Here is a 144,179-nt window from a genome sequence, read left to right as displayed (position 1 = left end):
AAAGTGTACACACGACCAGTTTCCTCGGCAGAATTCAGCCAGAAACTCGGTCGGAAGCTGAATTCTGCCGAGGAAACTGGTCGTGTGTACGAGGCCTCAGTCGTGTGTACGAGGCTTCAGAATAAGATGCTGAATGACAGGTGAGCACTGAGCAGGGCTGAATTTATACTTTTTGCCCCCCCCCCCCCACGCCTCTTTTCCAAGGCCAGCTGTTTTGTACAGTCACCTTCTGCCCTATTGATAGCCGTAGTGGCACATAAAATAGATCTTAGCAACACAGAGTACATACAGTATAGAGTTTGGGAGGCTGAGAGACAATTTGCCCACTTTTCATCAGAACATCTACAACTGATGACTAGAAGAGCAAGGTAAACAGTTGTCCTATTTTGCTAGCAGTTAGTTTCTACATCTACATGTTCAAATGCAGAATTGATGTAAGTACACTATTCCAGCAATAAAAATGTCTAAACTGTACAGGGACAGCAACAATGAGGGCTATGCCTCAGTGCACCAACAGTGTGGCAGTCTGCAATGTGTCACTTTTAGCAACATACGTTGATTTATATGGCATTCATCATCCTTATTCATAGGGCCTGATTATAAGTGATAAAGTGATATAAGTGATCAACTGTCCCCACACTCTAAAACCTCTAATACGATTGATGGTATCTGGAAAATACTAATAAGGTAGTTATCATCTCTGTATCATCTATCCGGTTGCCATTAATCACGTGATGTTATTTTTTATGGTCTTTGTTATAGATCTTTTATTACTGAGGTGTCCTGCTGAGGTTCCCCCGGGGGACCGTATGGGCTGTATGTGTTGCTGAGGTATGTCCCACACAGTAAGTTGGATGATGATATTGTAATGTAATGTATATAAATACATTTTGGAATCTTAACCACTTAAGACTCGGACCATTATGCAGGTAAAGGACCTGGCCCCTTTTTGCGATTCGGCACTGTGTCGGTTTAACTGACAATTGCGCGGTCGTGCAATATTTTTTACTTTTTGTTATAATAAATATCACCAAAAAATATATATAAAATGTTTTTTCCTCAGTTTAGACTGATACGTATTCTTCTACATATTTTTGGTAAAAAAATAGCAATAAGCGTATATTGATTAGTTTGCGCAAAACTTATAGCGTTTACAAAATAGGGGATAGTTTTATGGCATTTTTATTAACAATTTTTTTTACTACTAATGGCGGCGATCAGCGATTTTTTTTCATGACTGCGACATTATGGCGGACACATCGGACACTTTTGACACATTTTTGGGACCATTGTCATTTTCACAGCGAAAAGTGCTATAAAATGCACTGATTACTGTGAAAATGACAATGGCAGTGAAGGGGTTAACCACTAGGGGGCGCTGAATGGGTTAAGTGTGTCCTATCTTACTGTAGGGTGGCACGGCTGGACGCGTGACATCACTGATCGTCGTTCCCTATGACAGGGAACAGACGATCAGTGACAAGCCACAGAGAAGAACATGGAAGGTTTACACTCACCTCTCCCTGTTCTTCAGCTCCTGTGACCCAATCGCAGGACACCGGTGGAGATCGGGTCCACGGGTCCCGTGGGTGCGGTCACGGAGCTTCGGACCGGAGTGGCCGGTGGCGTGCACGCGACCCCTGGCTGGCCACTTAAAGGGCAACATACCTGTATGTGCTTGTGCCCAGCCGTGCCATTCTGCCGACGTATATCGGTGTGCGTCCTGATCAAGCTTAACTTTGGCGAAAAGCATTGACACACATGGATTTCTCTCTCATTGGATTTAGCAAGCAAGAGCATTAAAATCATTCTATGGACAGTTAATCAGTTAAGCACCATAAACTAATGCTTTTATGAAGTTTTCTGTTTTTAAAGATTATGTATAATAAAAATTACAAATGTATTTAAAATTCCTTGTCTGGCCTACATAATCCATCTTTTTCTCTAGTTTTAGTTTTTGTATACCACGTGGATCATGGCCTCGAATGTCACATCAATACGTCAATATACATTTCGATTGACAGTACAGACCAAAAGCTTGGACACCCCTTCTCATTCAAAGAGTTTTCTTTATTTTCATGACTATGAAAATTGTAGACTCACACTGAAGGCATCAAAACTATGAATTAACACATGTGGAATTATACATAACAAAAAAGTGTGAAACAACTGAAAATATATTTCATATTCTAGGTTCTTCAAAGTAGCCACCTTTTGCAGCAGACACATCTCTAGAATTGTAAGGCCCCGTACAGACTGGTCCGCGGACCAGTTTCAGCAGACATGTTCGGTCGTCTGTATAGCCGAGCGGACAGGATTCCACCGTACATTTGCCCGCCGGGCCTTTTTCGAGCGGGCAAATATTTCTAAACATGTTTAGAAACATGCCCGCTGGAATCCTGTCCGTCGGACATGTTCGGTCGTCTGTACAGACCTACCGTACATGTCCGAGCGGCCGCCATCCCTCGCATGCGTCAAATGACTTTGACGCATGCGTGGAAGCATTGAACTGCCAGGGCCGAGCACGTCGCTGCGTCATCGTCGCGGCCTCGTCGCCGCGTATCGAGTACGCGCGGATTTCTGTATGATGGTGAGTACAGCCATCATACAGAAATCTCCGGGCAGACATGTACGCTGAAAACGGTCCGGCGGACCGTTTTCATCGTACATGTTTGCTCGTCTGTACGAGGCCTAAAGAGGAGACTGTGTGAATCAGGCCTTCATGGTAGAATATCTGCTAGGAAACCACTGCTAAAGAAAGGCAACAAGCAGAAGAGACTTGTTTGGGCTAAAGAACACAAGGAATGGACATTAGACCAGTGGAAATCTGTGCTTTGGTCTGATGATTCCAAACTTGAGATCTTTGGTTCCAACCCCCGTGTCTTTGTGCGATGCAGAAAAGGTGAACGGATGGACTCTACATGCCTGGTTCCCACCGTGAAGCATGGAGGAGGAGGTGTGATGGTGTGGGGGTGCTTTGCTGGTGACATAATTAAAATTGAAGGCATACTGAACCAGCATGGCTACCACAGCATCTTGCAGTGGCATGCTATTCCATCCGGTTTGCGTTTAGTTGGACCATCATTTATTTTTCAACAGGACAATGACCCCAAACACACCTCCAGGCTGTGTAAGGGCTATTTGACCAAGAAGGAGAGTGATGGGGTGCTGCGCCAGGTGACTACCTCCTGAAGCTCATCAAGAGAATGCCAAGAGTGTGCAAAGCAGTAATCAAAGCAAAAGGTGGCTACTTTGAAGAACCTAGAATATGAAATATATTTTCAGTTGTTTCACACTTTTTTGTTATGTATAATTCCACATGTGTTTTTTTTCATAGTTTTGATGCCTTCAGTGTGAATCTACAATTTTCATAGTCATGAAAATAAAGAAAACTCTTTGAATGAGAAGGTGTGTCCAAACTTTTGGTCTGTACTGTATATGGCAGCATGGCTTCTCTAGACCATGGCCAGAAATTTGGTCATATACAGTAGCTGAGCGTATCAAACTAGATTTTCTCTCATCTCTTGTTTAACTGTAAATGGCATGGGGGCCCACAGAGTGAAGGTAAGCTTTAGATAGGACTCTTCCAATATTTACTATAACCTTCATCACTAAAAGGATGAAGTACAATTTCTACCTAAGGTAATGGGTGGGAGGGGGAGGTATTATAGTGAATATGGAACCAACAGTATGATATTTCAAAAAGGGTCTCCTTGTAAAAGAATAGTTTTAATACGGCATGTCCGCCTCTCTTGCTGCTGATCTTCCCTGTACCCTGTTACCACTGCAAGGAATATTCACATCTGGCACTCTTTTGGTGGTGTTAGACCCCTTTCACACTGGGGCGTTTTTCAGGTGCTTTAGCATAAAAAAAAAGGACCTGTAAAGCGCATTAAAGAAGCTGCATCTGCAATCCCAATGTGAAAGCCCGAGTACTTTCACACTAAAGCGCCTGAAAAATGCCCCAGTGTGAAAGGGGACTTAGCGTTAAAAAAGCGCCTGTAAAGCGCCAGGAAGAAGCCTCATCTGCAATCCCAATGTGAAAGCCCGAGTGCTTTCACACTATGAAGCTGCACTGGCAGGGCGACAAAAAAAGTCCTGCAAGCATGTTCTTTGCAGCGTTTTGAATACACCACTCCTAAAGCACCCCTTCCCATTGAGGCATTTTTTTTAACGCCAAAGCGCCTGAAAAACGCCCCAGTGAGAAAGGGGTCTTAGCGGAGCTTTACCAGCTTTTTTTGGGCGCTGGCAGTGTGAAAGGGCTCTGAATGCACTCAGGCTTTCACATTGGGATTGCAGATCTTCTTTCAGGTGTTTTACAGACGCTCTTTTTAACGCCAAAGCACCTGAAAAACACCTCAGTGTGAAAGGGGTCTTAATGTCTAATGCCTCGCCATGCGCTTCACCTGCAAACTGGTAAGTCACTACTGTTCCTTATGGGGCTGTCAGATGGAACTACAGCATTTAGTCGCCACAACTCGCATTCGGCGCTCTATAAGTATTTATTCCAATCCAATCCAATCCACATGTGTCATGCATGAAGATTCTTTGGCACCAGTAGCTCTTTATGACAGCTAAGATCAGTGGTGCAGCCAATTGGACAAGCAGGTGTTTTTTTTTAGAGGGAGGCCTTCTTTATCCAATTTTTTACTGTTGGCAAAAGAGTTGCTTTAAAGGGATAAGTTAACCTTTGGAACATGTTACATGTTACCACTGTCAGAATTCAAACACAGCACGACCGTGCGGGGCTCCATGCACACACGCGCGTCATTCATTTACAGTTCTGTGAATGAATATACTCAGGGCTCTTTTTCAGCAGGAACGTGGGGGAACGCAGTTCCGGCACCTCCAGCTCTGAATGTATGTAATGGTGCTTGGAGGTGGGTAGGGGGTGGAACCAAGGAATGGTGCTCGGAGGTGGGTAGGGAGTGGAACCAAGGAATGGTGCTCAGAGGTGGGTAGGGAGTGGAACCAAGGAATGGTGCTCGGAGGTGGGTAGGGAGTGGAACCAAGGAATGTTGCTCGGAGGTGGGTAGGGAGTGGAACCAAGGAATGGTGCTCGGAGGTGGGTAGGGAGTGGAACCAAGGAATGGTGCTCAGAGGTGGGTAGGGAGTGGAACCAAGGAATGGTGCTCGAAGGTGGGTAGGGAGTGGAACCAAGGAATGGTGCTTGGAGGTGGGTAGGGGGTGGAGAAAGGGAATGGTGCTCCGAGGTGGGTAGGGGGTGGCACAAGGAATGGTGCTCGAAGGTGGGTAGGGGGTAGAGCCAAGAAATGGTGCTTAGCGGTGGGTAGGAGGTGGAACCAAGGAACGGTGCTCGGAGGTGGGTAGGGGGTGGAACTAAGGAATGGTGCTCGGAGGTGGGTAGGGGGTGGAGAAAAGGAATGGTGCTTGGAGGTGGGGAGGGGGTGGAACCAATGAATGGTGCTTGGAGGTGGGTAGGGGTTGGACACAAGAGGTGACTCCGAAGGAGGGAGTTCCTGCACCTATTCTCTGAGAAAAAAAGACCTGAATATACTACATCTACCATTGGGCTCAGCAACCGATGGCTTGTAGTTCTCAATGAATTAATTCTTCTTGCCATTCAGTAATCGCCTGCCCATATGAGGTATGGGAAGACAGCTGTACTGAGCGACTGCATGATCCCAGCATTGCTGATTGCAGGTGCAATGCCTTACAGGCTACAGAGTTAAAAAATAATAAATGCACTTTTTTTTTTTACTTGCAAAATTATGTATATTTATTATTTTTTTGTAAAAGATGAATTTAGCCTTTAAGAAGGGACAAAGTAGAGACACTGATTACTAAATGATGTACACTACAAATGAATAGAGTAGGCAGGATGCCAAGACAATATCACACACAGGGTGCCAAATAACAGGCTCACACAATTTTATGAATATATAATTTTCATGTTTACTTTCAAAATTCAATAAAAGTTCAAAATCTCTTTTCACTGCTCCAGGTAAGTGTATAATTTGGAACTGAACAACATTTTTATTGCTCAAATTAAATGCTATCATAGTGGATGTGCATTTAATTAAGCGGTAATGACTCTTGCTTCAGATGCCCAGTACAGAGACTCCTCAATAATATTAGACATAAAGAACAATGACGTTTTATGTGTTAATTACTAGTTAACTGGCCAGTTCAAAATCAATAACTTGTACGAACTAATTTGCTAATTAAATGTCCACTAATGGCAAATTTCAGTGGCTTAATTAAAAATGTAAATTTGCCGCATTGCACATAGCACTTTTTATCTATGTTAATATCCCAGATAATTGTATTCAATGTTTCTATTTCAGTTCTGTTCTTTTATCTATACTTGCTTTAGTTTCATCAGTTAGGTATATATATTTTTTTTTTTTCTAACAAATGCTGAACAAGCTTACTAACCTTGTTTATCGGACTATACAGTGTCTTGAAAATGTATTTATACCCCTTGACATTTTCCAATATTTTGTCATGTTACGACCAAAAACATACATGTATTTTATTGGGATTTTTTTGTGATAGACCAACACAAAGTGGCGCATAATTGTGAAGTGGAAGAAAAATGATAAATGGTTTTCCAAATTAAAAAAAAAAAATATCTGAAAAGTGTGACGTGCATTTGTATTCAGCCCCCTTTACTCTTATACCCCTAACTAAAATCTAGTGGAAACAATTGCCTTCAGAAGTCACCTAATTAGTACATAGAGTCCACCTGTGTGTAATGTTATCTCTAACTGTTCTGTGAAGCCCTCAGATCTTTGTTAGAGAACCTTAGTGAACAAACTGCATTGTGAAGGCCAAGGAACACATCAGACAGGTCAGGGATAAAGCTGTAGAGGAGTTTAAAGCAGGGTTAGGTTAAAAAAAAAATATCCCAAGGTTTGAACATCTCATGAAGCACTGTTCAATCCATCATCTGAAAATAAAAAGGGTTTGGCACAACTGCAAACCTACCAAGACAAGGCCGTCCAATTAAACTGACAAGCTGGGCAAGGAGATAATTAATCGGAGAAGCAGCCAAGAGACCCATGGTAACTCTGGAGGAGCGTCAGAGATTCACACCTCAGGTGGGAGAATCTGTCCTCATAACTATTAGTCATGCACTCCACAAATCTGGCCTTTATGGAAGAGTGGCAAGAAGGAAGCCATTGCTGAAAGAAAGCCATAAGAAGTCACGTTTTCAGTTTGCGAGAAGCCATGTGGGGGACACAGCAAACATTTGGAAGAAGGTGCTTTGGTCAGATGAGATCAAAATTGAACTTTTTGACCTAAAAGAAAAATGCTATGCGTGGGAGAAAACTAACACTGCACATCAGCGAATATTATGGTTCATTCGCAGCAAATTCAAGGGCTGCGTAACGCCACATAATGCACTGTGAGATAGCAGTGCATTGATGACTTGACCTGCATGCTTTGGCCAATCACAGTGCGCTTTGCTGCGAGAGCCATAATTGGGCTAAAGCAGGGAGCCTTTGGCCAATCATGGCTCTGGTGGAATAAGTCCATGCCCCACACTATATAAGGCTGCTTACATAGCGGCCGTGTATAGTGTGTGATTGTGGACGGAGATAGATTTAGCTAGATTAAGCAGGCAGGTTAGTTAGTTGCAGTGTATTTAATATATATATATATATATATATATATATATATATATAGGTAGATTCATTAAGAGTTAGGCTGGCTTAGTAGATAAGCCGACCTAACTCAGAATCTACGCCGACTTATGTTTAAGTGTATGCTCAAAAAAGATACGCTTAAACATATCTAAGATACAACGGCTTGCGCCGTCCTATCTTAGATTGCAATATTAGGGATGGCCGCTAGGTGGCGCTTCCATTGCGGTCGGCGTAGAATATGTAAATGAGTAGATACGCCGATTCACGAACGTACGCCCAGCCAACGCAGTACTTTTACGCCGTTTACGTTAGAGATAGGCCACCTAAAGTTAGAGCTTAGCCCTACATGGAATAGTAATGTTAAGTATGGCCGCCGTTCCCGCGTCGAAATTCAACATTTTTACGTCGTTTGCGCAAGTCGTCCGTAAATCGGGATTTACGTAGTTTATGCCCATGTCAAAATCAATAGGCCCATGCGGCGTACTTAGCCGCAATGCACACTGGGAAATGTAGGCACCCAGTGCATGCGCAGTAAAAAAAAACGTCAAAAACGTAAGGTCAAGCCTTATTAACATAAAACACGCCCCCCTTACACACATTTGAATTTGGCGCCCTTACGCCCGCCCGCTTTAGGCTACACCGCCGTAACATAGCAGGCAAGTACATTGTGAATCATGTACTTGCCTAGCTAACTTACGGCGGCGTAGCCTAAACACGCTAAGCTACGCCGCCGCAAGTTTAGGCCAATGTGTGTGAATCTAGCTAATACTCTTCATTTAGTGTAGACTGGATATTCAGTGTAGACTTTACAGTATAAGCAGTCAGTGCAGGTAGTGTAGTATATATAACACAGTGTATTGAAGTGGTTAAGGAAAATTCCACACCAAAAGAAATTGCATGGGGGTCCCCACCAAAATCCATACCAGACCCTTCAGGTCTGGTATGGATTTTAAGAGGAACCCTGCACCAAAATGTAAAACAAAAATTGTGAGGGGGTGCCCCCAAAGTCCATACCAGACCCTTATCTGAGCAAACAGCAATGGTAGGCCAGGAAAGGGGGGGGTTGAGCGAGCACCCCCCTCCTGGACCGTACCAGGCTGCTTGCCCTCAACATGGGGAGGGTGCTTAGGGGTCCCGCCCAAAGCACCTTATCCCCATGTTGATGGGGACAAGGGCCTTATCCCCACAACCCTTGCCTGGTGGTTGTGGGGGTCTGCGGGAGGCTGGTTTATCAGAATCTGGAAGCTCCCTTTAAAGTGGTTGTAAACCCTTTTTTACAACCTTATGCTACAGGTAAGCCTATATTAAGGCTTACCTGTAGCCAACGAGGATATCCCCTAAACCTGCACGGTTCAGGAGATATCCCCTCGCACTAGGGAAAACTGAAGCAATGGCACCTATGTGCCATTGCTACAGTCTCCCTGTCATTAACGGCGGCTCCCGCACCCAGTGACGTTATCACGGCTCCGGCCAATCACAGTGCCGGAGCCACGATACCCGGAAGTAGCTGCGGGATGACATGTTGACGGCTGGAGGGGAAGATGAGGACTGCTGCGGGGGCTTTGATCGGAGGTAAGTAATACATAATGAGCTGGTATGCTATGCATACTAGCTCATTATGCCTTTGTCTTGCAGAGGTTTGTTTTTTGGGGATTTTTTTTAAGAGGGTTTACTTCCTCTTTAACAAGGGGACCCCCAGATCCTGTCCCCCTCCCTATGTGAATATACATTGTAACCCTACCCATTTACCAAAAAAAGTGTCAAAAAAGTAAAAACATGGAATGGTGAGAGGAGGACATTGCACAGGAGGTAGCAAACCGTCTCTCTCTTTTGCCAGTTTGCTGCTTTGTACAGTAGAAAATAAATTCTGCATATAAAGCCAACAGTATGCAGCCCCCAACAGTGCGCTCCATTTGTTTAAAATAATGTGACCATCAGAGATCACATGGCTGAAATCCTGTCCAGTCGCTGAATGTGCTGAAGGAGCATACACCCTGCACAAGTAACAATACACATCTTTGGCATAATGGGCCAGATTCACAAAGCAGATATGACGACGTATCTCCTGATACGCCGTCGTATCTGTTGTTCTATCTATGCGACTGATTCATAGAATCAGTTACGCATAGATAGCCATAAGATCCGACAGGTGTAATTGTTTTACACTGTCGGACCTTAAGATGCAATACCGCGGCCGCCGCTGGGGGGAGTTTGCGTCGTAAACCAGTGTCGGGTATGCAAATTAGGACTTACGGCGATCCACAATGGTTTTTCGCGTTCGCTACGTCGCCGCTAGTCTAGTTTCCCGTCGCAAAGTTACACTTTTTTTTTGGTGCCTTAGCTTTAGTCAGCAAGTGTATTGCTGTCTAAAGTATGGCCGTCGTTCCCGCGTCAAAATTTAAAAATCAACGTCGTTTGCGTAAGCCGCCTGGGAATACGGAATTATGCTACGCGCGTCGCCGTTTGAAAAAATGATGTCACGGCGCGCAAAGCACGGTGGGAGTTCAGAAACGGAGCATGCGCGGTAGGTCCGGCGCGGGCACGCGCCTAATTTAAATGGCACACGCCCATTTAAATTGGGCCGCCTTACATCGGAGGCCGCCAGCGTAGGTTTTCATCGCAAGTGATTGGTGAATCAGGCACTTGCGATGAAAACTTTCGACGCTGTAACGTATCTACGATACGTTGCGGCGGTGTAACATATCTACGATACGTTACGCCGCCGCAATTATTCGTGAATCTGGCCCAATGTTTCTGCTGGGGCCATTGCAAGAGCAGCTGTTTTCCTTTTGAGTGGTGGGCAGTTAGAATTATGGTCATGTTTTTGTTGCTGTGTGTCCACATTGAGGAGATTCACTCCTCTTTCAGCAATGTCATCAAGAATTAAAGCGGAGGTCCACCCTAAAAAAAAAAAAAATAGCCAAAAAGGCTACAATTTTTTTTATTTTTTTTTAAACTTACCTATACTTATTTGCCATTTCCTTGTCCACTGTGGGTCTTTTTTCTTCTACTCATCACGCTGCCTCCTGGGAAATGGGAAGCGGTGTCTTCTGGGAATCGCATGCGCAGTAGGGAATCGGGCAGTGAAGCCGCAACACTTCACTTTCTGATTCTCTCACCGAGGGCAGCTGAGACCCGAGCGATTGCTTGGCTTTGGCTGCCGGCATCACAGGCACCCTGGATAGGTAAGTGTCCTTATTAAAAGTCAGCAGCTACAGTGTTTGTAGCTGCTGACTTTTATTTTTTGTTTTTTAAGCCGGACCTCCGCTTTAATGTGAGGGTAAATCCAACATTTTGAGCTGCCACCAGAACAGGAATAGAGGGGAAATCTTCCAGTGGGGACACCTGTATCCCTCTATCCTCTCACTTCCTGTTGAGTCTAGAGGACATGAAGTGAAGAGAAATCTCACTAACGTAACACAGATGACAAAACAAATTATGGTGATTTTAACCCTCTTCTACAGTGGGGATCGAAAGTTTGGGCACCCCAGGTAAAAAAAATGTATTAGTGTGCATAACGAAGCCAAGGAAAGATGGAAAAATCTCCAAAAGGCATCAAATTACAGATTAGACATTCTTACAATATGTCAAAAAAAATTAGATTTTATTTCCATCATTAACACTTTCAAAATTACAGAAAACAAAAAAATGGCGTCTGCAAAAGTTTGGGCACCCTGCAGAATTTATAGCATGCACTGCCCCCTTTGCAAAGCTGAGACCTGCCAGTGTCATGGATTGTTCTCAATCATCGTCTGGGAAGACCAGGTGATGTCAATCTCAAAGGTTTTAAATGCCCAGACTCATCTGACCTTGCCCCAACAATCAGCATCATGGGTTCTTCTATGCAGTTGTCTAGAAAACTGAAACTGAAAATAGTTGACGCTCACAAAGCTGGAGAAGGCTATAAGAAAATAGCAAAGCGTTTTCAGTCATCAAGAACAGTGGAAGTTAAAGCAAGATCTGGAAGACCAAGAAAAATATCAGACAGAACAGCTCGCAGGATTGTGAGAAAAGCAATTCAAAACCCACGTTTGACTGCACGATCCCTCCAGAAAGATCTGGCAGACACTGGAGTTGTGGTACACTATTCCACTATAAAGAGATACTTGTACAAATATGGTCTTTATGGAAGAGTCATCAGAAGAAAACCTCTTCTACGTCCTCACCACAAAAAATCAGCGTTTGACATTTGCAAATGAACATATAGACAAGTCTGATGCATTTTGGAAACAAGTTCTGTGGACCGATGAGGTTAAAATAGAACTTGTTGGCCGCAATGAGCAAAGGTACGTTTGGAGAAGAAAGGGCACAGACTTTAATGAAAAGAACCTCTGTCCAACTGTTAAGCATGGGGGTGGATCAATCATGCTTTGGGGTTGTATTGCAGCCAGTGGCACAGGGAACATGAATTCAATAAAATGTCACCAAATTTTGGATGGTAACTTGATGCCATCTGTGAAAAAGCTGAATTTAAAGAGAGGATGGCTTCTACAAATGGATAATGATCCTAAACACCTCAAAATCCACGGGAGATTACATCAAGAGGCGTAAACTGAAGGTTTTGCCATGGCCTTCACAATCTCCTGACCTCAACATAATTGAAAATCTATGGATAGACCTTAAAAGAGCAGTGTGTGACAGACAGCCCAGAAATCTCAAAGAACTGGAAGACTTTTGTAAGGAAGAATGGGCAAAGATACCTCAAACAAGAATTGAAAGACTCTTGGCTGACTACAAAAAGCGTTTACAAGCTGTGATACTTGCCAAAGGGGGCAGTACAAGATATTAACTCTGCAGGGTGCCCAAACTTTTGCAGATGCCATTTTTTTGTTTTCTGTAATTTTGAAAGTGTAAATGATGGAAATAAAATCTAACTTTTTTTTGACATATTATAAGAATGTCTAATCTGTAATTTGATGCCTTTTGGAGATTTTTCCATCTTTCCTTGGCTTTGTTATGCACATTAATACACATTTTTACCTGGGGTGCCCAAACTTTCGATCCCCACTGTGCTCTAACCAAAAAGTGGGGAAACAATTGGCTTCAGGTATACTTTAAATCAGAACATCAGTCCACCTCCCAGGTGGCTCTGCCCTACTCTTGGGCAGCACCATTATTGTGAGGCCTGGCAGAGCCTGTTGACATATCTGCACATGTGCGGATTTTCTTCATATGCACAAAGACAGGGAATGTTTTCAGACTTCCCTAGGAGCAGTCTTTGCACGTGCATGGGAAACTTATGTACACATGTCCAGGGAAGCTGGCACATGTGAGGATGTGCCACAGGGTTCTCTTGTGCATATGCAGGGGGTGGGGGAAAGAAATAACAACTAGGCGAGACACTTGGAAGTACTGCTTTGCAAAACAAATTAAGTACTTTGTTAAAAAGAAACGAAAAGGTAAATAAAGCCCATTTTTAAGAGCGGGGGGAGGCAGGGCATCTCAACATGACATTAAAGCTGGCTATAGATAGGTCGAATTTTGAATGAAATTTCATAGAAATAGATTCTTCGTAGAAAGCTTCTTCGTTTTTCTAATCATCAGTGGGTCACACAAGCGTTGATTTTCGACTGCCGTGACAGGAAGTGCAGAATGGAAAGTTTTTCTTGAAAAAACTGATTTCTAACAGTGTATGTGGTTTTCATACAATAAAGTCCATTCATTCCAAAATAAAATGTTAAAAAACAAACAAATTATTTCTAACTACATTCAAATGTTCTGAGAAGTTTTTGTATGAATTTTTGTAAGATTTTTCTTCTTTTGAAATGTTATCTTTCTATGTCCAGCTTTATGGTGAAGGTCTACTTTAAACAAAGTTGCTCTTTGGCAAACAATAAAGGTCAGAATTAGAGAAGTAACTCAATTTCTCAAAATGTATTTCCAGTCTTAATGATTGTTCTGCAGCTTGCGGTGTTTTAGAAAGAATGCTGAGTTTTTGTTAAATACAAAGAGGTGTTCAATAAATACAACTTACCATATTCTTTCTTCCTGTTCCCATAGGTGTTTATCAGATTGGATTGACAATTGCTGTAACCCAGACAGGCTCTGAACATAAATGTTTCAGATAAATGTTAATAAAGAGTCTTTTCAATCTCCCAATGTCAGTGGAGGAAGAGATTTTATCTTTAATCAATAGGTCGTAAATGAAATCACATTTTAACTGCAATCATATTGCTGACAATAAGCTCTACAAATGATAGCCTAATTTATCTTTAGAATTGTTTCAAACATTAACTCTATAAAACGAATCATAAAAGAGTCTTGTAAAATGAATGCAAACACATCATCTGGAAACCAGTAGGTGACAAGTATGTTTCTTGAGGTCATGGTGAGAAAAAGGGTCTAAGTGGATGTTTGCTTAAAACAAAAAAGGATTAAAAAAAACTCAAACCTGGCTTATGCGTGGAAAAAAAGGCAGACAAAGCCAAAGGACTAGTCACCAGTATGTGGTCTTCTTGCAGCCTATCTTTCCCCCTTCCTGACTTACCATTAGGGATGAGCTCGATGTACGGGTCAAACATAAGTTCAACTCCAACATTGGGTGTTCACCCGTTCGGAAAACAGCAAACATTGTGGGGCGTTCGCAGAAAATTGGAGCACCACAGAACACCCCATAATGCACTGCGAGGTTGTAGTGCATTGCTGTATGATGATTGGCCAAAGCATGCACCTGACCTGCATGCTTTGGTCAATCACAGTGCGCTCTGCTGAAAGAGCCACAATAACCTTTTATTGGTTTGGTAGTTCTTTCTTATTTAAAAACAAAGAATAAACAATTGACTGGTTTCTAGTCTTTAAAAAAAAATACTTTTATTAATCTCTTTTTTACAATGTTTATAATATGATTTGTATGATATAAATATACATTATCTGGGCATGTAATCTCCAGTAATCCACTTAGATTTTATTTTTGTGTACAATAATCATGTAGCAAAGATATCAACTACAGGGTGCAATCTTTCTTACTTGCCTAGGGCAGCCTAATTTCTGAATGTAGTCTTGTGTAGGAGCTTGTGTAAGGGCTGAGAGTGTAGACACCCTGACCCCTCTGCACTCTCTAGCAGCTGGACTGCTGCACACTGTAGATTAGCAATATTTTAAGAATTTAGATGGGAAATATCAGATACAATGTGGACCTTTTGAGTGCTTAATCTAGAATTCATCCATTGGCCTGTCTGAATCAGCTTTAAATCAAGATTTTCATTCATTTGATCAAAAGGGCAATAGATTCATAAGCTTAAAAGTGGAGTGTCTCCTCCTGAAAAACAAAGGTCTTAGGCTTCATATGACATCTGGGAATTTAGATATGAGCTTCTAAACCAATTTCACTTGTAAATCAGTTGGAGGGCCCAGGGCTAATGCTTTATTTGGTCCCATAATGTTACATCTATAGCAGCACATAGAAAAACTGAATCACGGAGGTCAGGCTAGTATGTGATTGATCTACCTGTATTCCTTTTAAGGTAAATGTTTCTTAGCTTTCAGGTCTGCATGTGATCTTCACAAAATAAATGCAACTTGCAAAGGGAAAAATATTGGAGCTGCCAGCTTTTAGATTTTAAAATTGCAAATTTGGCAGCTGTCTACCTGTTCCCACCACGACCCCTTAGGTAGTACAGGCTGCATTAATATGAAAGTTCCGAAGCCTGTATTTTCAACAAGTTTATTTACTCTATTTATTTTATTATTTTACTTTATTCTCTACTTTAGTAGGGTGGAGACAGGTGCCACAGAATAGGTTTTCCCAAAGAATGCAGATGGCAATAATCTCTATTTACATTAAACAATTTGGTTAAGAGGAAATGTAGGAGATTTTGCAAAGAATTTACCTTTGATTACATTTTGTTGAAATTAGTCTCTGATTGTGCAATGAAGCACTGCTGGGTTAAATTTACAACATAAAATCACAGAATCCTGGTCTGTTCCTGAAGACTGCACCGCTCTCTCAGCCTTTTTTTCACAGCCGCCCAGCTGGGCTATTCCTGGAGCCTGCGGCCACTCACTCAACCTCTTTGCAGCTGCCCATTCAGTTCACGGCATGGCTGGGGGGAAGAGACTAGAGGTCAGCTGACTGGTGAGGAATGTGAAGTGGGAGGGGCTGAAGGAGACCCTATCTCCTGATTTCGGCATAGGTGTCACTGCTGCGAGACACCACAGAGCTGGAGACACAGTGAAGCTGGAAACACAGTGAGTAACACTACCTGTAATTAGAGTTGCCATTAAAAGTCCCCACTGCAGATGACCTTGATCAAGAGCACCTCAGTTGGCTGATCAGCAGAACTCCCCCAGCATTGCCATTGATCCCACCCTCCACCAGCACTGCCACTCATCCCATTCCCCCCACCAAGGAGTAAGAGAAGGAATAAAAAATAGAGAATACATGGAAGGGAGAGGAAAAGAGGGGGAGGAACCAAGAAAAGGGGAGAAAAAGAATAAGAGAAAGAACAAGAAAGTTTGCTAGAGAGAGAGATGGGGGGAAAAAGACAATAAATTAGGATAGAGAGAGATAAAAGGGAAAGAAAGGAGAACAAAGAGAGTAAAATGTACCATAAGGGGTTTTAAAACTGTACGTATAGAAGGGACCCAGGGAGCGCTAAATGTCTGTGAGTTAGGGGCAAAAGTTTCTTGTCTTGCCTTGGGTGCTGACAACCCATGCTATGAAAATGTTACTGTTAGGGGTCCCCACAACTTGAGAAATTTTATCAAGGGGTCACGGCACTAGTGAGGTTGAGAACCACTGTATAGAAGATTCCCTGACAATCAGAGGCTATTGTACCATTTGAGAAGGTAATATTGTCTTCCTCATTGACTTCAATGCATTTCATCAACCTAGTATACATTTGGCAACCCCCCCTGAAATCTCCAAGTTTTTTTCATTGCTAGTCAAGAGCAAAGATAATATTTGATGTGGGCCCAAGTAACTGCACAATATCATGGAAACGTGATAATTTTTAAGTGGCTGCCCATGCGCTACCACTTAAAGGAGATATGGAGTGGCTAGCTGCTGCAGACACCTGTTAGCTTATCCATGGCTAATATGTTTATAGTAAATATGGAATGGTAGTGCTGCACTGCTATATTGGTTGTATTATACTATAATATTGTGGACTTGTAGGTGATGTGCACAAAATGTAAACAGTGTAGGTGTGGTTGATGTGCAAACAAAGTTGTAAATCAAAGTGTCATCATCCTCTGATGTAGTCACGTGGGCGTGACGTAGCGTGTAGGGCGGGTGTAAGTGAAGGCATACTCCGGAATACGAGTTTGGCACTAGTAGAGTACATGCATGTTTGTTTTTGTGCTAATGTGAGTAAAACCACCTTTAAATCTCAATAAACCTTACAAAACGGTATTACACCATGGAGAGTCTGTTACATATGATTATAACCACGAAGGATATAGAGGGAGGATACATAGGACCACCATAGAGAAGATACACTGACCATAGTGATCTAGTTAGCTGGGGAGGAGCTCTAGAGGTGAGCAGAGACACACAGATTGGAATTACTGTTCTATGCTGTTACCTTACAGCAGGAAGGCGAGAGGCCAGCAAGCACAAAGGTGTCACAACACTGAAAAGAGATATTCATTGTTAGATCTACATAGATATATGGTAAAAGGAAAACACAGCACACCAACACCTTTGCAGCCATTGTGCTACATGCTGGGTGTTTGGTGTGCTCCTGCACCTTTAAGGAGGGGTGGCTCCCCTTCAGTCCACCTGCCCTCATCTATCCATTAGAATGCATGTGCCTCCATTGTGGGGACGCTCATTGTTTAGTGTTAGGACCACAGATTACAGGGTGCCTTGGCGAGGCTCTGTGGCTCACGCATGCTTTTGCAAATGCGAACAAAACCCCTGTTTTTAGCGCATACTGTTAGACAAGTTAATTGGCTGTTCTGCGAGCTGGTCGGTAAGTAGGCTTGGTTTTTCCCTGGGCATTCCCCAGGTTTTGTTGTTAAAAGGAAAACACCACTATTGGAACAATTGCACTATTGATTACTTACTATTGGACTGCCTGGGCCAGATTCACAGAGCAAGTATCTACTGATACACCGGCGTACTTTCAAATTTCCTGCGTCATATCTTTAGTTAGAATCCTCAAACCAAGATACGACGGCGTACGGCTTCGTATGCCTTCGGATCGCAGATGCAATACTTCGGCGCCCGCTGGGTGGAGTTTGCGTTGTTTTCCTCGTCGGGTATGCAAATGAGCTTTTTCCGACGATCCACGAACGTACGCGCGGTCGTCGCATTCTCTTACGTCGTCTGTAGTCTGCTTTTTCCGGCGTATAGTTAAAGCTGCTATTTTGTGGCGTATAGATAGACTTGCTATGTTAAAGTATGGCCGTCGCCGCGTCGAAATTAGATTTTTTTTTTTTTCGTAAGTCGTCCGTGAATAGGGATGGACGTAAGTCACGTCTAAGTTAAAAAAATTACGTCATTGCGATGTCATTTAGCGCAATTCACGGCGGGAAATTTAGGAGCGACGCATGCGCATTTCATTCGGCGCGGTGACACGCTTCATTTAAATTAAACCCGCCCCCAACATGCCCAATTTCAAATACGCCGCCAGAAAAACACTACGTCGCCGTAACTTACGGCGCAAATTCTTCCTGGATTCAAATTTACGGCAGGTAAGATACGGCGGTGTAGTGTATCTCTGATATGCTGCGCCTGTCCAATTGTCTGTGAATCTGCCCCCCTATGTTTACATTTCCTATTACCACTGCCTTTTGAGAGATGAATGCCTGTTTTCTTATATATTTATTTATGGCACTTTTTTTTTCACTTATAGGATTGGATTTTGTTTCATATATTTTTTATGTTTTAATGTTATAGATTTCGTTATATGAATTTCTATATTTTTATGTATTTATACACTTTATTTGCACAGCAACCACACCTACACTGTTTACATTTTTTGCACACCACATACTGTACAAGTCCATATCATTATAGTATAATACAACCAATACTGTATAGCAGCGCAGCGCCACCATTCCATATTTACTAAGCACAATATTATGACAAAGCGCTCATGCACATTGTCATAATATTGTGCTTAGTAAATAAGGAATGGTGGTGCTGCGCTGCTATACAGTATTGGTTGTATTATACTTCATTCATATCAGACAGAACGATTTATATGGCAACCTAAAATGACTGAATTAATTTGTAAATGTTTGCTTGTGCATCTGCATCTGAGGTTCTTTATGTAGGTAAAGTTCTCTGGTCCAAAAATACCATTAGATCTGTCGACCATGATTCTTGATAACAGTCTTGGCAACTGGCTTGGTTAAAAATCACTTTATTAAAAATAAATGTAAAAACTAACTTTCGGCTTCTTCTTAGCTCAGCCTAAACACAGAGAAAACAGGTACAGTATATTAGAAATATTGCAAGTAGAGCCCCAATCGTTCTCATGACTTTCCCATCTCCCCCACTCTTATTTGTTCATCACACTCATTTCCATAGGGCTCCCTTCCTTATCCCATTAGCATTCACTAAATCCCTGCACCTGGAAGGGCACCCCCTTTTCTTTTCATTTACATATCCAGCACTGCTTACTCCTCTACTATCTGAAAAAGTCAAAAATTTCACTATATAAGTTCATGTTCCTCCTTTCGCTGGTTGAGCAAAGTTCTCTTTTTTTCCTCATTAATGGTGGTTCCGCGTTTTTTTACCAACTACAACAGATGCTGCAAAAGGGCAAGGCTTACCAGCAGGGGTAGGAGTCGGACTGGTATAATCGGACTTAGGTATGTTTCTGAAATCCATATATTAGTGTAAAAATTATGCTACCACTAGGAAGGTTTGCTTCCTTCACCCTGGAATTGATGCAAGGTTTTAAGATTTGCCTTTATTATTACAAATCTTCCAAATTGATAGCAATTGGACCTGGATCTCCAGATAGAAGAGCTTATAAATTAGGTTAAAATCGAAGGGATAGTAAAACATAATTTTTTTTTATGTTTTTCAGTGATGCAGCTTCATCATAAGGCCTTAATAATTTTATAATTCCTATAATTTTAGAAGACACATTTTTGAAATGTTAGATGACATATTATATGTTCTCTCACCTTTAGTTTACAATATTGTTTTCCCTTTACAATTAATAGTTACATCAATATACAGTGGGGAAAATAATTATTTAATCCCCTGCAGATTTTTAAAGTTTGCCCACTTACAAAGAAATGAAGGGCCAGATCCACAGAGCAAGTACGGTGGCGTATCTACTGATACGCCGGCGTACTTTCAAATTTCCTGCGTCGTATCTTTAGTTTGAATCCTCAAACCAAGATACGACGACATTTGGGTAAGATCCGACAGGCGTACGGCTTCGTACGCCTTCGGATCTTAGATGCAATACTTCGGTGCCCGCTGGGTGGAGTTTGCGTCGTTTTCCACGTCGGGTATGCAAATTAGCGGTTTACGACGATACACGAACGTACGCGCGGCCGTCACATTTTCTAACGTCGTCTGTAGTCGGCTTTTTCCGGCGTATAGTTAAAGCTGGTATTTTGCGGCATATAGATAGACTTGCCATGTTAAGTATGGCCGTCGTTCCCACGTCGAAATTTGAATTATTTTTTTTTCGCGTAAGTCGTCCGTGAATAGGGATGGACGTAACTCACGTCTAAGTTAAAAAAATGACGTCCTAGCGACATCATTTAGCGCAATGCACGGCGGGAAATTTCAGGACGACACATGCGCAGTTAATTCGGCGCGGGGACGCGCTTCATTTAAATGAATCACGCCCCCTAATCGCCGATTTGAATTCCGCCGCCAGAAATACACTACGCCGCCGAAATTGTTGAGGATTCGAAATTCCGCCAGGTAAGGTACTGCGGCGTAGCGTATCTCGGATACGCGGCGCAAGTGCAATTGTATGTGGATCTGGCCCGAAGGGTCTATAATTTTTAGGTGTATTTTAAATGCTGGAGACAGAATATCAACAAAAAAAAAACACATAAAAGTCGAGTTAATGCCAAAGAGCTCAATTTTGGTCTCATCAGACCACAACACTTTCTCCCAATCCTTCTCTGAATCATTTACATGATCATTGGCATGACTGTACATTTGCCTTCTTGAGGAGGGGGTCGTGTTTGGAGAAAGAAAAATGATGACTATGACCCTAAGAACATCATTCCTACAGTCAAGCATGGAGGTGGAAACATTATGCTTTGGGGCTAAAGATACAGGCCAACTTTGCCGCATTGAGAAGCCAATGGATGGGACCATGTATTGTAAAAAAAAATGGATGAGAACCTTCTTCCCTCGGCCAGAACGCTGAAGATGGGTTTGTGGATGGGTCTTTCAGCAAGACAATGACCCAAAAACCTACCGCCAAGGCAACAAAAGGAGTGGCTCGAGAAGAAGCACATTAATCACTTCAGCCTCGGAAGGATTTGCCCCTTAACGACCAGGCCATTTTTTGCGATACGGCACTGCGTCGCTTTAACTGAGCGACGATGTACCAGACCAAAAATGTATGTCCTTTTTTACCCACAAATAGAGCTTTATTTTGGTGGTATTTGATCACCTCTGCGTTTTTTATTTTTTGCACCATAAACAAAAAAAGAGTGAAAAACATTTTTTTTTTTTACTTTCTTCTATAATGCATATCCCAAAAAATATAAAAAAACAAATGTATTCATCAGTTTAGGCCAATATGTATTCTCCTACATCATTTTGATAAAAAATCGCAATAGACGTATATTGATTGGTTTGCACAAAAGTTATCGCATCTAGCAACTACGGGATAGATTTAGGGATATTTTTTGTTCTATTGTTTTTACTGGTAATGGCGGTGATCTTCAATTTTTAGCAGGTCGGCGCCATTGCGGCAGACAAACCTGACCCCAAATTGCACTTTTTGGGGACCAGTGACATTATTACATTGATCAGTGCTACAAAAATAAAACGATCAATGTAACAATGACACCGGCAGGGAAGGGATTAACACTAGGGGGCAATCAAGGGGCTAGGTGTGTTTCCTGAGTGTGTTCTAACTGTAGGGGGCGGATGGGCTTACTGGAACATGACAAAAATCACTATTCCCGATCACTGGGAATAGTAGATCTCTGTCATGGCACTAGGCAGAACGGGGTAATGCAGTTCCCCGTTCTGATCACAAGCTATCCTCCTTGTACGGACTTACGTGCAGGAACATTAGTTTTCACACAAGAGCCGACTTGCCGCAGTATATCTGCATGATCAGGTCGGCAAGTGGTTAAAGTCATGGAATGGCCTAGCCAGCCTTCAGACTTTAATCCTATAGGAAATTTATGGAGGAAGATGAAACTTCAAGTTGCCAAGCGACAGCCAAGAAACCTTAAGGATTTAGAGAAGATCTATAAGAAAGAGTGGGACCAAAATCCCTCCTGAGATGTGTGCAAACCTGGTCACCAACTACAAGAAATGTCTTACCTCAAGGGTTTCTGCCACCAAGTACTAAGTCATGTTTTGCTTGGGGATCAAATACTTGTTTTACTCACTGAACTGCAACTTAATTTATAGCATTTGTTTTCTGTGTTTTTCTGGATTTTTGGTTGATATTCCATCTCTATAATTTAACATGTACCGGTACCAATGATAAAAATGATAGACTCTTCTTTTTATTGTAAGTGAGCAAATCTGGAGGGGATCAAATAATTATTTTCCCCACAGTACATTGTATTTTATTAACTATATTGACTATTAAAAAATAACAATTTGAAATGTTCTTATTTAAATATTGAAAGACAAATATAAAATATTGCAGGTGATTTTTTTTTTATCTTTATCATTTGCAGTTGATGAACTGCAAGCAATAGCAGGAGCTTTCTAGAGCCGATATGACTGCTGTTCTGCGAAATGGATCCAAATATCAGGGAGATCAGATTACACAGACTACAGAATAACTTACAAAGGAGGAAAACATTGCTTCTCTTTCTTTTAGCAGTGAAGAGACCATCTGACTCGTTGACTTATACACAAGGTGCTTCTAAATATGTAGAAAGTGTTTGGCATTCTAGTAAGAGTGTCATGGATTTTATCCTGTATTAAATGTTTATTTGTAATAAATACGATTTATTACAAATAATTTAAAACACGAGGGATCACTTTGTTGTTTAATATGTTGGTTGGATCAGGGGGGGTACTCTTCACGTAATAAAATTAAATAAACCTTTCATTGTTCACAACTTCATATACGTATCCCTATGGGCTCGCTTATAAAATGCAATTCCTGCAATATGGGCAAACTCCGCAGTCCAGAAATAATATTGCTTTTTGTAAGCTGAGCATACAACACAAACTCCTGCTACAGAACAGGTGTGACCAGGGCCGGACTTACCATTGGCCTTGACTGGGCTCAAGCCCAGGGGCCCCACCCAATAGGGGGCCCCCTTTAAAAAAAAAAAAATTTTTTTTTTTTTTTTTTAGGGGTCCGGAGGTCCCCAGGGGCCCGGAGGCCCCCTTGGGCCCCGGACGGCAACCCCCCTTTTTTTTATTTATTTTTTGTAAAAAAATGTTTTTTTTTATATATTTTTTATTTTTATATATATATAATATATATATATATATATATATATATATATATATATATATATATATATATATATATATATATATATATTGTATTATTATTATTAAAGGGCCCAGGGGTCTCCAGGGCCCCGGACGGCAACCCCCCTTTTTTTTATTTATTTTTTGTAAAAAAATGTTTTTTTTATATATTTTTTATTTTTATATATATAATATATATATATATGTATATGTATATATATATATATATATATATATATATATATATATTATTATTATTATTATTAAAGGGCCCAGGGGTCTCCAGGGCCCCCGGATGGCAACCCACCTTTTTTATTTTTTTATAAAAAAAATTACATTTTTTTTTATATATATATATATTTTTTTTTATTAAAGGGCTCAGAGGTCCCCAGGGCCCCATGTGGCAACCCCCCCTTTTTTATTTTTTTTATAAATGTTTATTTTTTTATTTTTGTTTATTTTTTTATTTTTTATTAAAAGGCCCAGAGGTTCCCAGGGGCCCAGAGGTCCCCAGGGCCCCCGGGTTTGGCAACCTCCCCTTTTTTATGTAATTTTTATAAATGTTTTTTTTTTTATTATTAAAGGGCCCAGAGGTTTATTTTTTCTTTTTATTAAAAGGCCCAGAGGTCCCCAGGGCCCCGGATGGCTACATATATTTGTTTTCTTCTTTATTTCTTCTTTTTTTTGTAAAGGCCCCCCCCGCTTCTCAATTTGCGGCAGCCCCCACGCTTCTCAATTTCAGGCGGCAGCACCCCCACCCCCCCTAGGTTCTCTGCTTCAGGGGGCCCATGCCTTAAGCTGTGCAAGGGGCCCCAAAATTCCTGATGGCGGCCCTGCGCATACCTCCCAACACGCACGGATTCTGTGGGACTTTCCCGCACAGACAGCTTCTTCCCGCAGTTCCGCAAAAGGGTTAATTTTCCCGCACTGCAAGAGGAGGCAGCACGGAAGCAGGAGGAACCGGAGTGGTGTGTGGAGGACTGTGGCTGCTGAAGGGAAGAAAGCCGACAGCCGGGCTAATGACAGTCTGTGGCCCCGGCTGTTGGCACATGTGAGAGGCACTCCCCCCCTCAACAACTGCAAAATCCCCCCCCGCTCAACAACTTTAATGCGCTCCCCCCGCTCAACAACTTCAATTCGCCCCCCCCCCGCTCAACAACTTCGATCCCCCCCAATTCTCGGCTCCAGGGGGCCCCTTCAACACTCAAGCCCAGGGGCCCCCACCACCCTAAGTCCTGCCCTGGGTGTGACTATACTGTAACTATAGTGCGGAAGCTCAGGAGCTATAAAATACGGTGAGGGGTCAAGTGGGGTCAGACCTACTAGAGGGGACTTTACTCCTCAATGTAGATGACACGCCTGGCAGACAGACAAGGAATGACTTCACAGTATGGGAGGTAATAGCATGGCAGAAAAAAAAAATAATCCATAAAACCAGTGTTGACATTGTAGTAAAAAAAAGTTGTTCAGCTGCACTTATTGCTGCATCATAAAACCTACTACAATGAAACACTATCAATTAGAATGAGTCAAGTGAGCAAAACAAAGTGATGAAAAACAGCTGACTCTGACACTTTTTAACTTTGAGCTGTTAAGAGATACCCAAAGCAGTACGACTTTAAGACCTAAGTGAATCAAGGGCAAAGATCTCCCTAGTGAGCGAGCCGCTGATGCCTTTGTACAAGAAGATTTAATCTTTATGTTTCAAATAGATTGCACCTTCTGAGGATTATCAAACACTTTATGTTTGCTGGAGGAAATATCACAGATCTGTGTGGGCTTAAAATTTCTAGCACTTATTTAGGTTTATGAGATTAGGGTTAAATATATGTATATATCATTTTTTTTGTTATAGGGCCATGATCTAAAAAGGAAAATTGTATTCTGATAAATGTAATTACAATAAACTCCCCTTATGTTTTGATTGCTGTATAGCTTATGTGTAGGTCAATGTGGAGAAAAGATTACCGTACTTATCGGGGTATACCGCGCGCCGGCGTATAACGCGCACCCCAAGCTTAGAAGGGAAGTTTAAGGAAAAAACATACATTTTGGATGTCTTGCCCGGCGTCCATCGGCGGCCTTGTCCGGCGTCCGTTTGCGACCTTGTGCGGGGTCCGTCCAGCCGTGTCGGTGTCCGTTTGCTGTCTTGCCCGGTGTCCGTCTGCGGCCTTGCGCGGGGTCCGTCCAGCCTTGTCGGTGTCTGTCTGCTATCTTGCCCGGCGTCCATCTGCGGCCTTGTCCGGCGTCCGTCTGCCGAGGGTTGCAGAATTGTGTGTTTGAGTTTGGCGCCTCGGTCGAGCTGTGCAGAGCCGGATTTCCGGTGTGTTCGGCTTCTCTCGGCTCCTCTCGCGTGGCTGCGGGCAGAGCCGAGCCTAGCCGAGTGCCCAGTACACTCGGCTCGGTCTTTGTCAGTCTTTGTCGGCGGCGCTCTGAGACAGCCGACAAAGACAGGATTGGCGTATAATGCGCACCCACGATTTTCCCCTGATTTTAAGGGAAAAAAAGTGCGTGTTATACGCCGATAAATACGGTAATTAAATTGATATTAAACCTCAAGTTTTTTAGTCACTTTCAGCATCTGATTTATTCACTTATTGAGCATGCAGTTTCTTCATCTTTTAATCCTTGCCTATGTTCCATTTTAGGCTGACGCTATGACAGTGCCCCAGGTTTCCTGTTTCAGGGTAGCTCTTTTCCTATGGAACAAAGGTTCCCAAAGTTATTTGGCCTAGCACCCCCCTTTTCATACATTTTTTTTTACTCAGAGTACCTTTGGAAATTGACCTTCTTTAAGTGAACAAACAGAAAGATGCAATGACAAGTTTGCGTTCTTTTATGTAACTATATTTCTACCTACGTCCTACAGGAATGATGAAAGGGGTTTGTTTCCACACAAGATCGGTCCCTGCAGCTCCTGGACCTCTGCACTCTAGCAGTCTTGAGTCCTGATGTCATCAAGCCCAGAGCATCATCCATAACCCTGCTATGGATGTGAGGAAGCAAGGAGCAGTCCACTGCTGGATTGTGGGGGTGGACCATTTGCCGCGTAGTGGAGGTTTGGGTAAATATAATAGTTTTGGGTAAGAATACAGGGTTTCTCCTCCCCCCTGGACAAAATGAACAATGCGCCAGCGCTTCAAGGAATATTTTTTTTCTTGCCTAGGCGATCCAAGGGGAAGTTCTGCCCCGCCCGCCACATTCTGAGGCACGTAACAAGTCCCAGAAGGCTGCTGCTGAACCATTCACAAAGCACAGTTAAGATGCCTGCGCCCGGTACTTGAAGATTGCTAAAGAATCAGTCCGCGTGAGGATAGCGCTGGATCCTTGGACAGTTAAGTGTCTGTATAGTAAAAATCAGCAGCTACAGTTTTTGCAGCTGCTGACTTTTCATTTTTGCACAATCGACTGAAGCTCCTCCTTAACATAAAAAGGTTTGCTATATTTCCTAAATCGGTCCCCAAAATGTACTCTTTCTCTTGGGTTATACCAAAAAGAAAAAATAGCAGTGCACTTCTTGGTATGTGAGGGTACCTAGGCACTCGTTTGTCTACAATCTCACAGTATAACTGACTAAACCCGTGCACCCCCTAATTTACATATGACCCACCCCTTCCTGTCAAGGCCACACACCTTTTTTGATTAAGACCTGCCCTGAAATTTTTGAGTGGTGGTGGGGGTGGGGGGGGGTTCCATTAATTTGCTGAGATTTCCTCTCACTTCCTGTTTGGCTATGGGGCAGGAAGTGAAGGGAAATCTCTGCAATGAGACAGGGATGGTAAAAAAAAAAAAACTGACAGGGGCTATAACCCTCTCTTACTCTATCCAAAATGGGGAAAAAAGTGTTGTCTATAGTTCTACTTTAAGCACAAATTTCTGATAATTTTATGGAGAGGACTAAGAAGATATAACCATGCCAATGGTGCAGCAGAAAACATATAGCACAGTGAGGAATGTTTGTGGTCCAGGATGATAAGACAGTCAAAATTAAAAGCAGCGCGCCCCCCCCCTTACAGTTGCAGAATGCCAGCCACTCACATACTGGAAGCAGTGTGGCTGCTTTATGGGCGCTAGACTAATTTGCCTCTCAGCCCAGTCCGCCCCATAAGACTGGCGCTACACTAACAGTGTAGCGGAAGCCGGCGGGGACTCTTTCCGTGCTGCCCCCCTGCAAAATGCTGCCCTAGGCTTGGACCTTGTTGGCCTAGGCCAGGCTACAGCATTGATAACTATAGTATGGGATCTATGACACTACTACCTCTAACTGTAACGCCCTGTACACACGATAGGTTAGTCTGATGAAACCGGTCTGATGGATTTTTCCATCAGTTATTCGATGAAGCTGACTGATGATCAGTCATGCCTACACACCATCAGTTAAAAAAACGATTGTGTCAGAACGCGGTGACATAAAACACAACGACGTGCTGAAAAAAATGAAGTTCAATGCTTCCAAGCATGCGTCGACTTAATTTTGAGCATGCGTGGATTTTTAACCGATGGACGTACCTACAGACGATCGTTTTTTTTCTATAGGTTTTTTATCCATCAGATAATTTTAAAACAAGTTCCTATTTTTTTAACCTATGGATAAATAACGATGGGGCCCACACACGATCGGTTTGGTCTGATGAAAATGCTCCATCAGACCGTTTTCATCAGACTAACCTATCGTGTGTACGCAGAATTATTTTCAGGAGATTTTGAGTTAGGTATGGTGATGCCACTTCACTGCTATTCACTATTCCTCACAGTCTCTGCACAAAGACACAATACAGAACAAGGCATGGTAAATCAGAAATGGGGAAAAGATCAGCTGCAGAGAACACAGGCAGTACTAGTGACTAGTCCTTTGCCCTTTGCCTCCCTTTTTTAATACAACTTTCAGAGTCCAATTACACTTTAAAGGAGGGATAGGGAAGATCTGAAGGTGTGGGGGTGCAATTAAAATTTTATGGCCAGCATTGCATATAAATTTAGCTGCCCATATCTATGAACATACCGAGAAGAAGTTTTTATTGAAGATACCCTTTAATTATGCAATTTTTCATCATGTCAAATCTTATTTGCGACATGTTTACATTAAAATAATATGTTCCCTAACTGAACAGTAAAACAGAGACTTAACAGAAATTTTGTTTGTGAAACTTTATCAAAACTGGCATTTTACAATCAAGCCTAATAAGCCCCCTAAATTCAATCAAAACTCTTGGATTATCAGAGCTAAACCCCAGTCTTCCTTATGGTATAGGATGAGACAGTGCATGAAAAAGGTGGCAGGGGTCAAGAGGGTAATGCTCAGGATAAAATACTTTCATCTATTGTGCTGCAGTCCACAGGCTCTCCACAGGGTACCAGGGGCCCAAGATTAATTGTGTGTTGAATTTGGTGCATTATTGTTTTCTCAAGAAAAAAATGAAGATGGCTTGCGGTAAAGAGAAGGATCTTAGTTCACACAGTCTAGGATGGTAGTAGGAGACAGATACGAGCATTTGATTCACCAAAGACAAACGTTCTTAGGGAAGATTTATCTTAGAAATTAATGATCGTGCAGAAAGCACAAGTCATCTTGCAGAAAGCACAAGTCAACTTGATTAAGTTGCTTTGGTTTTAAGGTTGGGATCTTGGTAAAATATTAATAAGATTACATTGGAGTCTTGGAATTTTGCCTGCAATCCTGTAGATGTCATGAATGATCACATACCAAGTTAAAGGATAATTCTAGCTTTTTCCAGTCCTTTTTAACATATTGAATATTTTAGGTTGATTGATATTCAACTCAATGTAGTATCTGGCTTTTCTTTAACTATTTTTTTAATATTTATAGTGGTAACATGTTCTGCAAAGAACATATACTTTTGATATCAATTTTATTTTATTGTGTTAAAGTGTTTTGCAGAGAACATTTATCTTTATCAGTTCTTATCAGTTCTTTATCAGTTCTTGCCCTCAAAGATCTTACATCCTACTCAGTCATACTATAAAAAAAACACACACATACACACCACATGAACACACATGCACATACACACTAGACACATAAAAAAAAAATTAAAACATAAAGTTTGCTCAAATTTGATTTTGTGGTGGCTTTGGCAGTTGGGTGTAACTAGTTGATTTACCTCACCAGTATTATCTCTTAGCCCAGGTTCACACTGGGTACGATTTGAGATGCGATTTCACATGTCAAATCGCATCTCAAATCGGCTTCATTTTCCGGCAATTGTCGGCAATGACACCGTCCTAATCGGTGCGCCGCTGAATCTGTGGCGCTGCACCAATTTCAAAAAGTAGTTCCTGTACTACTTTTTGCGATTTCGGGACGAAACCCGCACAGATGTCTCTTAAATCGCATCCGAAATCGTGACTGCCAGCGGGAGTGAAATCGTGCGAGTTCAGCTGAACCCGCACGACTTCTCTCCCGCAGCCCAGTGTGAACCATGCATGAGGCCAGCCCCTAGACAGCAACCATGCAGATTGAATACAGTCATTATCTAGATTGTAAGCTCTAACTCTTAGATTGTAAGCTCTAAGTAGCAGGGCCCTCTGATTCCTACGGTATTAAAGGGTATTGTATTTGTACTGTCTAACCTCAAGTTGTAAAGCGCTGCATAAACTGTTGGCGCTATATAAATCCTGTATTATAATAATAATAATAATTATTATTATCAGCACCACCATAAATTAAAACCTTTCTTCCTCTATATGTACAGGTAGCAAACATGGTCTCTGGGCTATAGCTCAAAAACGCAACTCTGCATTCAACACTTAAAGGGGTTGTAAAGACAAAAATATTTTCCTCTTAAATTAAAGTTCTGACAGTAGCTGATAAAGTAAAAAGTAATGTTTTGCATTATAACTAGTTTGATACCTGTTGAAATCGAGCTGTTTTATTCACCTCCGTCACTCCTGAATCATTATTCTCACTGACTTCCTGGTTTGCGGTGCGCATTCATTCTTGCTACATCACGGCCTAATGGGAACTACAGTTCCCATTAGGCTTAGCCTCCATGCCTGTGAGGGATAAGAGAGCATCTTCACACAGGCCTGTAGTCATAAGGAGGGGGTGAGCACATTCTGCTTTCCACCATGCGAAACGGCTCAGGTGCTGGTGGAAAGCAAGAAGAGGAGTGACAGGAAATGGCATTTTCAAACCTGGATTACTGTATTTTGGAGGTCAAAAGGAAAAACGAGGTAAGTGATATTTGAATGCTCTAGCTTACAGCAATCAATTGATCTAATAAAAAACAAACCTTTAGTGTTCCTTTAAAGACTCAACACTACTGTGCATTAGTGGGGTTCAGCCCCAGTACTTGTTGCTAACCTTCTTTATTGTGGTCTGGTCTTGGAAGATAAAGCACCTGCTCCTGTTGGATGGTTACAGTCATAGAAGACTAGACAATATTCCTGTGGGATCTCACGTGAGCAGCAGCTGAAGGGGTCAAACATGGAGGTTATTTGCAAGTCATATGACAAGAAGCTCCGAAAAACAAATTGTGCTTTTCTGATTGTTTTTGTATTTCCTGGAAATTAGTCATTTGTTGTACTACTATACATAGTAAATAATTTTCCTGTCTGTTCCTGAAAAGTCTAACTGTTCCTTAAGGCCCATACACACAATCTGACTTTTTGACAACAAACTTCAAAATGAGCAGGTTTTCAAAAAAATCCGCTCAATCGGACAAACTTTTTCAGTTTTCATCGGACAAAAGTTCGGTCTGCAAACGGACAAACTTTTCGGCAACAAAAGTCCTATCGTGTGTACGGAAGTCCATCGGATTTTAGTCCAAAGTACAAGCACGCATGCTCAGATGTTAAAATCAACCAACAATAGCAGAAGTTGACCAAAGGGTGGCGGTAAAGAGCAGAAAAGAGCTGAAAAAAATTTAATTTTGGGAAAGTTTGATGAAAAAGTCCTGCCGTTTGATGAAAAATCCATAGAAAAGTTTGTTTGAAGTCTGATCGTGTGTATGAGGCTTTAGTCTACCAGTCATCCTGGTCTGCAAAATGGAGGTTGTTAAAGTAACTTGTGGAGTGTTTCATCCTATTAAAGTACAAGATAGCGAGAGGGCTCAGGGAACCCCAAAACCCAAGAGAAGAGGAACGGGCAGGGAGGACTATTCCGGTACAAAATAGGTAGATAAATTCAGACGAGAATAAATATATCAAAAATTGGATACATTTATTAATATAGTATCAAAAAAGTAATAAAAACCTCAAACAACAAAAACAGCTAAAACAATACACATATCGTATTGTTTTAGCTGTTTTTGTTGTTTGAGGTTTTTATTACTTGGGTTTTGTGGTTCCCTGAGCCCTCTCGCTATCTAATTAGATTTTGAATGATGGTACTACTATTAATTCAATGTTATGTATTATATTGAAGAGGCTAACATGTAATCTATTAAAGTACAACAAATTTCTACCTGAAGATTTAATTCTTTACAGATAAATTCCAGCTATGGCCCACCCATTCGATCTCACTATTGCTGGCCATACACACAGTCATATTCTGTCAGTTTCAGCCACTTTCAACCATTTATTGACCACAAAAGTCATCAGCTAGGACAACGGATAACCAATAATTTACTGTATACATCTATATCTAACTATCTGTCATTGTGGTAAGTTACGTAAATCCATTTAACAGTTTTTAGAAATGGACATCAGGTTTATTTTTCCAAAACATTGCCATGCCTATTCTCAGCCTATTTCCAGACAATTGCAAACACTTTTAATCTGTTTTTGACTGAAAAAATAACCAGACCAAGGCAATGCCAACAATTTATTTTTGGTTTCAGTGGCAGCTTAAAAATGCCATTAAACACTTAAAAAGGGGGCTGCACTGTCTGATAAAAGTGAAATGCAGAAATATGTAAACAGCTTTATTTTCAATAAAAACTTTTATTGTAAAAAAAAAAAAAAAAGTGCAATGCAAATATGTAAAGATACCTCATAAATATTAATGTTTTAATATGATCATTATTCACATATTAACCAAATCCACATGATAAAGTGTTGAATAATAAACGTGAGCATGCAAACAAATGCAATAACCCCCTAAACATACTTCCATTGTTCTCAAAAATGTAACTCAAACGTGAAATAGCCAAAAACATTCAATTAATCAAAAGTGCATAAAGTCTATGACTGCAGTGTTTGCCAAAAAACCTAAAAAAGCAATGTCCAATCTATTGTAACTGTTGGATGCTGACTTTTCACCACCTTCGATGTCCAAATCAAAAGTGTGCTCCAGAGTGCCCCTAGTTAACCCTTATAATCAATAAGAAGGTCTATCAGCGCTCTTAATGTAACATTTTCCTCCTTCAGAAAAATCACTCCTAGGAGGCACAGAACCAACATCCACAGGAGTGTTCAACCACATATGTTAAAAATCATGGGAAACACAGACCAATTAGAGTATCATTGTGCACCATCTTTATTAAACACTGCCCAATAAAAAAAAAAAGAAATACACTCACAATAGCACCTGCAATGACTATCTCACCAAGAGTCAGGAAGCCACTGCTTAGCCATGGAGCCAGTGCATGCCAGTGGAAATTGTGTCACCAGATGTCCCAGCTCAATGCATTTATGCATTTCGTCACTTACGGATGTCTTCAGGAAGCCTGAAATCTGAAAGTAGGGACTGGCCATTAAGGGATCACTTTGGCAAAATTGGCCAGCTTGAACATTTGTTGCAATATATGAGAACTATGTACCCTGTTTCTTTTAAACAAAAGTTTGCTATGATTATGTAAGGGTAATGTGGTTACACCTCTTTAGTATCTCATCTATTGGTATATGGAAACCATATAAAACCTGAACGTAGACATATCTCTATTTCTACTGCATAGTGCATGAGAATACTGCAGAGAACATCATTATGTGGAACTGTTTACTGCAGCATTCAAGATTCACCTACAGCCAAGGACAGAGGGTAAGAAAGAGGACCCCATGCATCACGTGACTGGTCAAAAGATACCTGCCAATTTTGAGTATATATACATAAAATCTTTTTAATGCTGGGGGAACTATGGCTTTTAATGTACATTCAGTTGCAGGCTTTTATGAAGTCACTGTCTTTCCTAATATTACTAAACTTTGCACATCACATTTTCTGTTTGTACTGCCTTACCAAATAAGCCCACATGAGTCATGGCACACACATATAACTTGGCTTCCAGCAGTATAGCTTTTAATATAAATGTTGTTCTTTCCTCAGTAGTGATTACAGATGCCCCCTCTAACATCTCAGAAAATATCACATGTCACAGAGACCACACTGTGAGTGTCCTTCTACCACCTATTCCCCACGGTGCATCACTCTGGCTGACAGCCTACACCAGTATCCTGGCTCCTCCTGACCTTCACATGGCAAACAAGTATATGAGTGAATTCATGTCTGGCCTACTGACAACAGATATGTTTGCCAAGACAGAGCAAGATAATTTCATTTAATTTCTGTAGCTATTTTCTTGCCAGCCCACAAGAGGGAATTAACAAAATTCTCCATGGCGGCCTTCTCTCTTGAGGCTGCCGTCTTTTTGTGTCAACTTCCAGGGCTTGTCATTTTCTGGATTAATGCCAGATCATATCATTTTTATGTAGTTTATAAAGAGGAATTTCTCCAGGAACATGCTGAACAAAATGAAAATTGATAGTTGCTATAAACAGGACTGTACATTTCCTCATCCAAGCCAGGATATAAGATGTCAGTGATGTCATGCCAGCAGTTCCATGCTCTAGAGAGGACATTAAGCCTCGTTTATCAATGCATAGTTTCCAAGTGTCTGTGTTTTTCCGGATAGTCCCTCTATATATTCGAATCCTACTGTTAGCAAGAAAGCAGCACTGATAATTCAACAATAATTTAAAATATTTAAGTAATCCTAGTAACATCTAAAATACCTCTAACACCAAAACACAACCTAAACTCTACCTGGATCATTGACATATAATATAAGCCTCTGAATACTCACTTTTGCACCCACTGATTCCTCTTGCCGACCACTCCATCAACACTGTGGCTTGTAGTGAGGTAGGACCAGCAGGTGCAACCACAATGCAGGCATTGGACACTCTTATATTGGTCCAGCAGTGCACCAGCACCTTTGCAGCCATTGTGCTATATGCTGGGTGTTTGGTGTGCTCTTGTACCTTTAAGAAGGGGTGGCTCCCCTTCAGTCCACCTGCCCCTATCTATCCATTAAAATGCATGTGCCTCCACTGTGGGGACGCTCATTGTTTAGTGTTAGGACCACAGATTACAGGGTGCCTTGGCGTGGCTCTGTGGCTCACGCATGCGTTTGCAAATGCGTGCGGACAAAACCCCTGTTTTTAACGCATACTGTTAGACAGGTTAATTGGTTGTTCTGCTAGCTGGTCGGTAAGTAGGCTTGGTTTTCCCTGGGCATTCCCCAGGTTTTTTTGTTATTGGACACTCTTGGAATTTTTAAATGCTGAGGGCTTTACTGAAAGCTGTAGTGAATAAAAGACATCAGAGTTCAGACCCCCTTATCAAATCCTGGCAGCCCGCTTTTTTTAGATTAACTGAAAGTTTACATTCACATTAGTTCCCCACGCAGTGGTTTCTTCCACACAACTTCCAAACTATGCATGGGTCCCTTCTAAACAAAATTCAAAACAAGAAAAATGCAGAACCACCTGGCTCACTTGTTAGCAGTACCACTGCTCCAAATACCTGTCCCTCTGACTGTGTTTTCCAGCTCTCCTGGATCACTTAGGCTCACCTAGACTTTAGTCACAGTGTCCTGCTGCAGGGCCCACTTCTGGCCTATGGATTGGGTTCTCCTGATACCCCAATAGGAGACGACCTGACTCCTGTAAATGAAACCTCCTGTCTCCAGGATAGGACACATCTGACCCTCTGGTGAGACCCCTTGTCTCTTGGCTTCTGGCTGGGGCATCCCTGACCACTCTGTGAGACCCTCTGTCTTTTGGCTTCTGTCTGGGACCTTCTGGCCAATTGGTGAGACCCTCTGTCTCTTGGCTTCTGGCTGGCTCTGACCCCTGAGCAAGACCTTCCATCTCCCATACTGGTAGTGGTCTCCAACGGGGAGCTCTGAGCTAGCCTCAGACCTGAATATATAACTACTCTGCACACCTCCATTTTCACAGTTGAGGAAAAGGGAATAGCCGCTCCAGGTGGGAACCCAGATGAAGATCCTCCGTTGCAGACAACTCAGGTGCAGGCAATGCACTTAGCAAAGCAGGAACAAAGATTGTCTCTGGACAGCCGCACTCTGAACAAATTGTAGCTTTTTATTAAAAGAAGGACAGCACTACAAGTCACAGCAAAATAAAATAAAATTAAATTAATTAAATTAATCAGTCAGGTTTTATTTTATTTTGCTGTGACTTGTAGTACTGTCCTTCTTTTAATAAAAGGCTACAATTTGTTCAGAGTGCGGCTGTCCAGAGACAATCTTTGTTCCTGCTTTTCATTTTCACAGTGACAGGATCTCACTCTGTCACAGACCCTAAATAAGTAACCCTTGTCTCAACCCTAACATCTAACCCAAGCTTTAAGCTCAACTCCAAGTATGAGCTGCATTGCATGATTACATTGGTCCAGCTTGGGCTGCTCCAGGTATAAAATTCAGAAATATGAAATTCATCAGGCCTAACCCAGTAGGTAAATCCAGAAAAGGCATTGATGTTTTGAGCACTGTGTCATACTCGACTTCTTGGGGTTCTGTATCCATAAGGGGGGATTTACTAAAACTGGAGAGTGTAACATCTGGTGCAGCTGTGCATGGTAGCCACAATTTCAGCTCGTTCAATAAAGCTTTGACAAAAAAAACACCAGAAACTGGTTGGTTTCAATGCAGAGCTGCAACAGATTTTGCACTGTCCAGTTTTAGTAAATAGACCCCATAATGTTTTTCTGGATCTCCACCCCAGGGGGCACAATCAACGTGGGTATTCTGACTTCCCAAGGAAGACCAGCCTTATCAGAGGACACTCAACCCCATGGACTTTTACCTAAAACAACCAAATACTAATCAGCCTACCTCCTGATCAGTTGGACACAGCTTTTCACTCTAGCAAGAAGCATTCATTGGAATCCATATCATTTTAGGCAAGATAGACCCCAACAAAAAACCTTGTACATTCAATGTACATGGTGGTTCTTTTCTCCTACACTGCTTAAAATTTATTCTACATTTAGGGGTCTATATATTTTTAAAAAGTGCTGTTCAAAAGTCTCAGCATTCACACAGCTAACATGAATAACCTCTGTAATATGTCTAATGCCGCATACACACGGTCGGAATTTCCGTCAACAAATGTTCGATGTGAGCTTGTTGTCGGAAAATCCGACCGTGCATATGCTCCATCGGACATTTGCCAAAAAGTAAGTGGATAACACTGCGCTGCCTGTGTGTGGCTAGCAGCTGACACGACTAATTGGATAATAGCTGTATGAAATAGTAAATAAAAGTGCAGCGCTTAAATGACTTATAACGAAAATGCAATAGTACACACAAAAATGAACGGTTCACTGTGAATGGTGAACAGTGTGAAAATTACAGTGCAATAACTATGAAGTTCATATAAGTTAAATGAGAACAAAACAAAAAAATAGTCCACCATGTAATAACATGGAAAGAAGAGAAGAAATCCAAACACCAACAGATGTGAAATGCTTGTGCGATCTTATTATGCAGTGATCAGGGATTAATGGCGTGTTTGTGATGACCCACCACCAATAAAAGTGCAGGCTTACCGGAAATATTAGACTCAGGAAAACATGCATTTCCTTGAGTCAAATAAGGCTTGTGTGGTTAAAACAACCGGACAGAAAATTGGAACTCCTCAGCAAATGAACTGTGTCCAGGTATCCTTAGGAACACACTCCATAGGGACGCATTCAACCCAATCAACTAAAGTAATTGGTACAGCGATGGATGATGTTGAAACTCATACCAATGTGATGGTTAACGGGAAATAAGAGAAGAGAAAAGGCCACATCGCGTAATTCCGTAAAACAGATACATGTATTTATTAAAAAAACTCTGATAAACTCACGTTTAGCAGGATACATTGTAGCGCTTCTATATAAAATATGGCGGGCGGCAGTGGAATCTTTCTGACCGGTTTCGTCTCACTAGACATCATAAACAAATGTTTGAGAGCTGGTAATCAAATTTTACGACAACAAAACTTGTCGGAAATTCCAAGCATGTGTACACAATTCCGCCGCACAAAATTCCACGCATGCTCGGAATCAAGCAGAAGAGCCGCAATGGCTATTGAACTTAATTTTTCTCGGCTTGTCGTACGTGTTGACGTTCGCAATTTCCAACAAAATTTTTGTGACCATGTGTATGCAAGACAAGTTTGAGCCAACATCCGTCGGAAAAAAATCCACGGATTTGTTGTCGGCATGTCCGATCGTCTGTACGCGGCATTATAGGTTTATTGCAGGGGGCCCATGGAGATGCTAAAAGAGTTCTGTACGTCCATGATTTTCATAGTAAATCTATTTGAGCTTTGCATGTCTTTTGAGTCCTTAGATGTGGAGATGCATCGTTTTTATTTATTTATTTATTTGCAAGTACAGATACTTGATCCTGTAAGAAATCCAATCTCAGCTTTTTTTCTGAGAACTACAAAACAACTCCCCTCCAGGTAATAGATATAAGAAGAGACTCCTCCATAAGGCCTGTGAAGTGCGTGAGCATTATCAGGACAGAAATGTTGTTATTGGCAGCATAAAAAATGCCTAAAAAAGGAAACCAATGCAGCTACCACATTTAGGGACTGGTAAGCTCCAATCTATTTTGTTGTTTCTTGTTTTTGGGTTTAGATATGCTTTAGTATACTTTTGGATAGAGTGAAAATTTAAAAGCAGTGCAGATATGGAATTTTATTTTCAATATCCGGCCTCCAGTGTCCCTTCTATTCCTATAGAACTGTAAAAAATATTGAGTAACTTTTTTGTAAAGTAAGGTTTTTGTACAATATGTCTTCACCGTGTTACTTTAGAAAGCGTAGTTCTTTTCTTTGCTTTTTAAGTACATTATACACTGGCAGAAATCCACAACTGGAGAGCTATAGGTGATCAGAATGTAGATAATCACATTGTATCAATTTATAATAAACCACCAGAGTTTCTTCAGCAGCAGAACCGCTAGTCCAAATTTGATTATGTCAATGAAAAGAGCCGTACAACACAAGTAAAGTATTTGTTTCTTTTTTTGGTTAGATTTTATAAAATTAAATAAATCTAAAAACTGACAAAAATATATTAAGACAGACAGCGGAAAGATATTTTTAACCCTTTGGTGACCAAAGGGCATTTCTGCGACAGTTAACCTGACAAATATCAATTTGCCTTTTTAATTACATACAGTTTACGTATTTGGTACATTGTTTTATTACAAACAATTTTCTGTTTTTTTAATTTTAGGCTTTAAAAATGTTCACAAATGTAAAAAAAAAGTATTTTTGTTTAAAAATGTTATGTTTTTTGTAAATGCTGTAATTTAATCTAACAATTGAGATTTTAACAGATTAATACTGCCACCTTCAGGATACAGCATCATCTAAAGTTCCATCTGCAGGCTGAAGGCTTATTTTGTAGATGAAGCCTTCAGCCTGCACATGATCACTATTAGTATATCAATAACATGACCACTTCAAATGGCTCCTGTGTGTTGGTTTGGTTAAAAATTGACAGTGAAAGCTGGGATTGTGAGCCACCAGTCGCACAAAAGGTTGCCTGGTTGCCTGGTTTCTCTTAGGCCCCGTACACAGGACCGAACATGTCTGCTGAAACTGGTCCGCAGACCAGTTTCAGCGGACATGTTCGGTCGTCTGTACGTCCGTCCGGACAATTTTCCGGCGGATCGGACAGGTTTTCAGCGGACAAATGTTTCTTAGCATGCTAAGAAACATGTCCGCTGGAAGCCTGTCCGTTGGACATGTTCGGTCGTCTGTACAGACTCACCGGACATGTCCGCTCGGCCGAAAGCCCTCGCATGCGTCGAAGTGATTAGACGCATGCGTGGAAGCATTGACCTTCCAGGGCCGCGCACGTCGCCGCGTCATCGTCGCCGCGACGGCACGGCCACGTCGCCGCGTATCCTGTACGCAGGGATTTTGGTTTGATGGTGTGTACAACCATCAGACCAAAATCCGGCATCGGACAGTCCGTTCGTGTGTACGAGGCCTAACAGGGAAAAGGTTTGTTCTGACCCACCTAAAATGTATTTTTCTGTTATTCTTTGAAACTGTGCCTGGTTGTTATGGTTCTTATGTAGTGGTATCTCACAAAAGTTTTTGTGAATATTTTATTATATATTTTTACGTGACAACACTGAAGAAATTATACTTTGCTACAATGCAAAGTAGTGAGTGCACAGCGTGTATAACAGTGTAAATTTACTGTCCCCTCAAAACAACTCAACTTACAGCCATTAATGTCTAAACCGCTGGTAAAAAAAGTGAGTACACCCCTAAGTGAAAATATCCAAATTGGGCCCAAAGTGTCAATATTTGGTGTGGCTACCATTATTTTCCAGCACTGCCTTAACCCACTTTGGCATGGAGTTCACCAGAGCTTCACAGGTTCCCACTGGAGTCCTCTTTCACACCTCCATGATGACATCACAGAGCTGGTGGTTGTTAGAGACCTTGCGCTCCTCCACCTTCCATTTGAGGATGCCCAACAGATGCTCAATAGGGTTTAGGTCTGGAGACATGCTTGGCTAGTCCATCACCTTTACCCTCAGCTTCTTTAGCATGGCAGTGGTTGTCTTGGAGGTGTGTTTGGGGTCGTTATCATGTTGGAATACTGCCCTGCAGCCCAGTATTCAATGGGAGGGGATCATGCTCTGCTTCAGTATGTCACAGTACATGTTGACATTCATGGTTTCCTCAATGAACTGTAGCTCCCCAGTGCCGGCAGCACTTATGCAGCCCCAGACCATGACACTCCCACCACCATGCTTGACTCTAAACAAGACACACTTGTCTTTGTACTCCTCACCTGGTTTCCGCCACACACGCTTGACACCATCTAAACCAAATAAGTTTATCTTGGTCTCATCAGACCACAGGATATGGTTCCAGTAATCCATGTCCTTAGTCTGCTTGTCTTCAGCAAACTGTTTGCAGGCTTTCTTGTTCATTATCTTTAGAAGAGGCTTCCTTCTGGGATGACAGTCATGCAGACCAATTTGATGCAGTGTGCGAAATATGGTCTGAGCACTGGCAGGCTGATCCCCCACCCCTTCAATCTCTGCAACAATGCTGGCAGCACTCAGACATCCATTTCCCAAAGACAACCTCTTAATATGACGGTGAGCATGTCCACTCAACTTTGGTCGACCAGGGCGAGGCCTGTTCTGAGTGGAACCTGTCCTGTTAAACCACTGTATGGTATTGGACACTGTGCTGCAGCTCAGTTTCAGGGTCTTGGCAATCTTCTTATAGCCTAGTCCATCTTTATGTAGAGCTCCTCAGAGAGTTCTTTGCCTTGAGGTGTCATGTTGAACTTCCAGTGACCAGTATGAGAGAGTGAGAGTGATAACACCAAATTTAACACACCTGCTCCCCATTCACACCTGGGACCTTGTAACACTAATGAGTCACATGACACCGGGGAGAGAAAATGGCTAAATGGCCCCGATTTGTAGATTTTCACTTAGGGGTGTCCTCACTTTTGTTGCCAGCGGTTTAGACATTAATGACTGTGTTGAGTTATTTTGATGGGACAGCAAATTTACACCGTTATACAAGCTGTATACTCACTGTAGCAACGTGACATTTCTTCAGTGTTGTCACTTGAAAAGTCATAATGAAATATTTACAAAATTGTGAGATACTGTATGTATATAGCACTATATAAGTATCTGTAATATAAAAAAAACTAACTATAAAGATACAGGCACCCATTTATGTCTATTAGGGAAAAAGTTAGGCGCAAACAGACCATAATAGCACACATCTTATGCCCTATACACATGATCGGTTTTTGCGTTGGAATAAACTCTGACGTGTTTTTCTGACGGAATTCCGTTCAAGCTGTCTTGCATACATACGGTCACACCAAATTCCGACCGTAAAAAACGCGGTGACGTACAACACGTACGACGAGCCGAGAAAAATGAAGTTCAATGCTTCCGAGAATGCGTCGACTTGATTCTGAGCATGCGTGTTTTTTCCTCAGTCAGAGTTCCATACAGACGAACGGAATTTCCGTTGGAAAAATGTTCTCTTTCTAAGCCCGTCGGAATTTCCGATGCAAAAAATCAGATGGGGGCATACACACAGTCGGAATATCCGATGAAAAAATTCCGTCTGACTTTTTTAATCGAAAATTCCGACCATGTGTACGAGGCATTAGTGCTTAGTGTGGTCAGTTTAGAAAATGAATTGGGAGGTACTGGCAGGATCAAGTATTTATGTTCTAATGTAAAAACTGAGAAACAACAGGCTGCTGTTTTCTGGCCCCAACACACCTGGCTAGACATATTTAGTGTATAATAATTATAGGGGTTACATACACTTTAAAACAGCGTCCAATTTCAAGCTAAAGGAGATCGATGGGCTTGAGGTCAAGGCTCTGTGCAGGCCACCAAAGTTCCTCAACACTAAACTTACCAAACCACGTCTTTATAGATCTGACTTTGTGCACAGTAGCAGAGTCATGTTGGAACAGAAAAGGACCTTTTCCAAACTAGTGCCACAATTTGGAAGTTCACAACTTTATAAATTGTCTTTGTACTGTAAAATGTACCCTATGCTTGGGATCTTCATGACCCTTGTTATATATTAAGCCTGCTATGAGCAGTACTATGTTCAAGGATCACATAAAAGTACTGTATATTCTCGAGTATAAGCCGAGTTTTCAGCACATTTTTTGGTGCTGAAAATGTCCCCCTCGGCTCACCTTTTTGTGCCTGATCTCCTGGACTTTGGGGACCCAGTAACGGCTGGCTGTAGGTCCCCTGGTATACATATAGCCCCAGTTCTCCGCTACAAGTGTGCAAAGTTTGCTGTCTGGGGGACCTATGGCCGGGGAGTACCGATTTTTCAAAGCTGGGTACCCCTTCTATATACTCTAATGTTAAAACGTAAGTCTAGTCATGGGCACAGTGAGGCATGGGCACAGTGAGGCATGGGCACAGTGAGGCATGAGCACAGTGAGGCATGGACACAGTGAGGCATGGGCACAGTGAGGCATGAGCACAGTGAGGCATGCACATAGATACAGTGAGGCACAGTGAGGCATGGACACAGTGAGGCATGGGCACAGTGAGGCATTGGCACAGTGAGGCACATTGAGGCATGGATACAGTGAGGCATGCACATGGACAGTGAGGCAAAGTGAGGCACAGTGAGGCATGCAGATGGACACCCAAGGCTTATACTCGAGTCAATACTTTTTCCCATTTTTTTGTGGTAAAATTAGCTGCCTCGGCTTATATTCGCGTCGGCTTATACTCAAGTATATACGGTATATTTAATCGCAATATTTTAAAAATATAATCTGTGGGATCTTTTTATAAAGGATTTACTGGGAAATGCGCCCAGTGAATCCTTTAGGACTATTTGCCCTTGTGACATTCACCCTATTTATAATAGGATAAACATTTACCGCGCAAACGTGGCAGCTGGTAAACAGCTGTTGAACGTCGCAAGTACAGTAAGTTGTCAAAACAGCTTTTAAAACAGCCAGTAAATCTGCCAATCTGAGCTCTCCATAGTGCTGAAACAGTGTCTTTTTTTAATCCTAGTTTGCTATCATGTGCTTACTTCACCCACCCCTCCAGACATTCTGCATGTAACCCCTAAAATGAACCGCTCTTATTTGCTCCCTTTTGGTCTGTTAAATATACCATCGAAAGCGTTTTGTATATGTTTGACATGTGCAAAAAATACCTGTTACTTTTGCTAGAAGTTGTGTCTTGCTAGAAAATGTTGTGCTCTCTACCTGTGCTACATTCAAGGCAGCTACCAAGGGGTCCCCGACTTACGAACGGGCTAGGGACTGTAGGTTTGTTCTTAAGTCGAAAATGTTCGTAAGTTGGAATCGAATGCGCAGAACGGCAATTGCGTAATTTTCCATCGAATGGCCGCACATGCGCAGAACGGGAGATACGTTGTTTTCCGATGTTTTGTCGAATGTGCCCGCTGCCGAAAATGGCCGCGAATGCGCAGAACAGCATATACGTCACGCAGCGTCCCGTTCGTAAGTAGGAGTTGTTTGGAAGTCAGCCGTTCGTAAGTCGGGGACTCCCTGTATATTGTTCTGAAGACTACAGATCCCCACTCCTCTGCATTCTATGGAGAGGAGGAGAAGATGAGATTTTTATAGTGTTAATTTCATTAAAAAAAAACATTTTAGTCGACTAAAATACGACTAAAACAACTGAGATGACTAAAATACGGCTAAAACTAAAATGGCATTTTAGTCAAAAGACTAAAATGGGACTAAAATGCAATTTTTAGTCCCATAAATTGAAATTTGACTTCAAAATTAACACTGGTGTTTAGTGCATGTTCATACCTCAATACCATAAATAATAACATATTCGATTTTTAACTCCAGCAGTAAACAATGAGTTTGGAAATTGTAGAGAAATGTTAACTAATACATTACAATTTAATTACACCCATTCGATTTTAGACTACTAAAATGTACTGGAGATTTAGTTGACTAAATACGACTAAAACTAAAACAATCGCAGAGGACTAAGGCCGCGTCCACACGATCAGTCCATCCGATGAGAACGGTCCGAAGGACTGTTCTCATTGGTTAACCGATGAAGCTAACTGATGGTCTGATGTGCCTACACACCATAGGTTAAATAACCGATCGTGTCAGAACGCAGTGACGTAAAACACAACGACGTGCTGAAAAAAAAAAAGTTCAATGCTTCCAAGCATGCGTCGACTTGATTCTGAGCATGCGCGGGTTTTTAACCAATGCTTTTGCATACTAACCATCGGTTTTGACCTATCGGTTAGGCCGCGTACACATGACCGGTCCATCCGATAAGAACGGTCCGACGGACCGTTTTCATCAGTTCACCGCTGAAGCAGACTGATGGTCTGATGTGCGTACACACCATCAGTTCAAAAACCGATCGGGTCAGAACGTGGTGACGTAAAACACACGACGTGCTGAAAAAAAAGTTCAATGCTTCCAAGCATGCGTCGACTTGATTCTGAGCATGCGCGGGTTTTGAACCGATGCTTTTGTGTACTAACCATCGGTTTGGACCTATCGGTCAGCGGTCCATCAGTTCGATTTTAAAGCAAGTTTTCACATTTTTGTCCAAAGGACAAAAGACCGATGGGCCGTACACGCGGACGGTTTGGACCGATGAAACTGAACTTCGGTCCGTTTTCATCGGTTTGGACCGATGGTGTGTAAGCGGCCTTAGGCGTCCATCGGTTCAATTTTAAAGCAAGTTCTCATTTTTTTGACCGAAGGTTAACTGACCGATGGGGCCCACACACGATCAGTTTGGACCGATGAAAACGGTCCTTCAGTCCGTTTTCATCGGTTTTGACCGATCATGTGTATACGGCCTAAAACTAAAATGCCATTTTAGTCCTAAGACTTATGCCCTGTACACACGATCATTTTTCGGGTTGTAAAAAACAACACGCGATCGTGAAAAAAAAAATGCTCTAGCAAAGCGCGGTAACATACAACACGTACGACGGCACTATAAAGGGGAAGTTCCATTCGGATGACGCAACCCTTGGGGCTGCTTTAGCTGATTTCGTGTTAGTAAAAGACGATTCGCACGTTTCTGTCTGTTACAGCGTGATGAATGTGCTTACTCCATTACGAACGCTAGTTTTACCAGAACGAGCGCTCCCGTCTTATAACTTGCTTTTCACGTCGTTAAAGCCCACACACCAACATTTTTTACAACCCGAAAAACAACAACGTTAAAAACGTCATGAAAAAATAGAGCATGTTTGAATTTTTTTTTGCCCGTTTTTCAGAACCCGAAAAATGCTCTGAAGCCCACACACGATCGTTTTTAATGACATAAAAAAAACGTAATTTTTTACAAACATGAAAAATGATCGTGTGTAGGCGGCATAAGACTAAAAGTAAATCGAAATTGGCTGCCAAAATTAACACTGTTTTTTTGTTGTCCTGATATACTAGGATAAGTGTAATAAATAGTAGTCGGGTGGACAAGTTGTACAGAATAATGAGCTGATGGGAAAATAAAATGTAATTGTAAAGGCATTTTTATAACAAACATGACCTGCTCTGTGCAATTGTTTTTTAGCCCCAATCCTTCTCTTCTGGGATCCTCCTCCAGTGCTCCTGGATTCTCCCCCCTGCTAAGTGCCCCCATAGCAAGCCGCTTGCTATAGGGGCACTCATGTGGGCTCAATCTCAAGCTGTGCTCTGTGTGTCTATTGACAGACAGAGCGCGGCTTGGCCCCCTCATGTCCCTTCACAGGCTGTGGTTGACAGCAGCAGGAACCAATGGTCTCCGCTGTTGCCTCCATGGCCAGTGATGAGATGGAGAGCAGAGGTAGTAGTGCACGGTGAATCTGCTCTCAGCACAGCAACATCAGCTGGCTATGGATGCATATGTGCGACACGTGGACATTAAAGTCCACCCTCTTTGCCGCTGCCCACACACCTGAGGCCTTGTACACACGATCCTGTGTTTCTGCCAAGCTGGAGCATATTTGCCTTCCCCCAGTCAAAGCATCTCCCCCACAGTGAGTAAGCACTCCCTAGGCATCAGGGGCCAAGTCCTGGGGAAAAAAGTGTGGGAACTCCCACCCAAGATCCACTCCCCCACCAAAAAAAATAAAAAATGATACGCTCATATGCATAATTACTAAACCGCATGTTTTTTTCCGATCCACTGTACCTTAGTAATCCTTATGTTACTGGCCGCTTCCTGTATATGGATTCATCAGGTAGTGTGCGGGTATTCCGTCACTTCCTGGATGCCGCAATGTCTCCTGGGAGCTTTTGTCATTGTTCCCAGGAGACATTGCGGAGGTCTGCCGTGAGTTATGGTGGTATTTAGAAAGAACTTTTCTTTCTAAATCCCGCGATAACTCGCGGCAGACCTCCGCAATGTCTCCTGGGAACAATGACAAAAGCTCCCAGGAGACATTGCGGCATCGAGGAAGTGAGGGAATACCCGCATACCTGATGAATCCACATACAGGAAGCGGCCAGTAATATAAAGGATTACTAAAGTTCGCCTGCCCCTGACAGTGACTCGAGCTGGGCATCGCCGCTTAGTAAAGGATTGGCTTGGGCGGCTCGGGCGGCTCGGCTGCTCTAGTCCTGCATAGGGAACTGCGTTACTGCTGTGAAAAAAGTGCAGGGACTCCGTTCCCACGCGTTCCCGCAGGACTTGAGCCCTGCTAGGCATACATTTAACCCTTTGATCGCCCCTGATGTTAACCCCTTCCCTACCAGTGTCATTAGTACAGTGACATTTTTTAGCACTGGTAATTGTATTAGTGTCACCAGTCCCCAAAAAGTGTCAAAAGTGTCAGTTACACGATCAGAATTTCCGTCAGGATAAACTCTGACACATTTTTCTGACGGAATTCTGTTCAAGCTGTCTTGCATACACACTGTCACACCAAATTCCGACCATCCAAAGCGCGGTGACGTACAACACTACGACGAGCCGAGAAAAATTAAGTTCAATGCTTCCGAGCATGCGTCGACTCGATTCTGAGCATACGTGTTTTTTTCTCCGTCAGAGTTCCATACAGACGAACGGAATTTCCGATAGAAATTTCTTTCATCGGAAAAAAAGAGAACATGTTCTCTTTCTAAGTCCGTTGGAATTTACGATGGAAAAACACCAATGGGGCATACACACGGTCGGAATATCCGATGAAAAAATTCCGTCTGACTTTTTCCATCGGAAATCGTGTGTACAAGGCATTAGACGTCCAATTTGTCTGCCGCAATATCGCAGTCCCGCTATAAGTTGCTGATTGCAATAAAAATATGTCATAGTTTGTAGACGCTATAACTTTTGCGCAAACCAATCAATATACGCTTATTGGGTTTTTGTTTACAAAAAAGTATGTAGCAGAATACATATTGGCCTAAATTGATAAAGAAATTTGATTTTTTACATTTTTTTTATTAAATGTCTTATAGCAGAAAGTAAAAAATGTTGTTTTGTTTCAAAATTGTCGGCCTTTTTTTGTTTATGGCGCAAACAATAAAAACCACAGAGGTGATCAAATACCACCAAAAATAGCTCTATTTGTGGGGAAAAAATGACATACATTTTATGTGGGTACTTTTATTTTAGGTATTTTATTTGCACGACTGCGTAATTGTCAGTTAAAGTATCGCAGATAGATAGATAGATAGATAGATAGATAGATAGATAGATAGATAGATAGATAGATAGGAATTACCGTATTTATCGGGGTATTGCGCGCTCCGGCGTATAGCGCGCACCCCTAATGTGGAACCGCATTCCTGTAAAAAAAAACATTTTGGTACTTACAGTTTTGTTGTCTTGCGCGGTGGCCATCGGTGGCCTCTTTGGGTCCGGCGTCCGTCTGCGGCTTCGGTGGTGTCCTCCTTGTCGGGTCTGGCGTCCTTCTGCGGCCATCGTGGTGTCCTCCCCGCTCGTTTCCCGCTTCCCGCGCTGAGTTTGAACCACTGCGCCGGCATATACCGAGCGCAGTACACTCGGGTATAGTAGGGCAAGCTCTGCTCCCCTCGCGTAAAGGACGTACAGGACGCACAGGACGTGACCACGAGAGGAGCCGAGCCTGCCCGACTATACCCGACTGTACTGCGCTCGGTATATGCCGGCGCAGTGGTTCAAACTCGGCGCGGGAAGCGGGTATCGGCGTATATCGCGCACCCACGATTTTGCCCTGATTTTCAGGGCAAAAAAGTGCGCGGTATACGCCGATAAATACGGTATATCATTTGTGATTGTTCTTTTAGTACAAAGAAAATGAAAACAAAAAAGGGCAAATCCGCTGAAAATAAAAGACCTCATTCTTTTTTCACAGCGCAGAAGTCAGCTGGTTTCAATAAGTTCACAAGGAATTACAAGGCAGCCCTGGGCTGATTGAGCAGAGATAAGTAGGGTAAAAGAAGCATAACAAATGATACAGTTACCTCTACTACTGGCGATAGCAGGAAGCCTTCCAGCGAAGATTAACATTGTAATAAATTTGCACCTTCAACATCTTGGGCTCATTTCATGTAAATGGGAGATAAGCCTTTGCTGCGAGACATGCTGTTGGAATTGCAGGAGCATAACATTTTCTAAAGTCACTTTAATGGTGACAGGGAGCAGCATATGTTGCGGAGAACACAAAGGTGTGAGGGGACATAAAACAGCTTTTTATGGAGCTCATGGAACATAGGGGTTTGTCAGGAAGGAGCAATCGAAGGAATCTGTATACTATTTAGGAACGCTGCTGAGAAGGCCACCCCTGCTTTTGAAGAACTAGAAGTTCCAGCAGGCCTTGTTACTATTCAGGACTTTTAGTTCTGCAATACTGCAACCTTATGCCCTGTACACACGATCGGAATTTCCGATGGGATAAAATCCGATGGAATTTTCCGTCGGAATTCCCTTCAAGCTGTCTTGCATACGCACTGTGAGACCAAATTCCGACCGTCCAAAATGCGGTGACGTGAAACACTACGACGAGCCGAGAAAAATGAAGTTCAATGCTTCCGAGCATGCGTCGACTTGATTCTGAGAATGCATGTTTTTTTCTCCGTCGGAGTTCCACACAGACGATCGGAATTGTTCTATTTCTGAATTCTGAAGGAAAAAAGTCAGATGGGGCCCACACACGGTTGGAATATCCGACGAAAAAATTCCGTCTGACTTTTTTCATCGGAAATTCCGATCGTGTGTACAAGGCATAAGGCTGTTTATCAAAGATGGAGAAAAAAACTAAAACCCTGTTTGCCAACCAATCAGCTCTTGTGATTTTTAAACCGCTTTAGATGTTACAAATAATACAGGGCCAGATTCAGAAAGATCAGCGGATCTTTCTGCTGGCGTAACGTATGTCATTTACGTTACGCCGCCGCAAGTTTTTCAGGCAAGTGCTTTATTCACAAAGCACTTGCCTGTAAAGTTGAGGCGGCGTAGCGTAAATCACCCGGCGGATTTCAAATTCGGGGGGTAGGGGGCGTGTATCATTTAAATTAAGCGCGTCCCCGCACCAAACGAACTGCGCATGCGCCGGCCGCGACTGAATCCCAGTGCGCATGCTCCAAGTGACGTCGGCAATTCGTCATGCTTTCGACGTGAACGTAAATTACGTCTAGCCCTATTCGCGAATGACTTACGCAAACAACGTAAAAAATTCAAATTTTGTCGCGGGAACGACGGCCATACGTAACATTGGCTGCGCCTCATAGACCCAGGGGTAACTATACGCCGGAAAAAGCCTAATGTAAACGATGTAAAAAAATGCGCCGGGCGGACATACGTTTGTGAATCGATGTATCTACCTAATTTGCATATTCTATGCTGAAATCGACGGAAGCGCCACCTATCGACCAGCGTAAATATGCAGCCTAAGATACGACGGTGTAAGAGACTTACACCTGTCGGATCTTAGGGATATCTATGCGTAACTGATTCTATGAATCAGGCGCATAGATACGACCGAGCGCACTCAGAGATACGACGGCGTATAAGGAGATACGCCGCCGTATCTCTTTCTGAATCTGGCCCACAGATTACATCCATCACACTGGTGTCACAGATGAGTTTTAAAATGGAGAGCCCAATGGCAGCTGTTTACTTTCGGACTCTCCTCTTCTGATAATATAAATAATATAAAAAAATGACATATGGTCTGTCTGAACAGAGCAGGTACACCTCTGTCTTATTCAACTGTGTGTATATATATTTCAGCTTTTGCTATTGAGCCCTGTAAGCAACAGGCTTTTGAAAGCTGAGCAGCTAAGGATAATCTGGATAATATGAAAAGGAGCCTAGACCACTGCTGGCAAGAAAAGAAAGTGCAAAGAGTTTATATACAATATTTCAAATGTACAGTATCTGGCTATAAACACATACTTTTCTAAAAATTTAGATCAGAACTTAGCAAATAAAAAAAAGTGGAGTTACCCTTTAAAACAAGACAATTTCTGTATCTTCTATTCTACATTCCAAAGTACTTTTTTACACTGATTAGTCATAGCATTAAGACCACTGTCATGACTATCTCTTCCCAATGGCATCTGAAAGTGGAAGGGATATCTTAGACAGAAACTGAGCATGTTGTTCCTAAAGTTTATGTGTTGAAAATAGGAAAAATGGGCAAGCGTAAGGATTTGTGTGACTTTCATAAGGGTCAAATTGTAATGGCTAGACAACTAAGTCAGAGCAGCTCCAAAACTGCAGCTCTTGTGGGAAGTTTCTGGTCTGCAGTGGTCAGGACCTAACAAAAGTGGTCTGTGACAGACTCACCAGGGACATCACCGGACCCTCTTATGTCTAAAATCATCCTATGTCCACTAGGGGCATAGGATGACTGAGAAATATATACTATAAAAATTTTGGGTGTAGAACCCGTCAGACTGAGAAATGATATCTTGGACTACCTGAGATGGGGCAGTAATAATTATCCACAATATAATCCATGATATCTTTAAAGAACTAATTACTGTTTGATGATTCTGAACTCAACAGGTTAATTGAAAGATGTTAATGTCATCACCTCCAGCTACCTGGCTGCCTGTGTAATCTAAATTGAATCCAGACTAACTTCTAAGGATCTTTCATTGTGGCTTGTGCTAATTGACCGTGCTATTGTGTGAAGATGTCCGGTGTTTACACTTATAATAATGTGTATTGTATAGCAGGCGAGCAGAGACGGGACGTCTACTCTGACAGGTCATATCTCAGAGTGACCTCGTCTGGGTAAATGATTAGTTAATTAGCTCATGTTAATTTATGTTCTGGTCACCTCCTCTTTAAACTGTATATAAGGTTGCATTCTTTGTTCTATTAAACACTCCATGTTTAGCACACAAACAAGTCTCGTTGTGTGTTGAGAGCAGCTGGAATATCTGATATCTACAGTATATCCAGACTGATAGGAAGCGGAGAGTGGGATGTTCCGTTTCATGGTCCAAGGAGGAAACACGGGTTTATGGATGGCCAAGTCCAATCCAATAGAAGAGATACTGTAGCTCAAGTTGCTAAAAAAGTTAATACTGGTTCCCATAGAATGGTGTCAACACACAGTATACACCGCTCCTAAAGTGCCCCTGACCATTGAAATCAATGGGCAGCACTGTCGAACCCTTTTTTAACCCTTTTTCGCCCACTAGCGGGGGTTAAAAGCGCCCTGCTAGCGGCCGAAAAGCGCTGCAAAAACTACAGTAAAGTGCTGCTAAAAATAGCGTTGCTTTACCGCCGACATCAAACCCCGCCCCCCCCCCCGCCTCGGTGTGAAAGCAGCCTAACACACCTCCTGTATTAGAGTGACCCCATGTTGAATGAATGAGCACAGGGGGCACAGCATTGTCAGTCTGAGGGGAGGGTGGGGGGTTAAATGTACTAGCAAATTTAAATACACTAACAAAGCAAAGCCAGACTCCAACTCATACTTTATAAGTTACAGTAGTTACAGCAAACAGTTTATTTTTTTCTTTTGGGAAAAAGGTTTTATGTGAATGAATAAAGAGCTGATTATTGTAAGCACCGCTGTATGTGTTAAATGGTTTGTCTCAAACCTCTAACGTCTACATCTGCAGTACAGCTTGTTCTTTTGAAAAACAACAGACTTATTTTCAGGATTACCAGATGAAACTAAAGGAAAGAAAACCTAAAAAAGAAAACTAGTGCCACCATCACATCTAAGGATTGGTAAGCTGCAATGTAATAAATGCTTGCTTTTAGGTTTAACCCCTGCTTAAAAAATAAAAAAAAATAAAAACAACACTACATATTGACTGCAATGAAATTTCCTGATAATTCCTGGAAAAAAAAAATGGAAATTAAAAAACATATTTTTCCTCATCCATAGTGACCGGGTTAATTTCTAGTTCCAATCTTCATGTGATACACTACCCCTATATAAGACACTGCTATGAGCTACCCATGCATGCCATGACAGTACCAGTGTAAGTGATCTGAAGATGGAATCCGATGTTCTCCAGACCCGGGCTGAGACAGTTAAATATTTACACAGGGTAACAAGTAACAACACACATTTTAAATATTATGGCTGGTTCATTTGGAGCGCTCCATGTTAGGAGGCACATAGTCGTCTGGGCAGGTGTTCCCTTTCACACTGTATCCATTTATATCTCAAGTGTTCACCTTTGCAGTAACCTTTTGTGCTTGTGTAGTCTAAGAATACACTTTGTTCGGCGGAGAAGAATAAGATCTTTTTCGTACTACGCGAAGACAATTGGATGAAACATTGTTTGAATCAAAAGAAACATATCCCTGCCTTAGAGTGTTGCTCGTAGAAAGATACCAGAGCTCAAGGGTTACTTGTCTAAGATGCTTTGTACTGTGCATACAGTAACTCGATCGCCAATTGAGGATTTTCAGGCTGAGCATATGATATATAAGCATTGATTGCCAGTTTTCAGCTTTCAGCGCTGTCGCTTTTTAAATGACAATTGTGCGGTCATGCTAAACTGTACCCAGACAACATTTTTATCACTTTGTCCCCACAAATAGATCTTTCTTTAGGTGGTATTTGATCACATCTGGGGTTTTTATTTTTTCCAAAACAAATAAAAAAAGACCAACATTTTTGAAAAAAATACGTTTTTCTTTGTTTCTGTTATAAAATTGTGTAAATGATGTGGGCTAGATTCAGGTACGGCGACGTAAATTTGTGCGCGCGTAGCGTATGTTATTTACGCTACGCCGCCACAATTTAGAGAGGCAAAGTGCAGTGTTCACAAAGCACTTGTTCCGTAAGTTGCGGCGGCGTAGCGTAAATCTGCCGGCGTAATCGCGCCGAATTCAAATTGTCAAGAGGTGGGCGTGTTTTATGTAAATAAAACATGACCCCACGTAAATGACGTTTCTCACGAACGGCGCACGCGCCGGCCGTGAACGTATCCCAGTGCGCATGCTCCTAATCACGTTGCAAATCGTCAATGCTTTCGACGTGAACGTAATTTACGCAAAGCCCTATTCGCGATCGACTTATGCAAACAATGTACATTTTTCAAAATTTGACGCGGGAACGACTTCCATACTTAACATTGGCTATGCCTCATATAGCAGGAGTAACGTAAGGCCGGAAAAAGCCTTACGCAAACGACGTAAAAAAATCCACCGGGCGCACATACGTTTCTGAATCGGCGTATCCAGCTCATTTGCATATTCTACGCTGAAATCGACGGAAGTGCCACCTAGCGGCCAGCGTAAATATGCACCCTAAGATACGACGGCGTAGGAGACTTACGCAGCTCGTATCTTAGCCTAATTTAAGCGTATCTGGTTTCCAGAATATGCTTAAATTTACGACGGAGTAGATTCAGAGTTACGACGGCGTATCTACTGATACGCCGGCGTAACTCTCTGTGAATCTAGCCCTATGTTTTCTCCTTCACTGATGGGCACTGATGAGGCTGTACTGACGGGCACTGATAAGGTGGAACTGATGAGGTGGCACTGATGAGGTGGCACTGAAATGCAGCACTGATGGGCACTGATAGATGGCACTGATGGGCACTGATAAGTGGCACTGATATGCAGCACTGATGGGTATTGATAGGGGGCACTGATGGGCACTCATAGGTGGCACTGATGGGAACTGAAAGGCTGCATTGATGAGTACTTGTGGGTGGCACTGAAGGGCACTGATAGGCAGCACTGATGGGCACTGATAGGTGGCACTAATGGGCACAGATGGACACTGATGGGTGGCACTGGTGGACACTGAGAGATGGCACTGATGAGCATCACTGATAAGGAGGTACTGGCAGGCATTACTGATGGGCACTGGTTGGCATAATTTGTGGGCACAGATTGGCATAATTTGTGGGCACAGATTGGCATTCCTGGTGGCCATGGATGGCATACCTGGTGGTCATCAGTGGTGGGCATTCCTGATGGTCTTAGTGGCATCCCCGGCGGTCCTATGCGGGCATCCTTGATAGTCTGTCAGACACAATAGAGGAAAAGCCGATATACAGCTCTTCTTGTTTACACCATGATCAGCTGTGATTGGACACAGCTGATCACATGGTAAAAAACCTCAGTATCCATGTGAACAGTTTAACAAAACCAAATGTTCAGTAAAAAATACACTAATGTTATAAAAATAACTGCAATATATTACCAAATTTTTATGCAAAATATAAAAATGAAATGACACTGAGTAAATAGATACCAAACATGTCAAGCCTTAAAATTGGCTTAAAACTCCCATGAAATGATGACAAACTCCAGTACCCCAAATTTTCTATAGGCAACATTTAGCCCCTACAGGTTATCAATTTAGAGTTACATAAATAATGGTCCTATTGTCCTATTGTACGCAAGGATTAGCAACATGTGCAGTGCAACAACATCATCATCATCAAAGGCTACAGGAGAGTCAGGACGCTCTCTACGTTGCAGATAGAGAAAAGAGCTGTGTGTTAGTGGGTGTCCTGACTCTCCTGTAGTCCAAGGGAGGGGGCGAGCACGACACTCCACACCAGGGAGAAAGCCTCACATTACTGTGTGGAGTTACAGACAGAAGAACAGGAAGTGAGGATTTCTCAGAAGTAATAAGGACATTTAAAAGCAAAATGGAAGGATGAGGTAAGTGAAGCAGGACTGCACTAAGGTAAAGGAAGCTATTTAGGAAAAAAAGTTTTTACCTTTACAACCCCTTTAAAGCAGAACTAAAGGCAACAATACTTTCTTAGTTCCAAAGGCCCGAGGCCCACAAGAGCCCTTGCCAATCTTCTCCCTGGCTTCTTCGGGCTGCCAGTCTTTGCCTGTTTTGATTGGCCGCAGCAGAAAGACATCACTCTTGTGCATGTGCAGCTCAGTGTACATTGCTGATGATGATGATTGTGCATAGGCAGGTAAGCATACTTTATTGCAGAAGTGACATTGCATGTCTTTTCTGCAATAAAAGGCATGACTGTTCATAATTCTTTGTATTTGACATGTTTCCACTTTAAGAAAAAATGCTACACAGTAGCTCAGTGATAAAGTTATCCATTCGCACGATTCACCTTGTGTCCCATATTATTGTGAAATATTAAAGTTTTGTCTATGATTTCAAGAGGGAATGGGGGGGGGGGGGAGGTGTCCCAGCCTCTGGTATCTTCTGTCCTTGGTCTTTCCCGGAAAATTCCTTAGCTGATTATATGCATCATTTTTCAACAGCGCCAGCTTTGTTAGATGTACACTCATTCCTGCCCAGGATCATTGCACAAACTATTTTCTCAGAATGTATTCCGCCGGTCACAAAGTACTGTAATGGAAGATTGATTTCAGAAGATGAATAAGTCAAATGTAACCGAAATAGACTCAGCTCATTATTATCTCCTATGGGCATACGATACGCATATTGAATGTTATGCAGGAGAACTTTCCTGTACTTTATGTGAAGTGTTTTCCCTTTATTAGACAGTGTTCCTTCCCCTTTACATGAATAGCTGCACTAATGGGATTATGGCAGCTTTTAAAGGGTTACTAAACCCTTGTGTTTTCTTTTTTTTTTTAAATAACAAACATATCATTCTTACCTCCACTGTGCAGTTCGTTTTGCACATAGTGGCCCTGCTTCCTCCTATTCTGGGGTCCCTCAACGGCGCAAGTAGCACCTCCCTGCATTGGGAAACCACTTAGGAGAAGCGTTCTCCTTGGGGTAGGGTGCCCACGTGTCCCGGATTGCCCGGGACTGTCCCGCAATTGACATGTCTGTCCCTGGCCCCTTCATTCCGGGACAATACAATGTCCCGGAATGAAATAGAGGACACAGCCACCCCCTACTAACTAATATCTACATTTCTGGAACTGGTTGCTAGGGCTGGGGCTGCCTGGCGTCTTGCAACCAGTGACAATTTACTCTCAGACAGTGAGACCGGGAGCAAGGCCTGCGCCGAGTGCAGCACTGCTGTCCCCATCCACCTCGGCACCCCCTCCTTCTCCGGCACCCAGTGGCAAGCAGTAGGGACTGGTGTGATCTTCACTCTCCAGATAGCGACGCCACTTCTTTCCTTCTACACACGTGGCTCATGCAGAGGGAGTGACGGCAGCACTGCATCTGGTGGCAGGCTATGGGTGACAAGCGGCACTGCAGCTGGTGGAAAGTGGCACATTCCTCCTGACAAATAACCCACTGCCAAATTCCCCATCAACCCCGAGACTACATTCCCCTCCGCCCCCTCATCTTTTTTTGGGGAAGGTGAGAGAGGGGGTGTGTCCCTGAATGGTAGTTTGGAAATGTGGTCACCCTACCTTGGGGGTACCCGTGCGAGCGTGCTCCCAAGTCCAGATTTTGCGTCCATAGACACAGAAAGCTGGACTCGGCCATGCCCCCTGCGTCATTGAATTTGATTGACAGCAGCAGGAGCCAATGGCTTCGCTGCTATCAATCTATCCACTCAGGACACGAGACACAAGCTAGAGCTGGTGTGCTTATTCCCGGCTGGAGAAAGACAGGGTTCAGGTAGGTATAAGGGGGGCACTTGGGGGCTGGTACATGACAGGAAGTTTTTCACTTTACAACCCCCTTTAAAGGGTGGGCCATACAGAGTCACTTGTTGGTTGCTAAGTTTCCTGTTAGTTGTGTAATTTTAGAGAATTGCCTATGTAAGGCTCTGCTGCCCTCCACTGTCTGTGCTTGTTAACAACCACAGAGTTAGTTGGCTGAAGACAGGTACTTCCTGTCCTTGCTAGCTGAGTCAGAAACAGCGATTGGAGGATTGTGATGTTTTATAAAGGGTTATTTTATAAGTGTTTCCAGGCAGTAGAGACAAAACTGAGCCACATGAACCCAAACCAGAAGCATAACATTTTAGGCAAGTATTCCTATGTTCGAATAGTTTAATTACAAATTCCCATAGCTTCTAAAGTGTGTATCTAAATCCTTGTGACAGATGATCTCTGTCTCTTTGTTATTACCTCACATGCCAAATAGCTAGGTATCATGTACCTGGTAGCAGAGTCAAGCAGGCCGGGCCATACACTGGCAGGGCTGATCAGGTGCAGGATCACAGGCATAAGCATGGTCAGGGTACAAGCCGGGTCTGGAAACAATCTGTGAAGCAGAAGCCAATGGAACAGACAAGAGCAGAGGTCAGAGGACAAGCCAAAGTCAGTGCAGGCAAAGTTCAGAGGGTGGTCAAGGAAAGATCAGTAACTGGAATCAAGATACTGGATCACAGGATATGCTGGAGGCTGAAGAAAAAGTAGCACTAATTCTGAGCACAGGCACAGTTTAAATAGCCCATCTGGTGCCAACATCTGTTAAAAGTGCACGTGAGCACTTCGTTGAGCACAGGTATGTGCAACATTCTGCGTGCGCATATTCGCGAGCATGTTTCCAATTCCTGTTTGGATTAAAAAGAACATGTATTAGCCTGTGAAGGTGCACAAATCTCTTTTACTGGCATGCCCTTCCTGACACTAGGTCTGTGCTATTGTATGTGTATAGTGGTCACCCTCTAGTATATTAGTAGGTTTTATGCAATAGATTTTATATGCTCTTGTTTTTAAGTTAACACTGTCCCTACTGGACTAGGATTCTATTGCTAGTTTTATCTCAGTGCACTATCATCAGCATAGGCTAGAGCCAAGTTATGCATCCATCAGCCACTTGGTAGTTAGAGGTCTGGTTGCGTGAAAAATTAGAAGCCACTAGGGACTAAAAGCCTCATACACACACGATTGGATTTTCTGCTGACAAAGCATAATACTTTTGTCCAAAGGGCGTTGGCCACGAATCTGTTTTGCATACAGACGGCAAAGAATTGTCGGCCAACGAACATGAAACAATGTGGTTTTTCAGCTCTTTAGCGCCATCCTTTGGGCAACTTCTGCTTATGTTCTGTTATGGTGAGCATTGCTTCTGAGCATGCGTGTTTGTACTTTGGATTTTTGTCTGAAGGACTTGTGTACACACGATTGGATAATCTGACAACACACATTTGTTGGTGGACGATTTTAAAGCATGCTATACCACATTTGTTGGCACAAAATCTGACAACAATTGTCCGATAGAGCATACAAACGGTTGGATTTTCTAACAACAGCCTGCCATCACACAATTCCCGTTGGATAATCTGACTGTGAGTATGAGGCTTAAGACACAGAGTACACAGGCTGACTCGAGTGCCACACCACAGTTCTTGCTGGTGAGAAGCTGCATTCCAGGTTGGTTGGACAATGATTGGAGGATCTCCTCATCATGGCTGATCTTGTCTTTAGGACCTCCTGCAACTGAACTTTAATGCAACATTTAGCTGGAGGTATCTTTATTACTAACTATATATACACCATGGTATATGTGCACAATACTACCAGGACTTTTGTTGTGCCCTTTGATGACAAACCTGCTTGTACTCTTATTAACCTTACCATATATGTAGCGCCCCCTTACTTTCGGTACGGGCATTACACTAAAGTTAGTGGGGAATGGGAGAGTTAATTTTTGCTCCCATTCATGATTTGTTAAAATTGGGCTGCTGTCATTCCGGAACTGCCTTATGGGTCAGTCTGCGTTTCAGGGGTGCGATACCACCCCTGGGCGACAGTTGGCGCTAGAGAGGTTCTGGCAGAGCCACTTTTCCCAGCAGCCAATTAGAGGAGTTTTCCCTCACTGGGCATGCTGGGGAGGGGTATATCTGTGGCAGACGCTATTGATTCGTCTCTCTTCGTGGGGTCCGAGTTCCAGGTGCGGCATCCACCTTTGGGGTGGGCGCATCCATGGACCCCGCCACCATGGCCTACCTGCCCAGAGTTGCGCACCATGCGGAGCTCCATTTCACACTGCATTACTGCACAGATCTGGAGGAAATATACAAGGGACACAAGGACTTACATAGTTAAATAGTTACATAGTTAGTCAGGTTGAAAAAAGACACAAGTCCATCCAGTTCAACCACAAAAAAATTTAATAAATAAACAAACAAAATAAAAAACACAATACAATCCCATACACCCAACTCCATACCCACAGTTGATCCAGAGGAAGGCAAAAAAACCCAGCAGAGCATGATCCAATTTGCTACAGCAGGGGAAAAAAATCCTTCCTGATCCCCCAAGAGGCAATCGGATTTACCCTGGATCAACTTTACCTACAAATCTTAGTACTCAGTTATATTCTGTACATTTAGGAAAGAATCCAGGCCTTTCTTAAAGCAATCTACTGAGCTGGCCAGAACCACCTCTGGAGGGAGTCTGTTCCACATTTTCACAGCTCTTACTGTGAAGAAACCTTTCCGTATTTGGAGATGAAATCTCTTTTCCTCTAGACATAGAGAGTGCCCCCTTGTCCTCAGTGTTGACCGTAAAGTGAATAACTCAACACCAAGTTCACTATATGGACCCCCTTATATATTTGCACATGTGGATCATATCCCCCCTAATTCTCCTCTTCTCAAGAGTGAATACATTTAGTTCCTCTAATCTTTCCTCATAGCTGAGCTCCTCCATGCCTCTTATCAGTTTGGTTGCCCTTCTCTGCACTTTCTGCAGTTCTCTGATATTCCGATACTTAAAGTGTAAATTCACTTTTTTTTTAAAGAAAGAAAAGGTGATCTAACACTCTATATCCTCTCCGCCCCCTCCAACTTCACTTACCTCAGTGGGTGGTAGCTGTCACTGCCCATGCAGCGGGTGAAGAGGTCCAGGGATTTGAAAACTTGGCTCTTCTTCCCCTTCTTACCTTAGGGCTTCTAGAACAGATTAATGTGATTCTGGAACACTTTAACTAGTTGAAATCACTCAAATCCCCGGACCACTGCACTGGCTGCATGCCGTGAACTTACACCTCAAAATAGAACTTTACTCTCTCAATCAACATTGACTATTTTTATGCTGCTACCATTAGTCAAGAGACTGGAAATTATATCATATTTGCTTGTTTTAAAAATGTTTTTTTAAATTTCTTCAGTTACTTCCTGGTTTCCATGCCTAGGCAAATGATGTCATACATCCCAGGAGCCTTTAGGAGGAGAGGAGGCGTTTTCTCAGCTAAGCACACTCTCCTTAATGCCTAAGCTAAGGGCAGATGTATTCCAGGAAAAAATTATACATGAATTATCTGGCCTTACTCCAGATGACCACGGCCAGAAATGCTAGGAGATGCTTTTCAACGTGATTTATCAGCAAAATAAAGCATGGAGACATGACTGGATGGATGTGTTTGTTTTCAATAATACAAATTAAAAAAATAGCGTGTTTGGTTTGTGATGCTCATATGCAGTGTAGTCGTGCTTTAAAGAGGAAGTAAACCCTCTTAAATTAATCTTGGGGAAAAAAAACACCTGCAAGAGAAAGGCATAATGAGCTAGTATGCATAGCATACTAGCTCTTTATGTGGCACTTACCTGAAATCGAAGCCCCCGAAGTGCTCCTCGTTCCCCTCGCAGCTTCTTCCTGGTATCGCCGCTCCGGCGCTGTGATTGGTTGGAGCGGCGAAGATGTCACTCCTGCGCATGCGCATGGGACCAGCATGATCCCGCGCATGCACGCAGGACTGACATAATCCCAGCATCATCCCATTCAGAATCCCGGGACGCTCAGTGCGCCTGCACATGCGCCGTAGACATTGGTGCAGTGTTTTCTGCATATATCTCCTTAACTGTGTAGGTTATGGAGATATTTCTTGCACCTACAGGTAAGCCTTAATCTAGGCTTACCTGTAGGTGCAAGTTGTCAAAGTGAGTTTACAACCACTTTAACATACAAATTGTTTTAGTTTGTGAAAACAAAAAAAGATGCATTTCATGTATAGTTCCTTAGTTAGCCCCATATTTATTGTTACCTGTGGGCACTATATTCACCTATTCCTATCAATATTTCTTTGCACAGCACAAAAAGGTATGCACCAAGTTCTCCCTAATTCTTCTATCTTGGTACACAGCTTAAAAAGTAGCTATGGATAGCTACAAACAATGTATACTCAACATATAATCTACTCATAATCAGGCAGAATCATCCTAATCAGGTAACGCAATGGTTAAAAAAAAAACAGGCCATGCAGGGCTGGACTCCTGCATAGCCAACACTGGCCAAGGGTGGCAAAGTTGCCAGGGGCAGCATCCAATCACCCTCAATCTATGCTGCTGACAGCCAGCAACACATTCCTCTACATAATCCGGTATGTATTTATCATAATGGCACTCAATGGCCTGTGCCTACAGTTGCAGGATTAACCACTTCAGCCCCGGAAGGATTTGCCCTCTTATGCCTCGTACACTCGATTGGGCTTTTGCCCAACTAAACTCATATCGGAATTCCTTGGAATATCCGATGGAAAAATTCTGATGGGCTCACACACGGTCGGAATTTGCGATGAAAAAGTCCATCTGACTTTTTTTCATTGGAAATTCCGATCTTATGTACGAGGCACTAATGACCAGGACCGTTTTTGGGATATGACACTGCGTCGATTTAACTGACAATTGTGCGGTCGTGCGACACTGTACCCAAACAAAATGTATGTCCTTTTTTCCTCACAAATACAGCTTTATTTTGGTGGTATTTGATCATCTATGTGTTTTTTTTTTTTGTGCCATAAACAAAAAAGGGTTGACAATTTTGAAAAAAACTATTTTTTGTTACTTTCTGCTATTATACATATCCCCCCCAAAAAATGTATAAAAAATGATTTATTCATCAGTTTAGGTTGATATGTATTCTTCTACATATTTTTGATTCGAAAATTGCAATAGGCGTATATTGATTGGTTTGTGCAAAAGTTATCGCATTTACAAACTACGGGATATATTTAGGGACTTTAATTTATTTTTTATTGTTTTTACTAGTAATGGTGGGACTGTGAAATTGCGGCGGACAAATCTGACCCCAAATTACACTTTTTGGGGACCAGTGACATTATTACATTGATCAGTGCTATAAAAATGCACTGATCAATGTAAAAATGACACTCGCATGGAAGGCATTAACACTCAAGCCTCGTACACACGACCGGTTTTCCCGCTGGGAAAACTGCCATGACAGCTTTTTGACGGGAAAACCAGACGTGTGTATGCTACCCTACAGTTTTCCCAATGAGAAAACTGGCCGGGAAAATTTTCCCGTCGGGATTCCCGGGAGAGTGTTTCCTTGCCGAGAAAACCGGTCGTCTGTATGCTTACCTGTTCCACGCATGCTCAATAACAGTTCGACCCATGCGCGGTAGCATACAAGTTTACTGTGGGGTGTAGCAAGATGGCGGCGACGGCATTGAATGTGACGAGCGCAGGCTCGTCATAGTCGATGACGTCACTACATTCTTGCCATTCAATGGCCATCTGTATGCACGGCAAGCTTGCCAGGAATCCCGTCTGGAAAACCAACGTTTTTTTTCCTGACGGGATTCCCTGCCCAGCCTATCAGTAAAAGTATGCAAGCATAGGACACACCCCTGGCCACGCCCCCTTAAAGGTGAATTGTACAAAAAAAACAAGATTGGCTAAACCCACAAGTGTTTTTTTTTACCACTACTATTTCTTTTTATTGGCTTTTGGAATTTACAAATGCAGCAATTTAGAAATCAGATGAAAGGTTTAGTGTTGGAAAACACCTTTTGATAGATAAAAAGATAGATCAGACCAAAATGAGGGACAAATGAGGAGGAATGAGGGACAGAGGGACATTGCTCCAAATCAGGGACAGTCTCTCAAAATCAGGGACAGTTGGGAGCTATGAGTGTGTTCCCTGGGTGTGTCCCAGAAGGCAGTCGGCCATTCACAAAGCGCTGCGCGACTTGCGCATGAGCAGTAGAAAATGGGCAGTGAAGCCGCCAGGCTCCACTGCCTGTTTCTCTTACTTTGAATGGCGGTGCCGGGAACCGATCCGATGGACGGATCGACCACGGGTGGCCCACATCGCGGGCACCCTGGATAGGTAAGTGTGCTTATTAAAAGTCAGCAGCTACAGTGTTTATAGCTGCTGACTTTTAAAAAGTTTTTTACATTTGGACCTTCGCTTTATTAACTGTACCCATTATTGAATCATCATTTTTGCACGCTCAAGTCTTCCAAAATAGTTTTGTATTTTTTTTTTTCAAATAAACCCCAGAATAAATATATGATAACATTAAAATTAAAATACACTAAATTTCCCAATGCAAGCATTCTTCCATTTGGTAGAAGTCTTCCCCCTAAGCCCCCTGGGGAACCAACACTTCCTGGGAGTGTCTTGGGTCCTCTGCAGCTTTCACTAGTCCTTCCCGAAACTTCATTCCACATGATTGTGACTGGTTTCTCCTATAACCTTCACGTCATTAAAGGACTCAGCAGTGATGTGGAAGTTGACCGGAAGCAGCAATGAAAACTGTAAGGCCCCTTTCACATTGAGGAGTTTTTCAGGCGGTAAAGCGCTGAAAATAGCGCTGCTATCCCGCCTGAAAAACTCCTGCACTGCAGACTCAATGTGAAAGCCCGAGGGCTTTCACACTGAGGCGATGCGCTGGCGGGAGACAAAAAAATCTCCTGTCAGCAGCATCTTTGGAGCGGTGAGAGGAGCGGCATGTATACCGCTCCTTCACCGCTCCTTCCCATTGAAAACAATGGGAACCGCGGCAATACCGCCCGCAATGCGCCTCTATAGAGGCGCATTGCGGGCGGTATTAACTCTTTATCGGCCGCTAGCGGGGGTTAATACCGCACCGCTAGCGGCCGAATCCCGTGGTAATCCCGGCGGTATAGCGCCGCTATATTTAGCGGCGTTATACCGCAACCGCAGCTCCTGCCTCAGTCTGAAAGGGGCCTTAGGGTCCAAGGAAAATAACACCGTTTAGCCCCTCAGTTTTCTGTCAACACTTGTTGGTCTTTAGTTTTCCTTTAGTTTTCCAGTGGATGTAGGGGGATGATTTCTATTGGGTAGAGTGGTATTCAGAGACTCAGGCATCAGGAAAGGTAAGTATTTACATTCTTCTATTGCAGAGACACTTTGCACTGGGGAGCTAAGTGTAGCAATAGGATCCCTTTAAAAGCTTCCCGAGTACCTCTAAGGCCCCGTACACACGACCGAGTTTCTCGGCAGGATTCAGCCAGAAACTCGATCGGAGCCGTATTCTGCCAAGAAACCCGGTCGTGTGTACACTTTTGGCCGAGGAAACCGACGAGGAACTCGTCGAGCCAAATAGAGAACATGTTCTCTATTTCCTCGTTAGTCAATGAGGAAACTTGGCTCGCCGAGATCCTCGGCGGCTTCACAAGGAACTTGAGTTTCTCGGACGTGTGTACGGGGCCTAAGAGTAAAGACTCCAAAGTGATTCCAATATGGGCAAACTTGACTTCTTGAAAATCACCAAAAAATTTACATTTCTCTAAACTTTTGCCAAGCTAGAAGATGTTCCCAGTTTTTGGCATAGTTATTTTTTTAGATTGGAGATTTTGAAGCATCAGCCAGATTTGTGTTGGCCGTAGATCACACCTGCTGTTCTCAGCTTGGATTTGACACTGCGTCAGTAGAGTCACATAGAAAGAAGCGGTATATAGAATTTCTTCCAAAGACTCCTCTCTCGGTTTGCAGATATCTCAATCAGTGGGGGTCTCAGTTGACTATTTTTTTTTTCAGTGCGCACTTGTTAGTTGTATGTTTGAATGATTAGACATTTGAGTGATTCTTTCATCTCTTGCAGGGGGCTTCCCGAGACCCTCTGAACTAGGATGACAGGATTTGGAACCTGAGAGTATGCTCTTTTTGTTCGGCCTAGCCTATCATCAGTCAAATCCAGTGTGCAGGTTAATAAGGCTTAAGCTGAAAGGAATGGTGAGCTCCTGATTGACAAGCTTGAGAACAAAAAGTTTGGAGGAAGCTCTGGTGAGGTGAAGCAGATATTAATTGGATCATACATGACAGGAAAAATAATGGGCAAGCTGGTTTCAAAGTGGGGAATTCTGAACAGCTTTGGCATAATTACATAATCTCACGTCTTCCAAGTGGAAATAGATGGGAGTTTTGTATGGGGTCTACAGGAAAGCTGCAACCAGAAACCGATCAACTGGCTGTTTTAGCATTATATTTCATATTTGCCTATATTTAACACAAAACTCTGAGCCAGTTGCATCTAAACTAGCCACATAAGCCCAATGCAATTTTAGAAAACAACCCAGCCTGACAAAATACTATAGAGCAGGGGTGGGCAATTATTTTTTCGATGGGGCCACATGAGAAACTAAAAATATTTTGGAGGGCCGGGCCAAAAGGCTAAACTCAATACTGCATAAAATCAATTGTATTTCTTTATAAAAAGCAGTAAATATCATTGTTGGAAAACTGGGGGACAGAGGCTGGGGACATGACACAGGAGGGGGACAGAGGCTGGGGACATGACACAGGAGGGGGACAGAGGCTGGGGACATGAAACAGGAGGGGGACAGAGGCTGGGGACATGACACAGGAGGGGGACAGAGGCTGGGGACATGACACAGGAGGGGGACAGAGGCTGGGGACATGACACAGGAGGGGGACAGAGGCTGGGGACATGACACAGGAGGGGGACAGAGGCTGGGGACATGACACAGGAGGGGGACAGAGGCTGGGGACATGACACAGGAGGGGGACAGAGGCTGGGGACATGGCACAGGAGGGGGACAGAGGCTGGGGACATGACACAGGAGGGGGACAGAGGCTGGGGACATGGCACAGGAGGGGGACAGAGGCTGGGGACATGGCACAGGAGGGGGACAGAGGCTGGGGACATGACACAGGAGGGGGACAGAGGCTGGGGACATGACACAGGAGGGGGACAGAGGCTGGGGACATGACACAGGAGGGGGACAGAGGCTGGGGACATGACACAGGAGGGGGACAGAGGCTGGGGACATGACACAGGAGGGGGACAGAGGCTGGGGACATGGCACAGGAGGGGGACAGAGGCTGGGGACATGGCACAGGAGGAGGACAGAGGCTGGGGACATGACGCATGAGGGGGACAGAGGCTGGGGACATGACACAGGAGGGGGACAGAGGCTGGGGACATGACACAGGAGGGGGACAGAGGCTGGGGACATGACACAGGAGGGGGACAGAGGCTGGGGACATGACACAGGAGGGGGACAGAGGCTGGGGACATGACACAGGAGGGGGACAGACGCTGGGGACATGACACAGGAGGGGGACAGACGCTGGGGACATGACACAGGAGGGGGACAGACGCTGGGGACATGACACAGGAGGGGGACAGACGCTGGGGACATGACACAGGAGGGGGACAGAGGCTGGGGACAGGCAGCCACTGTTTAATCAATAACAATTGATTAAACAGTGGCTGCATGTAATGGCACAGTGGCTGCGTGTGATGGCACAGTGGTTGCGTTTGATGGGCACAGTGGCGACAATTGATGGCACAGTGGCTGCGTGTGATGGGCACAGTGGCAACAATTGATGGCACAGTGACTGCGTGTGTTGGCACAGTGGCTGCATGTGATGGCACAGTGGCTGCGTTTGATGGGCACAGTGGCTGCGTGTGATTGGCACAGTGGCTGCGTTTGATGGGCAGAGTGGCTGCGTGTTATTGGCACAGTGGCTGCGTGTGATTGGCACAGTGGCTGCGTTTGGGCACAGTGGCTGCATGTGATTGGCACAGTGGCTGCGTGTGATTGGCACAGTGGCTGCGTGTGATTGGCACAGTGGCTGCGTGTGATTGGCACAGTGGCTGCGTGTGATTGGCACAGTGGCTGCATGCGATTGGCACAGTGGCTGCATGTGATTGGCACAGTGGCTGTCTTTGGGAACAGTGGCAACAATTGATTGCACAGTGGCTGAGTGTGATTGGCACAGTGGCTGCGTTTGATGGGAACAGTGGCTGCGTGTGATTGGCACAGTGGCTGCGTGTGATTGGCACAGTGGCTACGTGTGATTGGCACAGTGGCTGCGTGTGATTGGCACAGTGGCTGCGTGTGATTGGCACAGTGGCGACAATTTATGGTTGCGAAGTGGCTGCGTGTGTTGGCACAAGTGGCTGCGTGTGTTGGCACAAGTGGCTGCATGTGTTGGCACAAGTGGCTGCGTGTGATGGGCACAGTGGCTGAGTGTGATTGGCACAGTGGCTGCGTGTGATTGGGACAGTGGCGACAATTTATGGTGGCGAAGTGGCTGCGTGTGTTGGCACAAGTGGCTGCGTGTGTTGGCACAAGTGGCTGCATGTGTTGGCACAAGTGGCTGCGTGTGATGGGCACAGTGGCTGAGTGTGATTGGCACAGTGGCTGCGTGTGATTGGCACAGTGGCGACAATTTATGGTGGCGAAGTGGCTGCGTGTGTTGGCACAAGTGGCTGCGTGTGTTGGCACAAGTGGCTGCATGTGTTGGCACAAGTGGCTGCGTGTGATGGGCACAGTGGCTGAGTGTGATTGGCACAGTGGCTGCGTGTGATTGGCACAGTGGCGACAATTTATGGTGGCGAAGTGGCTGTGTGTGTTGGCACAAGTGGCTGTGTGTGTTGGCACAAGTGGCTGCGTGTGTTGGCACAAGTGGCTGCATGTGCTGCGTGTGATGGGCACAGTGACCCCTCCCGGCCCTGCCTACTGTTATCACCGCACCGCAGCGGGGAACATAACAGACAGCGTTCGTTTGAACAGCTGTTTTCCCCGCTGCGCATAGACACTCCCCCTTGGACGGATCTGTCCAATCGCGAGCAAGGGGAGTGTCTATGTGACTCCCCCTTGCTCGCGATTGGACAGATCCGTCCAAGGGGAAGTGTCTATGCCATAGACACTCCCCCTTGGCTTGGACGGATCTGTCCAATCGCGAGCAAGGGGGAGTGTCTATGTGACTCCCCCTTGCTCGCGATTGGACAGATCCGTCCAAGGGGGAGTGTCTATGCGCGGCGGGGAAAACAGCTGTTCAAACGAACGCTGTCTGTTATGTTCCCCGCCGCGGTGATAACAGTAGGTTGCGGCGGCGGGGGTGGGCCGGATTAAAAGGTCCGCCGGGCCGTATACGGCCCGCGGGCCGTAGTTTGCCCAGGTCTGCTATAGAGGTATGAAATAAGTAACATAAAAATGCTCACATGTGGCCCAAAATACTTGTAGCCATTAATATTACATACCGGTAGCTACATACTTTTTGGATATTGTAGGTCAGCTGAACGCATCTGAAAATATTGGGAACAGAAGGTTTTAAAATTTGCCAAAAAAATTCAAATTCTGATATATAAAAGAAAGCACATCAAAGATTTGACTTTTTACTGCAAGCTATATATCCATGCCTTTAAAGAAACCTTAAAAAAACAAATCCGTGCAACGCAAAAGAGTCAATCGATATAAAGCAACAGTAAAACAAGTCCATGAAGACAATATGTCACGAAGGTATCAAGATGTCAGCCACTGTGGAAAGAGGTGTCCAATACTAAACATGCACGTGTGAAAGGTGAGTTCAGCCCATCCACCACAGTCAACATCAGCCACTCACCTCGTTGATTCGGTCAAAATGCACTCACACAATGGGGTGAAATCCTTCAATGATTGGCTCACAAGGTAGATACCACTCACTCCACAGGGCATGTGTATGTAAGTATAAATAGAACAATCTAGCGCTCTCCATATAAACACTTTTTATTTAAAAGTATTAAAAATAACTTCAGGCAAGTGCATGTGTATAGGCATTTCTGTCTAACGAAAAAGATGGCCGTGGGTGATGTCATTCGTATCTCCTCCACCCATACGCGTTACGTCCATAGGTGGGACTTCGTCAGCGGGATTGTAACATGTACAGAAAGAGGAAAGTGTGATTTTACTCTTTTTCACTGCTCTGATTTTTGTTATACATGTTACCGAGGGGTTTTGCATTGTCTTTGTAGTGTTCAGCTGGCAATCATTATTCATATATTATATATCTGCGCTGAATATTGTCTCTACTGGTTATTTAACCGCTTCTTGGCTCTCCACTGCACATTTACTGTGGCAGGATGGCCTGGCTCTGTGAAACAATGTACCTGTATGTTGTCAATTCTTGTTTCTTTTAGGTCTGGAGCGCATGCACACGCGCTGCCACGTCCCGCTCCCACTGTGATTGGACACAGCGGGAGATAATTAGCGGGTCTGGCAGACGCAATGTCTGCCGGGACACGCCGGTCATTGACAGGAGAAGCAGAAAGGGGGTCTGCCTATGTGAAAAAGGCAGACCACCTTTCTGTCACAGAGGAAGATGGAGATCTTGTGTTTCTGCTAGGCAGGAATTCAGATTCCTTTCTTCCTCCAGTTAAGCCATCCCCACAGAGTGAGAAAGCACTCCCTAGGAGCACACTTAACCCTTTGATCACCCCTGATGTTAACCCCTTTTCTGCCAGTGTCATTAGTACATTGCATTTTTTAGCACTGATCACTGTATTTTCATTTTTGCTGTGACTTGTAGTGCTGTCCTTCTTTTAATAAAGGCTACCATTTGTTCAGAGTGCGGCTGTCCAGAGACAATCTTTGTTCCTGCTTTGCCGAGTGCATTGCCTGCACCTTAGTTATCTGCAACGGTGGATCTTCATCTGGGTTTCCACCTGGAGCGGCTATTCCCTTTTCCCTCATCACTGTATTAGTGTCACTGGTCCCCAAAAAGTGTCACTTAGGCCCCGTACACACAACCGAAACTGTCCGTTGGGATTTATCCGCGGATCAGTTCCAGCAGACAAATCCGGTCGTGTGTACGACCTAGCGGACATTTTTCGGCGGACATTTGTCCAGCCGACCGTTTTTCATTTTCAAGCCTTTATGGGGGCAGCACAGTGGTGCAGTGAGTAGCACTTTCGCCTAGCAGCAAAAGGTTTGCTGGTTCGAATCCCAACCACGACACCATCTGCCTGGAGTTTGCATGTTCTCCCTGTGTCTGCGTGGGTTTCCTCCGGGGGGTTTCCTCCGGGGTGGGCAAATATTGCCAAGTCAAGATGTGCCATGCTGATAGACTCATACCCAAAAAGACTGAGTGCTGTAATAAAATCAAAAGGTGCTTCAACAAAGTATTTGTTTAAGGCCTCGTACACACGACCGGATCTATCCGCTGGAATTGATCCGCGGATCAGTTCCAGCGGACAAATCCAGTCGTCTGTACGGCCTAGCGGATATTTATCCGCGGAGATTCCTTGGGCCGGACCATTTCAAGCGGATAGAAATTTCTTAGCATGCTAAGAAATCTATCCGCTTGAATCGGGACCAGCGGATTGATCCGGTGGTCTGTACAGACTCACCGGATCAATCTGTCCGCTCCCCTCCCTCGCATGCGTCGTAATGATTCGACGCATGCGTGGAAGTACTTACCTTCCAGCGTCGCGCACGTTGCTGCGTCATCATCGCGGCAACGGCGCGACACGTCACCGCGGATGAATCCCGCGTGGATTTTGATCCGATGGTGAGTACAAGCCATCGGATCCAAATCCGGAGGAGGAATCTCCGCTGGAAACGGTCCGGCGGACCTTTTCCAGCGGAGATCCCCTCGTGTGTACGGGGCCTAAGGGTGTGCACACTTATGCAACCATATTATTTTTTATTTTTACTTCCCTCCCCCTGAAACATTTCAGTTTGTTGTTCAATTGAGTTGTAAGGTTTGTAGGTCACATTAAGGGTGGAAAAAAATCTGAAATGATTTATCTTTGCTTCATTTTTTTACATCACAAAAACCTGACATTTTAACAGTGTGTAGACTTTTTATATCCACTGTAACTAGATTGGTCAGGTAGACGATGCTTGTGGCTCCACCTCCTGGCTATTAGTGCCCACTTCATGTGCAAAGTCCCTTTAAGAATTCTACAGTCCCTCAGCTGACAAAGAAGCAGTAGTAATACACCATCAAACAATGCCTTGCTGTCCAGAGTGTAGTAAGAACACAATTTTGTGAGTGAAGTTTCTGGCAGAATATAGCTTTTTTCTTTATTATGGACAGAATATAAAATTATAAATTTTTTAGGAAATTGTTCATTTTTTTCATTAAATATGTTTGATTATTCATCATTTTTTATTTCCAGACAGCAGGTGGGACTCTGGGTTCCTTTACAAACATTTACCTGTCTAATACTTTTGCTGCTTTTTTGAAAAAGCTTGTTGTGTACAGAACTCTAAAGCTCAAGCTCACATTTATACATAAGCTTGTTTGGGGCCTTCTATGTTCTGTTCAGATAGGACAGTATGGAGCAGTGGTGGCTGGTGCTCAACATTTTTGGGGGGGTGCAAACGAAAAAAAAAAAACAATTGCAGCCTTACTGTGCCCCTCAAATGCAGCCACTGGGCCCATCAAATGCAGCCACTGGGCCCATCAAATGCAGCCACTGGGCCATCAATTGTCACCACTGTGCCATGCCATCAAACGCAGCCACTGTGCCATCAATTGTCACCACTGTGCCATGCCATCAAACGCAGCCACTGTGCAATGCCATCAAACGCAGCCACTGTGCCAATTGTCACCACTGTGCCCTTTGTCGCCACTGTGCCCTTTAATTGTGGCCACTGTGCCCATTGTCACCACTGTGCCCATTGATGTCACTGTGCCCATTGTCGCCACTGTGCCCATTGATGCCACTGTGCCCATTGTCGCCACTGTGCCCTGTATAATGCCCCTCCCCCCGCCCGGCACTTACCTTTCTGGGGGTCAGCCATCCTCCTTCCACGTCCCTCGATGTCTTCTCCCGCCCTCGATGACGCTTCAGCCAATCAGGTTACCGGTAACCAGAACTGTCAGTCTTATCTAAGGAACGCACCACCCGTACGTCCCTTAGATAAGTTTCCGGGAGCCGAGGGCTGTACTCGGAAAGCCTATCAGAGCCGCTGGCTCTGATAGGCACTTCCGCACAGCCAACCAGCTGCCGTTATTCAGGTGGCCGGCGCTCACCGTCTGGCCATCTGAATAGTCGGCGGCAACGGCCGGCAACAATAACATAGATTCATGCAAATGCATGAATCTATGTTATTGTATCAGTGGCGGCGCGAGAGCCGGAGGGGGCGGTGCTCCAGCAGTGGTGCACAGCAGAAGCTGTTTGCCAGAGATACTCTCTCTGATTGAAACTGATTGAGTTTGGTGTACCAGAGATACTCTCTCTGATTGAAACTGATTGAGTTTGGTGTACCGATTATCTAAACAATTCTAAAATGATCAGTTTTATCAATCCGCCACTTGCCACTTGCCCAATCAGAGAGAGTATCTCTGGCAAACAGCTTCTGCTGTGCACTCTCTTGAGAAAATCCACCACGCTATATACATCTAATGCCATATGGTATAGCAATTACTATCTAATGCCATTGGAATAGCATGTATGACCTTGCATGATGTAATTTTTTTTTAAATGAATATTTTATATAACAGTTAAAAGATATAAAAAAAATCATACAAAATCAATATATATAAAAAAATATTTCAATGATAAAATCCTAAAGGTCATGTATTTTGTTGTTGCCTCAGACCCCCCCATCCCCCCCCCCCCCCCCCCGCCCAACTCCCTCACTACTCTGCTATATCTTGAAGTGGGAACCATACTTATACGGTTCACTGAAGCATCATCTGCTGTTAATATCTGTAACTTTGGCTTATCAAATAGTTAATTGTCCTCTTGAACACAGAATGCTTGACATAGATAACTTTAGGCCAGTGAATAAGTCAAAACAAGAATCCCATAGGTAGAGGTAGGCATGGTGAAATTATAATAGTAATAACGCACTGGACAGTACACCTTCAATTCTTAGATATTTTTATCTCCGTACATAATGGGTTTGTGTTGCTGGTCTGAAACACCCATAATTAGACCAGCTGGTGGGCCAGATTTGCAGACAGATGCAAGGTGGCAGATTCTGTAACACAGAGTCTTATGATTTCATTCCTGCAGCCCTTCAGCAATTCATGTACAGTACCATGTATTTAAAGAGCTGGGAATAGCTGAGAATAATTTTAAATTAATTTTCCCCATTCTACAATAAATCGATTTATTTGCCATAATAAATACTTGTCATTTTTTTCCCACTTACATATTTTTTCACATTTTCCACCGGGGTTGCTTAAATTAGTCACCTGATAAAAATTTTACATAGCCATTAATTTTTAATACATCATTTTTTTAGGTCACAACTTGGCCTGTTGTCTGAAACACTATGTTCAACGTTCCGTAAGTTGAAGGAGATGTTTATAATGTAAACATCTACTCACTCAGCAGTATAGTGAAAAAGGTTATATACAGTGAATGGCAAAATATACTATGCTATTAACACGAATAAGGGATATAGTCATTCATTTTTGGGGGTTTGGACTTGAAAAGTGGACATCTTAAAGAGTCCAGTCAAGTTTACCTAATTGGAAGACAAGACAGCAACTAATACACACAGGCCCGGATTTCCCACAAGGCCACTGAGGCCAGGCCTTGGGGCGGCAGGGTGCCAAGGGGCGGCAATGGCATGGATTCCCCCGCTGCCCGTAACATACAGTGCTCTTCCCATCTCAGCTGTGACAGGAGTTCGAGCACAGTGCTAGGACTCCTGTTTTGGAGGTGACAGAGTCAATAAAGAGAACCTGTCACCTCCAATTGCTATCACACAAAGTGAAAAAAATTGATACAAAAATAAATAAATAATAAGAAATAATAATTAAATTAAAACAATAAAATAAAAAAGTAATTAAAAACTAAAGAATAAGAAAAATAATAAGAAAATTATACAAAAATAAAAAAAAGTAAGCGACAAGCTACAAATAAATAAAAATAAAAAAAGTGATATAAAAGTTAAAAAAAAGGAAAAAAAATATTTGACCGCCCCTGCCATCCGGGTGCCATTCTCTGTTGATTTGGGGGGGTAGTTTGGTTGGCAGGCAGGGGGTGCATTGTGGAACCTGGCCTTGGGGCGGCAGGGAGAGCAAATCCGGCCCTGAATACACACTATACATGTACAAAGTATAGAGCTTGTTCATGCATGGTGCACCATTCTGCCAATGAGTTCTGCAGCTGTGAACAGATTCTGATGCCTGTTGGCTGTTGGTTTCAAGTCTCAGGCAGCAATGCTGATTGCATTCAGTTTACAATTCTGGATCCAGCATTTTGCTTAGCACCCTAAGGCCTTGTACTCACGGCAGGACATGTCCGATGAAAACGGTCTGCAGACCGTTTCCATCGGACATGTCTGGCCGGGGACTGCCCGGGGACTTCTGTTCGATGGCTATACACACCATCGAACAGAAGCCCGCGCGTAAACATTACGCGGGGCGTGTCCGCGGTGTCGCCGCGTCGATGACGCGGTGTCGCCGCGACAATGACGCGGCGACGTGGGCGGGCCGCCTTAAAAATGCTTCCACGCATGCGTCGAAGTCATTCGACGCATGCGAGGGATGCGGGCGGCAGGACATGTACGGTAGGTCTGTACAGACGACCGTACATGTCCGGGCGGACAGGTTTCCAGCGGACTGTTTTAAAACAAGTCCGGGAAACAGTTGTCCGCTGGAAACCTGTCCGATCCGTCCCAAAATGGTCCGCTCGGGCCAACACACGGCCAAACATGTCTGCTGAAACTGGTCTGCGGACCAGTTTCAGCAGACATGTTTGGTCGTGAGTACGGGGCCTTAAAGTGGCTGTAAAACCTTATGCCCTGTACACACGATCGGATATCTGATGGAATCTAACCTGATGGATTTTTTCGTCTGATATCCGATGAAGCTGACTTTCATCAGTCTTGCCTACACACCATCGGTCAAAAATCCGACCGTGTCCAACGCGGTGACGTAAAACACTACGACGTGCTGAGAAAAATTAAGTTCAATGCTCCCGAGCATGCGTCGGCTTGAATCTGACCATGCATGGATTTTTCTCCGATGGAGTTCCACACAGACGATCGTTTTTTTCTATAGTTTTTTTATCCATAGGAACATTTTAAAACATGTTCTATTTTTTTTTCACCGATTGAAAACAAACCGATGGGGCCCACACACGATCGGTTTGTCCGATGAAAACGGTCCATCGGTCCGTTTTCATCAGACAAACCGATCGTGTGTATAGAGCTTAACAGACCACTTTATGCTACAGGTAAGTCTATAATAAGGTAATAAGGCTTACCTGTACAGTACCTACCCTGGATATCTCCTAAACCTGTACGGTTTAGGAGATATCCCCTGTCTCCTGTATGTGCCGATGTCATTAGCACATGCGCACTGGGGCAAACTGAAGCAACGGCATGTATGTGCCGTTGCTTCAGTGACTGTGCCGTTACCGGTGGCTCCCATGACATCATCGCGGCTCCCGCCAATCACAGCGTCGGAGCCACGATACTTGGAAGTAACCCACGGGAGAGATGTTGCCGCCGGAGAGGGGGACGAGGACCGCTGCGGGGGGGTTCAATGTAAGGTAATTAAAAATGAGCTAGTATGCTATGCTCATTATTTCCTTGTCTTGCAGGTTTTTTTTTCCAAGGGTTTACAACCACTTTAAAGTGATACTAAACAGAGAAGTGTTAATTGCCATAGTTCAGTCACATAAATCATATATATCATGCTACTGTTTTTTTTGTTTTTATCCTCTCAATACCTTATTACTGCAGCGCTGTTGTGTGGTCACGTGATCTTTCCCTGTTCTTTTGGAATCTGCAGGAAAGGATCCCTGGGAGGAACTTCTATTACTCTTGTTTAACATGAAGGGAACAGCGCCAACACGCTAATCTAATTAAATGATCATAAACCAGTGCTGCTCCTAGAATTAGTAAGATGCTAATAACAATAGAAAAAAATGTTAGCACCCTTTTTACTACTTGTCTACTTCTATTACTCTGCTGATGTATGCACTCTACAGTGTGAGTCTATGTCTGGCCAGCCCTGATTGGTGCTGTGCTAGTCACACGACTAAAAAAATAACTGTTTCAGGAGAGCAATTCAAATTCAATTATACATTTTAAAAACTATGATAATTTTTGGTGCATTAATATGGTGTAGGTTTCAAAGATGATTGACACAATTTTGTTCTTCTTTTACTGTTGCTGTGTGAAGGGGGGCAGAGCCATGGGGGGCTGTCATGGGAAGAGGACACAGAGAACACTGCTGTGGGAAGGGGATGCTGTAAAGGAGGGCAGAGGACACCACTGTGGGGGGGGGGGGACGTGAAGGGGGGCAGAGGTTACTGACGTAAGAAAGGAGTTGTGATATAAGAAAAGGGGGGCTGTGATGTGAAGGATCTGAGTCATCGCACATACTTGCGATTCGGACCATTGTTGGCAGAACATTATTCTGATGGGACCTTGATGAATTTTAATTCAATACCCCTAATATATACTGTACTGTTTTCAGGCAAAGAAAGAAGCTTCATGGCCCTAGCAAATCAAGGGATGCCAGATTCTATCTGGTTTGTATCACCAATGATTTTCAGAGGTGAGTTTCTCCTACACAGACTGTATTCTCAGGAACTATTAGGAAAATGTCTAGCTCAAAACAAACATTTTTAAACAGATTATTGTTTCTCTAAAAACTGCATGTGGGCAACTTAGATACAAATACTGCTCTTCTAAATTCATTGAAAATCAGCATCCCAAATTAAAGGGCGACTTCTAATTACAGAATTGTTTCAAAATGTAAGATTTTATTGCTGCATCCCTACTTGGGGATATTTGCACTCACTGGTCTGGAAGACAAGTTGCACTTAAAGCTAAGTAAAAAATCTTTGCAAAAATAATAATCAATGTATCCACTTTGTGTATTTATTATTTTTTAGCTTATGCTCCTGGCAAAAGCATTGCAACAGATCAGTAAATGACACACTTGTGAAGGCCGCACAGTGCACATCCGCGCCCAATTTAAAAAGTAATTGTAGAATAGAGGGAGGGCAATTTTGGGGGGGGGGTGTTGTCATGACACTATGTTTAACCCTAAATATGGGTGTACCATGGTATGAAAGGTTGATGTAGCCTCTAACTATAAGATTTTTTTTGCATTTTTCTTGTTACTGTCCCCATCAGAGTAATTTTTACTGTTCCTGAGACAGCCTGGAAGTAAATGGAAATGTTTGACAATGATGAAGCAGACAGCAATAGAAAACCGATAGAGGTTCTAACTCATTCATACCCTATCCAAAATGAAGGCTCCATTCACACTTGTACGACTCCAAATTTGCACCGACTTTGGAATGTAACTTTGACGCAACTTTGGATGGGTGCCACTTGGATTTGACTTTGGCTTTGACCAGTGATAATGGACAACTGTTGGATTATATAACATTCAGGTATGACATTCATGCAACTTTTGAGGGTCAACATTGAAGTCTTTGGCCCTCAAATTGCATGAAATATGGAACAAAATAGTGCACGAACTACTGTGAAGTTGCTGCAACTTTAAATCGCACATATATGAATGGTTATCATTGGAAAACATGGGGAACGACTTTGTAACTTTAAAGTTTGAATGGAGCCTTAAAGAAAGCTTGAGATAATGTTGGGCTTAAAATTAAGGCTTTCTTTTTAAAAAATAATAAAATAAATAATTAACATGTTATACTTAACTTCTCTGTGCAGTGGTTTTGCATAGGGCAGCCCTGATCCTCATTTTTTGGCCCCTCCTCCCTACTGAGTTCCCCCATAGCAAACAACTTACAATAGGGGCACCCAAGCAAGCCCGGTCCTGAATCATCATTAGGAGGAATTGTGCCCCATCATTAGTGTCTGTGGGAGAAATTGTGCCACATCATTGTTGTCTGTGGGAGGAATTGTGCACCATCGTTGGTGCCATTGAGAGGAATTGCGCTCCCTCATTGGTGTCATTGGGAGAAATTTTGCCCCATCGTTGGTGTCATTGGGATGAATTGTGCCCCATCATAGGTGTCATTGGGAGGCAGTGGTGTCCGGTGTTATATTTGTGGGGCCAGCCACCTAGCCATCCTCAGATACAATACAGGACCCTTTGATATTCTAGTTAAATCCTGCAATAATTGATTTCTTTTCACTTCTGACGTAATTGCCGTTGACTGATTATGCAAGACATAATTGAAGGTGAAAATGATGGGACTGGGCTGCAAACTGATTGTTTGGTGTACAGATTATCTAAACAATTCTAAAATGATCAGTTTTATTAATCCGCCACTTGCCCAATGTGCAACCAAGCTGTGGGCACATTCTTCCATCAATTGTGGTAATTCCCACAAAATCCAGACATTCTGGGCACAGGTGGTACAGTTCTAACATGACAAAATGGGCTCCTCTATAACACTTCAACCAAAACCGTGTCTCCTGGGAATTTTTCCTGAACCACAATTCAATACGTTTACCAAAATATTCCTGCACGAAACACTCTTTTCTGCACGGAAGGTCATAGCTAGAGTCTGGATGAGACCCAATCCACCAGAGTTTTCAAATTGGATAGTGGAAGTCAACAATATTTTGCCTTACAAGAAACTTATATACTCTCAGGCCGCGTACACACGATCGGTTCAAACCGATTAAAACAGACCGAAGTACAGTTTCATCGGTCCAAACTGTCCGTGTGTACGCCCCATCAATCTGTTGTCCTTTGGACAAAAGTTAGAGAACTTGCTTTAAATTCGAACCGATGGACCGCTGACCGATCGGTCCAAACCGATGGTTAGTACACAAAAGCATCGGTTCAAAACCCGCGCATGCTCAGAATCAAGTCGACGCATGCTTGGAAGCATTGAACTTCGTTTTTTTCAGCACGTCGTTGTTTTTTACTTCACCGTGTTCTGACCCGATCGGATTTTGAACTGATGGTGTGTACGCACATCAGGCCGCTCCAGCGGTGAACCGATGAAAATGGTCCGTCGGACCATTCTCATCAGATGGACCGGTCGTGTGTATGCGGCCTTATAGTACCCCTCCAAGTACGATAAGATATGGGACGATGGCTCAAAACTCCTGAAACCTGCATTTGACTGGGATTAGACACACTATGACCCCTATGCCTTCTGGTCTCCCCATAGAATGTGTATACTAGGAGGGGGTGGAGCTCATCATGGCACACCATGTCTATTGCATAGATGTAACCAACGGTAAATGGTACTGGTAATGATGTCTCGTGTTAATACATATAATAAAAGGGGATGTCGCTGTATGATACGTCGGACCAGTTTCAGCAGACATGTTTGGTCGTGTGTACGGCGGACCGGATAATTGTCCGGCGGATCGGACAGTTTCCAGCGGACAAATGTTTCTTAGCATGCTAAGAAACATGTCCGCTGGAAGCCTGTCCGTCGGACATGTTCGGTCGTCTGTACAGACTCATCGGACATGTCCGCTCGGCCCAAACCCCTCGCATGCGTCAAAGTGATTCGACGCATGCGTGGAATCATTGACCTTCCAGGGCCGCGCACGTCGCTGCGTAATCGGCGCGGCGACGGCGCGGCCATGTCACCGCGTATCGTGTCCGCGCGGATTTCTGTTTGTTGGTGTGTACAACCATCAAACAGAAATCCGGCGGACCTTTTTCATCGGACAGTCCGTCCGTGTGTACTGGGCCTTAGTGATACGGTTTGTTATATTTGACGTTTGTCACAATGGCCTAATGTATGAATATTTTTATTTTTGTTCAATAAAAGATTTTGTTTAAGGAAAGAAAAAAATGATCAGTTTTGTTTTGTTTGTTTTTTTGCTTTTTCAATACATTTCTCTCATTGTAACTGATCAGACGGATAATGGCAAATTCAATCCTTTTGTTACTACTGGTTGAGTAAAAAAAATGGATTGGAAATTGTACATTTATGGTGAGCCTAAGGCCCCGTACACACGACAGAGTTTCTCGGCAGAATTCACCGAGAAACTCGGTCAAAACCCGGATTCTGCCGAGAAACTCTGTCGTCTGTACAGTTTTGGCTCGATGGAGCCGCCGAGGAGCTCGACGAGAAAATAGAGAACATGTTCTCTATTTTCTCATTGTTCTATGGGAGAAGGCGGCCCGCCGAGCTCCTCGGCAGCTTCATCCCAAAACTCGACGAGGAACTCGACGTGCTTTGCACGTCGAGTTCCTCGGCCGTGTGTACGGGGCCTAACAGAAACTGCTGTTGGTTTGGTTGAAAAAATACCATCCCGTTCAATCAATAATGAGTGACTGTAAATAATTTGGATCTAATGGATGCTCAATTTCTTTGTGCATTGCTGAAAAACACCCAGGACCTTTTTGGTCTCTCAAATTTCTTATTATTAGCATGATTTTTAGGAAAGATTGACTCGTTTAGAGAATGTTTGGTGATCGGACATACTGAGACTTGTATGTCCACTACACCTGGAGACTCACAGGTTGCCTAATCTCAATCTGCAAACTGTTGCACAGCCCTCTGGAGTATTGCTTGTCCTTCAGACAGCAGACTTAACAGTACTTGGTTTCAGATATTATATTCACTGTAAGGTCATGTGTCATCCTCACAGTTCTTTTGCCATCTGTATCTATTTGGAGTGAAAAAAATATTACGTTTTAAATTTCATTTTAAAAAGTAGGACCCACGACTTCTACAGATAATAATATTAAGGAAACTGCTGTTAAACTTTTTCTGTTATGATTGGATTACAACTGCCCTAGCATCTGGTAAACTGTTTTCAATATTTCATAGCTAAATTGGCTAATTGCAGTAGGCCAAATGGTAGGATAGACAATCTTGCTCAAGGCTATCCACATTTCCAAAAAAAAAAAACACTTGCTATGTAAGATATTACCACAATTGCAATCATCAGTGCAGTCTTTCGATGAGAAGTTACAGCAGGCCATTCAAGTACAAAACAATATTGGCCATTTTAAATACCACACTATTTGAAAGTCTTCCAAATAGATTTTCTTAATTTATTTTTTCTGTTTTGGATGAAGTGGATAGGTTTTAACATTTCTGTACATGTTTTTTCTCTGGTCACACTGGGGAGATTTTCCCTCAAATCCTCTCCCGTTAACACCAGGACAAGAAATGGGGAGAATTGGTCATCAATGGAAGAGAGAGGCAAAGAAAACAATACGAACATTTTCAAAAACTCCAACCCTTCCACGCACAACTAAAAATGTGTTCTTCTATTTGCTTGTAATTACATTGAAAAATGTCCCATCACTTCCCATCCTCACAGGGAAGGGAAGAAGGAGGGAAATCTCTCTCTAACTATTTTGGCTGGAGTTGGGCTTTAATATACTAACATTATCATTATGCTTTGTCACTTCTCTTATGCCAGCTGTCCCATAATGCCCTGCAGAATTTGACAAAGAAGCTACATTTATTCAGCAGACTGAATTTCGTAACCAGGCAATCTAACCTCAGAATAAACATAGACGCATTCACTTCCTCAGCATGTATAGAGAAACAAGAGAGCTCAAAAAGTTCCTGATGCTTTCATAATAGAAACCCAGACTGCCGCCGAAGCCTATTACATATGCAATGCTGTGGCACTGCTCACAACATGGTCTCTCACCATGTACTGTAAGATTTTAGCCACAGGTCATAATAGTGTTCATGCAGAGCAATTGGCTGGCTGTGTTCTGGTTCAGCAAAGACTTTGCAATGCTTTAAAAACCCAGGCCCAGATTCACAAAGATCTGCCTATCTTTAGGCAGGCGTAGCGTATCTCAGATACACTACGCCACCGTAACTTACAGCGTACTTTCCGTATCCAGAAAGAATTTGCGGCATATGTCGGCATAAGGGCGCGCAATTCAAATGACTAACATGTGGGCGTGTTTTATGTTAATTCAACTTGACCCCACGTAAATTACTTTTTTTTTAACGGCGCATGCGCCGTCCGTGGGGGTATCCCAGTGCGCATGCTCAAAATCACGTCGCAAATAGTCAATGCTTTCGACGTGAACGTAATTTACGCAAAGCCCTATTCGCGAACGTTTTACGCAAACGACGGAAAATTCAACGCTGTCCTGACGTCCATACTTAACATTGCGTGCGCCTCATAGACCCAGGGGTAATGTTGCGCCGAAAAAAGCCTTACGTAAACAACGTAAAAAAATGCGCCGGGCGGACGTACGTTTGAGGATCGGCGTATCTAGCTAATTTGCATACTCTACGCGGAAATCAATGGAAGTGCCACCTAGCGACCAATGTAAATATGCACCTAAGACCTGACGGCGTACTAAGACATACGTCAGTCGGATCGAGCCCACATTCAGTCTTATCTTGTTTTGTGGATACAAAACAAAGATACGACGGGGCATCGTAGAACTTACGCAGCGTATCAATAGATACACCGGCGTAAGTTCTTTGTGGATCTGGGCCCCAGTGTGTGGGGCATTTAAAGTGTAACTGTGGTGATGAAAATTTGTGTTTACATGTTCTTAATAAGTAATCAATGAGCTTTAAAACAAACCATCAACGAACTCTGTAACTACAGGCACTGTGGAGCAATACATCCTCAAATTTCACATCAGAAGTATTGAAGTCATTTATGTCATTAACTTAGCAGCTGATCTCTTCTTGCTCTAAATTATAGGATTAAAATGAGTGCTGTGGGAAGGAGCATGGTGAAATGAGCTGACAAGTCGTTGCTGGGGAAAAAGAGCAGGGTATGCTGAACTCTTGAAAGAATGATTTTAGTGCTTATTCAGTGACCTTAGAGAATTAAAATTAGTGCTGTGGGAAGGAGCTTGGTGAAATGAGCTGCCAAGTGATTGCTGGAAAGGAGAGCAGGGTATGCTAAATTCAGTGCTTCTTCTGTGACCGTATGAGGATGATTTGATCCACAGTGCCTGCATAGGTCAGTGTCAGTCTCAGTGAGGGCTTGTTTTGAAGCTCATTTATTACTTAAAGGCAGGGCCGATCCGCCCTATAGGCTCACTATGCAACCCGCTTAGGGCCCCACAAAGCTGCAGAGGGCCCCCCAAATTCTCAACGCGCTGGCTGCATGGGAGAAGAGGTAAGTCAGCATCCCCCACTTCTCACTTTAATGTAAGATGTCATTTCCGACAGCAGAACACTCCCTCCTCCGCTTCTCAACTTTAATCTTTAATGCGACATGTCACTGTCGGCAGCGCCCCCCTTCTCACCTTTAATGTGACATGTCATTTTGCTTAGAGCCCCAGGGAGGTCAGGATCGGCACTGCTTAAAGGGGTTGTAAAGGAAAAAAAAATCCCTAAATAGCTTCCTTTACCTAACATGTTTGTTTTTTTAAACCCCAAAAAATCAAGACTTTACAATCTTTTTAAAGGGGTTGTAAAGGTACTATTTTTTTTCCAAAATAGCTTCCTTTACCTTAGTGCAGTCCTCCTTCACTTACATCATCCTTCAATTTTTCTTTTAAATGTCCTTATTTCTTCTGAGAAATGCTCACTTCCTGTTCTTCTGTCTGTAACTACACACCGTAATGCAAGGCTTTCTTCCTGGTGTGGAGAAAGCCTCTTGAGGGGGGAGGGTGCGAGCAGGAGTGTCAGGACGCCCACTAACACACAGCTCATTTCTCTATCTGCAAAGTAGAGAGTGTCCTGACTTTCCTGCTTGCCTCCTCCCCCCTCGAGAGTCTTTCTCCACACCAGGGAGAAAGTCTCGCATTACGGTGTGTAGTTACAGACAGAAGAACAGGAAGTGAGCATTTCTCAGAAGAAATAAGGACATTTAAAAGCAAAATGGAAGGATGAGGTAAGTCAGGGATCCTCAAACTATGGCCATCCAGCTGTTGCGGAACTACAAATCCCATGAGGCATTGCAAAACTCTGACATTCACAGACATGACTAGGCATGATGGGAATTGTAGTTCCTGAACACCTGGAGGGCCGTAGTTTGAAGATCCCTGAGGTAAGTGAAGGAGGACTGCACCAAGGTAAAGGAAGCTATTTAGGGGGGGGGGGAATCCTTTACAACCCCTTCACCCTCTTCCTCATGTTCCTTTTATTCCACCCCACCTCCCATCCTGTAGAAGTATTAGGCTTTTTTTTTTTTCCTTTTTTTTTTAAAAAGGGTCGACCCCTCCTCCCCATGAGCATCATTCACCTTAGGCAATTGACTCTCATCCTGCCCGCTGTGCCATCGGGAGACTCAGCCACTCTTTCGAAGAAAGGTGGATGAGGCGAGCCTATCGGTGTGTCATCGAGAGGCTCGTCTGCTGAATGCGGAAGAGCTGGCGGGCCTCTCCATGAGGTCAGACTGAACATGGCGGCACATGACGTAGCTGTGGCCGGGTGTGAGAGGATCTCAACGGGACAACACTGGATCCACTTCATGAGTGAGTATCTGAAATGTGCAGATACCACCTTCAGGTAAGCGGGCTTCATAAAAAAATGGGGGGGTCTGACGGAGGTCCTCTTTAAAGGCTAATTATTTTGTAGTCTAAGATAAGATCTAGAAGGGCTCCTTGAAATGTGGAGCACACAGACCAGCTCTGATTTTCTGACGATTTCAAAAACAAATTTTTTTTTTTTTTTGTACTTATCAAATAGATATAACAAAACACTTCCAATAGTCAATTATATTACTATTATTATTACTACGATTATTATTATTACTATTATTATTATATAACAGACCAAAAATGTGCAAAGACAAGATGTTCATTTTTAGGGCTTGTTTAGGCCAGGTTCACACTATTGCGAATTGGATGTGGTATCCTTGCATCCAATTTGCAATAGCAGGAGAATGTGGAGCCGGTTCACATAACTCCGATGCGGCTCCGGTGCGAATTTGCACAGGAGACCATTTCAGGTCTGAATTCAGGCCCAAAATTCGGGCTGAAATCGGACCTGAAACGGTGACCCAGGAAGCTCAGGACCCCTGCTGGGAGTCGCATCGGCATTCTGTGTGAATCCAGCCTCAGACTTGTGGTTAGAAGACGGTAAATCCAGGAGGTTGAGCTGCGTTTACACCACCCCCCCCCCCCCCAAACACCATCTTAAAGGGTTTGTAAGGGAAACATCTCAATAGCTTCCTTTACCTTAATGTAGTGCTGTTTTCATGTCCTTATTGTTCGTCTTTGCTCTCAAGTTGCTGTAATTCTTCTCTGATCTCCACACTTCCTGGTTGTCTGTTTCCTAATAACCACAGTGCTGGGAGCTTTCTCTCTGTGGTCACTAATCAAGGAGGTGTGATTACTGTGTGTCTAAAACCCCACAGCACCTCCCCTTTGGATCAGTTTCTCAGTTTCGTTTTCCAAACCATCACTGCCCTGTATTGGCTCTGTACAGCAGAGAGGCAGGAAACAACATGCAAAAACAAAACTAGAAACTACAGATACATTATATGATTGATTTTTATCTATTTTTAATCGTTTTTAAAAGGAATCAGTTAACTATTATGTCTCTATACCCTGTAAATAGTCATTTCAGCATAACATTTTTTTTTTATTTACAACTCCTTTAAGCTGCAAAATCATGAGGGTGAAGGTAAATTATCCCACTGCCGTGTTTAGCGGACAGTACCGATGCCGAACCAGACCCATTTAAGTAAACCGCATGCAGTGTACAAGGTTGCGGTGCAGTGATGGCAGTTACAGGGTAAAAAGAGGCCACTCAAATGCCACTGACGTGTGATTTACTCTAAATCGCTTTTCAAAAGTGTGGTAATAACGTCTAAATACAGCCTTAGGAGTACATACACTTTTTCAAAGACCTTTGATGGAAAAACTACATTTATTTGGAAGTCCATTCCCATTTTGAGAGGATTATTTGCATACTTTGCACAAAGAGCTTTGGGCCAGATTCACAAAAGAGATACGACGGAGTATCTCAGATACTCCGTCGTATCTCTCAGAGTATCTATGCGACTGATTCATAGAATCAGTTACGCATAGATAGCCAGAAGATCCGACAGGTGTAATAGTTTTACACTGTCGGATCGTAGGATGCAGTACCGCAGCCGCCGCTGGGGGGAGTTTGCGTCGTAAACCAGCGTCGGGTATGCAAATTAGGAGTTACGGCGATCCACGAAGATTTTTCCCGTCATCGCAAGTGTTAGATTTCCGTCGCAAAGATAGGGCACCTTTAATATGGTGGAAAAGTACTCCACCATGTTAAAGTATGCCCGTCTTTCCCGCGTCGCTTTTGAATTTTTAAAAAAAATACATTTTCCCGACGTAAGTCATTTGATCACGTCACGATTCAGAAAATGTTGGCGCGTCGTAATTTCGCGCAAAGCACGTCGGGAAATTTGCAAAGGGGAGCATTGCGCAGTACATCCGGTGCGGGAGCGCGCCTAATTTAAATGGTACCCGCCCCATTTGAATTGGGCCGCCTTGCGCCGGACGTGTTTACGATACACCGCCGCAAATTTCCAGGTAAGTGCTTTGTGGATCGGGCACTAAATCGGAAAACTTGCGGCGGTGTAACGTAAACGGGTTACGTTACGCCGCGGGTACGTGAATCTGGCCCTTTATCTTTAAGTTTCTCTTCTTGCACCCAGTACTTTAGCAAAGAGAAATAAATTATTACCAATATAAATATTCAAATGGTAGGATGATTCAGAGTTGATAATATTATCTGTAGCTTTTATTTTAATATACAGGATATGTTTATAATGTGTGTATTAATATAAGAGGCAGTAAAAGTAGCGGATTGTGCTTATACAGCTGCAGGCTCTTACATTGCCCTAGGAGATTACAATACCACACAGCAACCACTCACTTTTACACCTTATAGCACTTATTATACATTTAAGTCTAAAATTGAATTTGGCTAGCCGTTAATGGTCCACAGCAGATGGTCAGCAACATCTCAGCATGTCGGCCTGGGTAGCATCTGTGGTGACGCGTGATGTTTATCTTGAGCTGACAGCTGCCCCTGTACTGTAACTGTTTTAGTTCTGTATTTCTGTCAGCTGGAAAATTATTATATTTAATTTAAAGGACAGCTAAACACAAAATGAAAATGTTACAAACATTAAATGCCATGGAGGAGCTTCCATTAACATTCATAAATAGGCATGTAAGATGTTGTACACCTGTCTACAAACTGAGATATTGGATATTTGTGAAACTTTGCTCTATAGTTTAGTAATATACCAAATATTAGTTGGCATTTTAGGCATAGTTACCAAATGTCAATGATTTCAAGGGAAAGTCCAGGGTTTGAAATATTTGTACCTAGAAATGTCCCTGGCCTTTAGACATAACTAGGTTTACTATCAAATCCTGGCTTGCCTGCATGCAAGGTTCAGTTATTTTTATTTATGATCTTTTGGCCTTTTAAAGCCCAATTCCAGCTTGGGCCAAATTAAAATATCTAAGCCCCACACTCACCTTATCTTTAGTGCTGTCCTCTGCAGGCTAATTGATCCTGCAATGTGTTGGAACGATGCCAGGAATCATTAAATTCAATTCCTGTAAGCCCAAGATGTCAAGACTCCACTCCGCCCCTCTGAACTCACAAAAGAATGCTGCAGGGATGGCATGAATCTCTGAAGCATTCATGATACATCCACCTCAAATGGAAGGAGCCGGGGAAGAGGACCAGTGTTATCACCTGACCAAAGACTCACTGATTCTGATATGTGTCGCAGCTCATGTTTGGGGTTGAATGATTCCAAGAATCATTCAATTAATTCCTGTAAGCCCAGGGTGTCAAGGCTCCACCCTACCACCCTGGACTCACAGAGGAATGCTGCAGAGAGGGTGTGCAACTCTGAAGCATGCAGGATCCACTCACCGCCAATGGAACAAGAGGGGAAAGAGGCCCAGTGTTATCACCTGACTAAAGACTCAATGATCCTAATATGTGTCGCAGCTCATCTTAGGGGTTCAATGATGCCAAGAATCACCCAATTTTTTTTATATAATCTTTATTTATTCGTATAGAAAAGTTTTTTCCATTGTACAACAGCAGAAAATAAAAAGACGGAAAGGAACATACAATGCTGCCCAACCATAAATTCAGGCATTACAAAAGACACAGGGCCCAATTGAACACCCCACAGACTGAATAAAAGGGACGGAGGTTGCAATCTCAAAGTTAGGTATACATATAAACCAAAACAAATTGAAGTTGTCCCCAATCATTCCGCTAGGCGCAGAGGGCCGGAAATAGGCGGGTCACCTTGGTTCAGACAGGCAAATAAAAACAAAAAGAAAAAAAAAGGGGAAAAACAACATAAAATAAAAATAAAAGAATGTACTCATAATCATCAGAACGATCTGTCTGCAGATTTGGTCATGTGTTCATTGGTTCCATGAGAAAGAAAAAAAAAAAGGAACTACAAAAAACAAACCCAATCACTGCCCCCCTCCCACCAGGAATTAAGGTGAGGAAGGTGTAGCTGCGTCTACCTCGCCAACGTAGTGTATCCAGGTAGCCCAGACCCAATACCATTTGTCATATTCATCCTTATACCTCGCCATCCACTCCTCCACAGACCTGACATTGTTTACCAACCGAATCCACTCAGAATCACCCAATTTAATTCCTGTAAGCCCAGGGTTTCAAGGCTCCACCCTACCACCCTGGACTTACACATGAATTCTGCAGAGAGGACGTGGATCTATGAAGCTTTCAGGATCCACCTACCTCAAACAGAAGGAGAGGAGAAGAGGATCTGTGTTTTCACCTGAATGAAGACACTTTTTGGATGAAGATCTGGCCAGCTCAGTAGATTGTTTAAAAAAAAATTGGAAGCATTCCGAAATGCACAAAATGTAACTGGATATTTATATTTATGGGTAATAAAATCAGGGGTAGTTGTTTCAGGGAATATCCAACTGTCTTCTGGGGAATCAGGAAGGAAATCATTATTGAAACTCAAAAATAAAAACCTGTTATAGCTCAGCCAAGCCTTATGGTAGAACATGTCTATGAATCCACTCACCTTACAACTGTGAAGAAAAACTATTTTAATGATATCAAAAATGTAGACAAACAACATAAAAAAAATCATGCATACATAGCATAGGAGCTATAAAAACATATGGTTCATCTTTGGAAGGTTTAGTATGTAGCCACCCAGTACTACAGAAATGGGGAATACTGCAACATGTTTAGTAGCTGTATCCCCAGGCTGCAAACGCCTATTGAGAGGGTGTGAATGACCTTTAAGTAGATGGGTTGGACTGATGAATTAAGGATGGGAACATAGTGATAATGTCTCTCCATGGTGTAGAAATCAAAGTGATGAGTTCAATTAGTCTCCCAATCCATGCTGGAAAACTGTGAAAAGAAATGATGGTTGCTGTAGAACGGTAAATGATATGAAGAAATAACTGGATAAGACTTGTTAACAGTGAACAAAATGGGGAGTATGGCCTCATGTATGAAATAATAAAATGAATAAAAGTGTACCATCATCATGTATTGCTGATGTTTGTTACATATTCTTATTGCATTACTCTACAGATTGGCTGTCCTGACGAAGCGGAAACCCCGCGAAACTAGTCGACGTTGACCAATCAATGAACTGTATAATTATTTGTTTTGCAATTTTAATTAATCAATAAACTCTTTTACATTATTATGTTTTATGCATATTTATCAGTACCGTGATAGTCCCCCCCAAACCAATTGAGTGGGTGGCTCTGGGTCTAGCTTCAGCTACTAGCCCTTCCCCCCCCCACTCTCCCCCATTACTTGTTAACAGTGGTCCAGAGGAGGTGTGTAGACAGGGGGTGATGTATAGACAGAATGGGGTGGTGAATTTATCACTTAAAACATGAATTGTTGACACAGTCCTCCCTCTCATTGTACCAGAAACTCCCTGTATAGACTTTCTCAAACTCCCAATCTCAGACAAAGCTGGAAAAAACAGGGGTGTAGGTCAAAGGACTAGTCCAATCCAACAGATCAACGATCAATATATTTATCAGTTCTCGTCAAATCCATGGATCCAATATCCCAGAGTGCATTCCTCTCATCTCATTGAAAACGCCAACCTTGAAAAGTATGATAAAGATGTGATGAGGTCAAATGTTGTCATCCAAAGGTGGACCCTGTTAGCCTTAGCTTTCAGGATCAACCCACCCCCAACAGAAGGAGAGGGAGAAGAGGACCTGTGTTTTCACCTGACCGAAAACACTTTTTAGTTCATTTTGGATGACGTTTTGACCAGATCAGTAGATTTTATTTATGGGTAATAAAAACAGGGGTAGTTGTTTCAGGGAATTTCCAACTGTCTTCTGGAGGATCAGGAAGGAAAAAATTACCCCCCCGGAGCAAACTGCACCATAATTTATAGGTATATTTTTTGGCTTCATCAGGATCAACTGTAGTTATATGATTATGTAAATGGAGGTTTTATATTTATTTATTTATGTATTTATTCAATTTCTTTCTATTGAGCTAGATCAGTGGTCTCCAACCATAGCCCGAAGACCGAATGTGGCCATTTGCTTGCCTTTATCTGATCCTAGGGCACTATTACTCATACTGACACAAACAGTGAAGCATCATTCCTTCCAATGAATCCAACGATGGGGCACTATTCCTCCCACTGATACAAGGTACTACTTCTTCCACCGACACCAACGGTGGGGCATTATTCCTTCCACTGACACCAGTGATGGGACACTATTCTTCCTCCTTGTGACCTACTGACCACAAGCACAATCTAATTTTCATACTATAAAGCTATCTATGCTCTTGTTTTCATAAACAAGCGTTTGTTAGATCACTCAGATCTACTGGCAGAGATTTCATCTACATCTCGGTGCCCAAGAAGATCCAGCGTGGTGGCCTTCTCCCACCAGAGTGCCGTTCTATGGAATAGCCTCCCTGTCGAGCTCCAGGAGGCCCCTACTATTCCGGTCTTCTGCGGGTTACTGAAGACTTGGCTTTTCACGCAAGCCTTCCCTGCGTAGCCTCTCTCTTCCACCCTTTCTGCCGCTCTGAGCTGCTTCTGGTTCCTGGGTCCTCTTTTCCCAGGATCTCTGCTATGCGCGTCGGGACCCTTCAGGGTAAGATCATGCTATATTAAAGCGGTTGTAAACCCTCGGCTACTTTTTCTATTTTTTAGTTATTCTATTAGCCAAGGTCATTGCTATTCTTATAAAACGAGGCCCGCAAATACCTGTTGACTTGTGTTCTTTTTTTCAATGTTTCCGGGTATAGAAATCGCCATTCTAGCTCCTGTTCATTGCTTCTTTCTGATGTCACTTCCGCCCTTACTGGGTCTCTGTTAGAAATCTTCCGCATGCATCGTACCGCCGTAACCAAGCCTCGATCTGGATTGCCGTTACCACGGCAACCAATATACTCGTTCCTATGTCTGAGGCTGCAGTGTTGTTCAGTCACACGGGGGGGGGGGGGGGTTATCAGAAACAGGAGGACTGTAACATCGCGAGACTGCTCTTCTGAGGACAGAGGGGAAGCTCGCTCATGGAGCTTGCTCACATTTACTGCCGGAAATGTAGATGAAAACTCGGCAAGCTTCAAATGGCCGGATTTGCGGGGCTACAATGCGCAAGTGCGGTGACGTCATCAAAACGGAAAAAATTAATTTACAGCTAATTACGGCGGTGAGTAAACTTTCACATGCAGCGATCAGCTGCTTGTGTTATGTGCTAATTTTTTCAATAATGTTATATCAGAGGGTTTACAACCACTTTAAGATACTTAAAGCGGTAGTTCACCCTCTCGTACTTGATTTTACCATCGAGACAGGCATTGTAGCGCGAGCTACAGTATGCCTGTCCCGATTTTTTTAACCCCGTACTCACCTCGTAGTCGTCCATCGTAGATTTCGGCTCCCGCGGGGAATGGGCGTGCCTATGGAGAGGGAGGATGATTGACGGCCGGCCCTGGCACGTCACTCTCCCCGAAGACAGCCGGAGTAGGTCTCGGCTCTTCACGGCGCGTGCGCACAGGCTATGCGCACGCGTCGTGAAGACCAAGCCTATTTCGGCTATTTCCGGAGAAGCGTGACGCGCCAGAGCCGGCCGTCAATCATCCTCCGTCTCCAGAGGCACGCCCATTCCCCGGTATCTTCAATGGACGACTACAAGGTGAGTATGGGGGGAAAAAATTTGGGACAGGCATACTGTAGCTCGCGCTACAATGCCTGATTTAAAGGTAAAAGAAAAAAAATTATTTTTTTTCCCGTCGATAGGGTGAACCCCCGCTTTAACTCAACTCATACTCTGACTGATAATAAGGCATTTTCTACTTCACTTTCCTCAGTTTTGCCCCCTTAAAGTCTGAAGCACAATAAATTGCCCCTTTGTTTAGAATGTTTGGTAACCCCTGAACTAGATGTACTTACAGTATGTCTTTTTTCCAGCCTTACTAACTATATAACTATTAAACTTGGGAAAGTTTGTTTCTTTTAGGTTTTATTGCTGTTAGGCCTCGTACACACGACATTTTCGGTCGTGTGTACGGCCGACCAGACAATTTTCCGGCGGATCGGACAGGTTTCCAGCGGACAAATGTTTCTTAGCATGCTAAGAAACATGTTCGCTGGAAGCCTGTCCGTCGGACATGTTCGGTCGTCTGTACGACTCACCGGACATGTCCGCTCGGCCGAAAGCCCTCGCATGCGTCGAAGTGATTCGACGCATGCGTGGAAGCATTGACCTTCCAGAGTCGAGCACGTCGCCGTGTCATCGTCGCAGGGACGGCGCGGCCACGTCACCGCGTATCCTGTGCATGCGGATTTCTGTTTGATGGTGTGAACAACCATCAGACAGAAATCTCCGAGCGGACATGTCCGATGAAAACGGTCCGCGGACCGTTTTCATTGGACATGTCCCCTCGTGTGTACGAGGCCTTAGTGTCCCTACTGAGGACTTCCTTGTTATGTTAGTAAGAAGTAATGGGAACTCTCTCCAACAGGGACACATACAATACCAAAAACACATTATTAGAAGAGTGGGGAAGTTCTACATTTTGATAATGTTTTAATTGATGTCTGTGTCTTCCTATCCTGGCATAGTACTTATGGAAGCTGCTAAGGCAAATATGTTTATAACACTACAAGCTCCAGGACTGTCATCCCTATTTTGATACTTAATAAATCACGGACCTGGAACAAGTATGCAGGTAGTGAGCTCTGACTTCACTGTTTTCATACTTGATCCAAGTCACTAACTTGCTAGCTAGGTAAGTAAGCACCTTTGACAAACAAGTGTAAACTCAATTATTCACATCCTGACAATTTTCCTTTAAAACACAACAAAGCATTTATATTTCAGTATAACCAATACAATTTAATTCCAAATGAATACATTTGTCATGAGTGGCTGCATACTGGTTTACTGGCCACATAAGTGGTCCACATAGTGAACTTTGTGTTGAGTTATTCACTCTGAGGTCATCACAGAGGACAAGTCGGCACTCTTTAGTCTGGAGGAAAAGAGATTTAGCCCTGGTTCACACTGGGTACGATTTGGAACGATTTGAGATGCGATTTGACATGTCAAATCGCATCTCAAATCGGCGGCAATTGTCGGCAATGGCACTGTCCTAATCAGTGCGACGCCGCATCTGCGATTTCAAAAAGTAGTTCCTGTACTACTTTTTGCGATTTCGGGCCGCGATTTACAGTAAATTGCGGCCGAAATCGCGGCGAAATCGCAGCCGCGAAATTGCGGTAAAATCGCGCATTTTACCGCGATTTTGAATTCGCAGCAGTGTGAACCTAGGCTAAATCTCCATAAAAGGAAGGGTTTCTTCACAGTAAGAGCTGTGAAAATGTGGAATAGACTCCCTTCAGAGGTGGTTCTGTCCAGCTCAGTCGATTGCTTTAAAAAAGGCCTGGATTCTTTCCTAAATGTACATAATATAACTGGCTACTAACATCTATAGATAAAGTTGATCCAGGGAATATCCAATTGCCTCTTGGGGGATGAGGAAGACATTTTTTCCCCTGCTGGAGAAAATTGGATTATGCTTTGTTGAGGTTTTTTGATATCCTCTGTATCAATTCATTTAAAGGATTGTATATATTTGTTTTCCTTTTTACTGGTTGAACTAGATGGACTTGTGTCTTTTTTCAACCAGGCTAACTATGTAACTTAGACACACTCTGAGGCCCAGTATACAACTAGAGCCTAGAATTCCATGGCTGTACAAGAACATAAGATTTGCTTTAAAGATTATTACACAGTAGATACTTTTCAGCAGCACAATGAGTCTAGAAAGGATCTTTGCCGGTATTTACTGTACAAAACTTATTTTTTTTTCCATATTTAAGCTAGCCATACACAGATCGAGAAAATAATTTCCAAGGTGTCCCTTTGACAGAAGACGGTTACACTATCAACTTCTGTTGACTAGAGATGGCCACACTCTGATTGAGATTTGGTTGAAATTTCAGTTTGAGCTTAAGCTTTTGAGCTCTGTAAACAAAATTTATTTTTACAGAGGAAAGACTGCACCAAGGACAGCTCAAACCACTAACGCATTTGGTTATTTAGTAAACTTTTGTAACCAATGTTCTTAAAGAAGGGACACTATATTTGATATTAACTGGCAATTAAATCTAAAGAAAACATGAAAAAGGATATTATGTAAAATAGAAAGTTTTTACTTAGCATGCTAGCCTGAAAGTTCCATTAAAATGATCAGTCCACTAAATGTAATGTAGCACCCTTCTATATAGGTGCTAGGAATTAGATAAGTAAAATTTAGTTGTGTTCTACTGTTGTAGTCAGTGTGGCTGTATTGGTGTATTCAGTGACGCTGCAATCTGCTAGTTAGATCTGCCCAATGTGTTCCACTGCAGCCAGTCTGGTCTATAGCTTCCTCTGTATCCAGGGAGCTGGAGAAGTTTCTGGATGATAGATGTTAAGCTATGCAGAGGACAGCATAAATATTGATACAGCCCTTGCCTATCCTAGAGAGGCAGACTCTGATGACATGCTGAGAGATTATATATATTATATATATTCTGTGAGCATTCTGAGCTCAGGGTCTTAAATACTGAGACCCGGGTGCCTAAGAGAGCTGACTGAGAGGGCTGTCTGCAGAAGATCTGGTCTGGTATCAAGGGAAGGTTTTGCTTGGAAGTTGAATGGAGGCTACCAGCTGTCCATGGGCCTTGTGAGTACAGACTATTTAGATATCTTGGGGACCTTGGTGCTTCTGCTACCCCTCTGGTACTTTATAGTGGGGCTATTTAGAGGGGACACCAGCTGGTGTCCTGAAGAGCTTTGTCCACCTAATCTCCTTCTTAAAGGGACTCTGTACGTGTGGCTCTAATAACTTCTACTAAGCTGAAGTCAACTGTTTGTTTGATGCCTGGACTGCAATATAATTTGTCCTAAAGAATACCTAAGTGCTCAGTTGTACATAGTTCTTGTTTTTGGAGTATCCCACTACTACCCTCAACCCTATCCAAGTTCTAAAAACCACAAAACAATATCCCCTAGACTGGTAATTGAAGAAATATGTGAATAAGCCTGTGTGCCTGGCTGCGGTGAAAAGCCTAGGGGGAAGACCTGGACAGTTTTCCTGCGGCTCGGCTCCTAAGGGAGTAGCACTACATTAATATAATACTTTCACCTGAAAACTGGTAGGCTGAGCTGTTCACTGGCTTCTGAATGTGAGAACAACCCAGCATAATTCTTATCTGTGTTACCTCCTAATCTTGAGTCTCACTTTCTCCTCTTTCTCCAAAGTGAATGTCCCAACTCCTCCTCTGACATTTTTCATCATTTTAAATAAAGTAGAGTGGTACCTCCTTGTAAATGCCACAACAGAGAAACAGACCTGGTAACTCACTTAACATCAAGTAAAAGGCACCCCCTGCAATAGGGGAATCGTCTTTGGTAAGTCTAACACTACTGGTGAACGGAGTGAACCACAACTGCGGATAGCAAGGATTTCAATGCACTTCTCTATGTGACAACTTAGTATTGGGCCCCAGGCATCACTCCTCGCAACAGGAGTTTGGGGGATCTATACATCATCTCGGTGTCACATAAAGGCGTTGAACTACTAAGGATGGACGCATTACAACATGCGACCAGAGCTTAGTGTTTAAAAATATTGTTCAAGGTCAATATTCCAATACACCTCAATATGCAAGTGATTATCAGTAAGGGACCCCAGGCGTCACTCCTCACAACAGGAGTTTGGGGGTTCTCTACATCATATCACTTTGAGAATATAGGGGAGTAGTTGCGGCTGGAGCGGTGTTGCGGCATGGGGAGCGATGACACCCATCTCTGTAGTGTTGCCGAGCTACGGCTGACAATAACAGAACAAGGCTTGTGTCTAAGCTGAGTGCCTTTATAGACCAGTAACCAGCTGTAGTGCATCGCACTGAGTTTGAAAGAAGCGCCATTCGCCGGTGCACTTCCACGTTCCAGGGCGCCACGCGATGACGTCATCGCGCGGATGCCGTAATGCGTTCCAGAGTGGGACGCAAGCAGCAAGTAACAGGCGCGCGGAGCATCTGTTACAGTAAGATACTTTTTAAGACTATTCCAGGTGTAAAAGGATGCTGAGGCTTCAGCTTTGTCATATCATTGAATTAAATCAGGTGGTTACAATGAAGGGAGATCCGCTTGCTTAGCGGGCAGTTTGAGAAATTGCTGGCAAGACCTAAGACCTATGAGGGGAAAGAAAATAAGGATCTCCCTTCATTGTAACCACCTGATTTGATTCAATAAATGTAGACTAATATAGGTTTACAAATTTGCCCGAAGTTCCCTCTATTTAAAAGTATTAAATGAGGTATGGGGTAGCTTAATTTTAATTGTTTTACAGCAGTGCTGAAGTGAGTAAGATGCTAGTGTGGAATGAGGCAGAGCTGGATAACTCACATTAGAACGTTTTTCTGTTTTATAAAAATATTATCATTCTTTATCACCACTTGACAACCGGGCCTATTAGCTGCAGGCATCATTCAGATATCACCGCACAAAGCCGAGGCCATTAAAAGACGGCCTCCGGTTGTAAAGTGGTTAAAGTGGTTGTAAAGGTTCAGGTTTTATTTTTTTTAAATAACAAACATGTCATACTTACCTCCACTGTGCAGTTTGTTTTGCACAGAGTGGCCCGATCCTCCTTTTTTGGGGTCCCATAGCAGCTCCTTCCCGCATAAGATAACCCCCTCTGGCAAGCTCTCTCCTGAGGGGGTTACCTTGGGAGCATGCTCCCGTGTCATACACTTGGCGTCCATAGCCGCCGAGTGTATGACTCGGCCCTGCCCTCCCGGTGGCTGCGTCATTGGATTTGATTGAAAGCAGCAGGAGCCAATGACTGCTCTCAATCTATCCAATCAACGCCGATACTCCGTGGAGAAGAGGACGCTGTAGATGCGCCAAGCAGGTGAACAGGCTCAGGTAAGTAAAACGGGGGGCCCGTGATTGCCAGGTGTTTTTTCCCCTGCATAGGATGCATTAAGGGGAAAAAACACAAACCATTACAACCCCTTTAAATAAAATTAGGCTAAAGAAGGTTGAAAAGCTCACAGTAGTATTGAACAAGACCTAGGGGCCGATCCTAGGGCTAACATAGTCTGAAAGCCATTCCAGGGCCATTCGCCCAATGATATCATCCCCACCAAACTGCTGAAGGAATGTGCCGACATCCTGGCACCACCCATCACACAGCTTATAAACCAGTCATTTAAGGAAGGCACAGTGCCATCCCTGTTGAAAGAGGGCACAATCCAGCCCATCTTGAAAAAACCTAACCTGGATCCCAAGGACCCAACTCACCGCCGTCCCATAACAGGCCTAAATGTTCTCTCCAAGATAATGGAGAAAGTAGTGGTACAACAGCTGCAACAGCATCTAGATACCCACAATCTACTGGATCCATTACAATCAGGCTTCCGTCCCAGACACGGGACAGAAACGGCCTTACTCAAAATATGGGACGATGCCCTCGAGGCCGCAGACGAAGGAGAATCTTGTCTCCTGGTTCTGCTGGACCTAAGCGCAGCCTTTGACACGGTAGACCACAAACTGTTACTGATGCGACTAGCCAAGGTAGCAGAAGTCGCAGAAGGTGATTTACCATGGTTTTCTTCCTTTCTTGAAAACCGATCACAAACAGTTAAATTGGGTTGTTTCACGTCGGAAAAGCGCACGGTGTCATGTGGAGTCCCCCAAGGATCCCCCCTGTCACCGGTGCTTTTCAACATCTATCTTCGCCCTCTCTTTGATATTATCAGTAGCCAAGAACTACTCTATCACTCTTATGCAGACGATACGCAACTGTATTTTCGCATCTGCAACAAAAAGGATCATCATCCCAGTTTAGAGAAATGTCTCTCTTTGATAGAAAACTGGATGACTAAGAGTTATCTTAAACTCAACAGTTCAAAAACAGAACTCCTTATATTTCACGCCAGCCGAAAGAGTCAACTGGCAACAACCTGGACACCCCCGCCCATTCTGGGCCAAATCATCACCCCTAGCTCCAAAGTCAAAAGTCTCGGGGTCATCTTCGACACCTTCATGACAATGGACGCACAAATAGGGTCAGTAGTCAGCGGAGCGCACCATCTGTTGCGCCTACTACGCAGACTTATTCCATTTATCCCCAAAGAAGACGTAGCAGTCGTGGTGGGAACAATCGTGAATTCCAGACTGGACTATGCTAACGCCCTGTACCTCGGACTCCCAAAGTACCAAATCTCCCGTCTGCAAGTCGTTCAGAATACGGCCGCCAGACTGGTGACTGGGAAAAAAAAATGGGAATCAATCTCACCTTCGTTGAGAACCCTTCACTGGCTGCCAGTAAAAGACAGAATTGCATTTAAAGCACTCTGCCTGACACATAAGTGCATCCATGGGAAGGCTCCGCAATATCTTTGCGACAAGATAGAACCTCACAATTCGAATCGCGTTCTGCGATCCACCGACCAAAATCTGGTCAGGGTACCAAAAACCAAATACAAGTCCAAAGGAGAAAGAAGGTTTGCTTTTCAGGGTCCTAGACTATGGAACGCTTTACCAACCAGCATTCGGTTGGAGAAAAACCACCTGACTTTCAGAAGACGGATCAAAACTCTGCTCTTTTGATGTCATGAGACACGAACAACTAGCGCCCAGAAGCGATTCAGTTCGCATGCGCCGCGCTTTATAAGTTTTTCATTCATTCATTCATTCATAATGATACTGAAACGAGTAATTAATAAAGCAGATATGCAGATGTGTAATAGTCAATCTGGTGTTCTACAGATATAAGATTGTATATCTAACCTTATTTGGGGGATAGTTGTTTTTCACACATGAAAATCAATGAAGTTGAATGGAAGGGCATTGAGCAGGGTGGTTGATAAAAGCCAGGAGAGAATGTGTAAAAGAGGAAATCACATCAAAGATAAAAGTGGTTTCAGCAAAAGCTAGTAGTATGAAAGACAAAATCTCTTAATGCATTAGCACGGCAGGAGGTCTGACTGAGAATAGGAGAGGGATGGCGGATTCTCCAAGCCTTCATTACTATTTCATTGTTTCCAGATGGACTGTTTTTGAGCACAGTGGACAGAGGTGATTTTAAGGTTAAATGGCATTGGTTCTTGACTGGCTTTGACTATCTCTTTTAGTATCATGGAAGTAACATCCTATTACAAATTAACAGAACTCTGGGAAATGCACAGAGGCATACTTTTTTTTTTCAATGCGTTTTCATTGATGTTTTATAGTTAACAAAGTAAAGAACCAAGAACAAAAAAGAAGTTTTGACAAGATTCAATGTACATCAAAAAAAAATATTAGTAGTGTGTACAGCAATTCAATGCGCATACCTTACATGTCTCTACTATAAAAAAGATAAGATAAAATAAAGTTGAGGCTTACTATTAACCTCCCTGGCGGTATGATTATGTCAGGTTTTTGCGGAACAATTGTTTTGCATAGAAATTTGACGTTTTATATTGCAGGCCTGTAATTCTTAGAAATAACTCACTTAAATCTGTCCAAACAAGAGTCTAGTAGACATCCCGGGTATTAGGGTTGTCCCGATACTAGTATCGTATCCGATTCCGAGTATTTGCGGGAGTACTCGTACTCCCGCAAATACCCCCGATACCGAAATAGAATACTTCCCCCCCCCCCCGCCGCCGCCGCAAACGCATCCCGCCGCTACGCCGCATCCCCGCTTGGTTAATACGGGCGGGGAACATTACAGCTTTCATTTGAATAGCTGTAGTGTTTCCCGCCGCGCCGCGTATAGACACTCCCCCTTGCTCGGGTGAACTGTCCAATCCCGAGCAAGGGGGAGCGTCTATACGCAGCGCGGCGCGAAAGACTACAGCTATTCAAATGAAAGCTGTAATGTTCCCCGCCCGTATTAACCAAGCGGCGGCACGGCGCGGCAGCATGTACGGTAAGGGGGCATATGTGGGGGGACATGGCTGGATATGGGGGGGACATGGCTGGATATGGGGGGACATGGCTGCATATGGGGGGACATGGCTGGATATGGGGGGACATGGCTGCATATGGGGGGACATGGCTGCATATGGGGGGACATGGCTGGATATGGGGGGACATGGCTGCATATGGGGGGACATGGCTGGATATGGGGGGGACATGGCTGGATATGGGGGGACATGGCTGGATATATGGGGGGGGGACATGGCTGCATATGTGGGGGGGACATGGCTGCATATATGGGGGGACATGGCTGCATTTGTGGGGGGACATGGCTGCATTTGGGGACACATTTTAAAAAAAGTATCGATATTCGGTATCGGCGAGTACTTGAAAAAAAGTATCGGTACTTGTACTCGGTCCTAAAAAAGTGGTATCGGGACAACCCTACCGGGTATGATAAAGTTTGAAACACGAAATCATAGATTATAAGATAATAAATAACTATAAATAATTATGACAGATAATATAATAAAATGTATTCAATAATGTAATAAAAATTTGCTCAGTTGCAGAATTGTCGCTGTCATTACTTTTATTGTTTGATGAGGAATTTCCCCACAAATCGCTATCGCTCAATTCTGCAAGTGATTCTAATTTATTATTTATTTTTGCTGTTTTCTAGCTGGTCTAAAAGCACTTTTGATGTATAGGGACACTTTTTGGTTGCTATGTACAATCCCCAGTTTCCAGGCAGAAAGAACAGTATTTATAATATAAAACTGCACACAGATCACTTGACAGACCACTAGGGACAAAAGGAATGTGAAATAATTTGATACAGTACTGTAATCTGTAAGAATGTGTTTTTCACTTTTTGAATTTGGTGTTGCGTTGCTCACAGGGAACAGATTTCGGCACTGTGATACACCGAACAGAGGACACGGCTCGTACACACAGCGCCCCCCGCTGTGTGTACATCGCAGGATCCAGGGGACAAGGTAAGTATGCTGTACATGGATCCTGCAATGAGATCCTGAGTGTGGCTCGGGGGTTACCGCTTTTGGTGCTGAAAATTCACCCCCGATCCACACTCGGGATTACCGCTAGGAGGGTTAAAGCTTAACTCCGGACAGAGGAGAAACAAATGAATGCAGCTCTGTAATTAATGCAGTGGAAGTACTTAGAGCATACCTCTTAACATTTTGAAATGGGAATGAGGGACACCTACTAACAAATGTATGTAGGCATTGGACACGCCCCCTGTCACACACCCTTAAAGGAGAATTAACCAAAATAGAAGCCTAACAGGGACTTTTTTTTACCACTACTAATCCTTTATATTGGCTTTTAAAATGTACAAATGCAGTAATTCAGAAACTTGATGAAAGGTTTAGCACAAGGAAACACTTTTTGAAAGATAAAAAGTGCATTTTATTTACAACTATATATATCAGACCACAATGAGGGACAAATGAGGGACAAAGAGGGACAGAGGGAACTACAATGTTAGTTCACCTTTACAATTTTTGTAAAGGTGAACTAACACTTTAACCACTTGCCGACTGGCCGCCGTCGTCATAGCTGTACGTCAGTCCCTTTAAGTGGGAGTGCTGATGCTCGTGACCGACGGTCGCGATGACCACCTTCTGTGAGCAGAACAGGGACGTGTGTGTAAACACACGCGTCCCTGTTCTGTTCTGTGAGGAAAGACATATCGTGAGTTCATAATAGAAAGGAACCAGGAACTGCAATTTCCTTCCAGGTCAGTCACCTCCCCCCACAGTTAGAAACAAACTAGGGAACACAATTAACCCCTTGATCGCCCCCTAGTGTTAATCTCTTCCCAGCCAAAACTTTTTACAGTAATCAGTGCCTTTTTATAGCACTGATCACTGTATAAATGCCAATGGTCCCAATAATGTGTCAAACGTGTCCGCCATAATGTCGCAGTCCTGATAAAAATCGCCGCCATTACTAAAAATAATAATAATAAAAATCCTATAAATCTATCCCCTATTTTGAAAAACGCTATAACTTTTGTGCAAATCAATTAATATCCGCTTACTGCGATTTTATTACCAAAAATATGTAGAAGAATACATATCGGCCTAAACTGAGAAAAAATTAGCTTTTTTTAAAAAATATTGGGGATATTCATTATAGCAAAAAGTACAAAATATTGTGTTTTTTTCAAAATGTACGCTCTTTTTTTGTTTATAGGGCAAAAAATAAAAATCGCAGAGGCGATCAAATACCACCCAAAGAAATCTCTATTTGTAATAAAAAAGACGTACATTTTGTTTCGGTACAGCGTCGATTTAATTGTCAGTTAAATCAACGCAGTGCCGAATCGCAAAAAATGGCTGGTTATTGGGCAGCCAATTCTTCCGGGGCTGAAGTGGTTAAGGCACACAAAGTTTTCCCTTATGTTTCCTAAGACGACCTGTTAGTAAATATGGATATATTGGAACATGACTATAAATGACAGTGATTCTGTATGGTTTTCCATTACATTTGTATGTACGATCATACATCAATCTGCCAAGCATGGCAAACAACTATGCGGCAAGAGTTCTGCTGCCATTTACACATCTACAAAGGGATTGTGGGAGGTGACCCACACACACACACTTTGCACTGTCTTAATAAATAAGCCTGTTTATAGAAAAAAAATGAATTTCGCACAAACAATTACCAGACCAAAGATCACTTGTGGATGTTGCTTTTCTGCAGTTTAGCAAAGATAAAGCATTTGAAAACAAAGCTGTATACTGAAGGATGCCAATTCAAACTGAACTCTAAAGTTTGCATTATATTTTGCTTAAAAGATTCAATCTCTCCCTGCTGAGCGACCTACCGCAACCGCCTTCCGAGGGAATTAGTCTCTACGGAGTGATTTGCCTAGAGCTTTATGTGAGCTGACAATGACCTTAAACAGCAGAGGAACTGAACAAATCTACACATTTCTCGAACAAATGCGTACTCGATAGATGAGTGAAATAACCCACATTCACAGGGAGAAGCACACTGGTGATGGCTGAGAGGATGCTAAACAGCCAGCTGCAATATAGACAAGGACAGGCTTGGGCTAGCAATAAATGATGGTCCAAATTACATGCAAGGGCCCGGATTCAAGAAGCAATTGCGCCTGTGTAACCATAGTTACACAGCGCAATTGCATACTTGCCCCGGCGTAACAAATGCTCCTGATTCAGGAACCTCGTTACGCAGACTGCAGCCTAAGATATGCGCGGCATAAGGCTCTTATGCCCGCATATCTTAGGCTGCATTCTTGCGATGGCCACTAGGTGGCGTTCCCGTTGTGCTCAGCGTATAGTGTGCAAATTGCATACTAACGCCGATTCACAACGTTACGCGAGCCCTGCGTACGCAGTTTACGTCGTTTACGTACGGCGTTTTTCGCGTAAGGCTGCCCCTGCTATTAGCAGGGGCAGCCAATGTTACGTATACCCGTCGTTCCCGCGTCGCGACATTTCTAATTTACGTAGTTTGCGTAAGTGATTTGTGAATGGCGCTGGACGCCATTCACGTTCACTTTGAAGCAAATGACGTCCTTGCGACGTCATTTGCCGCAATGCACGTCGGGAAAGTTTCCCGACGGAGCATGCGCTCTACGATCGGCACGGGAACGCGCCTAATTTAAATGATTCCCGCCCCCTACGGGATCATTTAAATTGCGCGCGCTTACGCCGGGCATTTTGCCGGCGCGCCCACGCAATTTACGGAGCTACTGCTCCGTGAATCAAGAGCAGCGCAGTAAATTTGCGGGGGCGCAGGGCAAAAACGTTGCCCTGCGCCTCCGTAAAAAATGTGCAAATCTACCTGAATCCGGGCCAAGGTGTTTAAAAACTCAAGGGCAACAAATCCTCAGTACGTTTATGATTTCCTTTCCTATAAAGCTAAATTCCAGGTACGTTTTTTACCACATAGTTACATTGGTTCAGCTTGGTCCAATCATATTCCATACCTGTGATATCGTTATGGAAATGGATCACTATAGTGATCACGAATATCTTCCAGATCCTGTTCGCGAGCGGCTGCCCTTCTGCAGAATGGACACAGAGACGTGGAACACTGATCACAGAGCACTTTGATTCTTTTTTTTAACCACTGAAGGACAGAAAAGATTTGCCCCCGTATTGATCAGGCCATTTGTGCTTTTTTGTCAATTTAACTGACAATTGCGTGGTCGTGCGACGTTGTACCCAAACAAAAATTATGATATTTTTTTTCACAAATAGAGCTTTCCTTTGGTGGTATTTGATCACCTCTGTGTTGTTTTTTTTTTGCGCTATAAACAAAAAAAAGAGCGTAAATATTGAAAAAAAAACAATATTTTTTACTTTTTGCTATAATAAAAATCCCCCCCCCCCCAAAAAAAAATATATATATATATAAAAAAACGAATTTCTTCCTCATTTAAGGCCAATATGTATTTTTCTACATATTTTTGGTTTGCACAAAAGTTATAGCGTCTACAAAATAGGGGGTTTGTTTATGGCATTTTTATTATTTATTCATCATTTACTAGTGTAGCGCTACCCCCTCAGGAGCCGCTGGTTGTTTTGGGATCGGCGTATTAAAGGGGTTGTAAAGACAAAAATATTTTCCTCTTAAATTAAAGTCTGACAGTAGCTGATAAAGTAAAAAGTAATGTTTTGCATTATAACTAGTTTGATACCTGGTGAAATCGAGCTGTTTTATTCACCTCCGTCACTCCTGAATCATTATTCCCACTGACTTCCTAGTTTGCGGTGCGCATTCATTCTTGCTACATCACGGCCTAAATGGAACTACAGTTCCCATTAGGCTTAGACTCCATACCTGTGAGGGATAAGAGAGCATCTTCACGCAGGGCTGTAGTCATAGGGAGGGGGTGAGCACATTCTGCTTTCCACCATGCAAAACGGCTCAGATGCTGGTGGAAAGCAAGAAGAGGAGAGAGAGGAAATGGATTACTGTATTTTGGAGGTCAAAAGGAAAAACGAGGTAAGTGATATTTAAATGCTCTAGCTTACAGCAATCAATTAATCTAATAAAAAACAACCCTTTAGTGTTCCTTTAAGTTACCTTCAATCGTTGTCTAGGGTGATTGTAGTGAGTAGAGCAGTAAACGAATGTCCAATCAGCAGATAAGATTTTCTGAATGCTTTATTGTCTCGGCCCAACACGACCAACATCAACATGAGATAGGACAGAAAAGGTAGATGAAGTAAGAGAACCTTGCAGTATCAGGCTTGGATAAGAGACAAGCAATCCTGTTCTCAGTAGTAATAGATACAGTTCATCGCCACTCTAGCCAGATTGGGTGAAGTGCCCCCGGACAGACTCCTGCCACGAGCCTGGCAGCCAAAGTGTCACTTTAAGGTTGCTGAGAGGAACAGGCCTCTGCCACAGGCCTGGCTCTAGTGGGGCCTCTGCCACAGGCCTAAAACTTGGATGAGCGGAATAGTTGAGCTTATCCTCCCAGTAAATTGTGCTTTGGGGTCATCGACTGACAGTACTAAGGTTATCTGTCAGTCTTCGGTCACCCAGATCCCCGATGGTTCATTCAAGCTTCTCAGACAACCTGCCTCTTGGTTCTTCTTGTGCCGATCCCCCACCGCACAGCACGCAGCTTGGGATCTCTTCAGTAGAGTTGGGAACCCAGTAAGTCACTGGGGCCCCTGGTAGCATCAGTTACTCCAGGCCAGGAGGGCCCAGAGTCAGGAACTCCGCGTTGCCAGGTAGGCCAGGTAGGGCATAGTGGTGGGGCCCGCGATGTGCGCACACCCTAAAGGTGGACATTATTTTGGACAATAATGTTTTCTTAATATTTTAAATTAGTGTGTGTTTTAGGTAGGATAAAAAAAGCAAAATGCGCACTATTGTTTCTGGGCTGTACTACGAATACAAACAATAAATAACATACACATATGTGGTATTATTGGGAACAGAATTTATTTTAGGTTGTTCTTTGGTGGTAGGTTATGGTAGTAGCAAGAAATATATAGCAACATTTAATTACTATGTTGGGCCAGTTTTCCTTTGATAATAAAAAAAATCAGGAGATATCCATTACAATTTACCTTAAAAAAAAGCTCAATTTGTCCAGAAAAAAACAAGATATAATCCATGCACAAAGTAGTTGTGAAGATATGTACAGTTTTATTAACACATTTAGAGCTAGATTCACGTAGCTCGGCGTATGTTTTGGCCGGCGTAGCGCATCTCATATGCGCTACTCCGACGTAAAATAGGGCACCCAGACCAGTATTCACAAAGATCTGGCGCCGTACGTTGCGGCGGCGTAGTGTAAATAGGCAGGCGTAAGCCGGCCTAATTTAAATGTGGAAGGTAGTGGGCGTGTTGTATACAAATTAGCCGTGACCCCATGTAAATGTCTTCCCGAACGAATGGCGCATGCTTAGAGTCACGTCGCATATACTCCCTAAGATACGTTGGCTCAATGCTTTCGACATGAACATAACCTACGCACAGCCCCATTCACGTACCACTTACGTAAACGACATAAATTTAGATGGCTGTTCCGACGTCCATGCCTTAACATTGACTGCGCCTCATATAGCAGGGGTAACGTTACTCCGGACGTAAGCCTTACGTTAACAGCGTAGCGGGCGCAAGTATGTTCGTGAATCGGCGTATCTAGGTCATTTACATATTCTACGCGTAAATCTACGAAAGCGCCCCTAGCGGCCAGCATAAATATGCACCCTAGATACGACGGCGTACTAACACTTGCGTCGGTCGGAGGAAGCTATAATTCAGGCGTATCTAGCTCCCAGAATGGCACGCATAGATACGATGGCGCATCTTTCAACTTACGCGGCATATCTATAGATACACCGACGTAAAGCAATGGTGAATCTAGCTCTTTGATTTTTTTTTACCCTTAGGTGCTAAGAGGTTAAATTACATTTCCCTGGGCCCCATCACGTCAACAGAGGGGCCGAGGAGGTGGGAGCAGAGGAGGAACTTTTAAAAAAAAAACTGGGGTGTAGATAAAGTCAGTGCTGCTGTACATGATGCACCTGGGGGGGGGGGGGTGGTGGAGGCAGGAATAAAGGGAACCCCATCAGGAAGGCTATACGGGGGCCCCATGATTTCTACCAGCAGCCCTGTGTGTAGTGGAGATTTATGGAGGGGACAACAGATAGGAGAAAGGGGAGGGGAAAATGAAAAGGGGAGAGGGGCAAGGAGGATTGGTGCTGGCTCAATGATCATGCAGGAAAGATAGAGAGAGAGGCGTCGATGGGGGTGGGGCTAAGATGAGTTGGACAAGTGAGAGTAACAGGGAAGAATGTGAGGTGTCCTGGGAAGGAAAACAAGTTGAGGGCAGGAGTGTAGCTTGCTGGAAGAGAGAGTGACCTGATAGCAGAGATACGCAGAATTGGATAGAACAAAGGAGTAAGGGAAACAATACATTGTGCAGAGAATATGAAGCACAGTCACTCCTGTCAGTGAGGCAGGAGCTGTGGCCGAGGCTCCAAGTGTGCCCCCCTCACCAAAGATTAAGTGAGCGCCCAGGGCAAGTGACCCTTCTGCCCACCCCTTGCCCCAGCCTTGCTGCCTAGCACAAGTTGGAGGGAAGTGTTAAGTTTTATTTGTTTACAATACATGTTTGGTTTAGGGCTATATACTGTATTGCCCAAGACCAAATTTTTAATTTTGCAGTGGTGAGATATCCAATGTGAACTCCTATTTTGACCTGATTGCTTTGAATTCTACAAAACCAAAGAATGGTGTCATAGGCCCCTGATAGAAAAAAATAAATAAAACATAAGTGAGATAATGAAACCTCCTCTACGGCCAGCTGGTAGGGGGCTCAAACAACTAGGGGGAAATCTTACCAGTGGAGTCTGACAGATAGATAAAGCAAGATCTAGTGCTCACTGAACTGAAATTAAACTTTTGGGGCAGCGTTAGCCTAGCAAAATTGTTCAATTATCCCAAATATTATTTTTTCGAAAATGTACCAAACTCTTGCAATAAAGTACTGCTAGAACCTGCCTGATTGCAGTCAGGCTCCTTGCTCTCTGTTATGCGAGGAAGCTGAACCTTAACCCCAAGCCTCTTGTTAAGAATTTTTCAAATCCATGTTGGATGAATGAAAAGAGGGTATAAAACTGCTGGACTTGTTCTTGACTTGAATTCAATCACCCAGCCTTAGTGAGTGCGAAACGCCTGCTTTGATCTGTTAATTGGATGGAATTGAAGTGTTAGCCTGTCACTTCTTGAATCTCTCGTCAAATACCTTAAGAGGTATGGAACAGACACAAACGTTCTCACACCAATGAAAGGGACATAACGAGGGGGTCTGTTGGTTATTACGAAGCTTTAATCAGTGCCTTAGAGAAGCGGCAAAATGCACTGACATGCTCCCCTATTATAGCCCCCCCCCCTTCTTTATGTTTCCTCACCTATCCTTTCTAAATAGGATACAATGGAGACCTGGATCGCCTTAGTCTATGTTGTGACAGTTATTTAAAATAATAACAAACAAGGGGGTTATATGGTAAACCAGGCTTGTAAAACGAATATATTTTCATTGAGGGAGTTATTATATTCTAACATTAATCTGAAGGTAATTTTTTATCTGACTTTCGCAATTTTGCTTGCTTTGCATATGATTGTGACTGTATTTTATAAATGTGAACATGCACACATGCACAACTAGGCAGGTTGTATTTAAAGGGACGCTGTCACATCTAACATAGGTGTGTGTGTGTGTTTGTGTATATACATATATATATTGTAAGGGGTGTGTGACCCCTTGGATGGGTTCACCACACACTGAATTTATACAGACTGGCAGTCGAAGACGGTTGAAAACAAGGTTTTTGGTTTATTTTTCCATCTTGCTGGAAACAATTGCAAGCATCCAAACAGCATAAACAAAATCAAACATAAAATAAACCCTAGCCACTCTGGGCGTCTACCTTCCACACAGGAACCTATCTATGGAGTCTGTCTCAGCCTAGCACTGGGCAGACAGTGCTGGTCGTACAGCACAAAACAATAGTCTTTTGATTTTTATCACACAGAAAAAATCACTCCTCTCCTCACCTCCTCAGAAGACTTTCAGTACGCTGCTCTCCTACTCACAAAGCCTTAGGAATGATGCAGCCCTTTTCAGTGGTAATCATTTGGACTACTTATAGAGGCCTTAATTGCCTCATCCTGAACAGCTGGAGTCTTTCAACGCCCTTAGACCTTATCTGGCTATTTTTGCAGCCTAATAATGATTGGTGTATTGTCTAAACAAGGCATAAACGTATGTCCCGTCTGTGACAACACCCAGAGATTTACCTGACTTCCTGTCACAATATATTTATATATATATATATATATATATATATATATATATATATATATATATATATACTGTATATACACAGTATCTCACAAAAGAAGGAGACAACTGTTGGAGTGATTATTCACAAATGAAAGAAATACAAAAAAAACATCAGTCGTTCTCAGTCTGGAGTGCCATGGCAGATTTCGCCTGATGGGGTAAGAACGATCATGAGAAAAGGGAGGGATCAGCAAAGAACTACACGGGAGGAGCTTGTGAATGATCTCAAGGCAGTTGGGACCACAGTCACCAAGCAAACCATTGGTAACATAATACACCACCATGGACTGAAATCCTACAGTGTCCGCAAGGTCCCCCTTCTCAAGAAGGCACACATACAGGCCCGTCTGAAGTGTGCCAATGAACATCTAAATGATTCAGAGAAGGGTTTGGAGAAAGTGCTGTGGTCTGATGAGACCAAAGTTGAGCTCTTTTTGCATTAACTCGACTTGTTTGTAGAAAGAAAAATGCTGACTATGACCCTAAGAACACCATCCCTACAGTCAAGCACGGAGGTGCAAACATTATGATTTGGGGATGTTTCTCTGCTAAAGGTACAGACTGAATTTGCCACACTGAGGGCCAATGGCTGGGGCCATGTTTTGTCTTATATGAGAACCTTCTTCCCTCAGCCAGAACACTGAAGATGGGACATAGATGGGTAGTGGTGGGCTTGATGTTCGGGGTCTAACATAAGTTCGACTCGAACATCAGCTGTTCGTTTGTTCATAGAACAAACGAACATATGGGCGATTGTGGGACGTTGGCCCACTGCGGAGTGTTCCATAATGCACTGCAAGGTCGCAGTGCATTAAAGGCTGCTGATTGGCCAAAGCATGCACTTGACCTATATGCTTTAGTCAATCACAGTGTGATGTGCTGTGAGAGCCATCAATGGCCAAAGGCAGGGTGCCTTTGAGCAATCATGGCTCAGGGGCTAATTCCACACCCACACTATATAAGGCTACTTACACGGCAGACATGTATAGTGGGAATTAAGAAAGAGATTAGGCAGGGTAGTTAGTGGATTGAGCATTCCGCCAGTGTAGTATATATAAGACAGCGCAGAGTATATAGTGCAGTGAGTGTAGTATATATACTACATTGTATATTATATAGTGCAGTCAGTGTAGTGTACATAATACAGTGCAGAGTATACAGTGCAGTATATATAAAACAGTGCAGAGTATATAGTGCAATCAGTGTAGTGTATATATAATACAGTGCAGAATATATAGTGCAGTCAGTATAATATATATAATGCAGTGCCGAGTAGATAGTGCGGTGCAGAGTATATAATACAGTGTATTGAAGTGGTTAAGGGGAACCCTATGACAGAATTAAGAAAAAAACAGCGTGGGGTCCCCCCAAAATCCATACAAAAAGTGTCAAAAAGTAAAAACCACAGGAGACAGTTTTTGACAAGTCCTTAAAAACAAAAAAAAAAAGTGTCCCGCAATTCCGTAAATCCACCATCAATCACACCACCCAATGGGCCCAAAAAATAGCAAAAATGAAAAACGCTCCTCCTCCATGGGAGGCCTCCCGCTGACTGCTGTCTCTTTGCTTTAACAACTCTTATATAGGCAAGGGCGGGCCACCAGGTTAAGTAACCGTTAAGATGACCCCAACCCCTTCTGACGTTATGTGACACTTTTTTGGTGAATGGGTAGGGGGTTCCAGATTCCAATAAGCCCCCCTGGCCGCAGACCCCAACAACCACCAGCCAGGGTTGGTGGGAAGAGGCCCTTGTCCCCATCAACATGTTGAGGGCATGTGGCCTGGTACAGTTCAAGAGTGGGGGGGGGCGCTCGCTCTCCCCACCTTTTTCTGACCTTCCAGGCTGCATGCTCGGATAAGGGTCTGGTATGGACTTTGAGGGGGACCCCATGCCAAATTTTTTTTTATTTTGGTGTGGAGTTTCCCTTAAAATATATACCAGACCCGCCATTTTTCTTTCTTTTTTCATTTACATTGCCAAGAGACGGCAATACATTACAGCCGCAAGCTGTTCTTTACATAGCACAGATGCACCACTTTACAAGCAGACTAAGGGGACCCGCAGGCATGATGTTTAAAGGAATACAGTCAGGTCCATAAATATTGGGACATCAACACAATTCTAATCTTTTTGGCTCTATACACCACCACAATGGATTTGGATTTAAAGCGGAGGTTCACCCTAATTTACAAGTTCTGCTTCTTAAAAACTTCTGCCATAGTACACTATGTATTTGTTTTTTTTGTTTTTTTAATCGGCCTCCTTACCTTGAAACGAGGCCCTTTTGTGAGCTGTCACTCACTATTCCCCGCGGGAGTGGGCGGGGTTTTCCAAAATCCCCCATCAGCGCTTTGTCTCCTGGGAGCGTCTCCTGAGAATCCCAGGAGACGCGCTGTGTCGAAATCCTGCGGTATCTCGCGGGTCACGTGACGTCAGGCGGGTCATGTGACTTCGCCAGCGTGTCAGCATTTGCCGCATCCCAGAAGAAGAACGAGCTGGGCTTCACAGTGCCCACAGTAAAGATGGTAACGTCCATCTTAGGATTTTATAAAATATCGTTTTCTCGTGATTACCACTGCAGCGGGCTGAAAGCCTGGGACAGATGAGCGATTACCTACACAAGGTAAGAGCGCCAGAAACCTTTAAAAAAAAAAAAAACTTAAACCCGCGGAACCCCTGCTTTAAACTAATACTTTAGGTATCATTAAATTCACTCCTTTAAAAACGATAGTTTTAAAAACTTTTTTTTTGCATTGATACATGTCCCCCATGGATGTACCCAGGTTCCCATACACTTTTTATGGAAATAACTTGCATATAAGCCTTTAAAATTAGGAGTTTTGATTTTTCATGTTTGTGTCCCTTAGATTTTAATAGGATATGCATGTTCGCAAGAACTTTGTAGCCTGTTCGAGGTGTTCTGGGGGGTGTTGGGCCCATCCCTATAGATGGGTCTTCCAACATGACAATAACCAAAAACATACTGCCAAGGCAACAAAGGAGTAGCTCAAGAAAAATCACATTAAGGTCATGGAGTGCCCCAGCCAGTGTCCAGACCTTAATCCTATAGAAAATGTATGGAGGGAGCGAAAACTTGACTGTCCTCTGACTGTCCTATGAGGCTGCAGGACCCCTGACCCTCTGTTTGGATAGTGCTGATCACATGCTTCCTCAAAAAAAAACTCTCTACCAATACACACCAAACTGAGCATGTGTAGAGTGTCTCCAGGGGCTCTGTACTATCAGGAGATAGATTGGGAACTGTGGAAGAAGGGGGGACAAAGAAGACAGGCTCATGCAGCCTTTTTACACAATGCAGAGGATTAACCCATTAGGTTCCACAGTGAGTATAACAAGCATGCTTTACTGCATATACAGACTAATTTTACTGTTGTGGGTTAAGTAATATTTTAAGAATACATTTTATTTTTTCAATGTTTAGTGTGACTTTAAGTCACAGTTTACAGTTTTAAGTAACACAACTCTTTTACAAGGCCCTTTCTCCGTGTTGTTCTTATTTAAACAAAGACAAAGTGTGAAACACAAGTGGGAAGAAAGAAAAAAAAAATTATATTGCAAGTTCCATTGATGAATGATCAAACACATCATGGATGGGTGCTTGACAACAATAAAACCATTTATTATATGGCTTAAAAGGAAGGCAATCAAAATGTCTCCTTATAAGACTCTGTTACACAGAACAAGTCACGTGACCAGTTTAAAACCGTGACACGCCACCGTGATTGACAGCAAAAGAATTACAGTGCAGGGAGTCAGGGGAAGCCAGCAACTGAACAAATCTAATTATGAGCAATTTTGCGCTTCCCACTTTATTGTTTAGTGTGACACATGCACAAAGGTGGGCTCACAGGCCTCTGTCTTCCCCACCTTTCTAGTCTTCTTCTCATGTAGCTGTCATGAGAATATTTATGCCTTTTTCATTTTATGCCACTGTCACTTTAAAGATGGTACAGAGATCTACATTTTGGCACATTAGAAGAAAGCTTGCATATAAATAGCAGAGCTTTGTAATGTAGAACAACCTCTATGTAAATAATTCTATAAGTTAAAAGAAGACAAGAAAGTGTTCTTATCCTAAAGGAGGGAATATAAAAATGTGTTTAGAAAGGCTGCTGTCAGTCATTACTTTTACTTCTCTTTTTTTTTTTCATTTTTCTATATTTTTTGTTTTTTATTCTTTATTTTTATATTTTTCTTTTTATTTTATTCCTATTTTATATCTTATTTTATTATCACACTCTAAAAAATGGGACGTTCGCCCGCCGCAAAGTGTCACATAATGCACTGCAAGGTTGCAGTGCATTAAAGGCCGCTGATTGGCCAAAGCATGTACCTGACCTGTATGGTTTGGCCAATCACAGCGCAATGGTGCCTAAAGGTACAGACCGACTTTGCCGCACTTGAGGGTGCCAATGGCCAGATGGGTCGTAGATGGGTAGTGGTGGGCTTGATGCTCGGGTCGAACATAAGTTCGACTCGAACATCAGCTGTTGAACAGTCATGGCTCAGGGGCTAATTCCACACCCACACTATATAAGGCAGCTTACATGGCGGGAAATAAGAAAGAGATTAGGCAGGGTAGTTAGTGGTTTGAGCGTTCCGTCAGTGTAGTATATATATGTAGTGGCCTGCTACTTTCATAGCTAGTGCTGCTTTAAATTTAGAGGGTGGTCAGAGATTTAACTACCTCTGACTGTACTGTTTTACCAAATTTGGTCCTCTGTTCCAGCCATGGCTGTTCTGTGAGTGACCACTATTGTTGTCTGGGCCAAGGGTGGCAGCAGTCGAGTCAAGGCTTATTGGGTGTTTTTCCTCAGCAGCCAATCTGTGGGGGTTGATCGCCTCGCTGTGCATGCTGGGGGAGAGTACTTAAGGGACAGACGTCATTACTTTGCGGTCATCGATAGCTGGTCTGTCGTCCCACCACTCCCGTGTGTGGCCCTCATGGCCGGGGGTGCGTGTTCAAGTGTTCTTGGCCTGGGGCCACGTTAGTCTGGGGTTGTGATCTACTATGTAGGCCTGGTAGTCAGACCTGTCTTGGAGAGCACCGAGCACGAGGCTGGTATCTCAGGAGAGGCCTTAAACTTCATCGAAGGACGCTGAGTGATGGTCGCCTGTCTACCCCGTTGGGTAAAAAAGCACAGAAAAAGACACCTAAAGTGTGGACATTGCAGTTCTTCTCAGATCTCATTGTATATCCTAGACGGTGAAGGAATAGAGGTAACATGCCACCCAAAAGAAACCAGCAGCTCCTTCGGGTAGTGCTACACGTGGGGGCTCCAGTCTCTCCAGAGGCGTGGGTTCACGTGTAGCACTACCCTCGAAGGAGCTGCTGGTTTGTTTTGGGTGGCATGTTACCTCTATTCCTTCGCCATCTAGGGAATACGATGAGATCTGAGAAGAACTGCAATGTCCACCCTTTAGGTGTCTTTTTCTGTGCTTTATTACCCAGCGGGGTAGAAGAATAAAAGTTATAGCTGAAGAGGTAGAAGGGTGATAGGTAGTAGGTTCAGGTATAAAACTTTGTTCGGAAACAATCCTGCTTCCAGCAATGTATCTTTCGTCGCCACTCTAGCCAGAGTGGGTATTGTGCACCTGGATAGGCCTCTCTCACCAGCCTAGCAGCCAGAATGTCACACGGAAACTTCAGCAAAGTCTCTGCCACAGACCTTCCCAAAATGGAGATGTATTCGATCCAGAATCCTTCTCAACACAGAATAAAGCACCCGGATCTCTCTCTTGAATAAACTTGTGAACTCAAAACTGACATGCAACCATCACTCAGCCTTTCAGCAATCATGCGTCCTTCAATGAAGTTCAAGGCCTCTCCTGAGATACCAGCCTCGTGCTCGGTGCTCTCCAAGACAGGTGCTTCTTCCTGTGGCTTCCTCCCTCAGGACGGACAGCACAGGACCACTCTGCAATTGTAGACCCAGTCTACATAGAAGATCACAACCCCGGACCAATGTGGTCCCGGAGAGAGGAACACTTGAACACGCACCCCCGGCCATGAGGGCCACACACGGGGCTGGTGGGACGACAGACCAGCTATCAACGACCGCAAACTAATGACGTCTGTCCCTTAAGTACTCTCCCCCAGCATGCACAGCGAGGCGATCAACCCCCACTGATTGGCTGCTGAGGAAAAACACCCAAATACACCTTGACTCGACTGCTGCCACCCTTGGCCTGGGGTGGGACCAACATCCCAAACAACAATAGTGGTCACTCACAGTACAGCCATGGCTGGAACAGAGGCCCAAATTTGGTAAAACAGTACAGTCAGAGGTAGTTAAATCTCTGACCACCCTCTAAATGTAAAGCAGTGCCAGCTATGAAATTAGCAGGCTGCTACATATAATACAGTGCAGAGTATATAGTGCAGTCAGTGTAGTGTGTATAACACAATGCAGAGTATATAATGCAGTGAGTGTAGTGTATATAATTGAGAGATGATTTTGTCTGGAGGCACCAAAAAAATTCTGCGGGCAGCACAGGAAAACCAGGTATATACACATCTGGTGCAGGAGAGGGAGGTTAGGAGGTCAGAATTTGGTGAGGAGGATGCTGGTTGGCAAAAGGATAACTTTATTTTCATTGGAAGTAGAGTCATGCTTTAACCTCTTTTCATACACAAGGAGATGAAAGCTGCACACCCAATTATTATGTTGAAAATAAGATTGGGATAGTCATATAGTATATGGCATCAGAAATATAGATAGATTTATAGATAGATTTTTATAACTTTTAACTTAAAAAACAACATAGAAGCCCAATTTAAGCCAAATGTGCAGCCACAATTTGCATATCAATTTAAGACAAAAAAGGTGTACATGGCTCGGCGGTGCACTGGACTAGAAAATTTTCCCCAGAAATTAAATTCATCTAGTCAGCAAAAACGAGCCTAATTGAAATTGTTTTAAAAAATGTGTGTTTTGTGCAAATATTTGCAGTTACCTCTACAGCGTGATCACTAACTCTAAACTATTTAGGCTCTCATGGAAGAATTCCCAGGAATTCTTATGTATCATTAAAATAATTTAAAGCTGGCTTGCCTTAAAGGTAGCCCCTTTCTCCTTAAGGCTGGGTCCACAGTATTGTGAATTAGCATGTCAGGAGATTGTGATTGGCTCTCTATGAAGCCGGTTCACACATCTCTGGAGCAGCACCGGTGCGAATTGCTACAATTGAGGCTGAAATCGGACCAGAAACGGTGAACAGGGACGCACCAGACCCCTGCTGTGAGCCTCTCTGTACTGTGGTGTGAACCCAGCCTAAAGGTTCAGCAGCACACCATCTTAAGGCCCATTGTGTGTGACTATAGCAAATCCAATTGCAGAAAGGGGACACAGTCATGGACAAATTTTTTAACGCTTGGCATTGTCTATATAAACAACAGGCAAGGCAGGAGGGTATCTATATTTTTGCTCCCAGTAGCAGTGCAGTATTTACTTAACCTGGTGTGTTAGTGGCGTTGAGGTTGTTCTAAGGCCCCGTACACACGACCAAACATGTATGCTGAAACTGGTCCGCGGACCAGTTTCAGCATACATGTTCGGACATGTGTAGGCGCGAGCGGGCAGAATTCCAGCAAACATTTGCCCGCCGGGCCTTTTCCCAGCGGGCAAATATTCCTGGACTTGTTTTAAAACCGTCCGCTGGAATCCTGCCCGCTCGGACATGTATGGTCGTCAGTACAGACCTACCGCACATGTCCGAGCGCCCGCCGTCCCTCGCATGCGTCGAATGACTTCGACGCATGCGTGGAAGCATTTAAAAGGCAGGCCCGCCCACATCGCCGCGTCATCGTCGCGGCGACGGCGCGGACACGCCCCGCGTATTGTTTACGCGCGGCCTTCTGTACGATGGTTAGTACAGCCATCGCACAGAAGTCCCCGGGCAGACATGTACGGTGAAAACGGTCCAACGAACCGGTTTCATCGTACATGTTTGCCTGTGTGTACCCGGCCTCAGAGTTGATGCAAAAGAACAGAGGGCCAGATCCTCAAAAGAGATACTCCGACTTAAGTGCTGTTCAGTCTGTGTGTAACTTTGGAAACGATCCTCAAAAGGCTTTTTCCAAAGTTACACAGAAGATCCGGCATGTGTAATTGATTTACACTGCCTAATTTTAGGATGCAGTACCGCATCCGCCGCTGGGGGCATTTCGAGTCGAAATGCCGTTGCTAGTATGCAAATTAGCACTTAAGGCGATCCACAAAGCTTTCTAGCTTCTTTTTTGCGCCGTAAGTGTTATTTTGCAAGTGTAAAATTAGGGCTCGTTTTACAAAGTGTAAAGTTAGTCACACCTTGTAAAGGCCCATTGCAGCGACGGCATTTGGTATGCTTTCCCGAGGGAGAACTCCATGTCAATTTGTAAAAAACAAAACCGGCATGGGTTCCCCCCCAGGAGCATACCAGGCCCTTAGGTCTGGTATGGGTTGTAAGGGGACCCCCCCTACGCCGAAAAATTGACGTAGGGGGTCCCCCTACAATCCATACCAGACCCGTATCCAAAGCACGCTACCCGGCCGGCCAGGAAGGGAGTGGGGACGAGCGAGCGCCCCCCCCCCCTCCTGAGCCGTGCCAGGCCGCGTGCCCTCAACATGGGGGGGTTGGGTGCTCTGGGGCAGGGGGGCGCACTGCGGGCCCCCCCACCCCAGAGCACCCTGTCCCCATGTTGATGAGGACAGGACCTCTTCCCGACAACCCTTGCCATTGGTTGTCGGGGTCTGCGGGCGGAGGCTTATCGGAATCTGGGAGTCCCCTTTAATAAGGGGGCCCCCAGATACCGGCCCCCCACCCTAAGTGAATGGATATGGGGTACATCGTACCCCTATCCATTCACCTGGAGGCAAAAAGTAAAAGTTAATAAACACACAACACAAGGCTTTTTAAAATAGTTTATTATTCTGCTCCGGACGCCCCCCCTGTCTTCGTTATTAGCTCAATTACCAGGGGGGGCTTCTTCTTCCGCTCTCCGGGGGTCTTCTTCCACTCTCCGGGGGTCTTCCGCTCTCCGGGGGGGCTTCTCCGGACTCCGGGGGGGCTTCTCCGGACTCCGGGGGCTTCTTCCATCTTCTCCCCTCTTCCGCTCTTGACTCGGCGAACCCCGGTTCTTCTGCAGCTCTCCGGTGCCTTCTTCTTCAGCGCTGGCTGCCTGCTATGTTTGTGTGTTAGCTCGATTTCAAACAGGCAGCCGGCGCGGTCTTCTGTGACGTCAGGGTCTTCTGGTCTTCTGTTCTTCCGATGTTGTCTCGTCGCCTGTTGTCGCTGCAATGATAGAAGCGCGCCTTGCATCCCATTTATATAGGCATCACCGTCCCATCATGCTCCGGCAGGTACCTACGGTACTTTTTCTACAATAAAAGAAACCTTTGGACGTTAGATCCATGGTGTGCTGGCGAATATGCACACTTTTTTTCTACTAATAGTCACACTCTGTGACATAATCATAGGGGAGGGAAAAGTAAGGTTACAGATTGACATTACAGTATATCAAGAGAAGAGAGTCAGGCCCCGTACACACGGTCGGACAAAACCGATGAGAATGGACCAAGGTTCAGTTTCATCAGTCCAAACCGACCGTGTGTATAGCTCATCGGTCTGTTTTCCTTCGGTCCATAATTTTAAAACATGCTTCATACCGAACCGATGGACCGCTGCCCGATCGGTCCAAACCGATGGTTAGTACAGAAAGCATCGGTTCAAAACCCGCGCATGCTCAGAATCAAGTCGACACATGCTTGGAAGCATTGAACTTCGTTTTATTCAGCACGTCGTGTGTTTGACGTCACCGCGTTCTGACCCGATCGGTTTTTGGAACGATGGTGTGTACGCACATCAGACCATCGGGCTACTTCAGCGGTGAACCGATGAAAACGGTCCGTCGGACCATTCTCATCGGTTTGGTCCGACCGTGTGTACAAGGCCTCAGAAGTCAGAAGTTAGTCAGTAGTAAACAGAGTGAAAATGCAGCCTGTTCAATTCGTGCTTAGTTTTAATCAATGACAGTGGGGATCAACATAGTAAATATAGACAAGGGCCTAACAATATATTAGTTGTAAATTTGTGTCACTCCTATGGTCCTACCCCTAGTGCAGGTGGTCAGGCATTATAGCTAGCTTCTGTGTTCCTCACCTATTTCAGCCCCCTTTCCTATAAGGCAAGCAGGCATACGGGTACTCGGTTGCCCCCAGGTCCTTTACACAGTGCTATAGTGCCTGGCTACCACACCGGGGCAGGCACAAACTGAGAACAATGAACAGGTACTTGTGGTTGGCAGACAGGCAGAGTGGTTAGTGACAGTTCATGTTCAAGGCAGACTAAAGTCTAAGCGTAGTCAATATCCAACCTGAGGTAGTCAACAAGGGAGTCCAAACTAGCAGGCAGGGAAGAAAAGAGGGAACTTGGAGCTAGTGTTACAAATACTATCACAAGCATGAGACTGCAGGCCTGGCTGGCTTAAATTAGGTTTGGTCTCTGCCCAGAGACTGGCTACATCAATTACTTTGCAGGTGGACAGGCAGACAGGGAGAATGATTCACAGCCAAAACCAGGATTGTGGAATGAGGCCAGCAGCTCAGTAGAAGGAGCGTTTACGCACTCCTGACAATTTGCTATTATTAATAAGGATGCTGTTGGTAAGATATTAAATTAGCATGTTCCATGTTAATTTTGGACAAACCGGTGCTTTTCTTGAATGCTCTTTTTCAGGAATCTTCTATCCAGCAACTTCCCTAATTGGCTATGTGAGAAAGCACTCTTTGTCTCTTTTGACATTACATTACAACAGAGCCAAAAAAAAATGTAAAAAAAAATGCAATGTGTCATTAAGATAAAATCAAGATGGTTTTGCGCAGACAGAAATTAACATGATAGTGACATCTTCACAATTGCGCATATTTGTTAGGGCCTACGATTAATGGATTTTTTTTATAAGTTATATTGTATAACAACTGCTCAACAATTATTTTGCCTTTTTTTAATTTAACTTTTTTTTTTTCCTATATGGTACATCTGGATCAAGATAGACTTGAACAATCTCCCACATGTACTGTGTAGCAGCAGATCCTTTATAAAGGTAATATATTCTTACTTGTTATCAGCAAACAGTTGATGATTATTGTGGTGATCTGTTGCTGCAGAATTAAGAAGGGCAGAGCTGAATTAGCTCTTCCCTACTTAACCATGAATGCTGGACTGACAGAAAGTGCAGTTGATATCACATGTGATGTCACTGCACTTTCTCTCCTATTAAAAACAATGCCGGCAGAACATTTATAAGGACAGCGCCAGTGATTACTTACCCATGATTATCTTCTTTCTGCGCCCTTCCCCTTTCATCACTGACCCCAGTACAATGACCAATGGCATAAGAAAGATTGACATTAAGCACTTTCTGCATTGGAACTTTTGAAAAAAATATTGAATTAAGTGATGGGTTGGTTGCTGGGGGGGAGGGGGGGGGGCACAGGGAAGGCCACCCTTTCTGTTTCATTTCTATAGCCACTGGGGGCAAAAAGAATGAAAACAACTACAAGCTTGAGAACATTCGCACTGAGTTTATGTCATAAAGCTTAATAGTTTAGTTTGAATTTAAGATAATTACTATCAAAGATATATCAGAAAATGAAAATCTCTTTAATCATGAGAATCTAGAATACTGTCCCATGGTTTGTACAGGAAACCCACATGGCGTGTCGTGAAAGAAGAGATTTCCTACACAGTGGGACACTGATGTTATGAGTGAATATAGATAATCTGGAACTAATCTAGAACATTTGGGTATGTAAACAGAGAAATTGTTAATTTTCTGCTCTGTAGCCAAGTGTAATGTTATCCAGTTGCACTACACTACATAGTGTCAGGGGCAACCACTAGACTTAGTGGGGAAAATAGTTATAGAGTTCAGTGGAAAAACACATGAGTTCCTGTGTAATTGGGGACACATCCACCACAACACATTTGTTGCCACAAACACATAATTAAAGTGATATTAAAGTCTCAATTTTTTATTTTTTTTATTAAAAATAACAAACATGTTATACTTACCTGCTCTGTACAGGGGTTTTACACAGAACAGTCCAGATCCTCTTTGCTGGTCCCTTTTTGATGCTCTTGGCTTCTCCCTCCTGTTAAGTACCCACACAGCAAGCAGCTTGTTATAGGGCACCCAAGCTGGGCCGCAGCTCCCTTTGTCAATTCAGACATGGAGCCATGGCCCGGCCCTGTCCCCTCTCTCTCCTCATTGGCTCACTGACTTTGATTGACAGCAGTGGGAGCCAATTATGCTGCGCTGCTGTCTCAGCCAATGAGGAGGGGAGTCCTGGACGATGTTGCATGTCTCTCATGCAACATCGCTCAATCAAGATGGGCTGAGGTAAGTATTAGGGTGGCTGAGGGGGGCTGCTGCACACAGAAGGTTTTTTTATCTTAATGTGTTGCATGCATTAAGATAAAAAAAGCTTCTACGGTACTTTTACAACCACTTTAGGAATGTGTTAATTTTTATATGTTTGTCTTGTCTGATCAGTTGGGACCACCTGGGGATAAATTTAGCAGCAAAACCTTAAGTGTAACCTAAAGTGTATGTGTATGACGTCTTCTTGAAGGTATAAAAAAACCTGTTTAGTGAAGTCACTACGTTGTTTGCAGTTTTAACAGTAAGCACCCATATTCTTATTGTTTGCAAGCTTTCTGGATTATACTGTTCAATGCCACTTAACTTCCTTACATACATCAGATGGTTATTAGATGGACAGTCACTTCCAAAAATATATATTCTGTGAAAGATATTTCCTTAAAATTTCACTTAAGATTCACCTGAATGTACTGGTTTGTCTGGATAACAGGGCTACTAACCATCCAGATGTCCAAGGATAGAAGGTACAATATGCCAACGTATTAACATATAAACAAAACCGTGTTGCGCTGTTACATAGATAGTGCATGACTTGTCACAACTTAATGAAACAAAATGGAAACACCAAAAGAGTAATGAAAAAAAAGTGTAATGTCCTCCAATTGTTATTCATTGTGACACCCAGTTCTCAGGAAGATAAGGGAAAAATATCGGCTTACCAGATCAATAGACCTTTCCAGGTCAATACTCACGTCTGTGAGCTTTATTTCCCCTCACACTGGGTGCAGGCTACATCAGCCAATCCAGCCATCCAATGGGACCCGATAATGAAAATCTCCAGAGACATGAGCCCTCAAGGTATCCACTGGAACCACGCATGCAGTGTAACAATGAGAGAGGAAAAAAATTAATTGTGCAGCGTCCAGTTAAAATTAAAGAGTTTAATAAAGGATCTACTTACAGCAGCAAAAAGTGCAAAGGCATTGGAAATAAAACAACTGCCCCGCACCCTCCACAGGCCTCTCGATGTCATTGCTATTTTCTGCCTTGCCTGATGTACGTTTCGTCTGATTAGACATCTTCTGCAATTCAGTAGGGGATAGCGGCGCTCACAATCTTCCCTTATATAAAGTTCCAAGCACTGGAGGGCATCAGCGTCTCATTGGTTATTTCCAATGCCATTGTATTTTTTCTGCTGTAAATAGATCCTTTATTAAACTCTTTAATTTTAACTGGATGTTGCACAATGAGTTTTCCTTTCTCTCATGAGTGGTTCCTGTGGATACCTTGAGGGCTCATATCTCTGGCGATTTCCATTATTGGGTTCCATTGAATGGCTGGATTGGCTGATGTAGCTTGCACCTAGTGTTAGGGGTAATAAAGCTCACAGACGCCCTTCAGGGTGTATGTGGCGCTGTAAAGAAATATTAAAAATCAATCAATCAATCAATCAATATTGACCTGGAGAGGTCTATTGATCCTGTAAGCAGATATTTTGCCCTTATCTTCCTGTGCACTGGGTGTCACACTGAATAAGATTTGGAGGACCTTACACTTTTACATCACTCTATGGAGTTTTTTGGTGTTTCTGGATATTTTATTTTAATTTTGTTTCATTAAGTTGTGACAAGTCATGCACTATTTATGTAACAGCGCAACACGTTTTTGTTTTGTTTTTTTGGATATTGTTGTGTGCAAAGTTGTGAGCGCTGCTGTTAAAATCATTAAGTAATTTAAAATGTATTCACAATTCATTAATATTGAATTATTGCGTACACCGAGCGCATATTTTTCCTATTTATAACGTATTAATATAGCCTCTAAAATTCATAAAAGAACCATTAAAAGGGTTATAAAGTGATAATATATACCCTGCATTCCAGCATCAGCCAAAGTTTTCTTTTAACATGATGAAGGTTTAAATATGTTGCAGTTTCCCAAATAATAACGACCTCTCTGTAGATCATGGAGAATTCTTAAGTATAAAATCCACCTTATTAAAGGAATCCTGTTAGTTCGCTTTACTTTAAGGTTAGATTTCCCTAATGTTTGGGAAAATATATTTTTCCATTTTAGTTCAAAACTGGATGTGTTGATGGGGTAATCAAGTGATTTTCTGTCCTGTAGTCACATCATCTGTGGCCTGCCCAACAGATTGCTGTATGCAATTTTATTTTATCTTATTTAGCATATCACAAAACAACCTGAATGTGATATAAATACAGAAATAACTGACCTCATCAATCAGTGTGTGAACTTAATACCACACTTACTTCCATGTGGAAATGGAAATACAAACCTGCCATGGAAAATAATGCCTATGCAGGTTCTTTCTCATTTACAGCGGAACTAAACCAACCAATTTAATTGTTTCCCAAAACAGTTACATTCAAGAATCAAGGCAAGCCATGAATAATAACTGTCACAAGTGATTGTGCTCTCAACTAAACTGTCAAGCTATCCAATGCATACCTGAATGAGGGACACCTATCAGCAAAAGTATGCAGACATAGGACACACCCCATGCCACACCCTCTTAAAGGAGAATTGTGCAAAAAAACAAGATTGGTTAAACCCACATGTAGCACTACCTCCGTAGGAGCTGCTGGTTTAGATTTTGGGTTTTGCATGTTACCTCTAGGTTCGTTTTCCAGGGAAGGAAATCTGTAGAAATTGTCCACACAAGATGTAAAACCTTCAACTGTAGGCTTTATTTTTACTGCATAAACTTGTGAAGGAAATAGAGGTTATAGAGAGAAGGGGAAGGTTTAGGTACACAGTAAAGAATGCACAAAAGTATTCAAAGTTCCAGTATTCACCACTTACTCCTGAGTGAGTATTGCTCACCCATATAGACCCCTCTCACATGGCCTAGCAGCCGGAAACATGCTCGGACAGTATAGAAACAGTTTCTGCCACAGATCATCTGAGAACACAGAATGGATAGTCAGGAATCCTCTTCCACAGGATTTTCAGTCCCGAACTTCCTGCCTTACAGTCAAAGAGCCTTTAAGCCAATCCGGCGGACTGTAAGTTAATTTGCATAGTGGATCCCTTTTCCTTAATGAGGTTACCAGGCTTATCTAGAGACATTAGCTTGCCTTGCTTGTCTCCTCCAGGGCTGGTCCTCCCCCGGTTTCCTTTGCTAAGCAGCTTCCTCCACTTGGATGGACAGCTTGGGATCCTCTGTAGAACCATAGGCCCAAGCCAGCATAGCTGGGTCTACTTGACAAGAACACAGCCTCAGACCAAACGTAGTTCCGAGACTGACATCACGCGCACTCACCTCGCGCCAGGAGGGCCACGAGGCGAAGGACCCCGAAAAATGGCGTCTGCCCCTTAACCTCCCTGGCAGTATGATTATGTCTGGAATTTTGTACCAAAAGCCGTACAATTTTTTGCATGGAAATTTGGCCTTTTATACTGTGGGCCTGCAATTCTTAGAAAAAACTCACTTAAATCTGTAAAAAAAAGTAGACATCCCCGGTATGATAAAGTTTGAAACACAAAATCATAAATTATAATATAATAAGTAATTATAACAAATATTAATGTAATTATAATAAAAATTATTCAATAATGTAATCAAATCAAAAACACTGAAATTTGCTCAGTTGCAGAATTGTCGCTGTCATTATTTTTATTATTTGATGACAAATTTCCCCACAAATCGCTATCACTCAATTCTGCAAGTGATTCTAATTTATTATCGCTGTTTTTTAGCTGGTCTAAAAGCACTTTCGATGTAAAGGGACACCTTTTGGTTGCTATGGACAATCTCCAGTTTCCAGGCAGAAAGAACAGTTTTTATTATATAAAAGTGCATGCAGAACACTGGGCAGACCACTAGGGACAAGGGGGGTGTGTATTTATTTCATACAGTACTGTAATCTATAAGATTACAGTATACTGTATGTGTATTGTGTTTTTAACTTTTTGAATTTGGGCCGAACTCTGTCCCTGTGCGTCGTAACGTCGCAGGGAATGGAGCTCGGCGGCACTGTGATTTGAGCAAGGAGACACAACGGAGGAGCCCGCACACACAGCGGGGACACATCGCAGAATCCAGGGACGAGGTAAGTAACTTCCCCCTGTATCCTGCAATGCAACCACGAGTCTGACTCGGGGATAACGCTTTTGGTATAAAAAATTCACCCCGAGCCAGACTCGGGATTACCGCTAAGGAGGTTAAGTATCCCCCTCCCAGCATGCACAGCGGAGCACCACTCCCACTGGGCTACTGCCAAGAAGGCTCACCTAACACACTATGGTCTGCTCAAGTTCCAACGTTGGCCTGAAGTGGTAACACCACCTGCAGGCAACAAGGGAAAACATCTACCGAGCCCACCCACAGCCAGAACAGAGGCAAATTGAAATAGAATTAACAGAGTCTGAGCCCAACTATTGGCTCAGACACCCCTAAGTTTACAATAGCGCCCAACTCATTGGGAGACCAGCGCTACACACAAGTGCTTTTTTTTTTTTCTTCTTTTTTTTTTTAAGTGTATTTTGTGCGTGTACTCGAGAGAGGAGCCGGACTGCAGGAGTTGGGAGTAGGCAGGCCTCCCCCAGAGGCAATCTGCCACCTTTCTCCATGCCCCGGGTGGCAATGGTGGGTGTGTGAGGGGGTCCTCCCACACAGCCCGCCCTACCTGCTCCGCTTTGAAGCCCAACGGGGCAGAGGGACTCCCTATAAGGGAGTGAGAGTATCTAGCCCACTCAACCAGCCCCGTTACTCCTTTGCCTCTCTTTTTAGAGACCGCGTGGTCAAAGTGCGTGCATGTTAACCCAATTTTGAGTGTGTGTAAGTGTGGTGGTTTTAGTGGGAGGGGGGTGGGCGTACCTCACATAGCACACCCACCGGGAGCCGGGCTGAGACCACCAAACTCAATTCAGATATAGCTGAGACCGGGATCCGAACCCCTAGCTGCAGAGGTGAATGGCTTGTCAGCGCAGTGCCAATCGCGTTGAGCCACTGTAGCTCCAAACACAAGTGCTACTTAATATTTGTTTTTCCAAAATGTAGCCGGGCTTGGTAAGAAAAGGCTTTCGTATTGCCACTGTACCCCATAGCTCAGACATATGAAGAATACGGGAGATTGTTGTCACATGTACCACACAGCCAGTATTTGCCAACAATTCCTGCAGCTTCTTTAATGTTGCTGTAGGACTCTTGACAGTCTTGACAGTCTCCCTGACAAGTTTTCTTCTCGTCTTTTCATAAATTTTGGAGGGAAGACCAGTTCTTGGTAATGTCACTGTTGTGTCATATTTTCTCCACTTGATGATGACTTTATTCATTGTATTCTAATGCCTTTGAAATTATTTTATACCCTTCTCCTGACTTATACCTTTTAACAATGAGATCCCTCTGATGCTATGGAAACTCTCTGCGGACCATGGCTTTTGCTGTAGGATACAACTAAGATAATATCAGGAAAGACCTACTAGAGCAGCTGAACTTTATTTGAAGTTAATCAGATGCACCAGGGTCATCTTTAATTTTGATTGGACCCTGGGCAAAACATTTCTTGGGGCCCCCCCATGCAATTTTTCTCTCCACATGCTCTGAGACATACAATAAATATCAGCTAGACTAAAAATCAGTTTACTGTATCAGATCAGGCAGTGATTGCGATTGGTTGCCAGAGGTTACAGCATATCATTACCACTTACTGACTGGTTACTAGAAGTTACAGCACACATTACGGCTCACTGATCAGTTGCTAGAGGTTACAGCTCATGATTTCTTATCGATTGGTTGCTAGAGATTATTGTACAATAATTATGCTCACTGATTGGTTGCTAGAGGTTACAGAACATCATCTATTCAATGCAGAGGGGCATGATATACTTAAGAATGCCGCCTTTATTTAATTTTGAATGCCGCCGGCCTCCGCTATTTACATAAGAATCCTGCCGCTATTTACATATGAAGGCTCCCATTATTTATATATGAATGACTGTTATTTACATGTAAACACATGGTCAGCAGGTGAGTCATCTGTACACAACAATAGAGCAGAGATGGGCAGCGTTAGTAGCAGCACTTCACACTGAGATATCAGGACACAGCACAGGACTAAAACTTCAAGGGATAAGGGAATTTAAACTGGGATATTTGGCATGTATGAGGCAGCTGCATTGGGACCCACAACAATTACAGGACCCAGGGCAGCTGCCCCTTGTGCCCTGCCTTAAAGACGGCCCTGAGATGCACTTTTAATAATGGCAGGTGTGTACTGACTACAATTTAACACGAGTTTGAATGTGATTGCTTAATTCTGAACACAGCTACATCCCCAGTTATAAGAGGGTGTGCACACTTAAGCATTAAAGGTGGAAAAAGTTCTGAAATGATTGATCTTCGTCTTATTTTTTTTACATTACAGAAATTTGACATTTTAACAGTACATATATGTTATGATTAGACACTTGGATTTTTTTTTTGTATTTTAATGATTGCCTTTTATACTAACATTGTAAAATACTTTATGTATTTTAAGATATAAAAGACCATAATATGGTTACTGTTTTTTTTTTTTTTTAATATGGTTACTGTTTAAAGGTTTGAAGTTTTTATAAAAATTACACACTTTTGGTGTTTGATGGTTGATCTGGGTGTTTGGTGGTCAGTATGTTTCAAATGTTTCAGTAAGTCTTTTTTACTTGTGACCTTATTTGGGAGGTTAACCACTAGTTGTCACCATTTCCATTATTCACTTCAAGTGGTTGGAATGGCACTAATGAGATACATGGTGTAAGTATTTAATGGTACAGTATGTGTGTATGACGTCAGAAGCTCCTGTACAAAGGCAATATGCTGTAACCTGTTAAGTGGTGACATCAACACACATACAAGTGGCTTGCGGAGAAGGTCTACTGGCATTTTCCATGTGGTGGTTGGTAAGGACGTTAAACTTTTCCCCCACACATGAACATTCATCATGTGGCCACCCTTTCGCTAATACTGATGCTTATAAAACGTTTAGTGCTACTTAGGCACTTTTTAAATATGGGCTGTGCTATTTTTGGTCTTTTAATGTTTTAATAAAACATTATTACTCTATAGGAAGCTGTTTTCTTGTTCTGGGTAATCCTCTTAATTCTTTGAGCCAAGACTTATATGTTGGTTCTGTGTTCTAAAGAGCTAACGGCTTTGAGGTATATGATCAATCTGACCAGTTGGAAGCTATAGTAGAGTTTCCAGGAGTCTGAATTACACCATATCCGCAGTGTGACCTTCTTATAACTTATGGGTCATAACATCTGGTTTTATGATTTTCGTCTTGCTCTTAGATGAACACTGCTGCTGCTTTTTTAAATGTATTTTACTATTATGAATATGTATACTTATCAGTAAAACTATATATGTTGGGAGCTGATAGTGTTCTTTACCTCCTGGGCTTCTGCCTGGAGAGGATGTGTGTCTAGAAGGATCCCCACATTGGTCTTGCCTCGCCCTAGATATTATGTCAGAGGCCCAAATATTTAAAGCAGTATTAAACCAAAATCATTTATTATAGTGTAGCTTAACAATTCTTAGATGTGATGGCTGCATTAACTTTCTATTTTAGGCTTGCTTTCTTCTATTTTCACCTGGTGATCTTGGCCAGATCTGGCCGATAGTCTGTTGCCTTTCAAAAGAACAAGATCTCCTGCAAATATATTGGTTTACAGGGATAAGACAAACCATTTAACACTGGCAGGTTGTTAACAATGGCCCGGATTCAGATACAATTGTGTATCTATCGGCGGGCGTAACTTATCTCAGATACGTTACACCGCCGTAAATTAGGGCGCAAGTTTCGTATTCAGAAAGAACTTGCGCAAGTCCCGCAGAATTCAAATTCTCCATGCAGTGGGCGTGTTGTATGGTAATGATGGCTGACCCCCACGTAAATGACGTTTTAGGCTAACGGCGCATGCGCTGATCGGGTAAATGGAATAGCCATTTATTTAATCAAACATTTATTCACGATTGTCAAAGCATGTGTTTTGATTAGCTCCGTATGTATGTATGTATGTATGTATGTATGTATGTATGTATGTATGTATATATATATATATATATATATATATATATATGTGCATATATTGTGTGTATATAGATATAGGTATGTTGGTTGTATCTGTTAGGAAATATATATATATATTGTGTAACAATGTATTTTGACTGTGTTCAATAGCCTATATTTTGATGTATCAAAATATAGGATGTGACCAGTTTCACATTCTGTCCCTGAACAAATGCCATTCACACCTTTAGCTGTGAAAAGGCCTATCTCTGGGTTTTTTCCCAGGGAACTCTGGAAGTGATATATATATATATATGTTAAATGACCATCTGTTCATCAATGGATAGCACCAAAGAATTGTACTCAAGTTGCCACCCCCCTTTGAAAATGTATAAATTGGTAAGATGCTCTCAGCCTGGGTAGAACACTTGCGTAAGTCCCGCGGAATTCAAATTCTCCATGCAGTGGGCGTGTTGTATGGTAATGATGGCTGACCCCACGTAAATGAAGTTTTTGGCTAACGGCGCATGCGCTGTCCGTGAACGTATCCCAGTGCGCATGCTCCAAATTAACCCGCAAAAAGCCAATGCTTTTGACGTGAACGTAAATTACGCCCAGCCCTATTCGTGAACGACTTACGCAAACAACGTAATCGACGGAAAATTTGACGCTGGCCCGACGTCCATACTTAACATAGGATACCCCTCATGTAGCAGGGATAACTTTACGCCGGAAAAAGCCCAACGTAAACGACGTAAAAAATGTGCCGGGAGGACGTACGTTTCTGAATCGGCGTATCTACCTAATTTGCCGGTCGGATCTTAGGGAAATCTATGCGTAACTAATTCTATGAATCAGTCGCATAGATACGACCCCGCAACTCAGAGTTACGACGGCGTATCAGGAGATACGCCATCGTAACTCCTATCTGAATCCGGGCCAATGATTTTAGGGCTGTTACTGATTACAATTTTTGTGTTTGATTATTTGATTTTTTTTTTTATTGATTAATCGACTAATTTTGATTAATTATAACGTACATACAGATCCAACTACTTTTATCTGATCTCCTTGCAGGCTGATTCCCAGTGCAGCTACCAACCACTGGAAAAATGGATAGCAGGATACAAAAAACACACAAAGGCAGCGCTCAATGGGAATAGCATTAAAACTTTTATAGTCTTCAAGTAGGTAACAAAATAAATATGGCACTGGAGATAAAATCGATGTAGCTGCATAAACTGTAAAAATAATGCGAGTAATACCAAACGGAAGCAAAAGCAGTCATAAAAACATGTAGCTAAGTTTGATACTGGTATAAAAATGTGTACAACGATACCACTGCTGAATCCAGATGAGGAGGGGTTAACATCAGTCCGTCGGCATGTAGATGTCCTGTGAAGGGAACTATCACAACTCCCAGTGGATGGCTGTAGAATCCCAGGTTGATAGAGGGAAGTGATAGAGGGAAGTGTAACAGCCCTTGCGTGTGGCAGATAGTAAAGTCCCGCCAGCATGCAGATATGAAGGCACAGCAAAGAAGCCCTTCAGATGGACATGGCAAGCCCCGCCAGTGTCCGTGATGTCACCGGATGTCTGACAGAACTCCCTGAAGAAAATATGGTTAAAATGTCTGGACATTGTAAAGATTTATCACTCATCAATCAACGTATGTTCGAAAATTCTAAAGTGGCCGAGAGACGGATTTATTGGAGAAAGATCCACTGTAATTCAAAGGAAAACTGTGTGTTACAGGGTCATATATCAGTCTGACCACTGTTGCAGGGCAAGCAATTACCAAGGGGCTCCTCTTAAAAGGCCTACTGCTAATTCAATGTACTTACCCAAAATCTGATCTGATCAAAATCTGCCTCGATCTGAGTTTATCAAAAAAAGGTAAAAAGACTTTAGTAACTGGCACCTAACATATTTTTTATCCCACCATACACCAACGACCAGACCCTGAGTTGGAAATGCAAGCCTTCCACACTACTTAGGGGGTCATTCTGCACCACCCTAAGAGGAGGAGTGCTACACTTAGAGTTCTTTCATTTTCCAGTCAATCTGTTAAACCCATTGGTGATAAGTATACATTACGGTTAATTTGCCTAGTCCTTAGCCTGACTTGCGGCTTAACAAAACTCAGTCTGTGCCTACAAATTCCATGATGTATGAAGTCTAGAAATCAGATTACATAATAACATGTGACCACTTCCAAGCGATGAGGATGGCATTGTTAATCCAGGAGGTTTTTTCTTTCACTTCGTCCTGGCCAAGACGTATAGCTGAAAAGGGCGTTTTATACGAGTTTCGTGTTTCATGATAATAGCACACTGGCACCACACAACGTCATTTCACGCTTGACCTAGAAGAACAGGTGTTGATTCTCTGCAAGAAGAACGTTCAACAGCTGCTGAAATGTATGAATCAACTGAAGATTTTTCTATAACTTTTTTTTAAGAACCATGTGTTTAAATGGGGTCATATAGGCAGTAGCTGTCAAAAGGGTTAACATTGTGGCCAAGGAGGTGTGTTTAGATGTTTTTTAGGCCATTGTCAATCACTGGGCTCACATCCTGCTAGTCCAGCTGCTGGTTAATGGTACAAGGAGTATTGGGAAGAAAGGAAGAGGCTGCAGAAGACACTACAATACAGAGAGAAGAAAGAAATGTAAAGAGCAATACCGAACTTTCTCCACAATCAGCTTGTATGACCTCTATTCTTTCTGTGATAGTCTGTACTTTACAGTACCTTAGCAAAATTCATAACAGCCCAGATGGTTTGACAAGGTAGAAATTATCCTGTTCATGCTTATATTTTCCCAAAATGATACTTAATATCAGATAACATCTCAAATTAAAACATAGTCAACATTTGGAAATAATTAGGAAAGACAGAGTCTTAGAAATAAAAAGCAGTGCACAAAGCACTCAACTCAGAGAGCACATGGGGAGCATGGTCATAAGCAGGTGTTATAATAAAGTGGTTTTTACTTCGAGGCATATGGTATATGTCAGTGGTGTATTTAGGTTTTGTGCTGCCCTAAGCCTGACAAAACTTGTGCAACCCCTGATTTAGATATGATCCACCCCTTCCTGTTAAGGTCACACCCCTTCCTGTTTAAGACCTGCCCTGAAATTTTCCAGTGGGAAAACTAGTTCTGAGGGCCTTGAGGGGGCCTTGGGGGGGGGGGTTCCCTTAATCTGCAGAGATTTCCTCTCACTTCCTGTTTGGCTATGGGGCAGGAAATGAAGGGAAATTAATGGATGGCAAAAAAAATTAACAGGGGCTATAACCATCCCTTACACTATCCAAAATGGAAAAAAAAAGTTGCCTATAGTTCTTACATTAAGCACCAATTACTGCTAAATTTATGGGGACTAAGAGGATATACCCATGCCAGTGGTGCAGCAGAAAACAAGTAGCACAGTGATGGAGGTATGTGGTCCAGTCACTGAGCAAAGGAAGGATTGGGGTCAGGAACAAATAAATCCATGTGTTTATTTTTCTCATCAGCAATCAACAAATTAAGATAACTTAATATGTACACGTGACACATGAAAAGGATTGCAGGAAAGTCCTACTACCTACTGTACCTGCCAGGTATAGGTGACCATGTCAGTGTCCCTTGTGCCTGTGCCATCCCTTACATACCGGCAGCAGTGCTGCCGCTTTATGGGGGCGCCTGACCGATTTGTCTTGCAGCCCAGCCCACCTCATAAGACTGGCACTACACTAAAAGTGGGCACTCCTTTAATGCTGCCCCCCTGCAAAGTGCTGCCCTAGGCCTTGTTGGCCTAGGCCAAGATACAGCGTTGGTATATGTAGTGTTGGACCTTTGCCATATGCTTTAATCTGTTTTAGACAAACTAGAGTCTGGGGATACACTGAAGAGAAAGTGATAATTTGTCCCATCAGCGATCACCACTGTGATCTATGCCCGGAAGTGGGAGCAAATACCTGTATTACACAGGTATCTGCTCCCTCCTCCCCCTGAAAGCTGCCAAATGTGACACCGGAGAGGCGGAGGATTCCAAAAAGCGTAAGTTCAATTTTTGGGTGGAACTCTGCTTTAAATAAAAGAAGCCTTGAGGTTGACTTACTAAAGGCAAATATACTTGTTCCAGAGCTTAGTAAATGAGGTAAAGCTTCACTTTGCAAAGATTATCCGATCACATGCATGGGAAAATAAAATAAAAAAACAGCATTTTTACCTTGCACATGATTGGATGATAGAAATTAGCAGAGCTTCATCTCATTTCAGAGTGTCCCCTCAGATTTAGAGCAACTGCACTTGCAGTGCATAGTATATCAACCTCCCCATCTTCATTTAATGCTAGGTAAAATACAGTAGTTAGTATAATTCAGGGGTGTCCAAACTTTTTTCAAAGAGGGCCAGATTTGATGAAGTGAACATGCGTGAGGGCCGACCATTTTGCCTGACATTCTTTGAACCATTAAAATTTTGTTTGTTCGATCACTAATACACTGCCCAACAAGAATTCTCTTGCCTTTGTCGCGCTCGTTCCCGACACACAGACGCATGCTCTACTCGTTAGGGGTACCGTTAATTCTTAATGGTACCCCCACACATTGGAAAACATGGGGTGCTTTTGGTCCAGTGCAATAATAAAAAAAAAAAGGTTGTGACTTCTTTTCCTGCATTTTTGTGGGTAGGGAAGCCCATTGAAATGAATGGGCTGCCCTACACGCAGTACACAGCCACACAGATGTGAACCAAGGGCTTGTTCCCATGTCAGTTTGCAGGGGCAGTAAAACCACATAGTTGAGCATTTTTTACCACCCCCAACTTCTCCCCCATTAGCTGCAGAGGCAGCAGCTGGGGGTGTACACATGCTGTGACTGCAGATGGAGGTATACCCAGGCTGAATGGTGCTGTACTGCAACTACCCCGCAACTGTGTGCACTGCACTGTTGCGGTATAGGCTTTACTGCCTGTCAAACGCCTCTGAAAAGCGATCTGTGCATTGATTGCTTTTCAGAGGAGAAGCAGTCCTGGCTGCTATCACAAACAAGCCCTACAAAAGCAGTTCTGATGGTACAGGAATGGGGGGGGGTGTCCGGATTAAAGTAACATGCACACAGACACACAGACACACACATATAGACACATGCACACACACACAGACACACGCATACAGACACATGCACACAAATACATACAGACAGACAGACATGTATAAAGCTCTTTTAAAACCAATCTAGCTTCCAGTACCTTTCCAGTTTCCTCATTAAGCCGGGTACTGCACTCTAGGGGGAAGCAGAGAGCACAGCACACTCCCCTGCATTTACTTTCACTTTTGAGGCTGACGGAGCTTCTTACAGTGCCGATGTATAGTTTGGCAGGGGATCGGGAGATCGGGCTCATCTGACAGCCCTTATCTCCCCTGATACCGCGGCACACCTGAGAACCAGGGGGCCGTTCAAAAACGGCTCGCCGGCCGCGATTGACCCGCGGGCCGGACTTTGGACATGTCTGGTATAAATAGTAAAGGACTGCAGGCAGTAGGGAACAGCAGTATGCTTCACAATATACTGAATTGAATTAGATCTTGTGTATTACTTGTGCTCAGTCAATATCTGGGAAAATCTTTTATAGATGTCAGTTTGGGATTAGAGTGGTGGTGGTTATTCAAAGTACATGAGTCTTCCAGTGTACTGACTGCAATGTCTTGGCACCTGTGTTACACGGGCCCCAGGTGCAGATGAGACCACCTGTAACCATTGTATCTATAGAGGCCTCTGTATGGAATACTCCTATCTAGGCCAAGAGTCTGAGACGTACCAAGAAATGATGGAACTTCAGCCAACTGTCCCTGAAAGCTGTGGAGGCATGTGGGTTCTCTATGCCCAGGAACTTGCACAATAACTTGGACCCTGGGGAAGATACAACCACCATGTAAATTCCCATTAACACAATGCGGCTGATTTACAAAATAAGTTAAAACCTGATATTCGATAAATTGTAGGTGTATGCACTTTGAATAAGCAGCCATGTGCAGATGAAATAAATGAGCAAGATGTTATCTTTACTCAGTATGTTTTGTGAAGATTGTTCATTTCGTTTGTAAATCAGCCTGGCAATACTCATCTTTGATTAGAGAAACTCTAGTAAAATCAATTGGCCTACAATGGTTACCTTGATTCAAGTTTTTAAAAAGCGTTTTAGCTGTATGGAACTGGACATTAAGCAAATGTGGAACTGAAACATTTTGTCTTAAACAGTGCTACCAAGATACTGGAGTGGAGCTGATGAGCGTTACAAATAATTTATTTATGAATGCTCATGAGCTTGCATAATTAGGTTGGATAAGGAATAATTACAGAACTAGCCAAGAATAAAGCTGGTCCATTTTGGTTGAATAGCCTGAAATTCAACCCATGGGTGTCCCTGCCCATCCACTCGGCTCCTTGATCTTTAGATCAAAGTTTGTAAAGCTGTGTGAAAAATTGTTGGTCAATCTGCAGTCAATCAAATGCAGTCACTGTTTTGGATTTTGACACTTGCTGTCAGAATAAAATAGCCAGCAGGCTGTTTAGCAAAGATGGAGGAATCCGTTATGCACAACTGTATGGCCAGCTTTAGGTGGGTGAAGTTAGGAATCCCTAAGTTAAAAAAAGAAGGTGTTCCTAGTTGGTTTCTGACAGGCATTTGCAAGGCAAGATGACCTGATGTACCCAAAAAGTGCCTTGGGCAGAAAGGCCGTGTTCCCTGTATGTAACACCATGCTAAATGTGTAGGTTTGCTTGGTCGGTGCCTTTAACTGCTTAAGGACCGCCTCCTGCACATATACGTCGGCAGAATGGCACGGCTGGGCACAAGCACGTACAGGTACGTCCTCTTTAAGTGCCCAGCCGATCGGTCCCCGGAGCTAAAGAATGGGGAGAGCCAGGGCCGGATTTCCCACAAGGCCAACAAGGCCAGGCCTCGGGGCGGCACTGTATGCAGGGGCGGCACCGCACGGCGAAGAAGATAAGTAATTGTTCAGCGGTGCGGGCCGTGCGGCGGACGAGAGAGATTACATCTTCTTTCATTGCCCGCACTGCTGTTCCAGCTTCCACCCTTACTTACAGGCTGCGTGACACAGAAGAGAGAGAATGACGTCATCTCTCACCACCCGCCCTCACTTTCATCTCTCACTCAAGTCTCATGTGCCTCTGTTTCACGGTTCACCTGCAGCTAGTTTCCCTGCGTGGGAGAGGAGAGGCTGACAGCATTGTACCTGGCTGCAAGTACTCTGCAATGCTGGAGGGGGGCTTGATTTTACATGCAATTAAGTGACAAACTGGTACTTTTTGAGTGGCAGCCAGGTAACTGTGGCAATCCCCATTCTGCTAGCAGGCAGTGTGGCAAGTGACATCCTCATCTGGTGGCAGGCAGCATGGCAAGTGACATTCCCTTCTGGTGGCACTATTTCATTTTATATTGCAATGTAATGATGCATTTCAATAATCCTGACACCATAACAACCATGGTGCCAGAATGATTGAAGCACTAACACCAGTCATTGTCTGTGAAAAATTGTTTTCCCCCCCGCCCCATGTGATGGTGGGGGGGCAGCATTGAAGGACCCGGCCTTGGGGCGGAAAAGGGAGTAAATCCGGGCCTGGGGAGAGCTGTGTGTAAACACAGATTCCCCGTTCTTCACTGTGGCGCCATCATTGATCGTGTGTTCCCTTTTATAGGGAAGCACAATCAATGACGTCACACCTACAGCCACACCCCCCTACAGTTAGAAACACAAATGAGGTCACACTTAACCCCTTCAGCACCCCCTTGTGGTTAACTCCCAAACTGCAATTGTCATTTTCACAGTAAAAAATGCATTTTTAATGACAATGGTCCCAAAAATGTGTCAAAATTGTCCGAAGTGTCCGCCATAATGTCACAGTCACGAAAAAAATCACTGATCGCCGCCATTAGTAGTAAAAAAAAAAATGCAATAAAACTATCCCCTATTTTGTAAACGCTATAAATTTTGCACAAACCAATCGATAAACGCTTATTGCAATTTTTTTTACCAAAAATAGGTATAAGAATACATATCGGCCTAAACTGAGGAAACAAAATGTTTTTTATATATTTTTTGGGGATATTTATTATAGCAAAAAGTAAAACATATTGAATTTTTTTCAAAATTGTCGCTCTATTTTTGTTTATAGCACAAAAAATAAAAACCGCAGAGGTGATCAAATACAACCAAAAGAAAGCTCTATTTGTGGTAAAAAAAAGGACGCCAATTTTAATTGGGAGCCACGTTGCACGACCGCGCAATTGTCAGTTAAAGCGACGCAGAGCCGAATCGCAAAAACTGGCCAGGTCCTTTAGCTGCCTAAAGGTCCGGGTCTTAAGTGGTTAAGGAGAAAAAACGTGGCTTAGGGAATTATCTATAGGAGTAAAGTAGAACAACCAGCCAATCTCAACAGTGTCTAAAAAGTGTAGCTATGCCATATCACCCTGTGCCACGGGGAACATTGCCAAATAATTTGAGACAGACAACCTTTTGTATAGTCCTGCCAAACCAAGCAAGACACTTTCTTACTTACTATAGCAACCGTCAGTGCAACGGTGATGACAGTGGGAACTACAAGAGCAGAAGTGAAACTAAAGCAGTTTCTCTGGATGGGAACCAGCATTCCTGGAATACCTGTAAGATGTTTCCAGAGCTGCCCAGGAGCTTAGAACTGCTTCCATTTTCATTTACTGTTTCACTTCATCTTCACCACTTGTGATTGATGCATTTTCCTACTCATTATGGCAAAAGCATTCTGCAAACATATATACTTTCTCAAGGCCTTTGACCTTGACATGGGTCATGGCTGATACACTTGTGAAGGGAAGTTATATACTGTAATCATTATATTAGCAGATGAATATTTAACTGAAGGCATTCATTGTAATGGCACGTCCTTTTGTAAAGTTCGTTGGAAGTATAAGTAAGAGCCACAGGGCCTGGTGAAAGACCTGAAAGGAGATCTTTTTTATTGCATACGGAAACCTTAGAAGGTCTCGTTGAATTCCTGGTTTTAAAGGATAATTAAACTGTGCATAAAACACATGGTATGTACATTATTTAAAAATGTAAAAATAATTTCCATCATAAGCCTATCAAAGGCTACAACAGCACATATTAACCGATTTCGTGAAAAGATGGTTCTTTCTATGGCTTCTTATGTCTATTGGGCTAATTCATAAAAGTATGAATTGAGATGAGGTTAATACATTTTTTTTTTTTATATAATAAAATAAAAACAGCATTTTTACTAGCATATGATTAGGTGAAGAAAGTCAGCAGAGCTTCACCACATTCACTAAACTCTGGGAAAAATGAGGGCAACTGTACTTGGAAAGAGCAGTCTATTTGCATTTAGTAAATAAACCCCACAATGTTTCAAATTTTTCACATTTAATGAGCCAATCATGTACCACTGGTATCTTTCTTTATTTCATTGCATATGCTCGGATGTTGCACTTCATCTTTTTTTTGAATCCAACAAAGTTTTTTTATTTAGTTTGCAGAGGTACAAAGTATGCAAGGTCCCCTTGACATTGCAGGGACAAAATAATAACAAAGGTTAATACAACCAATACTCGTTGAGTATCCATAGACAGGAGGTAAAGCCCCCTCCCCCCAAACCGTTTCAAACATCACCATCCCGACAAGTAGCACCGTCCCCATCTCACCCCACATTGATGCCCAAAAGTCTATCCATCACAAGGTCTACCGGGACTAGACCCGGCACATCCAACCACTTTGCCCATAATTTCTCAAATTTGTGGGTATTACCCCTGTGTTGATACACCACTTTCTCCATCCTCAGCACCAGCCCAATATTATTAATCCATTCAGCCAGAGTTGGAGGAGCCTCAGCCCTCCAGTGAACCATAATAAGTTTCCTTGATTGGAACAGAACCCTGTGTATCGCCTCTCTGTCCGCTTCCTCCCATTCGTACTCCTCCAGAGCCCCCAAGAGACAAGCCCTCGGGTCCTGTGGAAGAGCCACGCCAAATGCTGAATTTACGGTACTCACAACTCCCGCCCAATACGTGTGGAGCTTTGGGCATCTCCACAGCATATGGATCAGATCACCATGGTCTCTTTTACACCTGGTACAGGTTGGATCAAGCTGTGGATTCATCTTATGGAGCCTGTGTGGGGTATAATAAGTGCGCAGCAAAATATACAGTTGTGTAAGCCTCTGTGAGACATTCAGCGAGCATTTGCCTACTGCCTGAAAGATTTCTTCCCATTGTTCACCATCCAGCTCCCCCGCATCCGTCTCCCACCTTTCCCGTATCTTCAGGGGATGCTGCTTCATCACGTACTGTAGCAGAATGGCGTAGCACTGAGAGATAAAGCCTTTTGATGTCCCAGCATCCCCCAGAAGATCAAAAGCAGGGGTCGGCGACAGGCACCACTCAGAAGGTTGCACTTCATCTTACTTTGCACTTTAATGTAAGACGATCACTGGTAAATAAAGGGGTTCAGAAATGTACCCTGTTTTCATGGGGGCCTGTTACACGCTCAGTCTATATGGGGCATGCATTTTTGCAATGCTGTGTTGTCCAAAAATAATGTATATATGCCTTTTTTTTTCTTGCATTTGAATGGGCTGCACCCCACCTGTACATCAAATCGCACAAAAAAAGGCGCATGCAGTATTTTGGGCAATTCAGTGCATGGCAATACACATATGATGAAAAGGTGTGTTGGAGTGCCATTCAAGGGGGGCAATCAATTGCACCAATGCTACATTACCACAGCAAAGGCGTGTGAAAAAGCTGTACCCTTATATCATAGTCACCCCCTTCCCCAAGTCTTATACTAACCTGTCCCTGATCCACCAATGTATCACTGTCTAGATCACACAGCTGCCTGTCAATTTTTTTCTGGCAAAGTCAGCACATGCCTCCTGCATTTTCATTGATCCTTACAGGGAGGTAGTATGGAATAAGAGCTCCTACTCGGAAGCGCCAATGGAATGAATAGGAGTGCAAACCAGGCTGGGAAGACTTTAACAAGCAGCTGTGCAATTTGATCAGCGCTACCTTTCTAGATCAGGTATGGACTACAACATAAGTCTTACAGCACCAAGATGCAATTACACTTTCACGTTGTAAACCAATAAATACAATACCAATGTTTTCCTTAAAGGGGTTGTAAACCTTTGTGTTTTTTCACCTTAATGCATCCTATGCATTAAGGTGAAAAAACACCTTGCAGTGTTCGGCCCCCCAGCCCACCCATTTTACTTACCTGAGCCCCGAATTTCCGCGGGCGCGATCGCGCGTCACTCTCTCCGCGGCTTCTCGGCTCTTCATTGGATAGATTGATAGCAGCACAGGCATTGACTCCCGCTGCTGTCAATCAAATCCAATGACGTGGCTGCCGGGGGCGGGGCCGAGTCATACACTCAGCGTCTATGGACGCCGAGTGTATGACACGGGAGCACGCCCGCAAGGTAACCTCCTTGGGACAGAGATTCCCAGAGGGTGTTATCAAATGAGGGGCGGAGCTGCGAGAGCCTTCATGGGACCCCAGAAGAGGATGATCGGGGGCACTTTGTGCAAAACTAACTGCACAGTGGAGGTAAGTATGACATGTTTCTTATTTAAAAAAAGAAAAAAACGTAACCTTTAATATCACTTTAAAGCACAGTTCCAGCCATAATAACAAGATAAAAATAAAAAGGAAACATTACAAATGAAATATCCTGTTTTTGCTGCAATATTCAGCTTCAATCCAGAGTCTTCCCCTGAAGTACTTTTTTATGCAACTAGATGATCAGCATGCCTGTCGGCCCAAAGCATTTTGGACCCACCACCAGCCTGTAACTGGGCAGTGAAGATAGAAGCAGCACAGTAATGAACTCACCTTTCTGTCACTGGAGTGGTTTATTACGCTGCACTGGACACACACTTAAATAATCATAAACACATTAATATTTCAATCTGAAGGTTTCAAAATTCAACAACCAACATATTACTTGGCAGAATGAAATTATGATTTGTTAGATGAGAATCATGATATGTTCCTCAAGTACCTCCACCTATGAATTTAAAAGAGAAGTATGGCCAACACTTTTTTGGCCATACATCACTTGTAGGTCACACGAGCGCACTCACTTTTTCTCTCCTATGGCATAGAGTCATTTGATAGCCGGCTACTGTCGGGGTCCACCCAGCTGCCTGATTGACAGCTAGCTCTGCCTCTTGGTGCATGTCTGAGGGCCGGAGCCAGCTGTGTCCTCCTCAGCCTGGTGCTCCAGTGAGCACCAGAAAAGCAAAGCGGAGAGCGATGACTGACAGTCTTAGACGATTTAAGGGGCCTTATTAGGAGTCTTTTAAGGTGTTTGACATCTCTTCATTCTTTCTTAGCCAACTTGTGCTATTTCAAATGTGCTCTAGGCTGATTTAGGCATGACTGCTGAATCACAGACATGGGATTTAAATTCAACTGTTTTTGTTACCAACTTGAAAAAAAACTAGGAAACACAGTGTTCAATATAACTCTCCATTCTCTCCACACAATTTGGGGCTTGTCAGACCACACTATCCTCACAACAAGGGATTAAAGAAAACCTGTGCTTTGTTCTAAATTGGCAAAGGTTTGCTTTAAAGTTTACTGTATATAAACCCTAAATTAAAAATTTGACATATTATAGCTTAACTTATCTCTTGGGAGTCACCTGTTTTTTTAATCCAGGCTTAACTTCTTTCATTTTGGACCTAGAGATCCTGACAGCATCAGCCTGTGATAGAACTTCTACTTCTAAAGCCCCATACACACTATCAGTTTTCCTGCTGGTTTTCTCTTCAGGTTTACCAAAACCATGTAGTACAAGGACCTGCCTGATTGCATTCAAATTTAAACACTTAGGCCGGGTACACACGGACAAACATGTATGGTGAAAGCGGTCCGTCGGACCGTTTTCACCATACATGTCTGCCAGAGGGCTTCTGTACGATGGTTGTACACACCATCGTACAGAAGTCCGCGCGTAAACAATACGCGGGGCGTGTCCGCGGTGTCGCCGCGTCGATGACGCGGTGTCGCCGCGACAATGACGCGGCGACGTGGGCGGCCCGCCTTTAAAATGCTTCCACGCATGCGTCAAAGTCATTCGACGCATGCGAGGGACGGCGGGCGCCTGGACATGTACGGTAGGTCTGTACTGACGACCGTACATGTCCGAGCGGGCAGAATTCCAGCGGACTGTTTTAAAACAAGTCCAGGAATATTTGTCTGCTGGGAAAAGGCCCGGCGGGCAAATGTTTGCTGGAATTCGGCCCGCTCGCGCCCACACACGACCAAACATGTCTGCTGAAACTGGCCTGCGGGCCAGTTTCAGCAGACATGTTTGGTCGTGAGTATGGGGCCTTAAGGTTTGACCTTTATTAGATGGTTTTGGTAAACCTGAAGAGAAAACCATCAGGAAAACTGATAGTGTGTATGGGGCTTTAGACAACAATGCTACCTTCATGGTGAGTCTACTGAGTTATCTGTTTAGGACACTGCAGTACAAGCAGGGCCGGACTGGCCTACCGGGATAGCGGGAAAATTCCCGGTAGGCCGCCTGCTGACAGTCAAATTAACCAGCTGTGCCTGTGGCTGTGGGCCGCGGCCGCCATCGCGGCCGCACTTTACAATTATACGCATGCCTGCCCTATGCTGCCTTCACTCCAGTCCAGTGTCATGTCTATTACATTATGTTAATAAAGAGCAGCGGCGGGCCGGTCGCCGGCGGGTTGCGGCCGCCATGCTCGCCGCTGCACTTTCCTTCCCGCGCTGTGTGAAGTGTGCACACTGGACTGGAGCGATCATGTGTTTGAGGGAGGGGAGGAGCCGAGCAGGAGAACCGAACGTCCCATCGTCCCGTGCGGCGCCAGCACCGCCCACTATGTTTCTCCTGCAGAGCCACGTGTGAAGGCAGAGCCGCAGAGGAGAAGAAGTGTATGGCGCCGGCCAGCCTTGGAGCAGAAGGAAGAAAAGGTAGGGGGGGGGGGGTTTGACTATGCAATTGT

Source organism: Rana temporaria, chromosome 4, assembly GCF_905171775.1.
Source record: "Rana temporaria chromosome 4, aRanTem1.1, whole genome shotgun sequence".
Classification (NCBI taxonomy): Eukaryota; Metazoa; Chordata; class Amphibia; order Anura; family Ranidae; genus Rana; species Rana temporaria.
The sequence above is the reverse complement of the archived record's forward strand: the minus strand, read 5'-3'. Positions refer to the sequence as shown.